At 42.4% G+C, this 143,357-nt stretch overlaps 1 protein-coding gene across 1 annotated transcript; it reads left to right on the top strand.

The window, feature by feature from the left end:
* The first annotated feature begins 26,726 nt into the window (after positions 1-26,726).
* cntrl (centriolin) lies at positions 26,727-125,150 on the top strand. The gene is made up of 34 exons (XM_038989469.1): positions 26,727-26,839; positions 33,831-34,096; positions 34,187-34,317; positions 42,210-42,340; positions 42,502-42,643; positions 50,387-50,573; positions 50,821-51,014; positions 56,361-56,480; positions 57,164-57,353; positions 57,618-57,727; positions 58,840-59,034; positions 79,461-79,614; positions 82,275-82,947; positions 86,044-86,233; positions 86,473-86,628; positions 86,882-87,061; positions 87,435-87,554; positions 87,772-87,916; positions 88,129-88,271; positions 93,441-93,630; positions 93,800-94,119; positions 96,785-96,969; positions 97,296-97,476; positions 97,922-98,320; positions 98,728-98,887; positions 100,866-100,981; positions 106,982-107,301; positions 107,485-107,761; positions 109,493-109,721; positions 114,828-115,021; positions 118,598-118,816; positions 119,261-119,323; positions 124,042-124,233; positions 124,440-125,150. Exons 2-34 carry the CDS (start codon positions 33,838-33,840, stop codon positions 124,533-124,535), a joined length of 6,561 nt encoding a protein of 2,186 aa, XP_038845397.1. The 5' UTR covers positions 26,727-26,839; positions 33,831-33,837; the 3' UTR covers positions 124,536-125,150.
* Positions 125,151-143,357: the final 18,207 nt, after the last annotated feature.

The raw sequence follows: 143,357 nt of genomic DNA, 5'->3' as shown, positions 1-143,357 counted from the left end.
TCCGTCACGATAGAACTGCCAAAGGGGGAGGAGTTGCAATCTACTGCAGAGATAGCCTGCAAAGTTCTGTCATACTTTCCAGGTCTATGCCCAAACAGTTCGAACTTCTAATTTTAAAAATGAATCTCTCCAGAAATAAGTCTCTCACTGTTGCCGCCTGCTACCGACCCCCCTCAGCTCCCAGCTGTGCCCTGGACACCATCTGTGAATTGATCGCCTCCCATCTAGCTTCAGAGTTTGTTCTGTTAGGTGACCTAAACTGGGATATGCTTAACACCCCGGCAGTCCTACAATCTAAGCTAGATGCCCTCAATCTCACACAAATCATCAAGGAACCCACCAGGTACAACCCTAAATCCGTAAACATGGGCACCCTAATAGACATTATCCTGACCAACTTGCCCTCCAAATACACCTCTGCTGTCTTCAATCAGGATCTCAGCGATCACTGCCTCATTGCCTGTATCCGCTACGGGTCCGCGGTCAAACGACCACCCCTCATCACTGTCAAACGCTCCCTAAAACACTTCTGCGAGCAGGCCTTTCTAATCGACCTGGCCCGGGTATCCTGGAAGGATATTGACCTCATCCCGTCAGTTGAGGATGCCTGGTCATTCTTTAAAAGTAACTTCCTCACCATCTTAGACAACCATGCTCCGTTCAAAAAATGCAGAACTAAGAACAGGTAAGGCTAGGTAACACGGTCACCACCGATAAATCCGTGATAACCAAAGACTTCAACAAGCATTTCTCAACGGCTGGCCATGCCTTCCTCCTGGCTACTCCAACCTTGGCCAACAGCTCCGCCCGCTGCTACTCGCCCAAGCCTCCCCAGCTTCTCCTTTACCCAAATCCAGATAGCAGATGTTCTGAAAGAGCTGCAAAACCTGGACCCATACAAATCAGCTGGGCTTGACAATCTGGACCCTCTATTTCTGAAACTGTCCGCCGCCATTGTCGCACCCCCTATTACCAGCCTGTTCAACCTCTCCTTCGTATCATCTGAGATCCCCAAGGATTGGAAAGCTGCCGCGGTCATCCCCCTCTTCAAAGGGGGAGACACCCTGGACCCAAACTGTTACAGATCTATATCCATCCTGCCCTGCCTATCTAAGGTCTTCGAAAGCCAAGTCAACAAACAGATCACTGACCATCTCGAATCCCACCGTACCTTCTCCGCTGTGCAATCCGGTTTCCGAGCCGGTCACGGGTGCACCTCAGCCACGCTCAAGGTACTAAACGATATCATAAACGCCATCGATAAAAGACAGTACTGTGCAGCCGTCTTCATCGACCTGGCCAAGGCTTTCGACTCTGTCAATCACCATATTCTTATCGGCAGACTCAGTAGCCTCGGTTTTTCTAATGACTGCCTTGCCTGGTTCACCAACTACTTCGCAGACAGAGTTCAGTGTGTCAAATCGGAGGGCATGTTGTCCGGTCCTCTGGCAGTCTCTATGGGGGTACCACAGGGTTCAATTCTCGGGCCGACTCTTTTCTCTGTATATATCAATGATGTTGCTCTTGCTGCGGGCGATTCCCTGATCCACCTCTACGCAGACGACACCATTCTGTATACATCTGGCCCTTCCTTGGACACTGTGCTATCTAACCTCCAAACGAGCTTCAATGCCATACAACACTCCTTCCGTGGCCTCCAACTGCTCTTAAAACGCTAGTAAAACCAAATGCATGCTTTTCAACCGGTCGCTGCCTGCACCCACACGCCCGACTAGCATCACCACCCTGGATGGTTCTGACCTAGAATATGTGGACATCTATAAGTACCGAGGTGTCTGGCTAGACTGCAAACTCTCCTTCCAGACTCATATCAAACATCTCCAATCCAAAATCAAATCTAGAGTCGGCTTTCTATTTCGCAACAAAGCCTCCTTCACTCACGCCGCCAAACTTACCCTAGTAAAACTGACTAGCCTACTGATCCTCGACTTCGGCGATGTCATCTACAAAATAGCTTCCAATACTCTACTCAGCAAACTGGATGCAGTTTATCACAGTGCCATCCGTTTTGTTACTAAAGCACCTTATACTACCCACCACTGCGACCTGTATGCTCTAGTCGGCTGGCCCTCGCTACATGTTCGTCGTCAGACCCACTGGCTCCAGGTCATCTACAAGGCTATGCTAGGTAAAGCGCCGCCTTATCTCAGTTCACTGGTCACGATGGCAACACCCACCCGTAGCACGCGCTCCAGCAGGTGTATCTCACTGATCATCCCTAAAGCCAAAACCTCATTTGGCCGCCTTTCCTTCCAGTTCTCTGCTGCCTGCGACTGGAACGAATTGCAAAAATCTCTGAAGTTGGAGACTTATCTCCCTCAACAACTTTAAACATCTGCTATCTGAGCAGCTAACCAATCGCTGCAGCTGTACATAGTCCATCGGTATATAGCCCACCCAATTTACCTACCTCATCCCCATACTGTTTTTATTTATTTACTTTTCTGCTCTTTTGCACACCAGTATCTCTACTTGCACATGATCATCTGATGAGTTCTGATGTCTTCACTATTATTCTGCAATGTAGAAAATAGTAAAAATAAAGAAAAACCCTTGAATGAGTAGGTGTGTCCAAACTTTTGACTGGTACTGTATATTTCCACACTATGAGGCTGGAATAATATTGTGAAAATGATAATGCCGTTTTAGTGTAATTTGTTATTTGAAAAGGATGCCTAAATGCTTTCAAAGATTTTAGTGAGTTACAGTTCCTATATGGAAATCAGTCAAATGAAATGCATTAATTAGGCCCTAATCTATGGGTTTCACATGATTGGATTTCACAATACAGATATGCATCTGTTGGTCAAAGATAAAAAGTTAGGGGAGTGGATAAGAAAACCAGTTAGTATATTTTCCTCACGCAGCGCAACACATCTCCTTTGCATAGAGTTGATCAGGCTGTTGATTGTGGCCTGTGGAATGTTGTCCGACTTTTCAATGGCTTTGTGAAGTTGCTGGATATTGGCGGGGACTAGAACACGATGTCATACACGTCGATCCAAAGCATCCCAAACATGCTCAACGGGTGATATGTCTGGTGAGTATGCAGGCCATGGAAGAAATGGGACTTTTTCAGCTTCAAGGAATTGTGTACAGATCCTTGTGACATGGGGCCATGCATTATCATGTTGAACCATGAGGTGATGGCGGCGGATGAATGACACGACAATGTGCCTCAGATCTCGTCACGGTATTCTCTGTGCATTCAAATTGCCATCGATAAAATGCAATTGTGTTTGTTGTCCGTAGCTTATGCCTGCCCATACCATAACCCCACTGCCACCATGGGGCATTGTTTTAACAACGCTGACATCAGAAAACTGCTCACCCACACAACACCATCTGCCCGGTACAGTTGAAACCGGGATTCATCCGTGAAGAGCACACTTCTCCAGTGTGCCAGTGGCCATCGAAGGTGAGCATTTGCCCACTTAAGTCATTTACGAAGCCAAACTGCAGTCAGGTATAGACCCTGGTGAGGATGACGAGCAGGCAGGTGAGCTAACCTGAGACGGTTTCTAACAGTTTGGGTCGAAATTGTTTGGTTGTGCAAACCCACAGTTTTAACAGCTGTCCGGGTGGCTGGTCTCAGACGATCCCACAGGTGAAGAAACCATATGTGGAGGTCCTGGGCTGGTGTGGTTACATGTGGTCTGTGGTTGTGAGGCCGGTTGGACAGACTGACAAATTCTCTAAAATGACGTTGGAGGTGGCTTATGGTAGAAAAATGTACATTAAATTATTTGGCAACAGATCTGGTGGACATTCCTGCAGCCAGCATGCCAATTGCACGCTCCCTCAAAACTTGAGACGTCTGCGTGACAAAACTGCACATTTTAAAGTGGCCTTTTACTACCCCCAGCACAAGGTGCACATGTGTAATGATCATGCTGTGTAATCAGCATCTTGATATGCCACACCTGTCAGGTGGATGGATTATGTTGGCAAAGGAGAAATGCTCACTAACAGGGATGTAAACACATTTGTGCACAAAATTTGAGAGAAATAAACTTTTTGTGCATATGGAACATTTCTGGGATCTTTTATTCCAGCTCATGAAACATGGGACCAACGCTTCACATGTTGCGTTTCTATTTTTGTTCAGTATAGTTAATATACAGGGTTGGGGAGTAACAGATCAAAAAAACTGATTACAAAAAAATTCAACTTGTAATCCGTTACGTTACCAGCTAAAATATTGTAATCAGATTAGATACTTAAAAAAATAAAATAGATGATTACTTATAGGATTACTTTTAGAGGTAATCTGCAGTAGAAACAATAAAGTGGCTTTTCAACCCCTGGTTCAGTAGAAATCTGAGAGATGGGGCTGGAGAAATGTAATCACCGTCAAATTCATAGATAAGAGTTATGATGCAAGAATTGACCATCCATGATATCAACATTATAGTTTTAACCATGTTTTGAGGCTATATAGTGTTTGCTTACAATTTCTTTTTTTAAATTTTATTCATTCATTTAACCTTTATATAACTAGGCAAGTCAGTTAAGATCAAATTTTTATTTACAATGACAGCCTACTGGGGAACAATGCCTTATTCAGGGGCAGAACGACAGATTTTTACCTTGTCAGCTCGGGGATTCGATCCTGCAACATTTCGGTTACTGGCCCAACACTCTAACCACTAAGCTACCTGCCGCCCCAGAAGCTAGCTAGCTAGTTCTTCTTTACAAACATTGGAGTAAAACAAGCTTATATTTGGGGTTCTGGTGGGGTAAGACGGTTGTAACTAAGCTCATGAATCATTTATAAGTTACATTCTTCAAGAATCAATGGGTATATATATCTAATTTATAAATCCCAAAATGGATGTAGCAACTGCTGAGGGCCCCTTTATGATCAAAAATTATGTTTGCGAAAAAATTCTTTATGACACCTTTCTGTTTTCAAAATGACATTCGAAAAACACACTGAAAAAAGGTGCAAGTTTATTTTTGTTCTGCATCTGACCACAAGTCAGAGACCACCATGACACACTAAATGCATTTGCTGGATTGTGGGAAAAGAGCAGGAAGAGGTTTTTGTAGGTTACAGCAGGGGTGCAATTTTCACTGGGGACATGACCACAGAGAGTGCAAACAGAGGCAGCTGTTGTCTGTGTGTGTTTTGCTTTTTCTCTGCGTTGTAAAAGCAAGCAGAGCAGAAACTGGCTACTCTTTATTTGACTGATGTAGATGGCAAGGTAACTGACTTAACATAAATAATCCCAGTGCTGAGTTAGTAGTGTAAATGACATGTAACGTTAGCTAGTGTTTCATCCCCTCTCGACTGAACTTCTGTCTGAAGTGAATTAACTAACTAGCTAGCTAGCTAGTAGCTTCCACAGCCAGGTCAGCTCTAGCCTCTAGCTATCTGTCAGGTAGCAATGTCTAACAGCTGTTGTGTGTATGGAAGTGCTTTGTAGCCTTTGTTTTGTCCCGTTTCAACAGAATGAAATTAACTTGATGTACCATTAGAGCTAGTAAAGCAATGTAACGTTATTGATCTGTCAGTTGAGTTTCCCAAGCTAATTCCCTACTTTTTACACTGACACAAACAGCTCTACAGGCTTCACTGTCATTGTAGAAAAGGCCAATGGAGTTGGTGGAATAATCCTTTAATTCATGGCCACTTACTCAGCTGGGCCAGAGCGCTTTAATTAGGTCAGGTGGCAATGACCGACAGATCTCATCCACATAAAAGGAGGAAAACGGCATCGCCTGATCTCGCTGCTTTCTCTTCCTTAACTCCGTCTGCTCGAAGTTCTGTGCGTCCATGAATCCACACTACTCAGTAAATATACCACTTTATGGTTAAAGGAATTCCTGCCTCGGTCTCATCCATTCTTCTGTCACCTGACACGTGACCACCTGTTCACCTTCACTGTCAGTCATCCTACCCACACAGATTCCACTAATCTTTCAGTCATGGTGCATAGTCAGTACACAACACTATGCTCATAATGTCTTAGCAGGACCAGATGGTGACAGGTGTCCCAGCAGGGTCAGACAGCCAGGGAAGAACAGTATACAGTACAGAGCTCAGGTGAATTTTGCAGTATATTATATCAGTGAATGGATACAAAATTGACGTGTATGCTACAGTCTGGGATCTGGGAATAATGGTAATTTCAATAATTTAACCATTGATTCTATTCTTGGATAATGTATAAATATACACCAAGGTAATTCCTTGTCTGAGCAGGATCCGATGGTGATAGGGGTCTCAGCAGGGTCAGGCAACCAGGGAAAACCAGTCTGATGGCACAGACGTGAACTTTTGCAGATGCAACACTTTATTCTATCTGTGCAGCAAACACTGGACAAGCCAGAAGCTTCAAATAATTTAACTATTTTAAGGCAGTCTGACAAACATTGATCTCCAAACAAAGTTGATCTCCAAACTGTATCAAGGGTTGATAGGCTTTCCCCAATGACACAAAACATGTAAAACAAAAATATGAGGAAGACCTGGGAGACACTACTCATGATGATGAATGGATACAGATATGTTAGAATGCTCAGTCATGTTCATATAATCTCAGACATAAATTACAGCAGTTTAAGACTATCCATAGAAGGTACTATATGCCAGTGAAACTGAATATCATGAATTCAGAAATGTCGTTCCTCTGCTGGAGGTGTAAAACACAAAAGGGGACATATTTCAATATGTTATGCTCTTGTGAAGGCTGGCTGAATTATGGCAAAGAGTATGTTATTTTATTTCAGCAGGTCTCCAGATTCTCCCTTCTCCCCGTTTTTCTTTGCTTGAAAATGTTGATACTGGAGACTTATCAAAAGAAACTGTGTAACCTAACATTTAAGCGGCCAAGCATTGTCATTAATTGGAAGGTTGGTTATCCTCCCACAATGTCCTAATGGATGGCAGAAATGTTAAATTATGTATCACTATATTTGATGTGAATATTACACTATATTTGATTACAATATTAAGGGTATACTGTACAACTTTCATAAGGTCTGGATGCCTTATATGGAATACTGTACGACAAAAATAGTCTGTATTGAAAACATGCCGACGTCAGGGGAGATACCTATTTAGGCAATCCTTAGCTGCTAGGCTGCTCAGTCTTGGCCCTGGGGGTCTGCCGTACTGTTGGTTGTAACTCTGGCCTAGGCCTAACACACAAAAACGTGTCAAAAAAACAAGTTTTCCCAGACTTAAAGGCTTTAACTGCATCAAGAAGTACCTCTTCTGTAATATGGCCTTCACTTTAATCTTTCTGTAATAGCTGTTAATTTGACATCATTAATCATTTTTAAAAATCCATACAATTAGCTTCGGTTTGTGGAGATGGAGGAGACAAATGAAAACATATGCTTAAAGTACTTTACTTTGTCTTTCAAAATATAGTTTGGTGAATCATGAGTCATTTGTAACAAGTTAGAGTTAATTATTTTTGGTAGCATTTCTAAGTTGAAGATTTTAAAAGAATTTGGTGCATTTTTCCCTATATTCCATCTAGTTTGCTTTATTTTTTATAATATATTACACTTGATCTTTCTTGAATAAGTTCCTCCATTTATTTTTGTTTTTCCTTTTTATTGCTATCTATCTGTACTGTTAGTCTTTCCATTTCCTTTGTTAATATGAACTCCTTTGACCTAAATTGCTTTTGTTTTAGAGAGGAGTACCGAAGTCCATGGTTAAAAGTGTCCCATACAATAAGGGGATCTGCTGTGCCTATGTAATGTCAGAAAAAGTCAGTTATAAATTATTTAATCCTAGTTAAAAACAAGTTATCATCCAATAGGCTTTGATTAAATTTCCAATATCCTCACCCATGTGGAAATTCTGCAAGAGTAATATATTTGCCAATTATTTGATGGTCCGACTGCATTCTGCCCCCTATCAACACTTTTTAAACTTTTTGTGCCGGAGAGAATGACATAAGTAGTCAAGACGACAAGCTTTCACGAGGTCAGGATATTTAAGCCTCCATATATCCACTAGTTCCAATATATCTATATTTGTGATATATAAGTGCATGAGGGTGATAGTTTGTAGTGTGATTTCCTTCACTGGCCATAGAGGTATTTAAAACTGTATTATAATCTCCCACCATAATAATATAGACTTGTATTGCTTGTAGGGTTAATATATTATTATACATATTTTCAAAGAAGTGTGGATCATCATTATTTGGACCGTATAGGTTAATTAGTCATATCTGTTTATGACCTAATAACATATTAAAAATCACCCAACTACCTTCAGGATCAGTTTGGACAATTTGCACATTCGGATCAAAAAATTACAGTTACTTAATATCATCACCCCTTTTGAATTACTTTGTCCATGGGAGAAATATATTCCGCCTCCCCATTCCTTTTTCAACACAACGTCATCTTAATTTCCAATAATTAACAAATAATATGCATAATAATGCAGGCAGTTCGTGCAGAGGGTTGTTAACTATAACCAAGATTACCATTACAAAAATGACATTTTTGGCAAGCAATTATTATTTTAGCAAACAATTATTGTGATTCATCCTATATTGTCCCTAACATCATTACCCTCTAGCAACAGATGTGGGACACACACACACTCAACCCCTTTCCCCCACAAACAACCATAAGCTCAGATGCTCAAAAGTGGTTCCATCCCTGAGCCCAAGGACTTGATTTACGATGGCATATACAGTTGCAGCTGTTTGAGAAGGCATGCAAAATTGACACAAAAATGGGGATATTTGATTAACCATTGTCAAGTCCTAGGTGATGGAGAGCAGATCACCCCTTTCCCCTGAAACACACACACGCTAGTCCCCTGTTGTGACCATTTTCCCAAGCATCTCTGTGCAGTCAGACCTTTGATTATTTGGTGCCACCAGGGCCAAAATTATACGAAGGCGTTTTATGTACAGGGGAGTTTTGTTAAGAGCCCTGACGCTCAATCTGAATATTAACATGCGTTTCTTGCAGTGCGGTTTTGGAACCATAAGGACCTTATCAACAAAAAATAATTTTCAAAAAACAAAAGGTTAAATTGATGCACACCTTGATGGGATCGGCCATATCGCCATGTTACAGCGCTTGTTTACGGAAGACAAGAGACAACCACCTGTGCTAATTAGCTATCTAGCATGCTCTGAACACCTGTGTGTAAGCATCTTGTTTATTTGAAGGATTCTTTCTTTCTGATGAAAGATGCTTATTTCTAAAACCCTCTTAGGCCTCACTCCCCCCTATCTGAGATATCTACTGTAGCCCTCATCCTCCACATACAACACCCGTTCTGCCAGTCACATTCTGTTAAAGGTCCCCAAAGCACACACATCCCTGGGTCGCTCGTCTTTTCAGTTCGCTGCAGCCAGCGACTGGAACGAGCTGCAACAAACACTCAAAGATGGACAGTTTTACCTAAATCTCTTCATTCAAAGACTCAATCATGGACACTCTTACTGACAGTTGTGGCTGCTTTGCGTGATGTATTGTTGTCTCTACCTTTTTTCCCTTTGTGCTGTTGTCTCTGCCCAATAATATTTGTACCATGTGTCGTGTTGCTACCATGCTGTGTTGTCGTCTTAGGTCTCTCTTTATGTAGTGTTGTGTTGTCTCTCGTCGTGATGTGTTTTTTGTCCTATATTTAAATACTTTTATTTTTAATCCCAGCCCCCCATTATCACTACTGTATCATACAAGGCCAAGAATTCACACAAGTTTTTATACTAGCTATTTCATACTGGCATCTCAAATGTATCAATCCTGACTGAACATGGATTTATTTAAACAGCTTGTTAGCAAGCAATTAGCCTAATATTCGATTAAAGAAGCCTAACGTTACTCCTTAGTCCAAGGACCTTCCTTACATGTTCTGTTTAAATGGCGAATTTGCTGTAGAAGCCAAAACAGCCAAATACTATATCTAAACGTGAATTGATGCTCAATTGCTGTACGGTTCTAGAAACATTAATCCCTCTACTTTCATATGACATCAAAATAACTTAACAAATGAAAAATACACACTTACTGTACACTGTTTTAACCGGTTGTAACATAATTGCAGCCAACAGTATTTTTCAGTGACAAGACGTTTGTGGCATGTCTTCTGTTTACACACAGGTGTTCGGAGACACAGATAGCCAATTAGCACAGGTCGTTTTACTCTGTCTTCTGTCGGTTTTCCTTAAACAAGCATGGTAACATGGAAATATGGCTGTGTGGGACCTAACCCTAAAACGGTGTGTATCAATTTAACCTTTTGTTTTTAGAAAAAAATGTCTTGCCGATATGAAAGATAAGGTCCTTATGCTTCCAAAACCATACCGCAAGCGATGCGTGTTAATGTTTGCGTGTTAATGTTCAGACCGAGCGTCGCGGCTCTTAACAAAAATCCTCCCTTACAATTGACGCCTTCGTCCAATGTCAATGACTCTTATGTGTAATGTAATGGAACTGAGAGTTATGATTATAATTAGACCCGCACGGAATCCGCGCACGCAGAATTCCCTACGAAAATCTGCCGAATTTGAAATAGAATGCATATCTAAAGCTAAAAATAAGCTGCCAGCTGATAAAAGTTAAATAAAATTGACTTGTTGAATTTAAGTATCCTCTGTTTTCATTGATGTATTTCAATAATCGAAAAGTGTAGCCCTTCCCCTGTGTGAGTGAGAGGTGCAGACAGCTACGGGAATGAATGACAGCTGTCTGATGAGAGAACCAACAAAAAATGCCCAGATTTACAGCAGAAGAGCTGAGAAGTAAACACTTGGCGACCAGAATAACAGCCAGGGCGTTTCCAGCTGAACTGTATGAGGATGGAGGAGTACTTTTCTGCAAAGTCTGTCAGCATTCAATCGCCATCAAACTGTGGTGGAGCACCTGAGGTCACTCCGAAACAAAAATAGGAGGGCTAATTCCGTGGACCAGGTAAACATTCTGATGCTTTAGCTAGCTACATTATCTAATAGGTTTGTTCTAGTTAGCTAATATCGGTTCTTGACAGTTACATTTTTGTCCATCTACATAGTGGCAAGTTAGCCTGGCAAGCTTCCCCATGTTGTCACTCCAGCTCCACCGTTTCATTTAGGCTAGCTAGCTAACTTAGCTAGCTAACATTACTTCAGCTAACAAGTTAGCCAAAGTGACGTGATGGAGCTATCAAGTTAGGAATCACAAAAACAGCAAGTAAATAACAAAAAAATGTCTGAAAATATGTTAACTATCATTGTTTGAAAATGTATTTGTGTGAGAGACATACTGTCAGGTTTATGGGCTGTGTTAGTGTCGTTTCAGGAGAGTGTGTGCTTAGATTCAAAGCTTGAGATCCACTATAGGCCTGCTATTGAACTCAACCTGAGAAATCTTAATTTACTAAATGTAACCATTGTTCTTTATTTTCAAAAAATGTTTCAGTCCAAACAAGAACACGTGTCTGGCAAAGACCCCTCCACAGCTGAGAGGAGTTCATCGTGGACTTTACAAGAACATTAATCAAAGCAGATATATAGTTCTCGAAAAGGGGCCCAAGTTCTCCACATTTCTGAAGAAACACTGCAAGCAGGGAGGGTATATCCCAGCGCCATCCCATCTGCGTACAGAGTACTTGCCAGAGCTCTATCCACAATTTGAGCAGGACATCAAAGATGCTGTAGAGGGAAAAGATCTTTACTGTATGTCATCCTTGATGAGACGACCGATACCTTTGGAAGATGTGTGCACTTGCCATTCTACTTAAGCCAGTGGGTGAATGACCTGTTGTAGCAGAACTGGCTTTCCTGTATCAATAACATGGGGGTTGACTTTAACAATGTGTGGGCTTTTGTAAGCGACTCAGCTAGCTACATGAAGAAGGCTTTCACCAGCATCTTGAAGGGCCTCTTCCCCAACTCTGGACACGTCACCTGCTTTTCCCATCTCCTGAGCCTGAGCCTGGTGCTGGAGGTTTTTCCAGAGGTGTTTCAGGACGTGAACAGGCTGTGTGCTTTGGTGAAAAAGGTGTTAGGCACCCCAGCGTCGTCTGGAGCAGAGATCATTCATGCTGGAAAATGGCCATTCTCCTGTGAGTACATGGATGTGCTCACCGACTTCACTACGACCTTACCAGAAACAGCAAAGTATGTCCAGGACCTTTGTGAGCTGCTGAGGGAACACAAGGCCCAGCTGAAGGCCCAGGCAGTGTTCATTGTGGAGCATAGCGGCTAACCTGATAAAGCTGGAGGAGACCTCTGTGCCAACAGCCCACAACATCGCCAGCAAGCTGGAGGACCTGCAAATGCAGTTGAGTATGGCATAACAGCTGGGGCTGACAACTGGCACTCTCATACAACTGAGCTGCTGTGGCAGCTTCCAGAGGAAGACAGGCTCTCCTGCACCGAGTTGTTCCATTCTGCAATGGCAGCAGGCTCAATCAAGCTGCACACTGTGCTGGAGAAGCACCCCTGCATTCACCTGTCACTAACTGTTCTAGATCCAGCCCAGGGGGTAGGCGCAAGAAAGGATATTAAGGACTGTCCATGCCATCCCTGCTCGGAGCCAGGTGTCTGCAGAAGAGTTGCACAGATACATGGGGATCGACAAGGCAGATGCTACAGAAGTCAGTGCAGTGGACTGGTGGGCAGCTACGGAGGACAAGACAGCCTTAGCTCACATTGCGGCGATGCATCTGTGCCTCCCCACTACCTCAGTGGATGTAGAAAGACTTCTCACATTATAAGATGCTACTTAGTCAGCATAGAAGGAGCCTCATGGAGAAAAATGACAATTTTGTTGATTGCAAAGTATAGTAGCATTGAGCACTAAAAAGCATGTCAGTCACACCCACCAACTCTACCACTCTTTCTGTGTTTTGGTTTGAAGCAATTTGATAATGAATCAATAGTTATATCTTGAATGGAACAAAGAGACAGAATGGTTCACCTAAACTATTTGGCGTTAATGTATTTATAGCTGGATTCGTCAATGTATCATTTGTATTTATATGCCTTTGCACTTTATTTATCTATCATATTTACGATTAAAGGATCATATACTGTAAAGGTTGAGTTTGTGTAGAGGTTATTTTTGACTGAGCTTTAGTAGAAGGATAACCGTAGGTTCATTGTCATCTAAGCATTTATTCACATAAGCCATGTTCCCATGTTATAAAATAATGTTACTACCCTAGAGGCAAAAAAAAACTTTCCGCAGAATTTCAGCAGAAATCGACGCAGAAAATATAAGAAATCCCCGCTGATTCCGTTTGGGTTTGGTTATGATCAAGAGCTAGCAAGAAATCGGCAGCAGCTAAGGCCAGAGTCAACAACGTTACTATACAACTGATGAAAACCATTACAAATTACATAGTTTCAAAATAATATAACGTTATTCATATCAGAGGCAAGAACTGCAATTTAGTTTTTTGTAGCTAGTTTACAAATGAAGAAATCGACGACATTACATACCTCTTTACTTCCTGTTGGTATCTTATGTTGTTATGGAAACGCGACGCCAAACATTGACGAAAAGTGTACACAAATAGGAATCCCATTGGGTAATGAATGGAGGAACTTATAACAGCCACTCTAGCAGACTGTAGACCAATCGCGTTCACGTTGTCATGCTGTGTCACGTATTTGCTAAACTAATCGTCATGCAATCCCTTCTCAAAGTCAGGGTATGAGTCGAAAAACCTGCCTATTTTCCTCGAAAGTACATAAGGTCACAATTCCAAAGCTATACGGTATTACAGACAACGAGTTAATTATCTCACATCTCAGAAAAAATGTGTAATGTTGTAGTTCTTGTTGACGAAATTAATGCTAATATTGGGTTTTGATCTGGCGCCCAGTTGACTCCCATTCCCTATTTGGACAGCTCTCCTTGTCCCATCATGGGCAACGTACATTAATATGATTCCAAAAGAGTTTCCCAACTCCTCAAAAGTACCAACTCTGAGTATCTCTGACCAAACTCTGTGGGTTGCGCCTCCGTCACTATTGTCACGACATTGCCATTGTTGTCAACGTTCTACAGACGCCTCAGCCATATTGATGCTCAAAAGTAGAACGGGGGCTAATGACTTTGAACTATGGAACGCCGTTTGGGTCTTTTTGTGTCAAAAAATATACACGTCAAAAAGCACTTTTTAAAAATGTATTATTTGATTTTTTCCCCCTTTTTAAAAAATATTGTTTTAATTAATAACAAATCAATACAGGAAGTAGATGTTGGAACACAAGTCACTTGAGTGGGTTGAGTCACTGACGTGATCTTCCTGTTTGGGTTGGCGCCACCCCTTGGGTTGTGCCGTGGCGGAGATCTTTGTGGGCTATACTCGGCCTTGTCTCAGGATTGTAAGTTGGTGATTGAAGATATCCCTCTAGCGGTGGGGGGGCTGTGCTTTGGCAAAATGGATGGGGTTATATCCTGCCTGTTTGGCCCTGTCCGGGGGTATCGTCGGACGGGGCCACAGTGTCTCCCGACCCCTCCTGTCTCAACCTCCAGTATTTATGCTGCAGTAGTTTATGTGTCAGGGGGCTAGGGTCAGTCTGTTATATCTGGAGTATTTCTCCTGTCTTATCCGGTGTCCTGTGTGAATATAAGTATGCTCTCTCTAATTCTTTCTTTCTCTCCATCTTGGAGGACCTGAGCCCTAGGACCATGCCTCAGGACTACCTGACCTGATGACTCCTTGCTGTCCCCAGTCCACCTGGCTGTGCTGCTGCTCCAGTTTCAACTGTTCTGCCTGCGGCTATGAAACCCTGACCTGTTCCAGGGACGTGCTACCTGTCCCAGACCTGCTGTTTTCAACTCTCTAGAGACAGCAGGAGCGGTAGAGATACTCTGAATGATCGGCTATGAAAAGCCAACTGACATTTACTCCTGAGGTGCTGACCTGTTGCACCCTCAACAACCACTGTGATTATTATTATTTGACCCTGCTGGTCATCTATGAACATTTGAACATCTTGGCCATGTTATGGTATAATCTCCGCACAGCCAGAAGAGGACTGGCCACCCCTCATAGCCTGGTTCCTCTCTAGGTTTCTTCCTAGGTTCTGGCCTTTCTAGGGAGTTTTTCCTAGCCACTGTGCTTCTACACCTGCATTGCTTGCTGTTTGTGGTTTTAGGCTGGGTTTCTGTACAGCACTTTGAGATATCAGCTGATGTAAGAAGGGCTTTATAAATACATTTGATTTGATTTGAAGTATATATAAATAATATACAAAGGACAATTAGGCTAGGGGGTACAATATCACATTACACAAGGACCTTAAGGGACATACATACACTTATTATTCTAACATCTTTTCTGTTAGTAGATTATTTAATTGTCTTAAAATACAGTTCAATAAAAAAATTTAAGGTAAGAAAATGTGGTGTTTTGTTTGTAAATTTACATTTGCGAATATGACATTTGGCCAAAAGAATAATGAAATTAATTACATAAAAATGTTTCAGCTTATTTCTATCGTAGGTAAAGAATCCAAGCAGTACATCTCTCCACAATAGTGTAAGATCTTCATAAATGTGTTCAATTATAAATCTACTGGTGTCTTGCCACAGTTTTCTTACATGAATACAATGCCAAAAAAGATGGAACACTGTTTCTGGGTGGTCATTACAAAAGGAGCCATTTGAGTTGATCTTTTCCTTAAACTTCTTCATATAGTGGTTGGCAGGATAATATTTATGAATAATTTTAAAGGAAACTTCCTTAATTTTGTTAACAAGTAGGTATGTGTGTGGCAACATCCAAACTTTTTTCCAACTGATATTATCAATAAATCCATTCCAATTAGGCATGACATAAGGTATAGATAGATACAACATCCTGCTGAAACAAGGTTCATATCGCTCTGTTGTTGAATGGACCAAAAGAGAAACAAATCTTTCCTACTGATGAGTCAACAGGGTCAACGGAAGGTAGGCTCTGAGGGTCAGGTCTTGACACGTTCCTGAATAATAAAGCAACACCTGAGGGAATGGCATCTAAACAATTGCAAAATCTTTAGGTGTTACAGGGATATTGAAAAGTGATAAGAATTCCTTATAACTGAGCAAAAGACCCTCTGCATTTACCAGTTGGCTCACCAATAGGATATTATTTCGGAATCAATGTTCTAAAAACAAAGAAGTATTTTTATACAATATATCCCGATTATTCCATAAATAATATCTGTGTGGAGAAAAATTATGCTTATAAATTAAGGACCATGACAAAACCTGCCGATGAAAAGCAGAAAGTTTCACTGGAACTTTGTCAATATTATAATTTCAAACCAACAATAAAGTTAAGGCCACCAAAAGTAGAGAAGACATGATTAGGAATAAAATTCCACATAGAAGTGGGTCTTCTTAGGAATTGTTTTATCCAATTGATCTTAAAATTATTATTTAAGGTAGTAAAGTCCAGGAAATTTAGCCCACCATTCTCAAAAGTGTTCATTACAACAGTTTTCCTAATGTAATGGGTACGGTTTCTCCACAGAAAGTTGAAAAGCATCTGGTCTATCTCCTTGCTTATTTTACTGTCAATATATAAAGATAGAGCGCCATATGTTAGTCTAGAGATACCTTCAGCTTTGGTTATAAGGACTTTCTTTTAAAGATAAGTCCCTCTGTAGCCATTGATTTAGCTTCACCTGGGTTTTTTTAATAAGAGGGTTGAAATTTAGTAAGCCTCTAGGCTTTTGATCCTTTGTAAAGGTTATGCCCAAATTGTCACGTTCTGACCTTAGTTCTTTTTTTATGTTTTGTGTTAGGTTGGTCAGGGCGTGAGTTGGGGTGGGTAGTCTATTTTCTTTTTTCTATGTTGTTATATTTCTATGTCTGGCCTGATATGGTTCTCAATCAGAGGCAGCTGTCGATCGTTGTCTCTGATTGAGAATCATATTTAGGTAGCCTGTTTTCCCCATTTTGGTTGTGGGTGTTTATTTTCTGTTTAGTGTCTGTTCACCTAGCGGAACTGTTTCGTTTTCTCATTCATTGTTATTTTGTGTAGTGTTCAGTTTGGTATTAAAATATGACGAACACTTACCACGCTGCATTTTGGTCCTCTTCTCCTTCACCAGACGAGATTCGTTACAGAAACACCCACCAACTCCGGACCAAGCAGCGTGGTAAACGGGAGCAGTGCAATCTGGACTCATGGACATGGGAGGAGATACTAGACGGCAAGGGACCCTGGGCACAGGCTGGGGAATATCGCCGCCCCAAGGAAGAACTGGAGGCAGCGAAAGCTGAGCGGGGGCGATATGAGGAGGTAGCACGGCGGCGCGACAGGCACGAGAGGCAGCCCCCAATTTTTGGTTCTCTCTCCAGGTCAGAGCCGCCCGTCTGTCCTGAGCTGCCGGAGCCGCCCGTCAGTTAGGAGCTGCCGGAGCCGCCTTTCACTACGGTGCTGCCGGAGCCGCCTTTCACTACGGCGCTGCCGGAGCCGCCCTTCACTACGGCGCTGCCGGAGCCGCCCTTCACTACGGCGCTGCCGGAGCCGCCCTTCACTACTGCGTAGCCGGAGTCTCCCGCCTGTCCGGCGCTGCCGGAGTCTCCCATCTATTCGGGGCCCGCTGCAAGGGTTCCCAGTCCGAGGTCGGCGGCGAGGGTCGCCGCTCCAAAAGCGCCACTTAAGCGGGCAAAGACTATGGTGGGGTCCACGTCCCGTGCCAGAGCCGCCACCGCGGACAGACGCCCACCCAGACCCTCCCCTATAGGTTTAGGTCTTGCGGCCGGAGTCCGCACCTTTGGGGGGGGGGGTACTGTCACGTTCTGACCTTAGTTCCTTTTTTATGTTTTGTGTTAGGTTGGTCAGGGCGTGAGTTGGGGTGGGTAGTCTATTTTCTTTTTTCTATGTTGTTATATTTCTATGTCTGGTCTGATATGGTTCTCAAACTGTGACCTCCAGAAGTTCGAAATTGTTTAGCTAATAAAAATAAGGCCTTGCGCTTCACATTGTTTCGTAACCCCCTAGCATTAAGAAAAACTATAGACAAAGACAAAACAACAAAGATTATATAAAAGTATAAACTGTAGTAGGATGAGTCAAAAACGTAGGAGCAGTGAACATATAAGGTACCGAGATCTGCACCATTTAAGTCAACTTAAAGTGAAAATAGCTTATTCCATAAACTCTGAGCTAGATGTTGTCATGACTGTCCTGATCAGGTCAGGTTACAGGAGACCACAACCCTACAGATTATCTCTCACCCCAACAGAGGAGGAGAGATCTAGGGGTATGAAGATGTGGGGGTTTTATGACCCCTCACGCACATTGTAAATCTTAGGCAACAGACAAAATTCCTTTGTCCTCTCACTATGGAGAACCGGCCTCAGAACATTAAACATGCAATAAATGGACTTTGGAACAATGGTTTCGTCAGCCACAATGGTGGTAATGACGATAGATGGAATATTAATATAATTTTTGTTATGTTATTAAAAGTCAAAGGACGACGTTATAATGAAAACATTGTAACTTTAAGAGTTTTCCTAATATGTGCTTGATGTTTATACATTGTACGTTGTGTGGAAAATGTCCAAATCAAAGAGAATGTTTTTGTAAACATGAAATGTGAAGTTAATTGTCTAAATTGGATCTGAGTAAAATCTAGACCTTGCCTCATAACTTGGTAGCCCAGAGAATTGCCCTAAAGGCGGTTACGCCCACTTCTGACCCGAGGGTATAGGACATGTGAGTTAAGAATTAACATATCAGACTAAGTGACCCGAGCTGCAGCCAAGGTCTGAGTAGTCAACGAACCCAAAACGCAAAACGAGGTTGAAAACAAAGGAACCTTATTCTATCCATGCTACGGATGAGTAGCTGCGTCTAAGAGGGTGAATTTAGAACTGATCACCCGGTCTCCACTCCCCATCGAAGCGTGTACCTACACTGTTTTCATTCCTACGCTGTGAGCCCTGAGCTACAGGGCTGGCTTTCCTCAGAAGACTCCTTTCAGAACAAGGGCGAGGATTCAGACCACTAAGCAAAAAGGACACTGACATCGTGCGGACAACCAGAGAAGTGCGCCATCCGAAAAGACAAAACGGTCCACGCAGAGACCCCCAGCGGAGACCTTAAACACGTAATTACATCATTATATTCTGACCCATAAGAACGGCAGTTCAGGGCAAGGTTAGGGTTAAAATAAGCATAGCTGACAAATGCACCCAAATGTATATTTCTCTCGTGTACTTTCTCTGTTTCTCTCTCTTTTAAATCCCCATTTTGGGTGACGCACCAGAGTGTGTTGGCCCATTGTACTAAGTTCTAATCAATAGCCTAGACTGTGTTTTTGTGTATGTGTATCTTTTATTATAATTTTAGCTTTGTAGTAAATAAATAATCAACTAAAATTGGTGTGGTACAAGCTCATTGGTGTGACTCAGGTTTGTGCAGATTTTCGGATTATGCGATGTTCAGAATGAGACTGTAGAGGAAATTGATTAATTAGCGACTGTTGTAAAATCGATATTCTGATATTCTTTGAGTTCATTTGGGAAATAGAAACTCAATAAAACTAATTTTACCATGGTGCCCCAGGTTAATGAGTTAATAATTGCCTGATTCATTTAATCACGCAATTATAAACCGTTAATCATTTGATGAGCAGCAGTCGTCACATTAACTAATACAGCGTCACGACAATGTTATCCAGCTTTTGAAATTCAACTCAACTGAAACTTATGTTCAAGACCAAACCAAGGGTTCTTTGTAGTAAGAGAGACCTCTTTAGTGTAATCAGGAACTATTCTGATAAATAAAATACAAAATAATAATTTAAATAAAAGGGTACCTACTATTTTAAGTGCATATGAAAACTGATCATAAAAAAAAATTGAATAAAAAATGTTTTACATATACATGTTCCTAAGACCTTTTTCACTTGGAAATAAGTATTAATAACTAAATAGAACAATAACCGTGTAAAGTCAGAGCAGACCTGTATGCCCTTTAAAACAATATCTTAGTTATTGTATACATAAAAAATAAATACAACTTTCAGTCTTCTTCGTAAGTTTGTAAACAAAATAGGCCTTCTGGTCATACAAGAACAAACTAATAAATTGAAGTACCTGAGTATTCCGAAAAATACAGTGGCGTGCCGTGGGCCTGGGGCCTGGGCCTTCAGTGAGGTACTACACAGTCCCACCCGAATTAATCAACCTCTTATTACCATCATTATGATGCCATGGCTCTAGACACTATACATTTAGACAGAAACGCAGTATAACCAGGCGTTGCGTCACCTTGAAATTGACAAATTGACATTTTTGGGTAAACAGTGTTTACCCAAAAACATGACACAATCAATGAGTCTTTTCAATATTTCCCTTCACCTTTTCATTGTGCAGCTCCGTTGCCCTGCGTGCTTGTTCTTTGAGCTGTAGATCCACTCCGGTGTCCCCAAAAGTTTTCAAAAGCACCATTGCTTGTAAGTGCCCAGCCGTACTTTGGTGTCTCGTTGCTGCCTTGGTTAGACAACTCAAGTTTGCAATGCCAGTGTGGCTCCAAACACCAAATCGATCACTTGCAAATAATAGGCATTCCCAGCAGTACAGTTTGCAGTGCTTCTCGGAGCCTGTGAGCCATTGACAGCGCTCGTAGTTGAAACTTTGAAAGTGGTGAGCGAACGAACCCCTTTCCCGCCTGTGACAGGCTTTGTGGCGTCGGGCGACCTCTCCTTACAATGTCTAACTTTTCTTGAAAAGTTCGTCTTGAGAATGGCGTTATAATTATATCCTCGACCAAATCGATATCTTCTCCTCCTTCCACCATTGTGGGTTGAAAAAACAGCTTAGTAGTACGCGAATTAATTCGTTTATCAAATTCAGTTTCCTAGATCTGCATAGACCTGCCCATAGGACCTGCCTCTCAATAATGGTAATCCAATCAAAAGACGTGCACGCACTACGCCTGCTAGCTGGCTCCTGTGTAACACTGGAGCCAGCCAGCAGGCGTACAATAGCCAACTCTAAAGCTGATTGGTTGACACTAAATTTTCATTTCCATTCACTATAAGCTACAAGCGCCCGCACTGTTGATTCTGAAGGCCCGAGGGCAGATTTTAGACCCCTGGCAACACATGATGGCTGAATATGATTGGATAAAAGATCTAACATAAAGACCTGCCCTCCAAATCTCAACCTGGGGATGGAAGCAATCCAACCAAGAGGAAAGCTATGAAATGAATAGTATAACTTTTACTATGGGGAATAATTTAATACATATTTGTGGGAAAATATATTTAAAAAAAATATATATTCTGATGATGTTTAGGCCAGCAGAGAAGGCCTTGCAGGCCCTGACGGCCCACCACTGGAAAAATAGTCACCTGATGCTTGTTAGGTAAAGTTAAACAATACAAGGAAAATGAGAATACCATGGCCGAAACCATCAATCTGTTCATTCTGGTGAGATTATAGGGAGGAATATGGATTTCTGAACCGTTGATGAAGCCTCGTCCTCTGACAAAGTAAGCAGCCTTTCCCTAATTTCGTGCTTTCTTGATCGTTGGCCACAACTTGTTCCTTCTTTTTATGTCCTCCGGGCTGAGATGCTCGGCGAAACACATACCATGGCTCTGAAGGAAGGCGTTCTTCTTAGCAGCTTTCCAGACAGCATCCCTGTAGAATCTGGCAGTGAAGAGGATGATGATACCCCTTGGTCTTGAATCGTTTTGCTGTTGCTTCTTGCCGAGGCGATGCACAATGTTGATGGTATTACGAGCAGTGGCTCGGGTGGTTGTTGTCCTTGATGATCTTTTTGGCCTTCCTGTGACATCAGGTGGTGTAGGTGTCCTGGAGGGCAGGTAGTTTGCCCCCGGTGATGCGTTGTGCAGACCTCACTACCCTCTGGAGAGCCTTATGGTTGTGGGCGGAGCAGTTGCCATACCAGGCGGTGATACAGCCTGACAGGATGTCTTGTCGTTGTTGGTAATCAAGCCTACCACTGTAGTGTCGTCTGCAATCTTGATGATTGAGTTGGAGGCATGCATGGCCACGCAGTCATGGGTGAACAGGGAGTACAGGAGAGGGCTGAGAACGCACCCTTGTGGGGCCCCAGTGTTGAGGATCAGCAGGGTGGATGTAACGTTCGTCTTGTGGTGATTGAACGGACCAAGGCGCAGCGGGTGATGAATACATACTGAATTTATTTAACAGACGAAACACTGACAAAACACTAGAACAAACTACAAAACAATAAACGAAGGCAACAGACCTGAAACAAACGAACTTACATATAGACGAAGAACGCACGAACAGGAACAGACTACCTAAAATGAACGAACAAACGAAACAGTCCCATGTGGTATACACAGACACAGGAACAATCACCCACAAACAAACAGTGAGAACAACCTACCTTAATATGGCTCTCAATCAGAGGAAACGACACACACCTGCCTCTAATTGAGAACCATACCAGGCAAACCATTAACCCAACATAGAAAACACATAACATAGACTACCCACCCCAACTCACGCCCTGACCAATTAAACACATACAAAACAACAGAAAACAGGTCAGGAACGTGACAGTGGAGATGTTGTTTCCTACCCTCACCACCTGGGGGCGGCCTGTCAGGAAGTCCAGGACCCAGTTGCACAGAGCGGGGTCGAGACCCAGGGTCTCGAGCTTAATGACGAGTTTGGAGGGTACTATGGTGTTAAATGCTGAGCTGTAGTCAACGAACAGCATTCTTACATGGGTATTCCTCTTGTCTAGATGGGTTAGGGCAGTATGCAGTGTGATTGCGATTGCATCGTCTGTGGACCTATTGGAGCGGTAAGCAAATTGGAGTGGGTCTAGGGTGTCAGGTAGGGTGGAGGTGATATATGGTCCTTGACTAGTCTCTCAAAGCATGATGACGGAAGTAAGTGCTACGGGGCGATAGTCATTTAGCTCAGTTACCTTAGCTTTCTTGGGAACAGGAACAATAGTGGCCCTATTGAAGCATGTGGGAACAGCAGACTGGGATAAGGATTGATTGAATATGTCCGTAAACACCAGCCAGCTGGTCTGCGTAAGCTCTGAGGATGCGGCTAGGGATGACGTCTGGGCCGGCAGCGTTGGGAGGGTTAACACGTTTAAATGTTTTACTCACGTTGGCTGCAGTGAAGGAGGGCCCACAGGTTTTGGTAGCGGGCCGTGTCGGTGGCACTGTATTGTCCTCAAAGCGAGCAAAGAAGTTGTTTAGTTTGTCTGTGAGCAAGACATCGTGGTCCGCGACAGGGCTGGTTTTCTTTTTGTAGTCCGTGATTGACTGTAAACCCTGCCACATACCTCTCGTGTCTGAGCCGTTGAATTGCGACTCTACTTTGTCTCTATAATGACGTTTAGCTTGTTTGATTGCCTTGCGGAGGGAATAGCTACACTGTTTGTATTCGGTCATGTTTCCGGTCGCCTTGCCCTGATTAAAAGCAGTGGTTCGCGCTTTCAGTTTTGCGTGAATGCTGCCATCAATCCACGGTTTCTGGTTGGGAAAGGTTTTAATAGTCGCTGTGGGTACAACATCATTGATGCACTTGCTAATAAACTCGCTCACCGAATCAGCGTATTCCGCTATGCGGAACATACCCCAGTCCACGTGATCGAAGCAATCTTGAAGGGTGGAATCCGATTGGTCGGACCCGTTTCCTGTTTTAGTTTCTGTCTATAGGCTGGGAGCAACAAAATGGAGTCGTGCTCAGATTTTCCGAAAGGAGGACGAGGGAGGGCGTCGCGGAAGTTAGAGTAAGAATGATCCAGGGTTTTACCAGTCCGAGTTGCGCATTCGATATGCTGATAAAATTTAGGGAGCCTTGTTTTCAGATTAGCCTTGTTAAAATCCCCAGCTACAATAAATGCAGCCTCAGGATATGTGGTTTCCAGTTTACATAGAGTCCAATGAAGTTCTTTCAGGGCTGTCGATGTGTCTGCTTGGGGGGGGAATATACACGACTGTGATTATAATCGAAGAGAATTATCTTGGTAGATAATGCGGACAGCGTTTGATTGTAAGGAATTCTAGGTCAGGTGAACAAAAGGACTTTTGTTCCTGTATGTTGTTATGATCACACCACGTCTCGTTAATCATAAGGCATACACCCCCGCCCTTCTTCTTACCAGAGTGATGATTGTTTCTGTCGGTGCGATGCGTGAAGAAACCAGTTGGCTGTACTGACTCTGATAACGTATCCCGAGTGAGCCATGTTTCCATGAAACAAAGAACGTTACAATCTCTGATGTCTCTCTGGAAGGCAACCCTTGCTCGGATTTCGTCTACCTTGTTGTCAAGAGACTGGACATTGGCGAGTAGTATACTTGGGAGTCCGTCTACGGAGCCTGACCAGAAGACCGCTCCGTCTGCCCCTTCTGCGGCGCCGTTGTTTTGGGTCGCCGGCTGGGATCCGATCCATTGCCCTGGGTAGTGGACCAAAAAGAGGATCCGCCTCGGGAAAGTCGTATTCATGGTCGTAATGTTGGTAAGTTGACGTTGCTCTTATATCCAAAAGTTCCTCCCGGCTGTATGTAATAAAACTTCAGATTTCCTGGGGTAACAATGTAAGAAATAATACATAAAAAGACAAAATACTGCATAGTTTCCTAGGAACGTGAAACGCGGTGGTCATCTCTGTCGGCGCCGGAAGTACAATCTTCGTCCCCATGTGCAGTTGCAAACCGTAGTCTGACTTTTTTATGGCGGTTTTGGAGCAGTGGCTTCTTCCTTGCTGAGCGGCATTTCAGGTTGTGTCGATATAGGACTCGTTTTACTGTGGATATAGATACTTTGTACCTGTTTCCTCCAGCATCTTCACAAGGTCCTTTGCTGTTGTTCTGGGATTGATTTGCACTTTTCGCACCAAAGTACGTTCATCTCTCGGAGAGAGAACGCGTCTCCTTCCTTAGCGGTATGACGGCTGCGTGGTCCCATGGTGTTTATACTTGCGTACTATTGTTTGTACAGATGAACGTGGTACCTTCAGGCGTTTGGAAATTGCTCCCAAGGATGAACCAGACTTGTGGAGGTCTACAATTTTTTTCCAGATTTCTTTACATTTTCCCATGATGTCAAGCAAAGAGGCACTGTGTTTGAAGGTAGGCCTTGAAATACATCCACAGGTACACCTCCAATTGACTCAAATGATGTCACTTAGCCTATCAGAAGCTTCTAAAGCCATGACATCATTTTCTGGAATATTCCAAGCTGTTTAAAGGCACAGTCAACTTAGTGTATGTAAACTTCTGACCCACTGGAATTGTGATACAATGAATTATAAGTGAAATAATCTGTCTGTAAACAATTGTTGGAAAAATTACTTGTGTCATGCACAAAGTAGATGTCCTAACTGACTTGCCAAAACTATAGTTTGTTAACAAGTTGAAAAACTAGTTTTAATGACTCCAACCTAAGTGTCTGTAAACTTCCGACTTCAACTGTATATGTCTATTCCTCATGAAGCCAGATTGGGTCTCTTCTATAATTGAGTCCAATACTGCCTTCATTCTTCTTGCTAATATAGAGGCTAATATTTTGTAGTCATTATTGAGCAGACAGATTGGACGGTAATTATCGAGTAGAAGTAAGTCTTTCTTGGGCTTAGGTATTAATGTAATCAGACCTTGAGTCAAACTGGGAGGGAGAGCATTATTTGCTTTCAGAAAAGACCTCCAACAGAAATGGGGCTAACTGTTGAGAAAAAGTTTTGTAAAACTCAGCAGATATACCATCAGTCCCAGGAAACTTATTATTTTTAAGGTGTTCAGTAGAATAAATGATCTCTTCAACTATAATAGGGTCATCACACTGTTCCCTCTCAGCCTCCCAATTGATTTCACACACCCCAGAGTCAAAAAAGAAACCTCACAATACTTGTAGAATTGTACTTGTCTGTGCTTTTTTCCCCACAGCTGGCCACAGTTTCTCTCTCCTTTCTCTGTCTGTACTTGTAAATTCCTGTCGTTCTGGCCCTGAACAAGGCAGGTAACCCCGTAATTGAAAATAAGAATTTGTTCTTAACTGACTTGCCTAGTTAAATAAAAGGTAAATTACATTTTTAAAAATGGACACAAGAGCCACATGGACCTGGAGGTGTTATTTTGGTAGTTCAAAATAATACACTTTTCACTATCTTTCAAAAGCTGGTATATAGAGCTCGGTAGGAAACGTGCGCTCAAGCTGCCATCTTGGAGCCTCCTCCAGGTTGAGGTTTCCAGGGTTAGAGTAGAGCAGAAGTTGTCATATGCTGAGGCAGTGAAGAAAGTAGAGGAAGATGGGTCAAGGGGGTGGGATCCTGAGAGGAGTGGTGTGAGTAGTAGATCTGTACCAGTACAGAGGGATAGGCCAACAAGTGATATATGTTTCAGTGAGATTGGAGTTTTTGCATTTATAGCAATGGTTATCAACTGTACTGCAGGGATGGAACGTAAGCCGCAGAAAATGTAGGTTGTGGTGGCAGCTGCAGAGGTATTTTCGTGTGAGAGACATGACATCAGAAGAGTTACATGGTGTGTTAAGTGGTGGTGTCCCACCCTTTCAGGTTGTTGGCTTGAGGTAGGACAAAATATATTTAAATAGTGGAGTAGGGTGGTGTTATTTTGTATTTTCTTGTGAGTGTATTGTTAGATGTATTTGTTTATTTATTTTTTCAAGCAAAGTATAAGGAAGTTGTACTCCAGTCTAGTAGGTGGCGGTAATGGAACATTTATTGGATGCCAAACGCCGTTAGACCTCATCGAAGAAGTAGTAGTATTTGGTCAAGTTGTAAAGTGCTTTGTATCGCTTTGGTTACTATGGAGGCAGTTGGTTAGCTAGCTACGGTAATGTTAGCCGTTAAATTCACACACACAAGACCGAGGATCACAAACAGTCACAAAAATGTGAGTTGATAGCTAGGGACTATAGCTAAGGTTCTGTCTGCATTTTTGCCAACATTTAGTTATTGACATAACCTTGTTCTGTTCAATGTTCTCTACCTAACGTTATATAGCTACAGTACCGTTATAGCTAGGAACGTTAACTATTACTAAATAACGTTACCCCAATTAATGTTAAGTTCAAAAGAATACTAACGTTAGCGTGGAACCCCGTATTATCGGTATATTCAACAGCGTTTAAGAAATATATTACCTTCAACAGTGTTATCTTGTGATCAAGCCATCAATGTTTTGTGATTATTGGTGTCATAAAAATGTTAACGTTAGCTAACGGGTCAGCAATTAGCATGTTTGACATTTCAGTGGAAATACTAACGTTATCAGCTTAAAAAATGAGAAGCCAACGCCGTATCCGAGGTGTTTACTAGATAGTTGGCTAGCCTTCTGGTAAAAAAAAATGTTTTTACTCGCATGTCAACTTTTCATTGCGTAGCCCGTTGCGCCCTCCTGTGGACTCTTAAAAAATGTTTCTTCATCAACATATTCAGTGTTGTAACCAAATAATGTGTCATAATTTGTTTTATAGATTAATCTTATGTTTTGAGAAAGTAAAGTTTAATACTAAAATATACATTTGTTTAAATAAATAGAACTTTAATTTCAGTCATATGCATTGACATAAACAACTTAAACACGGTTGGAGTTTGTTGCAAAGATGCACTTGGAAAGTAAAGGAAGAAATGCACAAGATGGGTTGAATAAATGTATACACTGCTCAAAAAAATAAAGGGAACACTAAAATAACACATCCTAGATCTGAATGAATGAAATATTCTTATTAAATACTTTTTTCTTTACATAGTTGAATGTGCTGACAACAAAATCACACAAAAATTATCAATGGAAATCAAATTTATCAACCCATGGAGGTCTGGATTTGGAGTCACACTCAAAATTAAAGTGGAAAACCACACTACAGGCTGATCCAACGTTGATGTAATGTCCTTAAAACAAGTCAAAATGAGGCTCAGTAGTGTGTGTGGCCTCCACGTGCCTGTATGACCTCCCTACAACGCCTGGGCATGCTCCTGATGAGGTGGCGGATGGTCTCCTGAGGAATCTCCTCCCAGACCTGGACTAAAGCATCCGCCAACTCCTGGACAGTCTGTGGTGCAACGTGGCATTGGTGGATGGAGCGAGACATGATGTCCCAGATGTGCTCAATTGGATTCAGGTCTGGGGAACGGGCGGGCCAGTCCATAGCATCAATGCCTTCCTCTTGCAGGAACTGCTGACACACTCCAGCCACATGAGGTCTAGCATTGTCTTGCATTAGGAGGAACCCAGGGCCAACCGCACCAGCATATGGTCTCACAAGGGGTCTGAGGATCTCATCTCGGTACCTAATGGCAGTCAGGCTATCTCTGGCGAGCACATGGAGGGCTGTGCGGCCCCCCAAAGAAATGCCACCCCACATCATGACTGACCCACTGCCAAACCGGTCATGCTGGAGGATGTTGCAGGCAGCAGAACGTTCTCCACGGCGTCTCCAGACTCTGTCACGTCTGTCACATGTGCTCATGTGCTCAGTGTGAACCTGCTTTCATCTGTGAAGAGCACAGGGCGCCAGTGGCAAATTTGCCAATCTTGGTGTTCTCTGGCAAATGCCAAAAGTCCTGCACGGTGTTGGGCTGTAAGCACAACCCCCACCTGTGGACGTCGGGCCCTCATACCACCCTCATGGAGTCTGTTTCTGACCGTTTGAGCAGACACATGCACATTTGTGGCCTGCTGGAGGTCATTTTGCAGGGCTCTGGCAGTGTTCCTCCTAATCCTCCTTGCACAAAGGCGGAGGTAGCGGTCCTGCTGCTGGGTTGTTGCCCTCCTACGGCCTCCTCCACGTCTCCTGATGTACTGGCCTGTCTCCTGGTAGCGCCTCCATGCTCTGGACACTACGCTGACAGACACAGCAAACCTTCTTGCCACAGCTCGCATTGATGTGCCATCCTGGATGAGCTGCACTACCTGAGCCACTTGTGTGGGTTGTAGACTCCGTCTCATGCTACCACTAGAGTGAAAGCACCGCCAGCATTCAAAAGTGACCAAAACATCAGCCAGGAAGCATAGGAACTGAGAAGTGGTCTGTGGTCACCACCTGCAGAACCACTCCTTTATTGGGGGTGTCTTGCTAATTGCCTATAATTTCCACCTTTTGTCTATTCCATTTGCACAACAGCATGTGAAATGTATTGTCAATCAGTGTTGCTTCCTAAGTGGACAGTTTGATTTCACAGAAGTGTGATTGACTTGGAGTTACATTGTGTTGTTTAAGTGTTCCCTTTATTTTTTTGAGCAGTGTATTATATTTTAGACATGTCATTTTTTTTTTTACAAATAAATAATTTCATATGAAAACAAACAAAACAAAGAATTAAATCTCAACCTCCACCCCTATATTGTCACAAAAATCCAGCTCCACCGCTAACTATAGATCTCACTCTACACACCTGCAGTGGAACCAGTGCTGGCAGAAGTCACAGCACACCCATGGCACCTCGGGCCTACACTCTTACGGGGAGCTTGCAGGTGGATCACGCTCCCCGCAGTGAGCACAGCGAGTGGTGTCTTCTTTTATTTGGAAACAAAACACATCAAATTGATTAACATGGTTTTGCAAAATGTAGAAGTACTACAGCAACAATAGTAATTGATACAAATGAGAGAGAGAAAGTTGGTCCAGAGGAGGTCGGTTTGGTGGTGACAGACAGGGGGGGGGGATGTGGTGGTGGTGATGGACGAAACCGCTGACGATGGCTTGGAGGAGCTGGTGTTTGTAATGGTGGGGTTAAGGGGCCGATGATGGTGTGGCCGGGAGAATAGGCACGTGGCCTTCTTCTGTAGCTGGTGGGTCCTACAGGTGTTGCACACTGGGAGGCACTGACGGTGGTGATGCAGCTGTCAAGAGTGGTTCCAGCGGGAGGTCCAGCGGAGGCGATGGCGTCAATGGTCTCATCCATGGCAGCCCTCTCCTGTGCCCTCTGTGTTCTGAGGGCTGCCCGACGCTCTTTCTCCTCCGCCCTCTCCTTCTCACCCCCCTCCTGCCACTGGCGCGTGTATTCTTCCCCGGTGAGGCATGTGACGACCACAGGGAGTCTTCGGTATTGGTCTAGCCGATACTTCAGGACAGTAAGGATGTGCCTCAGGTCCTTTGCTATCAGCCCCCCCTCTATTAGGGGGTGTTCTTCTAGAGCTAGGGCTGGAGCAGGGACCGGGACTGGAGCAGGGGCTGAGGGTCCTCCTGTGGTCGCTGGGGAGGAGGTGCTGATAGACGGTACAGTGCTACTGGTTCCAGGAGAGGCGGTAGTGGGACCCGGTAGGGACCGAGACGCCATTAAACGGGACACTTCAATGGCTGAAGGGTCAAAAGGGAAAAGGCCATACTTCTTAAACCCTTCCACCACGTAGCGCATGTCCTTGCAGCGCTGGTACGGGTAGCGGAATACTCTGGCAAATTCAGATTTGTTTACAATGTAGGAGTGGTCAATATGGCTGAGGTCTCCAGCTACCTTGGAGTGTGTTGGAAGACAAAGAGGTATAACCCCTTCCCTTAGTGCTGCTGCGAGCACCTCCGGGTCCATGTGGCTCTTGTGTCCATTTTTTAAAATGTATTTTAACTTTTATTGAACTAGGCAAGTCAGTTAAGAACAAATTCTTATTTTCAATGACTGCCTAGGAACAGTGGGTTAACTGCCTTTTTCAGAGGCAGAACAACAGATTTTTACCTTGTCAGCTCGGGGATTCGATCTTGCAACCTTCGGTTACAAGTCCAACGCTCTAACCACTAGGCTACCTAAACCACTTCCTGAACTTCCTGTCAATGTAGCCACTGTTTGACCGTCCATACAAGGCTTGGGGGGGGGGGGCCTTCCAGTGTGTAGTGGCAACCGAGGAAACACTTCGGGTAGATGATAAATGGGGGGGACATCCTCCCCAGCTGTGTTGAAGCAGGCCAGCACTGATGTGCTCCTTGGTCCCCGGAGCCTGCTAGTACATGTGTTTTGCGCCCCGGGGAGCCAGCACTTTGTGCCTGCTCTGGTCGCTACGAAACCCAGACTCATCGCAGTTATAGATTTGTTCTAGGTTTCTCCCTCAATCCACTCTCTCTTCCAAGTGCTTCTCATAAGAAGTAAAGAAGGTGTCTATCGTCAGACGTGTGGCACACTCAGCTCTCCCCCTAACTAGGTTGTCCGGCCTCCTCAAGCTCAGGTTCTTGTGCCTCTTCCTGAACATTTCCCACCACCTTTTCCCCAGCGGTGGGATTGTTTCCCCTGGGTGCCGAAACCTAGAATAGAATATAAAATTGTCCATCCAGGATGAAAATGTTTGTTTTGGCATCACCATACACATCCACATTTACATCACACACATTGAGAACAGTCAGTCCAGCATTCTACATACATAAACACATAGAACACCAAATACTTGCGCAGTAGATACATGGCTGGCGCAGTAGATACTGTACTGCACCAGATAATGTTCATCCTCTGGTGCAAGCGATGTGGGTGGTCCACTGCGACAACCATGGGTTACCCGGCCGGCCGCTCAGCCAATCTGCCACGGTCTGCCGAGGTACACCATGCACCTTGGTAGGTAATAAAATAAAACTGTTACTAGCAGATAAAATTCACATACACGTGGTAATCTCCTAAAAACAAAAGATGCCTAACCTTGGCAGCCTGGCGGCTAGCCATCCCTGCCCCGCAGTCCTCCATGGCATGGAAAATGTCCATCTCACTCCACTGCTTTCTCTTGACTTTCTCCATGCTGTGGTGGTAAATACATGTCGCTAAATAACTTGGCACACAATACACGTTTTAGAAAGATAACTTAATCTGAATATGTATAAACATTTACATTTCAGAGCTAAGGCATTGAAAGGTGATGATGATCACAATAACTGAAAGTGTACCGACGTTTTTTGTTTGATATCCGTAATGAAAATTAGTGTCCCAATTAGTTTAATATTGATGCATACATTGTAACATTTGACTAAATACTGCCTCTATGTACTGTAGCTGTTGTAAGATTAAACATAGCCTACAGTGATAGGTGTCAATGACTGCTTGTAAGTCCCAATTTGTAAGTCGCTCTGGATAAGAGCGTCTGCTAAATGACTTAAATGTAAATGTAAATGTGTCAAAAAGTTCATGGTTCAAATAGAATTTTTGCAGATTGTGCAAAACGCCCCCATCAGAGGACTCCAATTTTGATACGGTAAAAGCTTGACAACATTCAGTTGTTTTCATATGTATTATCTAACGCTTACAATTCATTTCCTTTTTGCTTACTTAGCAGTTATATCAACATTTAGCAACCAAGCTAGCAACATTAGCAAATCCGTTAACTATATTTGAGGTAAAAAGTTGGATATTAAATGTTGTTTGGTCTGTCGCGTAGTCGAAGTTTATGTTATATCGTAAAATAACTCACTTTTGTACATCGTGCTGGTCCGTACAATTGACCTTATTTTAGCGCCCAAAAAACGTAATACTTCCAGATCGACTGTAATATCAATGCCATTGTAAAGCACAATTTCTCTCTTTTCCAACAAAGTCAATGACGAGACCTTCATGATGCCCATCTCTGCATGATTCAAGAAGGCAATGAGCTCCGTCGGGTCTTTTTAAAAATGGGGGGGAAGCGAAACCTATTGCGTGATAGTGAGTAGAGATGTCGTGAGGAGAAACGTCTTTTTTCACTCACTGTCCAACTTATCACCTTATCGCCTCTAAAATGTAAATAAAACACGATAAATAGTTTATATAATGTGTCATTACATACATATTTGAAGGTCTGTGTCAAATTTGAATCAGGTTTAGGGAGGTGTTAAAGTGATCTTGAAGTAAACAGCGGCTTTTGAGAGTCATGATAGCTTGCAGTGATGACGCAAAAAATGACTAGGTATCCCACCTTACCCTGTCCATTTCTTGTTTTTAAAAGGTGAGAGAAGTGCTACACTTGGTGGAGAGAGGCTGTAAGACAGAATTAGTTGCTTTATGCGTGCTGTACGTTACGCACAGCGTCGGAGGGATCAGTTTTTTCACATTTTCTCCAATACTATAGACCCATTACCATGTCAATCAATGTTTGAATAGAAACGTAGTTCACACCCCAGATTTTCATGTCAACACAGTCGCTACAGTCCCATTAGTTTTCTTTGCAGCCTCGTTTGAATGTCGTGGTTGCACACATTTGTACGGAATGGGGTTAGCGTACGTTACAACGTGTATGTATACATGTATACATGTTACTTACTTTTTTGAAAACCCTCAACCTAACTTAACTTACATAAATTGCAATAAAAATCAGTGGTCAGCTAGCTAGAAGGGTGTCTTTAGTCGCAAAACTTACCGTTATTTTCCAGTCCATTTAAATGTTGAGCTCGAGGTGATTTAGTCCTCCAACCGCTAGAAAGTATCCGAAGTTAGGGGGTGGCCGATGTTGGGGGGAAATTAGCTAGCTAACGTTAGATAAAAATTGCTGACACCATTCAAATCAATGAGGGTTTGGAACTTTAAAGCTAATTTATCTCAATCATCTTTTTGATAGAGCCTTACTAGCTAATGTTATCGTCCCAAGTGCTTGATATTGTTAATGTTTGTTGCTAGCGTTAGTTGGTTTGACTTGTGTTAACGCACTGATACTGTGAATAAAACTAATTTGTAAAGTTAGGGTATGTTACGTTAATCAGCTAACTAAGTAGCAAGCTAGCTAACTAACGACAAAGTTATTTATATCTTGACTTCTTCTAGCCAGATTGGTTTTTGTTTGCTGGAAATCCCTGATATGACTCTGCTATCTATGGTAGAACTTAAGACTAGCTTCATTCAACAGTCACTAGGTAACTTAGCTAGATAAAATAGCTAGCTAATTAATTTTGCTAGCAGCTACCTAATGTTAGCTTCATAAATTGATCAAATCCCCCACTTCACAGCTTCACAATGAAAAAGGGGGTTACCCAGAGGATCTCACCCAGGAGAGGAGCCAAAGTAAGCTTAAGGATACAGAGTCTGGGCTCACCACTGTTGGACCCTTACAGCCTTACTCCATATCCCACCCGTTTACCTCTCCACCGGACAACCCACTCCAAGATGGACAGTAATCACCAGTTAGACATTACTGATGCGAATGAAGATTGTCTACTCGCAGAGACTGTGGCCATTGAAGGTAGAGAAGGACGAGTCTGGTCAAAACATTCAGGTACTAGCTAGCTACAACAATTCCTTTAATGTGTTGCTTTCACCTTTGACCTGTTTGGATGAAACACTCTTTTTCGTCATTTCGGGATAGATGAAGAGGGTATCCAGGGAATCAGATATATCACAGAGGACCTGATCTCGAGGCTGACCAAGCAGGACAATTTAGCCTTTGTACGGTCCCTAAACCTGGCCGTAAGAAAGAGTGGAGACAAGAAATTCAAGGTAAGAATTATGTGATGAAGCTGAAATATCCTTTTCCATCAGTCGGATTTAACAATCACCAAAACAGCACCATGTAGGAGACCCACGGTAAAGGCGCACAGAGACAACAAAGCTTGTTTTCAAAATCATCAAAGATATATTATTTTAACCCAAAACCTTTTAATAAAGACCTTTATAGTCAAATATAATGGGGAAGGGAATGAGAGAGCTACTTTAGAGTTTGGAAGGGATTCTGATCATTGAGCATTGAGTGATTAACTGAGGTAAGACTTCAGTGCAGGACAGGGGTTGAGGTGTTCAGAGTATCGGTGTGCCGATCTTGTCATAATTGTATCTGTTTTATCACACTTGATACTCGTAATTGGATTTACTCGTGATCGGAAAACCCAGAAGTGCGCTTTAAATGCCAGTAAAGCCTATTCCTCAAGTGTGCATTACTATACTACCACTTAGAGCGCATCTCACAGCGCATCGTTATGTTCCTTCACACACATTGTTCAAAGGTAAATTATCCCGATAGATGAAAATGTACATGATTTACTTACTTAGTCCTATTCAAACGAACATTTTCTCTCCCGACACTTATGCCACAACATTTGTACAATTAAAATAAACAATCGACATTTGTCATTTTATCTTCGAATGATCTGCCGCTTGATAAACATACCTGGGCGAGAAAAATAATAGCAAGCAAGCATGGGCTTGGATCGTGACATAACGTCGTCAGCAATGGAATAATTATACGGACAGACTAAGTAGACAGAAAAAAACAACCATATGGCTTCAGCAAAGTCGGCAGGATATTATTAGATTGAACAACAATGACTAGCTACGGATTCTGATTCATACACAATGTTTGGAGAAGGGAGACTTGTGCCATGAGACGAGTGACCGTGTGACTGAAACAGAGCTTGTTCTAATCCAATCATTGCAGCAGGCTCAACCGATACCCCACCCGCTTCTTTACAGACAGAAGAACTAGCCAATAGTTGTTTAGAGCACATAGCGCTTCACACTGAGTGAAAGAGCGATGCGTGCTGGCAGCTGAAAGCACATTTTTTAGATCACAGATAATTACAAAAAATACTTGTCATAATCGTATTTGGAAAATTCTCCATATGCGTTACGATACTAATTTTGTCTGAAGGTATTGTGACGTGGAAAATACATTGGATTTGAAAAAAGTCATCCACATCAACTTGTTTTTAGGGAAAAATTTAAACCACAGGTTTCAAATCAAATGTTATTTGTAATATGCGCTGAATACAACAATCTTATTGTGAAATGCTTATTTACAAGCCCTCAACCAACAATGCAGTTAAGAAAATATTTACTAAATAACCTAAAGTTAAAAAAATGTTATAAAATAACAATAACGAGCCTATATATATGGGGGTACCGGTACCGAGTCAATATATTGGGGTACATGTTAGTCGAGGTAATATGTACATGTAGGTAGGGGTAAAGTGACTATGCATAGATAATAAACTGCAAGTAGCAGCAGCGTTAAAAAGAAAGGGGGGGACAATGGAAATAGTTCGGATAGCCATTTGATTAGCTGTTCAGCAGTCTTATGGCTTGGGGGAGGAAGCTGTTAAGGAATGTTAAGACTTGGCGATCTGGTACCACTTGCCGTGCGATAGCAGAGAGAATAGTCTAGGGTTGCTGGAGTCTTTGGCAATTTTTAGGGCCTTCCTCTGACAAAGCCTGGTATAGAGGTCCTGGATGGCTGGAAGCTTGGCCCCAGTGATGTACCGGGCCGTACGCACTACCCTCTGTAGCGCCTTGCGGTCTGATGCAGAGCATTTGCCATACCAGGCAGTGATGCTCTCGATGGTGCAGCTGTAGAACTTTTTGAGAATCTGAGGACTCATGCCCAATCTTTTCAGGCTCCTGAGGGGGAATAGGTGTTGTCGTGCCCTCTTCACGACTGCCTTGGTTGTGTTTTGACCATGATAGTTTGTTGGTGATGTGGACACCAAGGAACTTGAAGCTCTCGACCTGCTCCACCACAGCTCCATCGACGAGAATGGCGGCGTGCTCGGCTCTCCTTTTCCTGTAGTCTACGATCATCTCCTTTGTCTTGATCCCGTTGAGGGAGAGGTTGTTGTCCTTTTACCACACTGCCAGGTCTATGACCTCCCTATAGGCTGTCTCATCGTTGTCAGTGATCAAGCACCGACCGTTGTCGTCTGCAAACTTTTGTCACCAATTGGCAACAGATTGTAATGCGAATATTCAAAAATCTGCATAAAGAAAATATGCAAATTTTCTCACCAGTGGTATGTTTCCGCCAAACTGACTTGTTGCAGATAAAAATCAGTGTGTGATAACATAACTTAAACAAAAAAGTACATTTCGTGTGCACTTTCATGTACTGAATTATAATCTAAAGTTCAATGTGGTTCCATTGCATTTTCAACTCTACCGATAGTTTTGTCACAATAACGGTTGCGTTAAATAGCAAATCTGCCTACTCTGGTTGGCACGTGCGCTCTAGCCAGAAGATACAGTGTGGCAAGGCTGTCTACATAATGAGATTATTATTATTACTTTCACCACCCTGTGAAGTTCATCATAAATTATTTAATCTGTAGCCTAATAAACTGCATGCTTTCATGATTCGTAGTGGAAGGACCACACACCAGATCATCGCGTGACTCCAAGTTTACTTTCGATATGATGGTTTTTATATCAATATTTGCGCACAGCCTAGCGGTTAAGAGCTTTAGCCCAGTAACCAAAAGCTTGTTGGTTCGAATCCCCGAGATGACTAGGTGAAAAGTCTGTCGATGTGCCATTCAGAAATGCACTTAACCCTAATTGCTCCCGTAAGTCGCTCTTGATAAGAGCGTCTGCTAAATGACTAAAATGTCAAATGTAATTGTCATAAAGGTGTTTCCAGCGCCATTTCTCGCATAATTAATTTTACCGACACAAAAAGATCCCACCATCGTGAATGAACAAATTATCTGTCGGCATTTATAAAATTGTACCGAAACTTCCTGTTTCCATCACAGCTGTCGTGATTATTATTATTTGTTTGTTATGACTTGCATAAAACGGATGGAAATGGATGGAAGCATGTTAGTGGTAACCAAATTTCAACATAGACAAACCTTGTGTAAAATATGTTGAATTTGTACCTTTTTAAAATGTCAGATCTTCAATGTTATATCCACTATTAGAAGAAAAAAAACAATAGGCTGGGCACAGCACCTACTGGAGAATTGATCTTCAGCTACCCTTTGGTCTCCCATCCAGGGTTTTAACCAAGCCCTGCATAGCTATTGTCACTGACTATTACCAATGTGCCATCGTGAGAATGATTGAGATCTCCAATAAAAACTAAATAGATTTACTGTTGCTATCAGTCATTCCAAAGGGTAGGTTTACAGAGCAAATGAAATGTGACCATACTTTATCATTCACGTATCATCAATAATGCTATTTAAGCCTATATAGCAGTTGCAAAGTCATCAACATCTATTGTTTCAATTCAACACAGAATTCAACTTAAAAATAGACAATACAATAGGTCTAGGGTTTCAAGCTCTGGTTGATTTTAAATTGTATGATATGTAGTGATATTGAAATGTGCTTGGTTGTCAACGCAACCAAATACAGTATCAACATTTGAAGGAGATGTATCTTCTGCTTGGATAGTACCTTCTGTGCACGTCTCCAAAAAATCTAAGTTAAAGAATAGGACTAAACCAAACTATATTTAAATTTGATTGATTTAATCCTATTCTTTAATTTAGATTTTTGGTTGAGATGGAGATGTGAATCCAACACAGCAATTATTAATTTGTAGAAAAACTGTAATTAAAACCAGACTAAGTCAGTGGCAGAAGATGAATCCCCTTTAAATGTTGATATTTGGTAACTTTAGGCTATTTACTGTATTACAAAAGTAATCTTTAAAACAAATGTAACATTCAATCTTAAAATTAGTAACATCCATGGCCACATTGAGGTTACTGTAACTATACATTTTTTTCTTCTCTAATCATATAAAGCGTGCATGTTCAAGATTGCATGCATACTGTAGGTTGTTGCAGGTCTGTGGAGATCTTCACAATTGCTGTAATATTTTGCACAGAATCTTGAACAGTATTGGTCACTTGCACCATGTACAGTGCATTCGGAAATTATTCAGACCCCTTGACTTTCCACATTTTGTTACGTTACAGCCATATTCTAAAATTGGTTAAATTGTTTTTTTCCTCAATCTACACACAATACCTCAATGACAAGCAAAAACTGTTTTTTTTACACTGTTGCAAAGTTATAAAAAAAAAAAGATAAAACTGATCACATTTAGATAAGTATTCAGACCCTTTACTGTACTTTGTTGACGTACCTTTGGCAGCGATTACAGCCTTGAGTCTTCTTGGGTATGATGCTACAAGCTTGGCACACCTGTATTTGGGAAGTTTCACATTGTTCTCTGCAGATCCTCTCAAGCTCTATCAGGTTGGATGGGGAGCGTCGCTGCACAACTATTTTCAGGTCTGCATAGATGTTCGATCGGGTTCAAGTCCGGGCTCTGGCTGTGCCACTCAAGGACATTCAAAGACTTGTCCCAAAGCCACTCCTGCGTTGTCTTGGTTGTGTGCTTAGGGTTGTTGTCCTGTTGGAAGGTGAACCTTCTCCCCAGTCTGAGATCCTGAGCGCTCTGGAGCAGGTTTTCATCAAGGATCTCTCTGTACTTTGCTCCGTTCATCTTTCCCTCGATCCTGACTAGTCTTCCAGTCCCTGTCACTGAAAAATATCCCCACAGCATGATGCTGCCACCACTATACTTCACCGTAGGGATGGTGCCAGGTTTCCTCCAGACGTGATGCTTGGCATTCAGGCCAAAGAGTTCAATCTTGTTTTCATCAGACAAGATAATCTTGCTTCTCATGGTCTGAGAGTCTTTAGGTGCCTTTTGCCAAACTCCAAGTGGGCTATCATGTGCCTTTTACTGATAAGTGGCTTCCGCCTGGCCACTACCATAAAGGCCTGATTGGTGGAGTAACTGCAGAGATGGTTGTCGTTCTAAAAGGTTCTCCCATCTCCACAGAGGAACTCTGGAGCTCTTTCAGAGTGACCATCAGGTTCTTGGTCACCTCCCTGACCAAGGCCCTTCTCCCCCGATTGCTCAGTTTGGCCGGGCGGCCAGCACTAGGAAGACTCTTGGTTGTTCCAAACTTCTTCCATTTAAGAATAATGGAGGCCACTGTGTTCTTGGGGACCTTCAATGCTGCAGACATTTTTTGGTACCTTTCCCCAGATCTGTGTCTCAACGCAATCCTGTCTCTGAGCTCACTGCCAATTCCTTTGACATCATGTCTTGGTTTTTGCTCTGACATGCACTGTCAACTGTGGGACCTTATATAGACAGGTGTGTGCCATTCCAAATCATGTCCAATCACTTTAATTCACCACAGGCAGACTCCAGTCAAGTTGTAGAAACATCTCAAGGATGATCAATGGAAATGGGATGCACCTGAGCTCAATTTCGAGGCTCATAGCAAAGGGTCTGAATGCTTATGTAAATAAGCTATTTGGAAAAATGTCTAAAAACCTGTATTCACTTTGTCATTATGGGGTACTGTGTGTAGATTGATGAGGAAAAACATGTATTTAATACATTTTAGAATAAGGCTGTAACATAACAAAATGTGGAAAAAGTCAAGGGGTCTGAATACTTTCCGAATGCACTATACTTTAATGTGATCTCAACTGCAAACCAGGTCATTTGGTTCTGCTATTAGATGAAGCACAGTGATAACATGAATCTGTTGTATAAATAAACAAAATATCTGACATTGTATTCCTATTTGAACTTTGCTGTGTTTTTAAGTGGTTGAAAGCACAGTGATAGGCATTTCGGTGACAACTTTAATTTAAGATCCAATGCAGAGAGTTTTATTTTATTTAACTTGGCAAGTCGGTTAAGAACACATTCTTATTTACAATGACGGCCTGCCCCGGCCAAACCCTAACCCGGATGACGCTGGGCCAATTGTGCGCCGCCCTATGGGACTCCCAATCATGGCCGGTTGTGATACAGCCTGGAATCGAACCATGGTCTGTAGTGATGCATCTAGCACTGAGATGCAGTGCCTTAGACTGCTGCGCCACTCGGGAGCAATAACAAATAATTTCTGGGTAACAATGAAGTACCTTACTGTGATTGTTATCATTTAAAATGGCCAAAAAGAAACAAATATCTTCTTAGCAAACAGACATTTCTCAAGCAAGAATTTTGCTGAGACTGACTGGGGGTGGTCTAATTGGGGAGATGAAAACTAGCTGTTATTGACAGAGGTTTGTAACTGTCTTTCTTATTGGTCTATTAACACATTTACTGATGTCACCAGGCAGGCCTAAACTCCACCACACCAAACAGGTGGACTTTTTAGGCCGGTCTTTTCAAACAGCTCTTACACTAAAAAGGCATTATCATAATTTTCTGAATTTCACAGCATTATTCCAATCTCATAGTGTGGGAATATGTATAAAACACAAGCAGGAAATTCACGTTTTTGACTGCACAGGGCCCTTAACCAAAAATCATGGTTTTTGCTTGTGCTTTTAGATGGTTGAAATCGTAGTGGTTACACATTGGAAATTCAACAACATTTTTGCTGTCTTTTTGAGTGGTTAAATAGTTTAATCTCATTGATCAACGTCTCAACCAAATATTACCTAACTTCCACATTGAAATGATGTGGTGTTCCCAGTGGGATCAAATGTAGCCCATGAAACTTTCCTGAATTAAAACCCTGATCATCCACATACCATGCGAAAAAATGTGCTGCGTCAACCTCTTTTAATCACACTTAATGGATGATGTGATAAATGATCATAATTCTGAATTGATTTCGACATCCCAGAGAAGACAGTAGAAACGTCCATATGCTCAGCAAGTAAAGTATTGTAATGGCAAATACCTCTGCAAGCTCCTTGTAGTTGCCATTGTTTGCAGAACTTTCCCTCATCTGCCCTTGGCTCGTTGCAGGACGATCAACATGCCCCCTAAAAGCCAACTCTTACATGCCCAAAAATGAAGTATCACTGTTTCTTCTTCTTACCTTCTTGTTGTTGCACAATTTAACCAGACCTTCCTCCATTACATGATTGATACAGCTTTTTCCCAGAAGCTGGAATCTGATGTAGGCAATGAAATGGCTTCTTCAATTAAAAAAGGCACTATTTGTCGTTAGCGTTAGCTTGCCATTCTGGCGGAGAAAACTGCACTCTGGTAGCTAGCTACTTGCTACTAAAGTTTGCAGGGCAAATTGAAGAAAATGGCACTACATCAACACAAAAATAAAGATCTAAAACCAAGAAAACAATATATAATCTACCTCCGCTGTCTCCTGTAGTTTGAAGAAACTAATTTGAATTAAATAATGTCCTGAAACTGCTGAACTATTTCAATCAACCCAACAATGTCACCAACTCACCAAGCTTCTAAATCACACATGTGTAGTACTAGGTTCATTCTCTGATCCTTTGATTTTTATGGACATGTCAGTTCATACTGCAAAAGCTTTGATGGGTTGGAGGACGTCCTCCGGAAGTTGTCATAATTACCATGTAGGTCTATGGAAGGACGTGAGGAGCACAAGCCTCCTAGTTTATTTTGGATTGAAGTCAATGTAGCCAGACAAGGTTGGAAAATAGCTGTCCTCTGGCTACACCGTGGTGCGTCCCTAGTGGGTGCTGTTGAGATTATTGTAGACCATTGCAAAACATTGTGTTTTAATCAGGTATTTGGTGACGTGAATATATTAAAATATATATTTTTTTACTGAGTAGAATGTTCCTCTTCTGAGGAGCCTACACTGACATAGATACAGACGTAATACAGTGGCATATCTTCTGTGTTTCAGTTCATTGAGAATTTGGAGAAGTGCGAACACCTGCAGATCCTCAACGTCAGCCATAATGTCATTGAAAAAATTGAGAAGCTTGAAAAGCTGCACAACTTGCGGGAACTACATCTCTCTAACAACATAATCCAGTAAGAGCACAGCACACTTAAACAACACTCAATCAATTCCTTTTATTGATGTACTCTGCCATTGGGTTAACAGACTACGTGTATCAAACATTTATTACGATTGCTAATTGTAATTGTTTTTTGTAATAAAACATTTTAAGAAACGTTGTTTCTTTCTGCAGTAAAATTGAGGGCCTAGAGCACATGGCAAGACTTCAGCTTTTAAATCTTTCCAGCAATGACATTGAACATGTGCCTCTATGGCTGGCTAAGAAACTGAGATCACTCCAGACTTTAAACCTTCAACGTAACAAGATCTCTTCTGTGAGTATCTCTGTTTTTTCTCTGTCTTCTTCATCATGCACCACCTATGCACTTAATTTAGCCTGTTTCTATCTTTCCGATTGTAGCTAGTTTATGATGTATAATTTATTCAGGTCAGGGGTGTCATTTCAGCTAAACTTAAAGAATGGCAAAGTGACGGGGTGAGAGGATAAAAAACAATATTTGAAGATAATTTACTGCATTTCTACACAATTTAAAAACGAAATGCAATTTGGAGAACAGAAAGTATCACTTTGTTGCTGTAGCTTCATTCACCTCAGTCAATAGGGAACGTAACATTCTACAAACACATGTCATACAATAATTAGCTGCCTGCTACGCACTAGCTCAGAACCAGGATTAAAACTCTAGTTTAGTTTCATGTCAAGTCAAACAGCAGTTACCTAGTTAAAGCCATGTACTACAGCCATCTTTACATCTGCAATGTGTTGAGAAAAAGTTACGCTGTTTCCAGTAGCTGCGTCAATGCACTCTCCATAAAGCCAGCCAGCCATACAAACAGCCTTCCCTCCCTCTCCCAGGTGTCTGCAAGGTCCTAAAATAATCGGCTACATAAAAAAATCCCCATTAAAATTTGTCAGTTTAAGCTAGAGATATCTTTTTTGCATTGGATGCGTCTCAATCCACCGCATCTGCGTTGAGCGGTAACGGAGCTAGAGCGGTGTTTGTCAGACCATGAGTCATCCCGAAAATCTGTCTAATCACAAAATCGTCTGAACGGTTTGGCCTAAAAACTATTATGACACCTTTATGGAAAGATGAGACTCACTCAGTCACTACAAATATACATGCATCCTTCCTAACTTAGTTGCCGGAGAGGAAGGAAGCAGCTCAAGGATTTCACCATTAAGCCAATGACGACTTTAAAACAGTTAAGAGTTTAATGGCTGTGATAGGAGAAAACGGAGGATGGATCAACAACATTTTAGGTACTCCACAATACTAACCTAATTGACAGAGTGATAAGAAGGAAGCCTGTACAGAATAACATATTCCAAAACATTCATTCTCTTTGCAACAAGGCACTAAAGTAATTCATGATAAAAAATAAATGTAATGGAGCAAAGCACAGGCAAAATCCTAGAGAAAAACTTGTTTTCAATCTGCTTTCCACCAGACACCGGGAGATTACTTCACCTTTCAGCAGGACAATAACCTGAAACAGAAGGTCACGTTTACACTGGAGTTGCTTACCAAGAAGACAGTGAATGTTCCTGAGTGGCCTAGTTACAGTTTTGACTTAAATCTACTTGAAAATCTATGGCAAGACCTAAGAATGGTTGTTTAGCAATGATCAACAACCAATTTGACAGAGATTGAAGATCTTTTAAAATAATAATGGGTAAGTGTTGCACAATCCAGGTTTGGAAAGCTCTTGGAGACTTACCCAGAACGACTCAACGCTCTAATCGCTGCCAAAAGTGCTTCTACAAGGTATTGACTCAGGGGTGTGAATACTTACGTAAATTAGATACTTCTGTATTTACTTCAATAGCAAATATTTCTAAAGATGTTTTCACTGTCAATATGGGGTAAAATATTTCATCCATTTTAAATTGTCTGTCACAACAAAATGTGTAATAAGTCAAGGGGTATGAATACTTTCTGAAGGCACTGCGTTTGTGCGTACGTACGTGCATGCATGCATGCATGCATACATACATACATAGTTGAAGTCGGAAGTTTACATACACTTATGTTGGAGTCATTAAAACTCGCTTTTCAACCACTCCACACATTTCTTGTTAACAAACTATAGTTTTGGCAAGTCTTTGTGCATGACAAGTAATTTTTCCAACAATTGTTTACAGATGGATTATTTCACTTATAATTCAGTGTATCACAATTCCAGTGGGTCAGAAGTTTACATACACTAAGTTGACTGCCTTTAAACAGCTTGGGAAATTCCAGAAAATGATGTCATGGCTTTAGAAGCTTCTGATAGGCTAATTGACTTAATTTGAGTCAATTGGAGGTGTATCTGTGGATGTATTTCAAGGCCTACCTTCAAACTCAGTGCCTCTTTGCTTGACATCATGGGAAAATCAAAAGAAATCAGCCAAGACCTCAGAAAAAGAATTGTAGACCTCCACAAGTCTGGTTCATCCTTGGGAGCAATTTCCAAACGCCTGAAGGTACCACGTTCATCTGTACAAACAATAGTACGCGAGTTTAAACACCATGGGACCACGCAGCCGTCATACCGCTCAGGAAGGAGACGCGTTCTGTCTCCTAGAGATGAACGTACTTTGGTGCGAAAAAGGCAAATCAATCCCAGAACAACAGCAAAGAACCTTGTGAATATGCTGGAGGAAATAGGTACAAAAGTATCTATATCCACAGTAAAACAAGTCCTATATCGACATAACCTGAAAGACCCCTCAGCACGGAAGAAGCCACTGCTCCAAAACCGCCATAAAAAAAGCCAAACTACGGTTTGCAACTGCACATGGGAACAAAGGTTGTACTTTTTGGAGAAATGTCCTCTGGTCTGAAGAAACAAAAATAGAACTGTTTGGCCATAATGACCATTGTTATGTTTGGAGGAAAAAGGGGGAGGCTTGCAAGCTGAAGAACACCATCTCAAACGTGATGCACAGGGGTGGCAGCATCATGTTGTGGGGGTGCTTTGCTGCAGGAGGGACTGGTGCACTTCACAAAATAGATGGTATCATGAGGAATGAAAATTATGTGACAACATTTTGAAGCAACATCTCAAGACATCAGTCAGGAAGTTAAAGCTTGGTCGCAAATGGGTCTTCCAAATGAACAATGACCCCAAGCATACTTCCAAAGTTGTGGCAAAATGGCTTAAGGACAACAAAGTCAATGTATTGAAGTGGCCATCACAAAGCCCTGACCTCAATCCCATAGAAAATGTGTGGGCAGAACTGAAAAAGCGTGTATGAGCAAGGAGGCCTACAAACCTGACTCAGTTACACCAGCTCTGTCAGGAGGAATGGGACAAAATTCACCCAACTTATTGTGGGACTCTTGTGGAAGGCTACCCAAAACGTTTGACCCAAGTTAAACAATTTAAAGGCAATGCTACCAAATACTAATTGAGTGTATGTAAACTTCTGACCCACTGGGAATGTGATGAAAGAAATACAAACTGAAATAAATCTTTCTCTACACTATTATTCTGACATTTCACATTCTTAAAATAAAGTTGTGATCCTAACTGACCTAAGACAGGTAGTTGTCACTAGGATTAAACGGCAGGAATTGTGAAAAACTGAGTGTACATGTATTTGGCTAAGGTGCATGTATACCTCCGACTTCAACTGTACATACACTGAGTTGACAAGACGTTAAGAACACCTGCTCTTTCCATGGCAAAGACTGATCAGGTGCAAACTACTATCCCGTATTGATGTCACTTGTTAAATCCACTTCAATAATTTTAGATGAAGGGGAGGAGACAGGTTAATGAAGCCTTAAGGCGATTGAGGCATGGATTGTGTGTCATTCAGAGGGTGAATGGGCAAGACAAATCATTGAAGTGCCTTTGAGCTGGGTATGGTAGTAGGTGCCAGGTGCACCTGTTGGTATCAAGAACTTCAATGATGCTGGGTTTTTCATGCTCAACAGTTTCCCGTGTATCAAGAATGGTCCACCACCCAAAGGACATCCAGCCAACTTGACACAACTGTGGGACGCATTGGAGTCAACATGAACCAGCATCCCTGTGGAGCACTTTCGACACCTTTGTAGATTCCATGCCTTGATGATTTGAGGGTGTTCTGAGGGCAAAAGGGGTGGGGTGCAACTCAATGTTAGGAAGGTGTTCCTAATGTTTGTTATACTCAGTGTATATTTCCACACTGAGATTGGAATAATACTGTGAATTGTGAAAATTATGATAATGCCCTTTTTTATTTGTAAGTGCTGAGCGATTAGTGCTTTTTGAGGTCGGTTCGGTTTCAATCATAAAAAAAGAATCAAGATTTCACTTTCGATACATTTTTAAAACATTAAATTCACTCTGCATTATGTGGGTTGAAGGCTGTAACAACACAGAATATTTTTTTAAATAAAAGTCAGATGATGGTAGTGACTGCCCATGACTGCTTATCACTTATTAACCGTCAGTTATTCACATTACTTTACTTTAATAAAATATTTCAGTTGTGTATATTACATTTGTTTTATTTTATGACTTATTTAATTCCATGTCATCTCATCTCTATAGAGCTGCTGCCTATGCTGTCTGACAAAGTCACTATTTTAGTAGTTCTTCAAAGTAATAAAGCATACTTTTATGACTGCTGAATACCAACTATCACTTAGATCATGTATTTTCAAGTAGAGATACCTCGCGAAGAAACTGCTCTCTGTGTATCCCCTCTTGTCTCGCATTCTTCGGTCTCTTACGTAGCAGGCGTAAAAGAAACACAGACCGGACAAGTTTAGCTGTGCAATAGATTATGGTCATTGTTGTTAGATTAGCGCAGAAAACGTGATGTAGAACATTGGCCTGTTGGAAACTACAACTCCCTACTACATCACACAGTCCGGGCATGATCTGATTTGTCTGTACAGAAAGTGCAGCGCAATGTGCACATTGAGCTCACAGAAAAAAAACTTAGTTGTTTAAAAATGGAGAAATAACCACCATTTTGGTTAATCGCTCAGCCCTAGTAGTTTGTAAAGACCTGACATTTCATCCTGTTTTGGTGGGATGGAGTTTTGGTTCAAAATGTGTTAATAGACACATTTTAGGCCAAACAAGTGGTAAATTAGGCCAAATAGGTGGTACATTAGTTAATAGACCAATGAGAAAGAGTTCCAAACAGGTCTACCAATAACAGCTAGTTTTCCCCTCTCCACACAGACCACTCCCAAACAGTCCTAGCAAATTTCTTGCTTGAGAAATTGCTCTTTGCAATGAAGCTATTCTTTTGTTTCTTTTTGACAATTTTAATTGAAGACAATTGCAGTCAGGTACTTAATTGTTACATAGTAATAATTTGATAATGAGATGCATTGAACCTTTTTAAGATAGTACTTTACTAATCCTCAAAGGGGAAATTTGATTGCACCAGCCAATACATTCTTGAGATGACGCCGACAGAGATGGTCGCCTCGCTTCGCGTTCTTAGGAAACTATGCAGTATTTCGTTTTTTTTATGCATTATTTCTTACATCGTTACCCCAGGAAATCTGAAGTCTTTTTACATACAGCCGGGAAGAACTATTTGATGTAAGAGCAACGTCAACTAACCAACATTACAACCAGGAATACGACTTTCCCGAAGCAGATCCTCTCTTCAGACCACCACCCAAGACAATGGATCTAATCCCAGCAGCTGACTGAAAACAACGACGCAGAAGGGGCAGACAGAGCAGTCTTCTGGTCAGGCTTCGTAAACGGGCACATCGCTCACCGCTCCCGAGTATACTACTCGCCAATGTCCAGTCTCTTGACACAAGGTAGATGAAATTCGAGCAAAGGTTGCCTTCCAGAGAGACATCAGAGATTGTAACATTCTGTTTCACAGAAACATGGCTCTCTCGGGATATGTTGTCGGAATCGGTCCAGCCACCGGGCTTCTCCATGCAACGCGCCGACAGAGATGAACACCTCTCTGGGAAGAGGAAGGGCAGGGGTGTATGCTTTATGATTAACAACTCATGGTGTGATCATAACAACAGACAGAAACTCCAGTCCTTCTGCTCACCCGACCTAGAATTCCTTACTATCAAATGCAGGCCATTCTACCTACCAAGAGAATTCTCGTCAGTTATAGTAACAGCTGGGTACACCCCCCCCCTTAAGCAAACACCAAGACGGACCTCAAGGAACTTCACTGGACTATATGTAAACTGGAAACTATATACTCGGAGGCTGCATTTATTGTAACTGGGGATTTTAACAAAGCAAATTTGAGATCTAAATTTTATAAGCATATTAATAGCACGACACGTAGGGCTAATACTCTCGACCACTGCTACTCTAACTTCTGCGCTGCATACAAAGCCCTCCCCCGCCCTCCCTTCAGCAAATCTGACCACGACGCCATCTTGCTCATCCCGGCTTATAGGCAGAAACTTAATCGCTCCCTATCCCAGTCTGTTGTCCCCGTATGCTTCAAGATGGCTACCATTGTTCCTGTACCCAAGAAGGCAAAGATAACTGAACTAAATGACTACCGCCCCGTAGCACTCACTTCTGTCATCATGAAGTGCTTTGAGAGCCTAGTCAAGGATCATTTCACCGCCACCCTAGACCCACTTCAGTTTGCATACTGCCCCAACAGGTCCACAGATGACGCAATCACCATCACACTGCCCTATCCCATCTGGACAAAAGGAATACATACGCGGTTCATTGACTACAGCTCAGCATTCAACACCATAGTACCCTCCAAGCTCATCAAGCTGGAGGCCCTGGGTCTCAGCCCCTCCCTGTGCAACTGGGTCCTGGACTTTCTGATGGGCCAACCCCATCAGGTTGGAAGGTTGTTTGGAAACAACATCTGAAGGTTGGAAACAACATCTCCACTTTGCTGACCCTCAACACTGGGGCCCCACAAGGGTGTGTGCTCAGCCCTCTCCTGTACTCCCTATTCACCCACTACTGCGTGGCCATGCACGCCTCCAACTCAATCATCAAGTTTGCAGACGACACAACAGTAGTGGGCTTGATCACCAACAACGACGAGACAGCCTACAGGGATGAGGAGAGGGCACTCTGAGTGTGGTGTCAGGAAAATAACCTCTCGTTCAATGTCAGGAAAATAACCTCTCGCTCAATGTCAACAAAACAAAGGAGATGATTGTGGACTCCAGGAAGCAGCAGAGGGAGAACCCCCCCCCCCCCCCCCCATCCACATCGAAGGGTCAGCAGTGGAGAAGGTGGAAAGTTTCAAGTTCCTGGGCGTACACATAACAGACAAACTGAAATGGTCCACCCACACAGACAGCGTGGTGAAGAAGGCACAACAGAGCCTCCTCAACCTCAGGAGGCTGAAGAAATTTGGCTTGTCACCCAAAACCCTGACAAACAGTTACAGATGCACAATCGAGAGCATCCTGTCGGGCTGTATCACAGCCTGGTAAGGCAACTGCACCGCACTCAACCGCAAGGCTCTCCAGAGGGTAGTGCAGTCTGCCCAACGCATCACCGGGGGCAAACTACCTGCCCTCCATGATACCTATAGCACCCGATGTCACAGGAAGGCCAAAAAGATCATCAAGGACAACAGCCATCCGAGCCCCTGCCTGTTCACACCGCTATCATCCAGAAGGCAAGGTCAGTACAGGTGCATCAAAGCTGGGACCGAGAGATTGAGAAACAGCTTCTATCTCAAGGCCATCAGACTGCTAAACAGCAATCACTAACTCAGAGAGGCTGCTGCCTTCATTGAGACCCAATCACTGGACACTTTAATAAATGGATCACTAGTCACTTTAAATAATGCCACTTTAATATTGTTTACATATCTTACATTACTCATATCACATGTATATACTGTATTTTATACCATCTACTGCACCTTGCCTATGCCGCTCGGCTATCGCTCATCCATATACTTCAATGTACATATTTTCATTCACCACTTTAGATTTGTGTGTATTAGGTAGTTGTTGGGGAATTGTTAGATATTACTGCACTGTTGGAACTAGAAGAACAAGCATTTCGCTACACTCGCATTAACATCTGCTAACATCTGCTAACCATTTTTGTCTTTCTCTTCATACCCGGGGCTGCTGCAGCTGCATGAGCTGTCCAGACTAAAGCCTCTGAAAAACCTAACAGAGCTGACTGTGGCAGAGAACCCTATAGCCAATCTCCCCCATTACCGTCTCTTCCTGGTTTTCCATCTGAGGTCACTTGAGACACTGGATGGGCAGCCTATCAGCCAGGAAGAGAGAGAGCAGGCCCCTCAGCGCTTTCAAATGGGTACATTGCAGTATTGCACAATCCCTGCTTAAAACCCTGAAAGGGTCTCATTACTAGATGAGCCTTTGTATATTTTAGATACTTGGTGTGTATTCATTAGTGCAAACCTTAGAAAAGTCCCTCATTTTGGCCCGTTTGCTTCTGTTAGTTTCCTAGTGAATATACAGTACCTCAGTACCACACTTAGGTTGTTTCCTAGTTGGCACTGTTAGTGGAAATTGCAACTCTTTTCATGCTGTGGTTGCAGAGGAGATTGAGCGTCTGGAGCAGGACCTGGAGTGTCATGCGGCAGAGATCGGGAGGCTGCAGAGTGAGCAGGTGGCTGCAGTGGAGGAGCTTGAGCAGCAGGAGGAGCTCATTGACCAACTGCAGCTAAAGAGCCTGCAGCAACAGCACTGCCAGGCCCAGCAGGAGCAGGAGCTGGACACCAAGACAGAGCTGGTGGGCATTTATCTCAACATGCACGCACTCACTCAAACACAGACAGACAGACAGAGAGAAAGAGAAACACACACACACACCAGGGTTTCCGTTAGGAAAATGTGGTGCCGGACAACGTGACCGGTAAGATTTTAATTTACCGGCCATTTGAGAAATTTACCGGACCGCTATGCATTGGGTGTGTCTCAATAGGGCGGCCACCCACGGGGCTCAGAATGACAGATCGCATTTTGATTATGGCAATTCATCATAACATACCATGTAGCTCCTGTAATGAGGCATCCGATAAAACGTCATTTTCAAACCTTTGCCAAAATACAATTAGCGGGAAAACACCAATCTAAACAATCCACCTGATGCGAGCGGTATATGACAGAGATGAACATCTTCGTTAGAAACTTGGGAGGGGGTGAATCTAAAGATGCAACAACTAGGATGGGTTGCTAATATACAGTGGTTCTTCCTGTAAAAGTTGCATCATACTGCAGCACATCTTACGGGCTGCCGCAGAATTCTATGGCACGTTATTTAATTGTCAGCCATAGTTACCATTAATGCTAGTAAGTGCTAGTTTGACAACCAAAGGGCATCTTTGAGAAGCATTTGATAGCTTTCAATATTGGCTGTACTAGAGAATTTAAAATCTTTTTAAGAACATAGTATATGGGATTGATTTTAAGAAAATGTTACTTAATTAATTAGATTAATATTGTAGTGTTTCCCTTTTGAAAATATGGCGCTGTACAACATGACAGTCATTAGTAGGCTACAGTACTAAGAGCATAACATTTCCACACCCTAATTGTAGTCTAACCAATACCCAAACAGAGATTCAGGGAAAATAAAAATCTCATTGATTTATCAAGACCAGTCCCCATGCTTGTCTCAGAGCAGTGTGAAATGGTCCTGAAATAGTTGACCACATGCGGGTAGGCTATTGCTTCAAACTTCAATATGCTTTTTAAATAAATAAGACCTACTCCACTTTTAACAGCACATTACTCAACACTAAGTAAGACTCATGTCACCTACGGTAGGCCTACAGTATTTGGAAAAATATTTTTTTCAATGACGTGACTCCGCAAATAATTAGATTTGGAGGATTCTAAATTAATATCGAAGGGGCATTTTTCATAAGGGCAAATCTGATCTGTGAGAATATCTCAGGGGCTTTTATATCGTTCTAAATTCAATTAATGAATAATAATAATAACTTTTTTTATTTTAATTATGATATTTTGGAGATGATTTCGTTTTCAAATAACCTAATGTGAGCGGGGGGGGGGGCACATTCTTGAACATGGGCTGAAACATTATTACTAATTTGTAAATAAAGCCAGTTTTGTTATTTAGAATGATTTATTTCTGTTTTTAGAGGGAGAGAAACCAAAAGCCCACCGTTGCCTCATGGGTCTCCCGGTCGCGGCCGGGACTGGTATCAAGCCAGCATCTGTAGCAAAGCAGTTTGCACTGCGATGCAGTGTCTTAGACCGCTGCGCCACTCGGGAGGCCCCATCCACAAAGTTTTTAATGCTGATCAATTGCCTTGCACAAAGTATCAAAATACAAAGAGGTGTTGGCTAAAGTCTATTGTCCTGCTAATAGCCCATAATGGGCTGATATAATACATGGTGTCCAGGTCAGGATAACCAAAACATTTCTTTATTAAAGACTATCAGAAAGAAAGAGTTGGTACTTATTTATTTCGATCTAAAGCCATGAATGAGTGAGTCACTCAGTTTTATGTAGGTGCCGAGGCTATATGACTGCGCCATCAACTTTATTATTTAGCAGACATCACTTGCTTATATTCAGTCAACACATATATCATGGAATATAATTGAACATTTTTGTTTCTCTTAGAATAAAAACCTTAATGTATCAACAGTTGTAAGTAATGCTGATGAGTAGAAACAAAAAAATAAATGTATTTTTCAGGGCGTGCGGGACAGAGGAATATCAATTCTTACACTATTGTTAATGCATTGTATTACTAATTAGGCCTAATTAGGCCTCATATTTACCGTTTTCATTCTCGGAGTGGAAAAGTTGTTTGCAGAGTTCACAAACTGCTACACTGTGAGAAACAACTTTTTGTTATCATTTACAACTTGTTAATTTTTTTCATTGTCTTTTGTTTGGAGTGCTCCATGTGAGCAATGATGGGTCTGGTTTCTCGGTCTTGTTAATGTTGAGGGAGCATGAGTGCCTGAGCATACACAGAAGTAGCATACCGCGAATAAATGCAATAAAGTGCCCATTTGGGAATGTTTGATTTGTGATTGTCTTTCTAACCACATCCACCACTAATAAGCTGAGCTTCTCAGTCATTTTTTCAACGAAGTCTGTTTTCTAAACATCCATTGTGAATGATACCCTAATAGTTCCTTACAGTAGGCCTGCGTGAAAGAGCAAAATATCATCATCTGATGATCCCATACTGTATATCAAGTGGAGCGTCATAGAATAGCTTTCCCTTGCGCAAAAACAGCTGTCTGTCCCTCAGAAAACTCTGAGGGCCCGGAATAGGCTAGTTGATACAATGTTGCACTTCACTAGCGATAGCTCAAGACCGATAGAAATGCAGGCAGACCGGCTGTAGCGCAATGAATGTGATTCAAAGAACCAAATAATTAATCAGTATTTTTTTCTACTGTTTTTATTTGTCGGCTTTATGTATTTTTACTTGGTTGACAAATGGCTACATTGGCCATCTCTGCGTTCCATGCGCTCATTTCGGCTACAGTGCATTCGGAAAGTATTTAGACCCCTTGACTTTTTCCCCATTTTGTTACATTACAGCCTTATTCTAAAATGTATTAAATCATTTTTTCCCCCTCATCAATTTACACACAATACCCCATAATGACAAAGGGAAACAGGTTTTTAGAAATGTTTGCAAATGTATTAAAAATTAAAAACAGATACCTTATTTACATAAGTACTCAGAACCTTTGCGATTCGAAATTGAGCTCAGGTGCATCCTGTTTCCATTGTTCATCCTTGAGATGTTTCTACAACTTGATTGGAGTCCGCCTGTGGTAAATTAAATTGTTTGGACATGATTTGGAAAGGCACACACCTGTCTATATAAGGTCCCACAGTTGACAGTGCATGTCAGAGCAAACCAAGCCATGAGATCGAAGGAATTGTCCGTAGAGCTCCGAGACAGAATTTTGTCGAGGCACAGATCTGGGGAAGGGTACCAAAAAAAATCTGCAGCATTGAAGCTCCCCAAGAACACAGTGGCCATCATTCTTAAATGGAAGAAGTTTGGAACCGCCAAGACTCTTCCTAGAGCTGGCCACGTGGCCAAACTGAGCAATCGGGGGAGAAGGGCCTTGGTCAGGGAGGTGACCAAGAACCTGATGGTCACTCTGACAGAGCTCCAGACTTCCTCTGTGGACATGGGAGAACCTTCCAGAAGGACAACCATCTCTGCAGCACTCCACCAATCAAGCCTTTATGGTAGAGTGGCCAGACGGCAGCCACTCCTCAGTAAAAGGGACATGGTGGCCCACTTGGAGTTTGCCAAAGGCACCTAAAGGACTCTGACCATGAGAAACAAGATTCTCTGATGAAACCAAGATTGAAATCTTTGGCCTGAATGCCAAGCGTCATGTCAGGAATAAACCTGGCACCATCTCTACGGTGTAGCATGGTGGTGGCAGCATCATGCTGTGGGAATGTTTTTCAGTGGCAGGGACTGGGAGACTAGTCAGGATCGAGGTAAAGATGAACGGAGCAAAGTACAGAGAGATCCTTGATGAAAACCTGCTCTGACTGGGGCAAAGGTTCACCTTCAAAATGACAATGACCCTAAACACACAGCCAAGGAAATGCAGGAGTGGCCTCAGGACAGCCAGAGCCCGGACTTGTACCAAATCGAAGTGCCAAGCTTGTAGCGTCACACCCAAGAAGACGTGAGGCTGTAATCACTGCCAAAGGTGCTTCAACAAAGTACTGAGTAAAGGGTTTGAATACTTATGTAAATGTGATATTTCAGTTTTTGTTATTCTTACAAATTGGGAAAAATTTTGAACCTGTTTTTTGTATTGTCGTTATGGGGTATTGTGTGTAGATTGATGAGGGGGAAAAAACGTTTTAATCAATTTGAGAATTATCCTTTAACGTAGCAAAATGTGGAAAAATAATAATTTCCGAATGCACTGTATATAGCCGCCAATGATCACGGTGTATCAGTGTTCGTATGGCAGAGGCTGATGCTCTCACATTAGTTACATTTTTTGTTTTATATTTTTAGCCTTTTAATTAAGATTTTTATGATTAACCACTTGACAAAAATTGAGAAACAAAAATTTTATTTTTGAAATTAAACTGTTCCCAGAAGATGCATACATAACTGGCACGCAGATCAATGATAAATTGTTAGTTTTTCCATACTTGAAACTCATGCGCCTCCTATGAAGTCTTAGTAAAATAATTGCATGGTGTGATATTGCATGGTGTGGCATAGTGTTTGTGTGTACAGAAAGCAAATTCTTTAGTTTTTATTGCTCATCGTTCACATGATTTCTTAATGGCCTTTTATGACTCAGTGGTATACATGATTTGGTTTCATAAGTCATGCACCCAGGTTGCGTCAAACAAACAAAACACTAACCTTTTCAAATGCCAGGGCCTCACTCCAGTAACTCGTATTCATTATAATATAATAGGCAACACTAATCTTAGATCAGTACATCTACTCTTTATGAATACAGGCCATGATCATGTCTTCATCCATTTTTCTCATTTGCTCTTTGCATGAATTTTCTGTTTGTTTTCCCACTGCTTCGGTCTCTTCAGCCTCCTTCATTGCCTGCTCCTCTACTGGATGCTATTTGTCAGGTACTCCTGAAGACACACACATATTCATGTGAACCCAATGCCCACTGCTGACCCATGTCCTTGTTTAAATGTCCATGACTCTTCTGTCCATTCAGGTTCTCACTCGCAGAGCACTCTCATGTTTGCCAGCATTTTGTTGTTTTTGTTTGTTTACCTCGTGTTTCAGATTAAATGTAAAGATGATAGATGCTGCCTGTTTTTTCTTGGTTTGACTTTATATGGTCAAAGCTAGTATAATATACAGGTACATTTGCACTTTTGTTTTTTATTGTGACAAAGTACATTTAGGTAGATAGCAGCTGCTTTTAGATAGGCTATTATACTGAGCAGTGACTTACATGGGATTGACCACCATAATGATGAGCTATATTTTTCGGAGAATCCAAAATATTGCAATTACATTCCATTCTAACTTGCAGTGAGTGTATGATGCTTTTCTTCAATGTGTTTGTGATATCTCTGTATAATCTCTATACTGCATGGCCGTATTGACAGCTGAAACAGAAAACGGTGGAGCTGACGCGAGCATGCCAGAAGCAGTATGAGCTGGAGCAGGAGTTAGCCTTTCAGAAGATCGACGCCAAGTTTGAACCATATCCCTATTACCCAGACCATGTGAGTGCATCCATCCAGACCCCTCATGAGCCATCTCTTCATTCAGTTGTTGTCTTAGGGTCCGCTGACAATGGCACCCTATTCCCTATACAGTGCAATACTTCTGGTCAGAAGTAGTCAACTATACACTGAGTGTACAAAACATTAAGGACACCTCTTTCCATGACCTAGACTGACCAGGTGAATCCAGGTGAAGCTGGATTAATCTTATTGATGTCACTTTTTAAATCCAATTTAATCAGTGTAGATGAAGGGTAGGAGACTGGTTAAAGAAAGATTTTTAAGCCTTGAGACATGGTTGTGTGCCATTCAGAGGGTGAATGGGCAAGACAATGGATTTAAGTGCCTTTGAGCAGGGTATGGTAGTAGGTGCCAGGCGCACTGGTTTGTGTCAAGAACTGCAACACTTCTGGGTTTTTCATGCTCCGTAGTTTCCCGTGTGTATCAAGAATGTTCCATTACCCAATGGACATCCAGCCAACTTGACACAACTGTGGGAAGCATTGGAGTCAACATGGGTCAGCATCCCTGTGGAACGCTTTTGAGTCCATGCCCAGACAAATTGAGGCCATGGGGGGTGCATTAAGATTAGGAAGTTGTACACTCAGGAAATAAGATGCCATTTTGGATGCACCCTTGGAATCTGCATGAATTCATGATTAATTTCCCCTCTTTCTCACCAGGAGTTGGAGGCAGAGAGCTTGCTGGAGGAAAGCCCTTACATTGGAAAGGCACGGCACAAGAGGAACACGGTGGCCTCAGATGGCATCCAGAGTCATCAGATGCCAACTGCTGGCCACATAGAGACAGACAACCCCAGGCAAGACGTGGCCAAGATCAGCTCCAGAGACTGCAGCCAAGAACAGACTAAAGGTACAGAAGAGGGAGTATGGTTAAGTTCGTCCTACTAGATGCTGATCTTGGATCAGTTAAGTTTTTTTTCCTTCTAATGGCTAAGGTTCGAATTGGAGGAGGGGAAGCTGATATGGTAACACAAGATTTTCCTATTGTCTGCATCACCCTGCCTACTGTATGTGAAGTGAACTACAGGGTTGTTCCTCTGACTGTTGCTGACTGACGTGAGTGTTAGGTGAGGTGTAGTTAGGTGAGTTCTTGTTTGTGTGACTGTGTCCCCAGCCGAGGAGCGTCTGCAGCAGTTGCACAGGGAGATCAAGGAGGCAGAGCAGCAGGTCCTCAGGGCCGGTGGAGAGCTTCGCCAGCTGCAGGAGACACTCTCCCAGAAACAGGTGAGACACCGGCTCTCCTATTGTCTGTGTCCCAAATGGCACCCTATTTCCTATACAGTGCAGTATTTTTGTCAAAATTAATGCACTTGGTCGTTCCATCAAATTTGTCCCTTTTTGGTAGTGTAACTTTGAATTTTATTAAAACATTTTTTACCTAATTTTAACAATCTGTCATGAATAGCACATGTTCAACTTAATAAAAAACATGTTTTTCCATTTCAAGAAGTTCAATAAAAAAATTACTATAGTAAGTGCCAAATAAAGTGACAGGGTTGATGATTACATCTCAAATCAGCCTTAAATCCCCTTGACAGGGGGTATGGAAGCTTGTTGTGTGCAACAGGAAGGGGAAATTGAATGAGTAGAACCAGCTCACATGTTGTGCTATGATTTGACAATTAGATGTTCAATGTTACATTTTTTTATATTAATGATGTAAAGGCCCCAGTTTAGAGGACCTGCGTGATTCTGGTACTGGTTCCCATTTTTCCATTATTAAAGTGGCTAGAGATGAGTCAGTATGTTGGCAGCAGCCACTCAATGTTAGTGATGGCTGTTTAACAGTCTGATGGCCTTGAGATAAAAGCTGTTTTTCAGTCTCTCGGTCCCCGCTTTGATGCACCTGTACTGACCTCGCCTTCTGAATGATAGCGGGGTGAACAGGCAGTGGCTCGGGTGGTTGTGTCCTTGATGATCTTTTTGGCCTTCCTGTGACATCGGGTGGTGTAGGTGTCCTGGAGGGCAGGTAGTTTGCACCCGGTGATGCGTTGTGCAGACCTCACTACCCTCTGGAGAGCCTTCCGGTTATGGGCGGAGCAGCTGCCGATATCACCCCCCCACCGGTTATGTCGGTGACCGTGTAGATTGGCTTGGCACTATCCAATTTTTTTTTCTTCTAATAGTGTAATAACAGTATCCAGTAGTCCCAGATCTGTTTGTCCTATTATGTCAACTCCTCATCACTCCTTGTCACTTATTGTCATGTCAAAGAGTTGACATGATTGCACAAACAGATCTGCGACCATGCTACAATAACAGCACTGTTCCACATCAACTAGCCTAATCCACCCCGGGACACTTCTAAAAGCGTCTTCTCTCCATCCTTCATCTAGGTGTCCGAGGCAGAGAAAGAGCAACTAAGGCAGAAGCTCCACTGGAGGATCCAGCAAGTGAGGCAGCTGAGAGATGAGGCGGAGGCTCTGGAGGGCCAGCTGGAGATACAGAGAGGGGAAATGAACCGAACCCAGGGAGAGCTGGACAACCTCCAGGGCCTACTCGACACACTGGACCCCAGGGACCCCCATCATGTTAGTACTTTAGATAGCTAGCTACTAGCTCTGGTCCAGGTCGTTAGTGTGCATTCCTCCACTAACGGCCTGGACCAGAGCGAGCGATCAGCATCACTTTACACCACCCGCACCACTGACACACTGCAGAGCAACTTATTACATATTGAATACACCAAACTCACAGGATACACCACTTTAGAACCTTTTTAAACTAGTCCCTTCAGTTGCATACACTGTTTTAGTACTTTTCTGAACGAATCCCTACAGTTGGATACACTGTATTCTGGCACTTTAGCAAGTGTTTATTCATACTGAATACGGCAAATTCACAGGATACACCATTTTAGAACTTTCCTAATCTAGTCTCTTCAGTTGCATACATTGTCTTAGCACTTTCCTAAACTATTCCCTTCAGTTGGATACAGATTTAGCACTTTTCTAAACTAGTCCCTTCAGTTGGAATTTATGCAGCACTTCACTATACAGGGTCGATGTGCAGGGGTACGAGGTAGTTGAGGTAGATATGTACATATAGGTAGGGATGAAGTGACTGGGCAACGGGATAGATAATAAACAGTAACAGCAGAGTATGTGATGAGTCAAAAGAGATTAGTGCAAAAAGAGTCAATGCAGATATTCCGGGTAGCTATTGGTGAACTATTTAGCAGTGATATAGCTAACCAAACTTTGTGCATCGGTACCGCTTGCGGTAGCAGAGAGAACGGTCTATGACTTGGATGGGCCTTCCTCTGACACCGCCTGGGCTGTATGCACTACCCTCTGTAGCGCTTTGGGTCAGATGCCAAACAGTTGCCATACCAAGCGGTGATGCAGCCAGTCAAGATGCTCTCACTGGTGTCAACCTGTTCCACAACATCCCTGTCGATGTGAATGGGGGAGTGTTCGGCCCTCTGTTTCCTGTAGTCCATGATCAGCTCCTTTTGTCTTGCTGACGTTGATTTAAAGGTTGTTGTCCTGGCACCACACTACCAGGTCTCTTACCTCCTCCCTGTAGGCTGAGCTTGGTGATCAGGCCTACCATTGTCGTGTCACCCGGTCACGCAGTAGTGGGTTAACAGGGAGTACAGTAGGGGACTAAGCACGCACCCCTGGTGGACCACCGTGTTGAGGGTCAACGTGGCAGATGTGTTGTTGCCTACCCTCACCACCTGGGCGTGGCCTGTCAGGAAGTCCAATGTAGAAAATAGTAAAAATAAAGAAAAACCCTTGAATGCGTAGGTGTGTCCAAACTTTTGACTGGGACTGTACAGTTGAAGTCGGAAGTTTACATACACATAGGTTGGAGTCATTAAAACTTGTTTTTCAACCACTCCACACATTTCTTGTTAACAAACTATAGTTTTGGCAAGTCGGTTAGGACATCTACTTTGCGCGTGACACAAGTAATTTTTCCAACAATTATTTACAGACAGATTATTTCTCTTAATTATTCACTGTATCACAATTCCAGTGGGTCAGAAGTTTACATACACTAAGTTGACTTTGCCTTTAAACAGCTTGGGGAATTCCAGAAAATTATGTCATGGCTTTAGAAGCTTCTGATAGGCTAATTGACATAATTTGAGTCAATTGGAGATGTACCTATGGATGTATTTCAAGGCCCACCTTCAAACTCAGTGCCTCTTTGCTTGACATCATGGGAAAATCAAAAGAAATCAGCCAAGACCTCAGAAAAAAAATTGGAGACCTCCACAAGTCTGATTCATCCTTGGGAGCAATTTCCAAACGCCTGAAGGTACCACGTTCATCTATACAAACAATAGTACGCAAGTGTAAACACCATGGACCACGCACCCATCATACCGCTCAGGAAGGATAAGCGTTCTTTCTCCTAGAGATGAACGTACTTTGGTGCAAAAAGTGCAAATCAATCCCAGAACAACAGCAAAGGACATTGTGGAGGAAACGGGTACAAAAGTATCTATATCCACAGTTAAACAAGTCCTATATCGACATAACCTGAAAGACCCCTCAGCAAGGAAGAAGCCACTGCTCCAAAACTGCCATAAAAATACCAGACTATGGTTTGCAACTGCACATTTGGACGAAGATGGTACTTTTTGGACAAATGTCCTCTGGTCTGATGAAACAAAAATAGAACTGTTTGGCCATATTGACCATTGTTATGTTTGGAGGAAAAAGGGGGAGGCTTGCAAGCCATTGAACACCATCCCAGCCGTGAAGCACGGGGGTGGCAGCATCATGGTGTGGGGGTGCTTTGCTGCAGGAGGGACTGGTGCACTTCACAAAATAGATGGCATCATGAGGAATGAAAATGATGTGGATATATTGACGCAACATCTCAAGACATTAGTCAGGAAGTTAAAGCTTGGTCACAAATGGGTCTTCCAAATGGACAATGACCCCAAGGATACTTCCAAAGTTGTGGCAAAATGGCTTAAGGACATCAAAGTCAAGGTATTGGAGTGGCCATCACAAGCCCTAACCTTAATCCTATAGAAAATGTGTGGGCAGAACTGAAAAAACGTGTGCGAGCAAGGAGGCCTACAAACCTGACTCAGTTACACCAGCTCTGTCAGGAGGAATGGTCCAAAGTTCCCCCAACTTATTGTGGGCAGCTTGTGGAAGGCTACCCAAAACGTTTGACCCAAGTTAAACTATTTAAAGGCAATGCTACCAAATACTAATTGATTGTATGTAATCTTCTGACCCAATGGGAATGTGATTTGAGAAATAAAAGCTGAAATAAATCTTTCTTTACACTATTATTCTGACATTTCACTTTCTTAAAATAAAGTGGTGATCCTAACTGACCTAAAACAGGGAATTTTTACTAGGATTAAATGTCAGGAATTGTGAAAAACTGATTTTAAATGTATTTGGCTAAGGTGTATGTAAACTTCCGCCTTCAACTGTACTGCCCTTTCCCACCAAACGCAACATGCAACAATTTTAAAGATTTTGCCATGTTACAGTTCATGTAAGGAAATCAGTCAATTGAAATATATTCATTAGGCACTAATCTATGGATTTCACATGACTGGGCAGGGGCCAGGCCAATCAGAATCCCTACAAAAGGGCTTTATTTTAAACAGAATTACTCCCTTTATTGTTCCCAGCATAAGGTGCACCTGTGTAATGATCATGCGATTTATTCAGCTTCTGCCACATCCAACAAGATTCAGAGCCGGTGTAGTAGGATTCGATCTTGGTCCTGTATTGACACTTTGCCTGTTTGATGGTTTGTCAGAGGGCGTAGCGGAATTTCTTTTAAGTGTCTGGATTAGAGTACCGCTCATTGAAAGCGGCAGCTCTAGCCTTTACCTCGGTGCGGATGTTGCCTGTAATCCGTGGCTTCTGGTTGGGATATGTATGTACGGTCACTGTAGGGGCAACGTTGACGATGCACGTATTAATGAAGCTGGCAACTGATGTGGGCAACTCCTCAATGCCATCAGATGAATCCCGGAACATATTCCAGTGTGTGCTAGCAAAACAGTCCTGTAGCTTAGCATCTGCTTCATCGGACCTCTTCCGTATTGAGTACTTTCTGTTTATGTTTTTGCTTGTAAGCAGGAATCAGGAGGATAGATTTATGGTCAGATTTGCCAAATGGAGGGCGAGGGAGAGCTTTGTATGCGTCTCGGTGTGTGGAGTAAAGGTGATCTAGAGTTTTTTGCCTCTAATTGCACAGGTGACATGCTGGTAGAAATGAGAAAACGTATTTCAGCTTTCCTGCATATAAGTCACCAGCCACTAGGAGCACTATAGAGCTTATGGCCCTATACAGCTCATTGAGTGCAGTCCTAGTGCCAGCATTGGTTTGTGGTGGTACTATAGACAAGTGGTTCCCAAACTGTGGGGTGCGCCCCCAGGGGTCAGCAGGGTGGGCACAGTGGTCCGGCTTTAAACTTTTGAAAGTTGTAATAGTAGAATGCACAAGGTGTAATTTTGAAATTGGGTAGTTCCACATCAGTTCCTCATGTTTTTCATTGCATACCTTAGATAGCTATTTAGAACTTGTCAGAAATGTCCAGATCAACTAATGTCAGCTAACAATTTTCTATTTAGGTTTTTTAGCCCATAGATATTGTTGTAATATTTTTGTCACTCACATAGCACAAATACACATTAGACATGGCAAATTGTATAGAACTGCAAGAAAATTTACTTTAAAACTGGAACAAAACAAATTGGCCCCATGACAAAGTGTAAAATTGCCACCAACAAGAGGGTGTGAACAGTTTGTTTCATGACTGCTTGTGCCCATAGCTATAGACAAGGGGCGGGGGATGTTCCCCAATGCTGGAAGGGGGAGCCACAGTGAAAAAGTTTGGGAACCCTTGCATAGACAGCTACGAAAAATATAGATAACTCTCTTGGTAAATAGTGTGGTCTACAGTTTATCATGAGGTATTCTAACCCAGGCGAGCAGAACCTGGAGACTTCCTTAATATTAGAAATTGTGCGGCAGTTGTTGTTAAGAGACACCCAACCCCTCTGAGCTTCCTCGACGCAGCCGTTCTGTCCTGCCGATGTATAGAAAAAACATCTTGATTTATATTTACCATGTCGTTGTTCAGCCACGACTCTGAGAAACATAGGATTTTGCTGTTCTTCAGATCACGTTGATAGGATAGTCTCAAACAGAGTTCATCCAGTTTATTCTCCAGTGACTGCACTTTCGCCAATAGAATGGAGGGTAGAGGCGATTTATCCACTCTCCGACATAGTCTTGTCAGGTATCTATAGCGCCGTCTCCACCTTCGAGTGTCTGGGATTTGGGCCTGGTCCGTGATAATCAATATGTCTTTTGCCTCCTACTCATTGAGGTAGAAGTCCTCGTTCAAATGGAGGTTAGTGATAGCTGTTCTGATATCCAAAAGCTTTTTTCTGACATAGGAAACGATGGCGGATACATTATGTACATTTTTATTTTATTTTATTACAGCCCAAAAATACACAAAATAGCACAATTGGTCAGGAGCCCGTAAACGGCCGCCATTCCCTCTAGTGCCATTATTCATTACTCTGATAATTCATACTCTAATATTTATTAGATTTACATCACTTTTTTTTTTATATATCCCTATAGTGTTATGCTATTTTAGCAGACGCTCTTAGCATACACACTTATTTCTTGCTTGCGTAACCTACATGAAACAATTAGCCCTGTTTAAACATTACATTGGAAATGCATGTTTTTTTCAACTTTTAACCACAGATAGCATAACACTATAGGGATATTACATTGCAGAAAAACAACATGTGCAGAATGTTAAAAAGAGGTTTAGAAAACAGGAAAAGGCATTTCGGGGGGCAGGACAAACACAGGATGCGTAGCCACTCTTTTTGTTTTATCTGCCCCTCCAGGTCGTGGACTTTAATCATACATTTCCAGAAGATATTCCCACATGTGTTCTTATTTCTCTTGTCAAAACGTTTTGAACCGTTTTCAAAATACATGAAGATGTACATGTAATCTAAATCCATGAAAAGTAACATATTTCATTTGTGGAACCTCGGTCACAAACAAAGAAGTGCACATTGCTATATTTCCATCGCACCTGCATGTGTCAAAGCTTAACTTGATGGACCTCTCAGAATAATTCATTATTTTTACCCTACGGGAATTCTGTGGGAATTATTCCATGGAAGCAACAAGTGAAAAAAAGGGGCTACTGTGCCTTTAAAAGAAGTCGGAGAGTTCTCTGGGGAATCACCATAGAGGGCAGGGAAAGAGAACTTGCCTCACTTCCACCAAATGCCAGGGGCATTGTCATAGCCTATCCATGCATGTTGATTGGTCAACAGGGCGGCTTCCTGTGTTGATTCGAAGAGAGAGAGTGGAGTACATGAGGGAAGGGGGTTAGGAGGCATGCTCAGGGTGTGGGGACTAAAGAGTGAAGTCCTAAAGAAGGGGAAACCTCAGCCCCAGAGCCTGTAGAGCTGGGGGGTTGGACCTAACCGGGAGGGAGTCAGGAAATGCATCGTCTTCACCCGGGGGCCTCCTGTAGATTCGGGGGAAGCAGATGAGAGCTGGCTAACTGGATACATTTGCGGGGATGCAAACCAAAGAGTAATCTGACTGCACTGATTTCTAGTGAGTACCGCAACTTGGCCTTGGGAGGGACTCCTGATATTTTTCAGCTTTTTCTCCCCCTCTCGTATCTTCTTTCTCTACTGTGTTCTAAATTGAAGAGAATGTTTAAACAGAAACATACTTGTTATTGCAACCGTTACTAAAATGTAACAGGACTCTGGGTGAAAGGTTGTTCTGAAGGTTTTCCAAAAATGTTGTTCTTCTCCTGTCTTGATTTCATATTTGCATCACTCTTCTGTAAACAGGAATACACCGTTTTTCTTGCTATTACCTAAAATTACTGCACTGTACTGTTATAGTTTGACCTACTAAGCATTTTTACAACATTTTTTGGGGGGCCAGTACACAATCAAATATGACAGCCGTCACATAACATAAAGTGACCGACTGGTTATTATATTTAGTGAACAATGTGAAGTGAATTATAATTAGGTTTGTGGTGCAATTGTTCTTGCTCTGTGAGTGTAACAGAGCTGAAGTAATGAATAAGTAAGTTGGCCCGGTCAGGAAGAATTGAGTAGGAAGCATAAAAGTCCTCTTCTGCGTTAGTGTGGGGTTAGGTCACTCACATTCCTCTTTGGTCACCTCTGATATGCCAAAGCTAGTGTTTTCACTCTAAAATAGGGTTAACCTGATACCCATAAAAAGAACCTGCACAGTTATGTAAATGTGATGGGATATTAGTATTTTTCTTGCTTTTCATGGCATATGCTCACATTTTGTATCCGTTAACTTACCATAGACTACCTCTATTGAATGTGAACTAATGATAATATAGTATAACAAGTGCTTAATTTGATCCGGCACCTCTGAGTTTTGGACTGTTTCATTCCGCAAACCATTTGCCAGGATCCAGTACCTCTCTTGGCATGAGAAATGTTTTCACTGTTTGCAATGTACCCATTCCGGTAACACTTTACGATAAGCTTCCATTTCTAAAGGACTTACAAAAAGTTTGTAATTATGTTATTAACAGTTATTTCATCATTTGTAAATGCATTATAAACCTTTAATAAATGTTATAACAAATTGGTCAAAATAGTTTGATTTCCAGTCAGTGCTTGCCAAATAGTAAGCCACTATTTACCTCCAACTATTGACCATTTTTAAATTCACCTACAAATGCGTATAATATTGAACCCTTATGTATCATCATGCAACTTCATTTTCAATAGTTGCACAGTTGGAGGAGGTATCCTTAATCTTACAAGTGTTTAAGTGCATTTATAAGTTGTTAATAACTGGAGGTAAATATTGGCTCACTATTTGGCAAATACTGACCAGTTATTGCAGGCTAGCGTCCCACCTCAACAACAGCCAGTGAAGTTGCAGGGCGCCAAATTCAAAACAACAGAAATACCATGATTAAAATTCCTCAAATATACAAGTATTATCCACCATTTTAAAGATTCTTGTAAATCCAACCACAGTGTCCGATTTCAAAATGGCTTTACTGCGAAAGCACACCATGCGATTATGTTAGGTCAGCACCTAGTCACAGAAAACCATACAGCCATTTTTCCAGCCAAAGAGAGGAGTCATAAAAAGCAGAAATAGAGATAAAATGAATCACTAACCTTTGATGATCTTCATCAGATGGCACTCATAGGACTTCATGTTACACAATAGATGTATGTTTTGTTCGATAAAGTTCATATTTATATCCAAAAATCTCAGTTTACATTGGCACGTTATGGTCAGAAATACATTGTCTCAAACAAACATCCGGTGAAAGTGCAGAGAGCCACATCAAATTACAGAAATACTCATCATAAACATTGATAAACGATACAAGTGTTAAACATACGAATAAAGATAAACTTCTCCTTAATGCAACCGCTGTGTCAGATTTCAAAAAGGCATTACGGAGAAAGCACACTTTGCGATTATGTTAGGTCAGCACCTAGCCACAGAAACCCATACAGCCATTTTCCAGCCAAGGAGAGTGTCACAAAAGTCAGAAATAGCATTAAAATGAATCACTTACCTTTGATGATCTTCATCTGGTGGCACTCCCAGGTCTCCATGTTAGACAATAAATGTTTGTTTTGTTCGATAATGTCCCTCTTTATGTCCAAATACATCCTTTTTGTTCGCGTGTTTTGTCCAGTAATCCGAATGCTTAAGGCGTGTGCACTAAGTCCAGACGAAAAGTCAAAAAAGTACAATAAAAGTTAGTAGAAACTGCCAAACGATGTTTAAAATCAACCCTCCGGTTGTTTTTGTCATAAATAATCAATAATATTTCACCCGGACAAAAGCTTCGTCAATAGGAAAGGAGAAACAAGAAAGGCGCGTTCCCGATCAGGCGCATGGCTGATGAATGGAAATTTCCACTGGCCACTGATTGAAAGTGCTGTATCTCCCTCATTTTTCAGAGTAAAAGCCTGGAACGATGCCTAAAGACTGGCAACATGTAGAGGAAGCCAGAGAGCTCGTGAGCTGGATCCTAAGTCTTTGTATGGTGGATAGGCTTTCAATTGAAAAACAGCCTTTCAAAATAATAGTACTTCCTGGTTGGATTTTCCTCGGGTTTTTGCCAGCCATATCAGTTCTGTTATACTCACAGACATTATTTTAACAGTTTTGGAAACTTTAGAGTGTTTTCTATCCAATCTTCTGGGCCTGAGTAGCAGGCATTTTAATTTGGGCACGCTTTTCATCCAAAATTCCGAATGCTGCCCCCTACCCTAGTGAAGTTAAAGTTACCTCTGTAATTATCCTGCCCCCTAAAAAACGTAACGTGAACGTGGCTGATATTCTAAGAATTGAATAGAGTTGGGCCTGCCTGGATTTATGGTTTGCGCAATATTGTAACCGTAGACCAACGCCTGGCCATTGCTGTGGTGAGACAGAGAAGCGTGCCTGTACCTCTCACAGAACTAGAAATACATTCACTTTCTATGACCTCACTCTGCTCTGATAGACATGCGCCTGCAACTCTCATCATTTATTTCCATATAAAATCATAGGCACGGGAAGGGTGCTGGAGGTGCCGCAGCACCCCAGATGATACATTTAAATATATTTGTTGAAGTTATTTAATTCCTGCTGTCTGTTAAAACCTCTACGGACCCCCCATCCTGGATCCGGGATCATCCTCATCAGAAACGCTGACTAGCATAGCCTAGCCTAGCGCCACAGGGATATCATATAATATAATTTCATGAAATCACAAGTCCAATACAGCAAATGAAAGATAAACATCTTGTGAATCCAGCCAACATGTCCGATTTTTAAAATGTTTTACAGCGAAAACACAACATATATTTATGTTAGCTCACCACAATAGCCCAACACACAACGCCATTTTTTCACCGCAAAGATAGCTTTCACAAAACCCACAAATAGAGATACAATTAATCACTAACCTTTGAACAACTTCATCAGATGACAGTCTTATGACATCATGTTATACAATACATTTATGTTTTGTTCGAAAATGTGCATATTTATAGCTATAAATCGTGGTTTTACATTGCCGCCATGGTCACAAATGGCACCAAAACAGCCAGAATAATTACAGAGAGCAACGTGAAATACAGAAATACTCATCATAAAACTTTTATGAAAAATACATGTTGTACACATAATTAAAGATAAACATCTTGTGAATCCAGACAACATGTCCGATTTTTAAAATGTTTTACAGCGAAAACACAACATATATTTATGTTAGCTCACCACAATAGCCCAACACACAACGCCATTTTTTCACAGCAAAGATAGCTTTCACAAAACCCACAAATAGAGATAAAATTAATCACTAACCTTTGAACAACTTCATCAGATGACAGTCTTATGACATCATGTTATACAATACATTTATGTTTTGTTCGAAAATGTGCATATTTATAGCTATAAATCGTGGTTCTACATTGCCGCCATGGTCACAAATGGCACCAAAATGTCCGGAGAAATTTTAGACAGCCACGTAATCTAACAAACTCATCATAAACTTTGCTGAAAAATACATGTTGCGTATATAATTAAAGATACACTGGTTCTTAATGCAACCGCTGTGTTAGATTTAAAAAATAATAACTTTAGTACAAAGCACAGCATGCAATAATCTGAGACAGCACTCAGCCATTCTCTGCCATGTTGGAGTCCAAAGAGTCCACAAAAATACGAAATAACATCATAAATATTCCCTTACCTTTGATGAACTTTCATCAGAATGCAGTGCCAGGAATCCTAGTTCCACAATAAATCGTTGTTTTGTTTTAGAATGTCCGTTTCTTCTGTCGAATTAGCAACTTTGGCTAGCATGGTGGAGCTCACGTGTCCATGAAGATTTTACGCATGAACGAAAAATTCAAAAAGTCATAATAAAAGTCGAATAAACTGGTCAAACTCAGTTGAGAATCCATCTTTAGGATGTTTTTCACAAATATATCCAATAACGTCCCAGACGGAGCATTTCTTCGTGTCTACCTAACGCATTGAGGACAACGATATGACAAACCCAAGTGCGAAGCCAAGTACTACCAATATGGCTGACCTCTCACTCCAACGAGTCCCATCCGGTCCCAGAAAAGGCTAGACACTTCATTCCACGTTCTACTGCCTGTTGACATCTAGTGGAAGGCGTATGAAGTGCATACAGATCCATAAATACAAGACAATTGAATAGGCAATGCCTTTCACAGAGACCCATTTCAGAATTTTCACTTCCTGTTTGGAAGTTTGCCTGCCAAATGAGTTCTGTTTTACTCACAGATATAATTCAAACAGTTTTAGAAACTTCAGAGTGTTTTCTATCCAATAGTAATAATAATATGCATATCATATGATCTAGGACAGAGTACGAGGCCGTTTAAATTGGGCACAATTTTATCCAGAATTTTATCCAGGGCGCCCCCTATTTCCAAGAGGTTATTAAGAAATAAATGAAAAAATTTGGAAGACTACACCAGGAGTATGCCTATAATTTAGCCACATAGGATCAATAGCTTTTTTATATATATTTTTTTTAAATAGCCTAGCTGTGGATTGTGTGTAGCCCAATCCCAAATCAAATTTTATTTGTCACATACACGTGATTAGCAGATGTTATTGCGGTTGTAGGGAAATGCTTGTGTTTCTAGTTCCAACAGTGCAGTAATATCTAACAAATTACATAACATATACCCAATACACACAAATCTAAGTAGGAATGAATTAAGACTATACATATGGACAAGCGATGTCAGAGCGGAATGGACTAAGATACCGTAGAATAGTATAGAATACATTATATACATAAGAGATGAGGAATGCCAGATATGTAAACATTATTAAAGTGACTAGTGTTCCATTCCTCAAAGTGGCCAGTGATTTCTAGTATATGTCGATAGGCAGCAGCCTCTAATGTGCTAGTGATGGCTGTGTAACAGTCTGATGGCCTTGAGATAGAAGCTGTTTTTCAGTCTCTCGGTCCCAGCTTTGATGCTCCTGTACTGACCTCGCCTTCTGGATGATAGCGGGGTGAACAGGCAGTGGTTTGGGTGGTTGATGTCCTTGATGATCTTTTTGGCCTTCCTCTGAAATCGGGTGCTGTACGTGTCCTGGAGGGCGGGTAGTTTGCCCCCGTTAAAGCGTTGGGCAGACCGCACCACCCTCTGGAGAGCCTTGTGGTTGCGGGCGGTGCAGTTGCCGTACCAGGCGGTGATACAGCCCGACAGGATGCTTTCAGTTGTGCATCTGTAAAAGTTTGTGAGGGTTTTGGGTGAAAAGCCAAATTTCTTCAACCTGAGGTTGAGGAGGCTCTGTTGCTCCTTCTTCACCACACTGTCTGTGTGGGTGGTCCATTTCAGTTTGTTTGTGGTGTGTACGCCAAGGAACCTGATGCTTTCCACCCTCTCCACTGCGGTCCCGTCGATGTAGATGGGGGGGGGTGCACCCTCTGCTATTTCCTGAAGTCCACGATCATCTCCTTTGTATTGTTGATGTTGAGTGAAAGGTTGTTTTCTTGACACCACACTCCCAGAGCGCTCACCTCCTCCCAGTAGGCTGTCTCGTCATCGTTGGTAATCAAGCCTACTGCTGTTGTCGTCTGCAAACTTGATGATTGAGTTGGAGGCGTGCTTGGCCACGCGGTCAGGGGTGAACAGGGGGTACAGGAGAGGGCTGAGCACGCACGCTTGTGGGGCCCCAGTGTTGAGGATCAATGGAGTGGAGGTGATGTTTCCTACCTTCACCCGTCAGGAAATCCAGGACCCAATTGCACAGGGCGGGGTTCAGACCCAGAGCTTAATGATGAGCTTGCAGGGTACTATGGTGTTGAATGCTAAGGTATAGTCAATAAACAGCATTCTTACATAGGTATTCCTCTTGTCCAGATGGCATTGACACTTTTTGTAGTCTGTGATTGTCTGTAGTCCCTGCCACATACGTCTGAGCTGTTGAATTGCGACTCCACTTTATCTCTATACAGACGTTTAGCTTGTTTGATTGCCTTGTGGAGTGAATAACTACACTGTTTATATTCTGCCATATTACCAGTCGCCTTGCCATGGTGAAATGCGGTGGTTCGCGATTTCACTTTCACGCGAATGCTACTATGCTACTCCTAATTTACTAATTTACAAAAATAAAAAACATACACTGGTTTCTCCTTTAAAAGTTGCGAGCTTTCACCGCGGGACTTAGAGGTACCCAGCATCACGGCTTCATTGCTCCAGACCACTGCAAGGGGGAGTTAGAGCACTCATTATGCATTTTGGTCCCAAGGTTTTTATATTACCAATCATCATATTGAGTGGTTCCAATGACGAATTTGATGCGAGCTACACGTCCCTGGTGACTTTCTTCAGCAAAGATGGCTGACAAAACATTATGGTGGAAGCAAATTTAAGTAATTATAACGTCATACCGAGAAGCTAAAAATGTACAATTGAGAGGAATATGTTAGTTCATGTAGAGACAAACGATTGTGCATATTTTTTTTGTCATAAAATGTAATTATGAAAATTGCTATTTCGCAAGTTTTATCATATCCAATACCAGGTGTATCAAACTCCATTCTTTGAATGATGTATTACAATTATACACGTCAACATTCTTTTCCACTCCTGCCCCTGGGACATCAATGATTACACATTGTAACTATGCAATAGACTAGAAACATGATTTAAGTAAAGGCTGATTTGTAATTCATATATACAGAATAAAACACAGTACATCCTGCCAGCATCTCCACAAGCGAGCCACTCAGGGGGATAATGACGCGTTGAAGAGAGCGAGGAACGAGATGGGATTAACAATCCAAGCTATTTGCTCTGAGACCGGCATAATAATGTAATGAAACAAGCAGGGAGCAGGTTTCAAACCCTCAACATTCTAGCCCGAAGTCCAGCAAGCTATCGAATGTTTTAATTGGGGTTGGGGCCGATTGTGGCTAAAAACACTATCAATTGTAATCTTTAACGTGGAAAGGGGAAAAAGTATTATATATTTTTTTTTTTCAGAAGCAGGATGGGCTATTAGCTGAACAATAGACTTTTCAACCTTTTACTAAAGAATTGTCTAATAGTTGAGCTAGGTGTGAACCCCCCCAACTTGCAACAAATAATTTGTATCCATCTTTCCACATCTACCTACAGTCGTGGCCAAAATTTTGAGAATGACACAAATATTAATTTTCACAAAGTTTGCTGCATCAGTGTCTTTAGATATTTTTGTCAGATGTTACTATGGAATACTGAAGTATAATTACACGCGTTTCATAAGTGTCAGGCTTTTATTGACAATTACATGAAGTTGATGCAAAGAGTCAATATTTGCAGTGTTGACCCTTCTTTTTCAAGACCTCTGCAATCTGCCCTGGCATGCTGTCAATTAACTTCTGGGCCACATCCTGACTGATGGCAGCCCATTCTTGCATAATCAATGCTTGGAGTTTGTCAGAATTTGTGGGTTTTTGTTTGTCCACCCGCCTCTTGAGGATTGACCACAAGTTCTCAATGGGAGTAAGGTTTGGGAAGTTTCCTGGCCATGGACCCAAAATATCGATGTTTTGTTCCCCGAGCCAAATGATGATGCAGAAATGTTATGCTCTTAGTGTAACCTTTATTTAACTAGGCAAGTCAGTTAAGAACAAATACTTATTTACAAGGACAGCCTACTCCTTCCTCCCGTTGTACAGCGTCATATTTTCCATTCTAACGGAAACCCTGAGGGCTTCGTTTTTTGTTTTTCTCTGACTATAAACACCATAATATTAATCAAATTAATTAAGCCACATTTCTTAAAATCAATCCCATATACTGTGTTATTACAAAAAAGGTTTTAAATTCTCTGTTAATGCCATTAAATAAAAATGTTTGTCTCTGTGCTTCATAATTTTCTTTCAATTCGCAAGAGGCTGAATGTATCTCAACAGAGAAAGCATCCGAGTGAGCGAAACAGCGGCCCTATCTCTGTATGTAAAGCCCATTTATCTGATGCTGTATGGTCAAAAATAATATGATATTGTTGAAAGCATCCAAGTGAGCAAAATATATTTTTGACCAGACAGCCTCAGATAGATGGGCTTCACATACAGAGAGAGGGGAGCTGATACGCTCGCTCGGATGCTTTCAAAAATATCATTATTTTTGACCAGCATTGAAGCGCTGAAGGGAAGCCAGCGAGCATTTGGCCTACCTTGATAATAAAACAATTATAATAATAGCCAATCAGCTTGGAGCTAAACTGAGTGAGCTCAACTTTGAATGGTCCTGGAGCACCAAAAAAAAGTGTCAAGGGAAGCCAGTTTGGATTTGGCTTCACACCAATCACATCACCCCAAAAGCCAATCTTCATATACAGAAAAAACTTGAATGGTTTCATCTCTTTGTGTTGTCTTCCGGTGGCCAGCTAGCTAGCTAAAATTGTCACTTTCCTAAATTAGCCATGGATGGAGATCGGGATTGTGGTTTTACTTAATTCTCCGTACTGGCCAATGATTATAACAGCGATTCTGATCCAACCATAAATTCACACGTTGTGCTCCTGGCCTACAAGTTCAACATGTAGCTAGATGTATTAGGTTAATGTTAAATAGCTGGCCTGGCATTTTAGCCAGGTAGGCTAGGACAAAAAAACTAAAAGCGTGTACTGTATCATGACAGTCATAGACCGTTTAGTCAACATGAAAGAGGAGGATGGAATTGGCATTTCACTACAAGTAGGGTGATTCAACATGTTTTTTTTCTAGACTGAACCGAAATATAAACGCAACATGCAACAATTTTAATGAGTTTATTCATTTCGGTCATTTGAAATAAATTAATTAGGCCCTAATCTATGGATTTCACGACTCAGCAGGGGCGCAGCCATGGGTGGGAGGGCATAGGTCCAACCACATGGTAGCCAGGCCCACCCACTGGGGAGCCAGGCCCAGTCAATCAGAATAAGTTTTCCCCCACAAAAGGGCTTTATTACAGACATAAATACTTCTGTTTCATCACACGTGGTTACACGTGGTCTGCGTTTGTGAGGCTGGTTGGATGTACTGCCAAATTCTCTAAAACGACATTGGCGGCATCTTATGGTAGAGAAATTAACATTAAATTCTCTGGTAACAGAGACATTCATGCAGTTGACATTCCTGCAGTCAGCATGCCAATTGCAAGTTTCCTCAACTTGAGACGTCTGTGGCGTTGTGTGACAAAACTGCGCAATTTAGAGTGGCCTTTTATTGTCTCCAGCACAAGGTGTACCTGTGTCATGATCATGCTGGTTAATCAGCTTCTTGATATGCCACACCTGTCAGGTGGATGGATTATCTTGGCGAAGGAGAAATGCTCACTAACAGTGATGTAAGTAAATAAAGAACTAAACATTTCTGAGAAATAAGCTTTTTGTGTGTATGGAACATTTCTGGGATCTTTTATTTCAATCAATCAAATGTATTTATTAAGCCCTTTTTACATCAGCCGATGTCACAAAGTGCTGTACAGAAACCCAGCCTAAAACCCCAAACAGCAAGCAATGGAGATGTAGAAGCACGGTGGCTTGGAAAAACTCCCTAGAAAGGCAGAAACCTAGAGAGGAACCAGGCTCTGAGGGGTGGCCAGTCCTCTTCTGGCTGTGCCGGATTGACATAACAGTACATGTCCAAGATGTTCAAACGTTCATAGATGACCAGCAGGGTCAAATAATAATAATCACAGTGGTTGTAGAGAGTGCAATAGGTCCGCACCTCAGGAGTAAATGTCAGTTGGCTTTTCAGAGAGAGAGAGAGTCGAAAACAGCAGGTCTGGGACAAGGTAGCACGTCCGGGGAACAGGTCAGGGTTCCATAGCCGCAGGCAGAACAGTTGAAACTGGAGCAGCAGCATGACCAGGTGGACTGGGGACAGCAAAGAGTCATCAGGCCAGGTAGTCCTGAGGCATGGTCCTAGGGCTCAGGTCCTCCGAGAGGGGATGGAGAGAGAATTAGAGGGAGCATACTTAAATTCACACAGGACACCGGATAAGACAGGAGAAATACTCCAGACATAACAAACTGACCCTAGCCCCCAACACAAACTATTGCAGCATGAATACTGGAGGCTGAGACAGGAGGGGTTGGGTACGCTGTGGCACCGTCCGACGATACCCCCGGACAGGGCCAATCAGGCAGGATATAACCCCACCCAACTCCACGCCACTAGAGGGATATCTTCAAACCACCAACTTACTACGCTGAGACAAGGCTGAGTATAGCCCATGAAGATATCCCCCTCGGCACAAACTTGAGGGGGGAGCCAAACCCGGACAGGAAGGTCACTTTAGTGACTCAACCCACTCAAGTGACACACCCCTCCTAGGGACGGGATGGAAGACCATCAGTAAGCCAGTGACTCAGCCCCCGTAATAGGGTTAGATGCAGAGAATCCCGGTGGAGAGAGGGGAACCGGCCAGGCAGAGACGGCAAGGGCGGTTCGTTGCTCCAGTGCCTTTCCGTTCACCTTCACACCCCTGGGCCAGACTACACTCAATCATAGGACCTACTGAAGAGATGAGTCTTCAATAAAGACTTAAAGGTTGAGACCGAGTCTGCGTCTCTCACATGGATAGGCAGATCATTCCATAAAAATTGATCTCTATAGGAGAAAGCCCTGCCTCCAGCTGATTGCTTAGAAATTCTAGGGACAATAAGGAGGCCTGCGTCTTGTGACCGTAGACCGTAGAACAAGCATCTCTGTTTTGTCCGAGTTTAGAAGTTAAACAATTGCCGCCATCCACTTCCTTATGTCTGAAACAGATGCTTCCAGAGATGGCAATTTTGGGGCTTCACCATGTTTCATCGAAATGTACATCTGTTTATCGTCCGCATAGCAGTGAAAGTTAACATTGTGTTTCCGAATGACCTCACCAAGAGGTAAAATATATAGTGAAAACAATAGTGGTCCTAAAACGGAACCTTGAGGAACACCGAAACTTTGTTGATTTGTCAGAGGACAAACCATCCACAGAGACAAACTGATATCTTTCCGGCAGATAAGCTCTAAACCATGCCAGAACTTGTCCGTGTAGACCAATTTGGGTGTCCAATCTCTCCAAAAGAATGTCATGATCAATGGTGTCAAAAGCAGCACTAAGGTCTAGACAGGGGTGGGCAATTCCAGTCCTCGAGGGCCTGATTGGTGTCACAGTTTTGCCCCAGCTAACACACCTCACTCCAATAATCACCTAATCAAGATCTTTAGTTTAGAATGCAATTTCATTAATCAGCTGTGTTTGCTAGGGATGGAAAAAGTGAGACATCGATCAGGCCCTCGAGGACTGGAGTTGCCCACCCCTTGGTATGATGCTGTTAAAGGGTCATTTATCACCTTCACAAGTGCAGTCTTAGTGCTATGGTGGGGTCTAAAACCAGCATGAAGAGTTTTGTATACATTCTCTTCAGTGAGTTGCTGCGCAAACAGCTTTTTCATATTTTTTTTGAGAGGAATGGAAGATTCGATGTAGGCTAATAGTTTTTAAAATATTTTCTGAGTCAAGGTTTGGGTTTTTCAAGAGAGGCTTTATTACTACTACTTTTAGTGAGTTTGGTACACATCCGGTGGATTAGGAGCCATTTATTATGTTCAACATAGGAGTGCCAAGCACAGGAAGCAGGTCTGTCAGTAGTTTAGTTGGAATAGGGTCCAGTATGCAGCTTGAAGGTTTAGAGGCCATCACTATTTTCATGAATGTGTCAAGAGATCTAGGATTAAAACACTTGAGTGTCTCCCTTGATCCTACGTCCTGGCAGTGTTGTGCAGACTCAGTGCAAATGAGCTTTGGAGAAATACGCAGATTTAAAGAGGAGTCCGTAATTTGCTTTCTAATGATCATGATATTTTCGTCAAAGAAGTTCATGAATTGATCACTGCTGAAGTGATTTCAGCTCATGAAACATGACCAACACTTTACATGTTGCGTTTTATATTTTTGTTCAGCGTACTTGCAAACACACACACACACACACACACACACACACACACACACACACACACACACACACACACACACACCAGTACCATGGACAGCCACATATAGTTGAAGTCGGAAGTTTACATACACCTTAGCCAAATACATTTAAACTCAGTTTTTCACAATTCCTGACATTTAATCCTAGTAACAATTCCCTGTCTAACAATTTCTGATCAGTTAGGATCACCACTTTATTTTAAGAATGTGAAATGTCAGAATAATAGTAAGGGGAATGATTTATTTCAGCTTGTATTTCTTTCATCACATTCCCAGTGGGTCAGAAGTTTACATACATACACTCAATTAGTATTTGGTAGCGTTGCCTTTAAATTGTTTAACTTGGGTCAAACATTTCGGGTAGCCTTCCACAAGCTTCCCACAATAAGCTGGGTGAATTTTGTAGAGTGGCCAGAAGGAAGCCACTCCTCAGTAAAAGGCACATGACAGCCCACTTGAAGTTTGCCAAAAGGCACCTAAAGACTCTCGGACCATGAGAAACAAGATTCTCTGGTCTGATGAAACCAATATTGAACTCTTTGGCTTGAATACCAAGCGTCACGTCTGGAGTAAACCTCCCCATCCAACCTGACAGAGCTTGAGAGGATCTGAGGAGATGAATGGAAGAAACTCCCCAAATACCGGTGTGCCTAGCTTGTAGCGTCATACTCAGGAATACTCGAGGCAGTAATCGCTGTCAAAGGTGCTTCAACACAGTACTGAGAAGAGTCTGAATACTTATGTAAATGTGATATTTCAGTTTTTGTTATTTTTATACATGTGAACATTTTTCTAAAAACCTGTTTTTGTTTTGTCATTATGGAGTATTGTGCGTAGATTGATGAGGGGGGGAAACGATTTCATCAATTTAAGAATAAGTCTGTTACCTAATAAAATGTAGAAAAAGTCAAGGGGTCTGAGTACTTTCCGAAGGTACTGTATGAACTAACAGGTTATAGAGCAAACAACGCAATTATCACAATACATAGGTTGTAATATGGCTTTTTTCCTTCCTTGGCATCCCCGTTGATTTTACCCATGCACTGCTACTGGTCTCCAGTCAGGAACTCGCATCAAATATGTCAGTGAACAGCATGCAGCCAAAACAGGGCTTTAGCAATATTTCTAATACAATCACAGCAAAATAAGTTGTAAAAGCAAATGACTCCTGCTGAAAATAGAAGACTAATCTGCCTGTAGGCTACCAAATATGTTATCAACTTCCAAATAGGCCTGTTGAGCGAACAGCATTGTTTTATAAAGTAAAACGAGAGAGGCAAGGCTTTTGACACAAGGGCATCAGCCATCGCCAGTGATTGAGCTGCGCATCATTGGGTGAGTCAGTGAAACTGGAAGGCTTTTTTAGGACTAGAATATTATACAATATGCATCTCCACACACCTAGGCCTAGGCTATTGATGGATTGATGACAAGGTTGTTTTTATTGATTGCATATTCTCAGTTTGTCATTGTCAAAATAGGCTGTTATTTCAATCATTTGTTAGGTATTAAAACAAATTCTGCTAAGGTTTTCAGTCATCTAAAATGATGTGGAATTGCATGAAATGCGTTTATAAAAGGCAACCAAAAAAAGCTACAAACTGTGCAACTTCTGCAAGCGCCTACTACTCTACTGCTCTGTGCCAGTACGCAAAAGTGAGGATAATGCATGCAATGGTCACCCAGTTTACAAATTAAGCATTGAGTAACACATTATTACAAACACATGCATTCATATTTTCGTTACAAAATGTATTGATTAAATTTGGAGTTGTCATGCTGAAGTATGGCCATACCTACAGTAATAGGAGCCTAGGGGAAAATCCTAATTTCCTATTAAAGTAGAATTTTCATCTTCTATTGACATCATTGACAGTAATAGGAGTGTATATTGACCTACTGTCGCTGAACCCTGTCCATCCTCCCCTCTCCAGGCCCATGTGAAGGCTCAGGTGTCCAGTAAGAGCCAGCTGCTGGACATGATGAGCAGGAAGCACCGGGAGCTGGAAGGCCGGCTGGATGACATGCTCTCCCGTATCGCCAAGGAGACCGAGGAGATCAAGGACCTGGAGCAGCAGCTGACCGACGGTGAGAGCTTGATGATTTGCCTGAGTCCTGTTCATTAGCCACAAAAAGGAAGAAAACCGACTGACACGGGGAGGGGCTTTAAAAAAATAAAAATAAATAGGCAAGTAAGTTAAGAACAAATTCTTATTTACAGTGACAGCCTACCCCGGCCAAACCCAGGCGAAGCTGGGCCAATTGTGCTCCGCCCTATGGGACTCCCAATCACGGCCGGATGTGATACAGCCTGGAATCAAACCAGGGACTGTAGGGACGCCTCTTGCACTGAGATGCAGTGCCTTAGACCACTGCGCCACTCTACCTAAACGTGTTCAATTAGAAACGTTTTCCTTTGTAAAACATTTTCCTACAATGTGCCCTAATGAACACGACTCTGCTGTCTGTCTCCAAACAGATAATGAGAGAGAGCTGCTTCTGGTTGGGTTTAAAGTTTAGTTTATTAGGATCCCCATTAGCTATTGCACATACTCTTCCTGGGGTCCTCATAAAACGTACAAATACATGACAAAGTACAGAACAGTTAAAGACGACAACAAAAGTTATATATTGGAAAGACCTCGAGACAACAAAAATACTATTTACACACTGTTCATAAATACAGTTGAAGTCGGAAGTTTACATACACTTAGGTTGGAGTCATTAAAACTCATTTTTCAACCACTCAACAAATTTCTTGTTAACCTCTCTGGGATATGTGGGACGGTAGCGTCCCACCTGGCCAACATCCAGTGAAAATGCAGAGCGCCAAATTCAAATAAATTACTATAAAAATTAAACTTTCATGAAATCGCACAATTCAGTATACCAAATTAAAGCTACACTTGTGAATCCAACCAACGTGTCAGATTTCAAAAATGCTTTACGGCAAAAGCAAACAATGCTATTATCTGAGGATAGCACCCCAGCTAACAATCACAGACCATCATATTTCAACCTTCCAGGCGCGACACAAAACGCAGAAATAAAGATATAATTCATGCCTTACCTTTGACGAGCTTCTTCTGTTGGCACTCCAATATGTCCCATAAACATCACAAATGGTCCTTTTGTTCGATTTATTCCGTCGATATATATCCAAAATGTCCATTTATTTGGCGCGTTTGATCCAGAAAAACACCGGTTCCAACTTGCACAACGTGACTACAAAATATCTCAAAAGTTTTGTCCAAACTTTTCAAACTACTTTTGTAATACAACTTTAGGTATTTTTTTACGTAAATAATCGATAAAATTGAAGACGGGATGATCTGTGTTCAATACCGGAGGAAAACAATGTGTAGCATGCTTTCTGGTCACGCTCCTCTAACAAACAGTACACTTCACTGGAGCCTCATTCTGAACATGGCTACTTCTTCATTTCTCAAAGGAAAAACCTCAACCAATTTCTAAAGACTGTTGACATCCAGTGGAAGCGATAGGAACTACAGGAAGGTCCCTTAGAAATCTGGATTCCCAATGAAAACCCATTGAAAAGAGAGTGACCTCAAAAAATATAAAATCGGAATGGTTTTATATAAATGCTAACCTCTTACCATTACAATAACAGGGGAGGTTAGCATTTTTTGGGGGGGGGTGATATTTCTCACTCATCATTATCCACGATTCATGCAGGACTATCGATAATCATAGTAGCATCCACATAAATGTAGAAGTGCTTAGAAACATATTCTATTCTTATTTACAATAAAAGTGACTCCAAAATGAAACATTATGTATCATTTCATTTCTATTGGGCAAAAATAATCTGAAACACAACCAAAACGAACAGCAAATGCATCCAACAAATTTGTAGAGTCACAAGCTTGATGTAATCATTGCGTGGTAGGAATTTTGGACCAAATACAACATTTTTGACTACTTTAATTGGTCCCCTCAGTCATTTTATCGTTTGAAATCCAAAATGCTGCGGTACAGAGCCAAAACAACAACAAAAATGTTTAATTCTCACAATACTTTTGGAGCTCACTATGTCTGTTTGAAGTGTATGCAAATAGATTATAAAGTGGTTAGACATTTTCAACACACAAATGTTTCTTAAAAAGACTAGAAGAGAAGTAGTCAATTTCTCCTTAACCATGAAACACTAGCATGCATGTTGTTGATGTTAGTTCTGTTTGCAGTTAAGGGCAGGGTGAGCTACTTTGTTTTGAGCCAGATGCAGCTTTGCTAGGTCTTTCTTTGCTGCACCTGACCCTATTAAGATGGGACAAGAGCAGAGCCTGAACAACTAGTACAGTTGATCTTGGTGTCAAAAACTCAGAACATCTACTAAATTGGTCCTTAGTGGGGTATGTTCATAGCAGTTGTATGTACATTTTATCATTACGCCATTGACACTATTTGTTTCTTCCCAGGAAAATGTGGCATCATGTGCGAAGCTGCAGCTTTAACATATCTGCATATATCCCAGACAGTTCCCCTCCAAAAGTCCCGCTAATTGAGTTAGACACAATAGCTTCCTTGTTTCAGAACCCCTACCCCCCATTATTATTCAGAGCTCTTCCAAACTCACATTAAACCTACCAGGCCTTGCTGTGATCCTTCTAAATACCTGGAGAGTATAATTGCTATTTAGACTCACTGACACGGTCACGAGTCTCCCCACCATTGTCCTTAATTAACCACAATGGATAACCAACCAATGGCACTGCCTCCCACCACAGGTCAGATAGCAGCCAACGAGGCTCTGAAGAGGGACCTGGAGGATATAATCTCTGGCCTGCAGGAGTACCTGAGCGGGGTGAAGGAGCAGGCCCGGTGTGCCCAGGCAGACTGCCACCACCTGCAGAGGGAGATGGAGGCCCTGCAGCGCTACCTGAATGAGAGCCAGGAGCAGCGCCGCCTGCTGGAGACAATCGCCACCGCCACTGATACAGAGAAAGCACAGCAGCAGCAGGAGCTGGACGCGCTGAGGAGGGAGAACGCTGAGCTGCGGCGGGCGCAGGGTCAGATCAGCGCCTACGAAGCGGAGCTGGAGAGCCAGCTGCAGGAGCGCCACACTGAGGCGGGCCAGCTAAAGGAGGAGCTGGGGCGAATGTGCAGGCTTAGCCAGTTGGAGCACGCTGCCCTGCAGGCGGCGCTGGACAAGGAAAGGCAGTCCAAGGACAATGCCCAGGCCCGACTACAGCTGGCTGCAGAGAGGGAGCAGCAGAGGGAGGAGCTCCTGGAACAGCTCACTGCTCTACAGGAGGACAAGGCCAGTCTGGAGGAGTGTGTGGGTGCTCTGCAGAGTTCTCTAGAGCAGGCCAGGGGAACATTGCTATGCCCACAGGAGGTGCAGAGGCATCTTGAGCAGATGATCAGGACCATCACCTCAGGGCAGCCTGGCCACATCAGGTGAGGGAGTCTCCCACTGTTCACCCCCAGTGAGAGTGGGACCATATAGTTGGGTAGAAGACTTGCCACAAAGCCTAAATAAGAGAGGTAGCCCTCAGTGGCGTCATGCTGTCAAATAAGTTATAATGGTAAAGATAGGGTATGGGCCCTCATTCCAACTCTATGATTGGGACAAACACATGGTTTATGCATACTTGGTATTCACATCGTAATTTTTAAAAATTTATTTACCACAATTAATTTCAATAGAAAATAGATAGGATTCTGCAACCATGGAGAGGTAAATACTCTATTTATGGAAAAATCACATTGATTAACATTTTGGTCCTATCACTTACTAATGGCACTGCCTACTCCAGATAACTAATTTTTTTAATCATAGAAATGTAAATCTAAAAAAGATTTCATTTTATTTGGAATGCTAAGACGGATCAAATAAAACGTGCCTATTTATATAATGAATGAGTTTGGGAGGCTAAAATTATTAAATATTAAAGCTTTAAACCTGTCACTAAAAACTTCACTCATACATAAGTTATACTTAAACCCAAAATGGTTTAAGTAGATTATTAAGAAAGGCTCATCCTTTGTTCAAAAATGGCCTTTATACAGATTTCTCATTTCCGACCAGTGGAATTTTTTGTTTTTGTTTGAAGTATCGCCCTTTCTTAAACAAGCCGTACAAAGCTGGTTACAATTTCAGTTTTATCCTCCAGAAAAGATAGAACAAATATTACAACAAATGTTATGGTTAAATTAAAATATACTGATTTTTTTTTTTTTTAATAATCAAAAAACATTCTTTATGGAAAAAATAAAAAAAATGTGTATTATATTTGTTAATGATATTATGAATAGAAACGGAGGAGTTATGTCACATATGCAGTTATCGAAAATATATGGGAATATCTGCTCAATTCAAACTTTACAACCAACTGATTGCAGTACTAACACAAAAATTGTCACGTTTGCTGGAATAATTATCTGACCAAACTGCAGCGCGATATGGTTTCCACATTAATATTTTTTGATAAGGCACAAAACAACAAAGAAAGAAAGAACAAAACAAACAACGAACCGTGACTACAGTGGACTAACTCAAAATAATATCCCATAAAACACAGGTGGAAAAAATGCTACTTAAATATGATCCCCAAATAGAGACAACGATAGCCAGGTGCCTCTAATTGGGAATCATACCAAACACCAACATAGAAAAACGAAACTAGAACCCCACATAGAAAATAATAACTAGAAAACCCCCCAGTCACGCCCTGACCTACTATACCATAGAAAAACAAAGGCTCTCTATGGTCAGGGCGTGACAAAAATGGAGGAGGCAAGTGGAAAAGGGAGAAGGTAGGGAACTTGTTAAAGATACAAATTGGCTGACAGGAACTGGCATAAATAGAAAAATATACCATTTTCATCTGAGGACAAAAATGTTGACAGCTGCGTCATACAGGTTGCAAAATAAATGGGAGGAGCTTTTCGATGTACCAATTCCATGGCACATGGTTTATGAACTGGTACAAGAAACTACACTTGATTCAAGACTTTTTAATTTTTAAAAATATTATTATATACCATTCTTGCCACCAACAGAATGCTATATATACAGTGGGGCAAAAAAGTATTTAGTCAGCCACCAATTGTGCAAGTTCTCCCACTTAAAAAGATGAGAGAGGCCTGTAATTTTCATCATAGGTACACTTCGACTATGACAGACAAAATGAGAAAAAAAAATCCAGAAAATCACATTGCAGGATTTTTAATGAATTTATTTGCAAATTATGGTGGAAAATAAGTATTTGGTCACCTACAAACAAGCAAGATTTCTGGCTCTCACAGACCTGTAACTTCTTCTTTTCAGCGAAAGCACCACAAACGATTATGTTAGGTCACCACCAAGCCACAGAATAAGCACAGCCATTTTTCCAGCCAAAGATAGCAGTCACAAAAAGCACAAATAGAGATACAATTAATCACTAACCTTTGATGATCTTCATCAGATGACACTCATAGGACTTCATGTTACACAATGCATGTAGGTTTTGTTTGATAAAGTTCATATTTATATAAAAAAATCTGAGTTTACATTGGCGTGTTACGTTCACTAGTTCCAAAAACATCCAGTGATTTTGCATAGCCACATCTATTTAACAGAAATACTCATCATAAATGTAGATGATAATACAAGTTATACACATGGAATTATAGATACACCTCTCCTTAATGCAACCGCTGTGTCAACAGAAACAACATTTCTCCGCCATGTTGGAGTCAACAGAAACCAGAAATTACATGAGAAATATTCCTTTACCTTTGATGATCTTCATCAGAATGCACTCCCAGGAATCCCAGGTCCACAATAAATGCTTGATTTGTTCGATAATGTCCGTTATTTATGTCCAATTAGCTACTTTGGTTAGCGCGTTTGGTAAACAATTCCAAAGTCACGAAGCGCGTTCACTAAAACCTGACGAAATGTCCAAAAGTTCCGTAACAGTCAGTAGAAACATGTCAAACGATGTATTGAATCAATCTTTAGAATGTTGTTAACATAAATCTTGAATAACGTTCCAACCGGAGAATTACATTGACTTCAGATGAGCGATGGAACGGAGCTCCCTCTTATGTGAACGCGCATGGTGAAAGCATGGTCAGGTCATGGCAGTGGTGACTAATTATTCTCTCATTCGGCCCCTCTTCACAGTAGAGTCATCAGACAAAGTTCTACAGACTGTTGACATCTAGTGGAAGCCGTAGGAAGTGCAAACCCATTCATATCCCGCTGTAATTTCAATGGGATCTTGGTTGAAAATCCACCATTTCCCCAGAATTTCAGACAGTTTTAGAAACTTCAGAGTGTTTTCTATCCAAAACTAATAATACTATGCATATATTAGCAACTATGACTGAGGAGCAGGCCGTTTACTCTGGGCACCTCTGTGCACCTTTCATCCAAGCTACTCAATACTGCCCCTGCAGCCATAAGACGTTAAAAAGAAAAAGAAGAAAAAGAAAAACACATGGTTCAGAGTGGCCAAGTGTTGGACTTATCATCACCTGCAGTACTACTCTCTCTCATGTTAGCAGGGTCCGCAGTGAAGTGAGCGTGGTGGGCCGCAACTTGGAGCGGCTGCAGCGTGAGGTGCTGGGAGTGGTGTCTGCTGCCCAAACAGACCGGGACCAAGCCCAGCAGGGCCAGGCTCGACTCAGTACGGAGCTGGCCTCCCTCCGAGAGCAACACAAGGCAGCCTGCCAGGCTGCAGCACAGGCCACGGTGAGTCTCTTCTTTTTCCACCACCTCCATAGGCCACTGGTAGGATGTATGGTGAAGTTGGGTCAGTTTCGCACACTTTACCTTATTGCTTAAGTTTAGGATTGGGGAGAAGAAGCTGATCCAATATCTTTACCAAGGGAAAACTTCACCCCCTGAGAGGAGGGAAGCATCTCTGACTGATTTGCCACTGCTGTTGTTTTACTTGTTCCCTGTTGTTCATGGCTTGTCCCACCCACCAGCAGACAGCAAAGAAACTCGGTGAGGAGGAGATACTCCAGCTCCGGGAGGAACTGCAGGAGGCACGAGAGCTCCAGAAACTGACGGGCCAGCGGCTCCAGGAGGCTAAGGACGAGCAAGAGCTTTTGCTCGCTGAGCTGAAGGAACAAGACAAACAGGTCATTACTTCCACTGCTCAAAGGATCTACAAGTCTTCTGCCCACTAGTGTATAAGTATAACACACACAGAGAAAACAACATGTACCACTAGAGCTACTGTTTAGAAACCATTGTGGGAATGTATCACATCATAATTGTAAATGAGTTAAGTTGACAGGATTGCTGAATGAATGGATATAGATGGACAGATAGACGGACGGATAAATTGACTGACTCACTCACTCACTGACTGTAGGTTCTTGTCTCCGCCAGATGGAAGTGGGCGAGTGCCACACCCAGCAGCAGCTGAAGTCTCTGGACTTGGAGCTGCTGGAGCTAAGAAGCTCCTTCACAATGGCAGACAAGATGTCCGCCCAGCAGTTGAGAGCCGCCAAAGAGCAGCTCTGCTCCTTACACACCACCGTGGAGCAAATCAACCAGGAGAGGGCTGAGGTGGGTGTCTCTTCATAAACTTAAACACCTATAGGCTGTGTCCCAAATGGTACTCTGTTCCCTACATAGTGCACTACTTTTGACCAGAGCCCTATGGGACTAAATAAATCTCTCTCTCCTTTTCGTCGTCCTATACTTTTGCGGTGCTGTCTGTGTGTAGAGAGACTGTGTTAGACTAAAGAGAATAGCTATTTTTCAAAGAATCTGTCCTCAATTTCTCCCTTTTTTTCTCTTCTTTCCTCCATCTCAAAATTCTCCTCTCGGACCTTATTCAATACGGTTGAGAAGGAGGCCAGGAGTTAAAATGAGAGGAATTGAGGAAAGACTCATTAAGATTGAGTCAATTTATTTGTGACGTGTTGTGTTAATGCAGGATGCGGAGGAGCTGGAGGGGTCTAGGGTTCTAGCAGCTGAGATCACTCAGAACCTGACCAAAGCCGAGGCTGAGATCCAGCTGCTGCAAAAGCTACTGAAAAAGCTACTGAAGTACAGGGTATTAAAAAAAGACTACAACTCCTACAGAAACAAAGACTGCATCCCAAATGGCAGCATATTCCCTATATAGTACACTACTTTTGACCAGGGCACATAGCGCTTTAGTCAAAAGTAGTGCACTATGTCGAGAATAGGGTGCCATTTGGAACACACTCCGTGTTGTACATGAGTAGAGATGTACTCTTATTTATCAATATTTGTGCTCTTTCCATTAGATGCATTTGATGGACCAAAATAGCCTGGGGGGTATTTCAGACATCAGCATCCAACAGCAGGAGCTGGATCGACTGAAATGGGCCTTGACCAGACAAGAGGCGCAGACTAAGCAACTGCGGGAGCAGCTCGCCCTGGCTAGAGAGAGTTAGTCGGCTGAACAGTTTGTTTTAGCCCTTTTTGGTTGAGTTAGTCTTAACACTGTAAAAACACCCCAATTCACCTATTAGGCCTAGCCCTGTATGTCTTTCTGAAGCTTCGATGCCTACATCAATATTTAAAAAAAATATACTTTATTGCACTATAATCCACTTTATTGTTGTTTTGTTGACATCCCCAATGTGATTTTGACTCCACAGAGAACAGCGGGAACCTGGAGGAGCTTATGGGGGAGGTGTGTGCTCTCAGGGAAAACCTGGTCCAGCAGAACCAGGTCTTATCCAGCCTCAGAGACCCTCACAGGACCAGGGGTCACTGGTACTATGTCCCATCATCCACAAATGTAAGGAACCACCACCATCTACCAACCTCCCTGTGACTGTTTCAGTAGTTGATGGTAATGCTTTATGGGATTGTCGGAGTGTGGATATGACTGCTACTTGGCTGCAAACTCAGAAGAACCAAATCAAGCTAACTTACCTCCACGAAATCCTGAATTCGACAAAAGATATAGTGATGTTATACCACCGACACATCAAAAGAACAAAAAAAATGTACACCCAGTGTAATAACGCGTTGACACGATCATTGTCATAACACTGTCATGACCCATATATTTACACCTGTTGTGACAGATATTGCGTTATTTTATGGAAGGTTATGACACCTACATAAGAGTGCCAAGAAGTTTCCTTTCGTTTGAAAGTTTGTTTTTTAAATCCTTTGTTGTTGCTGTAATGAATTATTTACAGCCATGTTTGTTTTCCTCATATTTTAAGTAACTTGTAGAAAATACACAAGCATTAAGACCATCCTGTGTCACTTTACTTGGACTAAGAAAATACACTTTATGACCAATTAGGCCTATCTGGCTTATATGATCCATCACCAACATGCCCTTATATCAGTCATCAGTCAAAAACAGTGTGTCTTGTCCTGCTCCTGAAATATGCTCCTGCATTCATCCCAGTCATCAGCAACAGAGCACTGGGGTAGATGTGTGTCTGACATCAATGTGAGTGCAATTACAATGATAATTTAATATGGTCTATTTCAAAAAAATATTAATGAAATGCTCTGCCTTGTGTGGTGGGTTTTGACAACCAGCCATAAAATAATGCAATATATGTCAACTGTGTTATGACTATATTATAACAGCTGTTAAGGCATGGTTATGACCGTATGAGTTGACTGAGTTTGAGGGCCAGATTTGGAATTTAGCAAGGATACCATGGTTAACACCCGTACTCTTACGATAAGTGCCATGGGATCTTTAGTGACAACAGAGAGTCAGGACACCCGTTTAACATCCCTTCCGAAAGGCTGCACCCTACACAGGGAAATGTCCCGAATCACTGCCCTGGGACATTGGGATATTTTGGGGGGGGACCAGAGGAAAGAGTGCCTCCTACTGGCCCTCCAACACTACTTCCAGCAGTATCTGGTCTCCCATCCAGGGACCGACCAGGACTAACCCTGCTTAGCTTCAGAGGCATGCCAGCAGTGGGATGCAGGGTGACACAGGGTGTCAAGTAGAGTGTTACCATTAAGATGAAAGCTGCAATGCCGAGGTTCAAGCTGTGCGCCCACTGTGCCGCCATCAGGACTATTTGGACACATTGCCTTAGGATGAGCTACTTCTGTACTCCTTACCACACTAGGCAAGTAATAGAACTCAAAATCAACCAGATCATGCAATATGCTATTGATGTATTTTGGACATTGGTTTATGATATTGACTACTTTAAACATCTTCACCTGAACTGCTGGTCAGATTGGTACAACATTTGGTATATAGCATCTATGGATGCACGTCTTTAACCCCCTAGAGTCGATTGACGCACCGGTGTGTCAATCTAAGAAACATAATAAAAGAATCCCCATCAAAATCTGTCAAAGAAAGAGAGATGGATGCATTGGATGGGTCTCAGTCCACCGCATCGGCCGACGTCGCACTTCCGCGTCTGGTGAAAGGTGGCAGAGCTAGAGCGGTGTTTGTCAGACCATGAGACATCCTAAAAATCGGTCTTCTCGTGTAAACGTCTGTAGCATCCAAATTGTTTGGACTACAAACTTAAGGTGTTCTCTGTTTTGCCCATTCGACCCTGACAAGTGTCCCGGGACACGTCTGAAGGTAACCAGTAGCGTTTTTTTTTTAACTAATGGAAGTATGAATGTAGTTTTGTGACTACCCAAAATAAGGGGTTAAGTACACAACATGACCAAAAGTATGTGGACTTGCTTACATTCAGCCACAAGACCATTAGTGAGGTCGGGCACTGATGTTGGGCGATTAAGCCTGGCTCGCATTCAGGGTTCCAATTCATCCCAAAGGTGTTCAATGGTGTTGACGTCAGGGCTCTGTGCAGGCCAGTCAAGTTCTTCCACACCTATCTCGACAAACCATTTTTGTATGGACTTCGCATTGTACACGGGGGTGTCGTGTCTTTGCTGTCATTAATGTGTTTGAATATTATTTTATAAAATCAATGAACTACGTTTAATTATTACGCGATTAAATTAACCATTTAACAATTAATTAAGTAGTAATCTGGGGCACCACGGAAAAAGTTTATATAACGAGTTACTGTTTTCCGAATTATCTCTTAAAGATAAAGATCTCTTACATCAGTCAATTCATTAATTCTTATTTACCTTCAGTCTAATTCCGAACATCAACTTCAAATCTGCATGAACCCTAGCATAAACCCTAGCATAAATGATGAATCAGCGATATACAAATTGTGTTATTTATTTTCTAACTAAATAATCACACAGAATTACATAAACACACAAACAGGATAGTTTAGGGGTTGATAACTACACAAGGCAATGAAAAGTCCCTAGTGGACTAACCCGATATGATGGCTTGTTACAAAAATGAGAAGGGAGGGGCATGCAAGAAAGAGCGGGAGAAGAGACTAAGGACTTCACTGTCGTACATACAGCTGATAACTATGCTCATGGAAATGTGAATACTTTGCACATGAACGGCTGCTCATTCGAAAATAATTGCAATGTACATATTTACGTGTGTATGTCTTGTCTCTCTGTTGAAATCGCCGGTCCGTCTGGGGAGTAATTCGACAGAAAGTCTCTGGTTTGTCCACCAGAGATCAAAGTCTTTCGTAGTTGTAGATTGCTCAGCGGGCTCTGTTATAGTGGATACGTTAGACGTACCACTGGTCGTTTGATAGGGGAATGTGCTTTAGAATGGTTCTTTCAGAGTACCACCCGGTGGTTCTCGGTCGAGTTTACTAGACCTAAGAGTGCTTAAACAGCTGCAGACTGAATGGCAGCAACCAGGCGTGTTTTGGTCTAATATGTTAATTCTTCAGCGAGTCCTTCTAAACACTTGGAGATAAAGGGTGTTCCATTACGTTTGGCATAATGTCTGTGCTGACATAGGCGTGGTTACTGACTGGATAAACTTTACATGAAAAACGTTTTATTTATTTAGAAGGCCAAGATCACATTTCGTCTTCTCACAAAGAGTTTCATATTTAATCCTAGAAGTTCCACAACATTTGGATGTAAACCTGACAACTGGGAAATATACACATTCAGAGATACAGTTATGTTATACCATCCTTAATGAGATCCTAAAACAACAACTGATCTGACATAATTGTTCTTTAAGTACCCACGGATCCTTCCAACTGTTTGGATTACAGAAATATTGTTTCGTTATCCAATCTTGGATGTCACAGTACTACAAAATCTCTCTCTGTAGTAACGAAGGGATTTTTAACTTCCCTTTCATTGTATGGGAGTGAGAGAGTTCCTGCTGGTATTTACGAGCGTCATAAAACGGCCAACTTCACCCCTCTCTCCCTCTGCGGGAGGGAGAGGGCGCTGTAGAGCGGACCCATTGTAACCTGATTCTTCAGATCTTCATAGGAGAGTCATGACCGGGGCAATGTCATGCTTAAACAGACCTTCCCCAAACTGTTTCCACTAAGTTGGAAGCACAGCATTGTCTAGAATGTCATTTTATGCTGCAGCGTCAAGGGGCCTAGCCTGACCCATGAAAAACAGCTACAGACCATTATTCCTCCCCCACCAAACTTTACAGTTGCACTATGCATTTAGGCAGGTAGCGTTCTCCTTTCATCTGCCAAACCCACATTTGTCCGTCGGACTGCCAGATCTGAAGCGTCATTCATCACTCCAGAGAACGCTTTTCCACTGCTTCAAAGTCCAATGGCGGCGAGCTTTACAACACTCCAGCCGACGCTTGGCATTGCGCATGGTGATTTTAGGCTTGTGTGCGGCTGCTTGGCCATGGAAACCCATTTCATGAATGTGAGCGTTGGAACCGAGGACAGACAATTTTTACGCACTTCAGTTTTCGTCGACCCTGTTCTGTGAGCTTGTGTGGCCTACCACTTCGCGTCTGAGTCGTTGCTGCTCCTAGATGGTTCCACTTTACAATAACAGCACTTACAGTTGACCAGGGCAGCTCTAGCAGGGCAGAAATTTGACCAACTGACTTCTTGGAAAGGTGGCATCCTATGACGGTGCCATGTTAAGTCACTGAGTTCTTCAGTAAGGCCATTCTACTGACAATGTTTGTCTATGGAGATTGCATGGCTGTGTGCTCGATTTTATACACCTGTCAGCAACGGGTGTGGCTGAAATAGCCGAATCCACTAATTTGAAGTTTTTCTTCCTGAGTTTTTTCTTATTATCTCCTAGATTTAGGACAGACACTTCAAAACCTTGTTTCTTTTTAAAGGCCAAAATCAATATTTTATATTCTAATATTCACAACCAAATAGTTAAATTATCCATACTATGACAATCTTAAAACAATTCCATGTCAGCTTAGCACCCCCCTCCCCCCAACACCTTAGACTCTAAAGAATGAAAGGCAAAATTTTCCAAGAGTCACGATAAAACAACATGAGCTTGCATTAACGCTTTTTCCTGTCTAACAGTGCCACCATGCAGCCAAACGCAAGAGATATAAACATGTGCCTGTTATAGCGCCACCGTGTGGTAGATCTGAATGTGCTTGCATATGTTGAGTGTTGACAGTGTTTGGAATATGTACACCAAGTTTTGGTACAATTCAAATATCGGTGTCTGATCTGTATGAATTTATGTGCTAGACCACGCCCACATGAATGTTTATCGGTCAGTATGTTTGACATACTAGCCTAGAAATTGTTGCGTTGGGAGACATTGGTCCACAGATCAAGTTTCGTGCAGATCGGTCATTTGGTGCCAGAGGAGTTGTGTTTTAAATGTAGTATGTTTAAAGCCTAAGTTATACTGTATATATGCAACGCAAGACCGCAAAATGGTGATCCTGCTTACTTGTGTCGAGTTTATAATTGCGGGGCTGTACACCTTTGCGTATTTTTCCTACACAATTACGCAGGATTGTCGTTTTTGCATAGCTATTTGTAGTTCTTATATTGCATTTGGTATAAATTAGGCTTAAGGCTGATATTGTACAGGACTAATATACTATAGTTTTATTGTCTGTTTCTCCTTGTTCCGTCAGGCTCACAGTTTAGGTTCTCAGGGCACTCAGGATTCAGGTCTAGGGTCGCAGTATCCTTCTTCGCCTGACAGGGGGCACCACAGCAGCAGGCGCAAGGGGGTCAGCAGGGATAGAGGTCCCCAGCCTGAAGGGGAATGCTGGGTCTACTCCCCTCCGGTGCACACATCCTCACACACTTCCAAAGGAAGAGGTATGTATAGGCACATTGCAATTTTCCTCTGAGACCTCTGTAGTTACACTACGATACAGCAAACCGTGAGAGTCAACACATCAACGTGTGTGTGCACGGATCGGTGTATGTGTGCATCGGTGTGTATCCGTATGTGTGTGTATGTGTCTGCGTGTGCTTGACCCCTCAGGTGAGGCGAGGGACAGTAGTGGTGAGAGCGATGTGGCAGACTGCAGCTCCTCTGGGATGGGGACTGGGGATCAATTCAGCCATCCCCCTGGCTCGGCCATCTACACCATGCTGCCCGACGGTTCGCCCCTGCCCCCTGGCTCTGTGATCTATGCCCCCCCTGCGGCCAGCCTGGCGGTCAGTCCCGGGACGGTCATCTACGGGTCTCCACCACAGGGGGCCCACCTGGTCTATGGCCCCAGCAGCCTCTCTGGGCCCTGGCTCGGAGTCAGCCTCCCCACCGGGGTGCTCCACTGCAACATACCAGGGCACAAGGAGATGGTGGGTGACATGGATGAGATGATGATTCCTAATGGTTTGAATGGACTAATCCAGTGTTTCCCAATCCTGGTCGTGGGGACCCAAAGATTTCCGCTTTTAGACCTAGCACTAACACACTTGATTCATCTAACCAGCTCATCATCAAGCCTTTGATGATTTGAATTACTCAAAATCTAACAGTTGCACCCTTTTTGGGTCCCCAGGACCAGGATTGGAAAGCACTGGGCTAATCTACGATATGACCACTAGAGGGTGAATTAAGATGATATTGAAAATGCATTAACTAAAATGATGCCCTCGACTTACAGATGCCTTTTTTCTCTGGCTCCAACATGGGTGGCGTTCAGAATGCTGAACGTCCCAGAGACGCCATTCCTTACTCTGGCCACATGTCAGAATGAATAGTATCTGTATCCGAGTGCTCCACAACACTGTGCTCTACTGACTCCGGAGCTCTAACATGCTGACCACACCGCTCGTGCGCGTCCGCCATCGCGCGCATGTTGATTTTGTCCACCCACACCAGACGCGATCAGGACACGCAGGTTGAAATATCAAAACAAACTCTGAAATATTAATTTGGGGACAGGTCGAAAAGCATTCATGGGTTCTGGGTTCTGACTCCGAAACTTAAAATATTGTTAATTATCAGGTATCCTCTTGAAATATTGAGTGCCATAGTCTGGTTTCTACACCAGCAGTTAATGGTTATCTGTAAGACGAATGTATATGGTGGAGGCAATTAAGGTTGGCATGTATTGAGTAAAGGATGGGCAATCACTGATGTGGTTTAGTGAGGAAGGGGGCTGAGGTCAGGTCACATTAAGGAAGAAGGAACAGTTTATTGCCCGCATCACTTAAATAAATATACAGTATATATATATACTACCAGGGGGTGGATCAGTTTTAATATTGCGGATAGATTGTAGCTTCCATCAATGTAATTGTCTGCATCATTTCCAATCCCCCATATATAATTTTGATAAATATTTATATATACACCACCACCACTATTTTGTTAATGAAAGAAAAGCTATTTTTCTTGTCCATTAAAGTAACATCAAATTGATCAGAAATACAGTGTAGACATTGTTAATGTTGTAAATGACTGTTTTAGCTGGAAACGGCAGATTTTTTTAATGGTATATCTACATGGCAGGTTTTGTTAATTAATCCAAGTTTATCATTTTAAAAGGCTAATTGATCATTAGAAAACACTTTTGCAATTATGCCTGCACAGCTGAAAACTGTTGTCCTGCTTAAAGAAGCAATAAAACTGGCCTTCTTTAGACTAGTTGCTGTTGTGGTCTGGCACAATGACATCAATGAGAAATCGCAAGCTCAATATACAAATGTTTTGATGTCGCCGTTTTATCAACAGAAGAGTATAACCGATAAAACCAAAATGAGTAGATGTACTCCACTACAAAAAGACTGGGTACGTGGGAACATTGATAGAATTTGTACGTCAGCTTTGATGGCAGGTTTGAAAGCTGTGATCAAAACGGCAATTGAGGGGGTAGTGGATGATATAGAGCAGGATGCTTTCAAATACTAGTTGAGTACAATTCAGCTCACTTCGCAGTCATGCAAGGGGTTACTGCCACAGTGAAAGTCACTAACAGTGGTTTTAATGGCCAAGGTAAGACAAAGAAACAAGAATGAAAAAACTTTAAAGTGTAGGGGGACAGATCCCTGTTTTAGATGTGGGGCCGTTGGTCATTGGAAGAATGAGTGTAGAGTGGTAATGGAGACTACTGCACCTGCTGCATTCGAGGGGATGCTGCGATGCAAGCATTTGCATCTTTGTCAAAACAGCAGCAGCAAATACTCCTGAAAGCAGTGGGACAGGAAACTTTCACATAGCGGTGTATGGCCTCGGTTAAATCAATAGTGGTTCATAGAGATTACTTTTTTTATGTGAAGGGAGACCACGTCTTACACAACTTTCTAATAGATACCAGCGCTTAAATATCACTGATTCCTTACGATGAGAAATTGGCTAAATTTGCGACAGGAAAGTATCACATTTAGCGGGGTAACGGGCACAATTCTAAGGCGAAACAGCTATTACCTATGTCATTGGACATTGGGCCAGTAACCATACCAGGATAATTTGACATGGAAGGAAATGGAACCGATTTAGCTAGGTTGCTTGCTGTTGCTAGCTAATTTGTCCTGGGATATAAACATTGAGTTGTTATTTTACCTGAAATGCATAAGGTCCTCAACTCCGACAATCAATCCACAGATAAAAGGGTAAAATGAGTTTGTTTCTAGTAATCTCTCCTCCTTCAGGCTTCTTCTTCTTTGGACTTTATATGGTGGTTGGCAACCAACTTTAAGGTGCATTCCCACCACCAACTGGACTGAAGTGTGGACCTCTGTTCATCTTTCAATCACCCATGTGGGTATATGCTCCTAAAAACCAATCAGGAGATGGGAGAGGCGGGACTTGCAGCGTGTCAAACGTCAAAATAGAACCAAGTTCTACTTTAGCGCTTGGCTTTGCAGACCCTCGCGAGCAGTGTTGGTGCAATGATTGAATAACATGTATGTGTACATTTATTTTGCAGCGCTTGCTCACGCGATGGGGGGCGGTGTGGTCAGCATGTAAGCCATAAAAGTGTGTGTGTATCCGTTCGTTCGTCTGTCCGTCCGTCAGGAAAGGGAGCTGGCCAGGCTGGAGCAGCTGGTGGAGGAACAGCCACGTGGCAGCCAGGGCCCAGGGGAGGAGGAGAGGCAGGCCCATGTGGAGAGGGATGTGCTCAGGTACCAGGATCAGCGCACACAGCTCAGACTGGAGCTCAGAGAGCTCCGGAGAGCCTTAAGCCAACTTCGCCGCCGCAGGTACGGTAACCCTCAGCTCTCACAGTCCAGCAGGGTTAAGGTAAATTCGAATTGAAGTCAGTCAATTCAGGAAGTGATTTGAATAAAAAAGTCCAAAATTGGAATAACTTTTGACATAAATAACTTCTCCTTTTAAGCTTATTGAGAAGTAATTGAAAAGAAATACACTTTTTTCAATTATTGGATTAGAATTATTGTTCACTTCCTGAATTGACTGACTTCAATTTGAATTGACCCCAACCCTGCAGTCCAGTACATCATATTTTTTGGGAGACTAAAAGACCAACTTGGGGACATCTTGCTCAGGTATGTGTGTGTCTCCTCAGGGAGATGCTGGAGGGCCGAGGGGGGTCAGAGGTTGTGGAGGAGTCCCTGCGGCACCACGGGGCTCTGCTGGATGAAGTAGGCTGTTTGGAGAAGACCCTGCTCCGCCGCAGGGCTGAACTCAGGGAGGCAGACCGACTGCTGCTGGAGGCTCAGAGCAGCTTGAAGGACACAAGGACCAAGGTCACATATATTGACATATATCACATATATAATGTTATTAGGAAGTGTATATTCGACCGGAAGAAGAAAACGTACGCTTAGGCATAGGGGTCGAAATAAATAACTTAATGTTAGCATACCGCCGTCCACCACCATTCATTTTCTGCCAGTCGAATATACACTGCCATATTCTTATTACCTCTTGGGTGGCAGAATGTAGCGAGGGGGGTACATTTACGGGTGGACATAAATAGCCCCCTTCATTTAAGGGGGAGGGGGGTGCAGTAGTTGGTTATCAGCAGCTTGATAGTCTGCCCTTCTGGTTTAAAATATTATAGTTGAATTACTGACCGTCTTACATTTGAAGACTTTGTTGCTGGTGAATGGTGATATTTGTCTGTAGTACCATCTCTTGTATCATTAGCCAGTAGTGTTGTAACAGACTGTTTCATGTGACCCTGTGTAGACCAAAGCGACTCTCCAGCAGCAAACTGAGGCCCGGAAGCGGCTCGCCGACACAGAGCAGGAGCTGGAGGAGCTGGAACTCCGCAATCGGGACAGCGCCTCTTTGCTGGTGGAGGCCAAACAGCATCTCAGGGATCTGCAGGAGGATCTCCAGGAGCTGAGGAGACGCAAGGAAGAGCAGGGAGACACTCTACAGAGGGTGGAGGAGGTGGTGGCTGCCCGCGACCTGGTGTTCCAAGAGGTCAACAAGAAGGTGAAACGAGCCAGTGAGCGACTGGAGGCCCTCCGGAGCCAGCTTCAGGAGACCCAGAGCAAGGAGGTCGCACTGCTGGAAACCTGCAAACAGTCTGAGAGCACCCTCGCCCAATGCAGGAGCGAGCTAGAGCAACTCAACATTCAGGTATTGCAATGACATTCTTAGTTTTTCTGTCACAATGTCAAGTCAAATTTTATTTAAAGGGGTCACAACACACTTAGCCTCAATGAGAATCGGGAAGCCTGGTGAAGTCTATGGCCAAAATGAGCTAAAATGGGGTGGAGAACCGGTGTAAATAAGTGACACCTCGCAACACATCAAACTAATCAAATGCCTTTCTTGGGTTCAGCTTAACATGCAGCACTCCTTCAACTGGCATGTCAGGGAGGGTCACTAGGGGCACTTGCCGGTAACCACGTTAGCCTCATTTAAATGCACACCGATATTCATAGCCGGTTCGATAGTCACAGACCTGTTTGTATCAATAATGTGCCAATGACCAATTAGTAGTTCAAATTACTTTGTATGTAACTGTGTGTGTGTGTATGTAGGTGCTGCGTGGGGATGTAGAGGCGCTCTATGTCCAGAAGGGTGAGCTGGAGGCCCAGCTGACTGAGAGGAGGGCCAGCGTGGCTGCACTCAAACAGCAGGGAGGTCAGGAAGAGGAGATCCTACAAAGTGTCCACTTACAGATCAACAAGCACAAAGCAGGTAACCAGCCCTAGCACGAGTCACACACAGCTAACTCACCTAGTTCTCACCTAGATTGACACGGTCAGAGGGTTTTGCTCAAGGCCCAGACCCTAAATAGCCTGGTCCAAGATCTGTTTGTGCTCTTGCTAACTCCATTGCTCATTGTCAAGCCAAACATGTTTGCATGGTGTCGTGTCTTTGGCTATGCCAGATTAATTGCTATGACATGCTATTCTATAAAATAATTTCTCCGTAATTAATATTACCTGATTGAACTAATCATGTAAATATAATTAACTAGAGAGGGACACCACGAAATAATATTTATAGAGCTGTTATCTTCCGAATAAACTCTTAAAGATTTAGTAATATTTTACATCCATAGCAGTCACATTAATCGTCATTTTATTCAGTCTCATCTGAAAGTGGTAAATCCTTGGTTATCTGCAAGAATCCTGGCTAACAAGTTGAATCAGCAATACAAAATTGGGTTTAATTATTTATTTACTAAATACCTAACTAATTACACAGAATCACACATACACAATTAAATCATAACTTGATCACAAATTGCCGTCATAAAGAAAAACGTCCCTAGCGGGCGGAATAGATATGACAGCTTGTTACACAAAGGGAAGGGACTGAGTTTTAGTGAAAGAGCGGGAGACTGGAACATAGGCGAGCTGTGTTATCGTAAATACAGTATCTTATGCATTCTAAATTACCGCCCATTTGAAGAAGGAAAATGCAATAAATATTTACTCTGAGCTGCGCTTCAGTAGGTTGGTGGTAGATGGAAGACCGTATCGCCAACCCGAGTCCTCTGTCCTTTAACGAATGTCTCTGGTGGTCACTGGATACGTTGGAGTAACGTCGATGTGTAGTAGACGGGATACTCTGACTGTCCTTCCTAACCTGCGTTTGTAGCAGCTGTTGCTAACTCAACGGCTAGGAGGTATCACTTCTGTAGTGAATACGAGTTCAAAGTTCATACCATTTACAACCAAAGTCCATGCTGATGTTGGCTTAGTTCTGTAGTTATTATCTGAACCATTCTGACATCGGATCGTCATCCTAAATGTACCCGGAACAGGAAGTTATATTTTTGTCAATGGCTTTTATAGTGGAGGGAGAGGGGTGTGTCTGAAAAGTTTGTAACCCATGTCTCTTCACAGGGGCGGGCCACTGGTTGAGCAGAGGCCAAACTTATGAAAACCCAAATCTCTCATTTGGAAGCTAAAATTACATTTCATCTCTTCACAAATAATTTCATATTCAAACATTTGAATTAAACAACAATTCCATGTGAATCCGATACCTCTGACGTTTAGACTTTCCACAGTAGAGTTTATGTCATTCTATCATTGATGAGAATGTGTCAGAGGGCAACCGAACTGACATAATATATCTTAAGTACCACCGCATATGTTCAGTTGGTCGGATTACCAGAATATAGTTCATTTCCCCCTCCAACTTCTGATGTTCCCAGAATCTCTATGTTAACCAATGGGTTTTCTTATGTCACATCAGTTATAGTAGGGAGAGAGAAAAAGGGGGAAAGAGGTATTTATGACTGTCATAAACCTACCCCCAGGCCAACGTCATGACAATGGCAATAAGTGACAAGGAGTTGGCGTGATGGCACAAACAAACTGGCACTCAGGCTACGGCCAAAAGCCTAATGATAGCAAGGTACAGACATCCCAATAACTATATGAACAGTATAGAAGAGTAAAACTATGTCCAAATTATTATTAGTGCAAGATCTGCCACGTGTGGTTACAGCGGGAAAGCGAGTGCAGCCCAAGAATCAGAAAGTGTGGACATGGCATAAGACCATGAACCATGAGGTTACTCTGCACTTCAATGCTTATGTATTACTACATAGTAGTAACCTTATAGAGTTATGCAGTTTGATGACTGTGTGTCATTGTGTGTGTTTGTGCTTGCACATGTGTGTGTGTGTGCCTGGCTGTGTGCATATGTGTATGTGCAGAGCTGAAGCACGTTCTGGAGATGTTGCAGATGACTGGCCAGGAGCTGCAGGCGGTGAAGCTGCAGCATGACCAGCGCCTGGACCAGCTGGAGAGGAGTCAGGAGAGCCTGCAGCAGGTCAGAGGTCACTCGTAACGCTGACTGGATCTCAAATGGCACCTTATTGAGGGCTGTGACAGTTTGAATAGTAAAAATGATTTGGTGCACATTTTCCTCCACTCTTGACTGCATGTGCTGCCATAGAAATAGAATGGGCATCCTCATTCAAGTCAATTATGGTATAATGGGTGGACTGGCGGCCATTGTGAGTTTACCCAAAGGAGCAAAGCAGGAAGTAAAAGCAGGAAGTGCACCCATCAATACAGTGCAATCGGAAAGTATTCAGACCCCTTCCCTTTTTCCACATGTTGGTACGTTACAGCTTTATTCTAAAATGGATAAATACTTTTTTCACTCATCGATCTACACACGATACCCCATAATGACAAAAAAACTGAATTACCTTATGTACATAAGTATTTTACTATGAGACTTGAACCCTTTGCTATGAGACTCGAAATTTAGCTCAGGTACATCCTGTTTCCATTGATCATCCTTGAGATGTTTCTACAACTTGATTGGAGTCCACCTGTGGTAAATTTAATTGATTGGACATGATTTGGAAAGGCACATACCTGTCCCACAGTTGAGAGTGCATGTCAGAGTAAAAACCAAGCCATGAGGTCCAAGACAGGATTGTGTCGAAGCACAGATCTGGGGAAGGGTACCAAAAGATTTCTTCAGCATTGAAGGTCCCCAAGAACACAGTGGCCTCCATCATTCTTAAATGGAAGAAATTTAGAACCACCAAGACCCTTTCTAGAGCTGGCCGCCCGGCCAAACTGAGCAATCGGGGGAGAAGGGCCTTGGTCAGGGAGGTGACCAAGAACCCATTGGTCACTCTGACAGAGCTCCAGAGTTCCTCTGTGGAGATGGGAGATATATAATGGCGCAGGAGGAGATGTTTGCCGTTTTATGGGCTCCTAACCAATTGTGCTATTTTGTGTTTTTTTACTTATTTTGTACATAATGTTTCAGCCACCGTTTCTTATGACTGAAAAGAGCTTCTGGCTATCAGAACAATGATTACTCACCTCGAACTGGACAAAGACTTTTTTACTTTAACGAGTCGGACGCAAAGGATTTACTCTAGATACCAGACCATAGCCAAATCCCCGTCATTCGCATGAAGAGAAGACGCCGATACAGGGGGACGCAGGTCCGGGTGCCTTTGTTAGAATTCTTCGATGAGTAGGTAATCCGTAGCTGTCTATTTACCACCAAAAATCTATGCTGGCACTAAGACCGCACTCAATGAGCTGTATAAAGCCATAAGCAAACAAGAAAATGCAAGAAACAAACAAAAAAATCAGGGGCGGTGCTCCTAGTGACGGGGGACTTTAATGCATTTCTACCAGCATGTTACATGTGCAACCAGTGGGAAAAAAACTCTAGACCACCTTTACTCCACACACAGAGAGGCATAGATAGCTCTCTCTCGCCCTCCATTTGGCAAATCTGACCATAATTCTTTCCTAGTGATTCCTGCTTACAAGCAAAAACTAAAGCAGGAAGTACCAGTGACTCATTCAATACGGAAGTGGTCAGATGACGCAGATGCTAAGCTACAGGACTGTTTGCTAGCACAGACTGGAATATGTTCCGGGATTCCTCCAATGGCATTGAGGACTATACCACATCAGTCACCGGCTTCATCAATAAGTGCATCAATGATGTTGTCCCCACAGTGACCGTGTGTACACGCCATGGTTCACAGACAACATCCAGAGTGAGCTAAAGGGTAGAGCTGCTGCTTTCAAGGAGCGGGACTCTAACCCAGACACTTAAAAGAAATCCCGCTATGCCCTCAGACGAACCATCAAACATACAAAGGGTAAATACAGGACTAAGATTGAATCCTACTACACCGGCTCTGATGCTTGTCGGATATGGCAGGGCTTGCAAACTATTACGGACTACAAAGGGAAGCCCAGCCGTGAGATGACCAGTGACACCAGCCTTCCAGACGAGCTAAACAACTTCTATGCGCGCTTCAAGGCAAGCAACACTGAAACATGCATGAGAGCACCAGCTGTTCCGGACGACTGTGTGACCACGCTCGCCATAGCCGATGTGAGTAAGACCTTTAAACAGGTCAACATTCACAAGGCCGCAGGACCAGACGGATTACAGATTGAGTCTGTAATACCTACATGTTTCAAGCAGACCACCATAGTCCATGTGCCCAAGAACACCAAGGTAACCTGCCTAAATGACTATCGACCCGTAGCACTCACGTCTGCATCCATGAAGTGCTTAGAAAGGCTGGTCATGGCTCACATCAACACCATCATCCCAGAAACCCTAGACCCACTCCAATTTGCATACCAACCCAACATATCCACAGATGAAACTGCCCTTTCCCACCTGGACAAAAGGAACACCTACGTGAGAATGCTTGCTGTTCATTGACAACAGCTCAGCGTTCAACTCCATATTTTCCTCAAAGCTCATCACTAAGCTAAGGACCCTGGGATTAAACACCTCCCTCAACACGGGGGTCCTTCAGGGGTGCATGCTCAGTCCCCACCAGTACTCCCTGTTCACCCATGACTGCGTGGCCAAGCACGACTCCAACACCATCATTAATTTGCCGACAACAGCACTGTGGTAGGCCTGATCACCGACAACGATGAGACTATAAGGAGGAGGTCAGAGACCTGGCAGTGTGGTGCCAGGACAACAACCTCTCCGTCAACGTGATCAAGACAAACGAGATGATCGTGGACTACAGGAAAAGGAGGGACGAGCCCACCCTCATTGTCATCGACGAAGCTGTAGTGGAGCAGGTTGAGAGCTTCAAGTTCCTTGGTGTACACATCACCAACAATTTATCATTGTCCAAACACACCAAGACGGTTGTGAAGAGGACACGACAACACCTTTTCCCCCTCAGGAGACTGAAAAGATTTGGCATGGGTCTTCAGATCCTCAAAACGTTCTACAGCTGCACCATCGAGAGCTTCCTGACTGGTTGCATCACCGCCTGGTATGGCAACAGCTCGGTCTCCGACCGCAAGGCGCTAGAGGGTAGTGTGTGCGGTCCAGTACATCACCAGGGCCAAGCTTCCTGCCATCCAGGACCTCTATTCCAGGCGGTGACAGAGGAAGGCCATACAAATTGGCAAAGACTCCAGCCATCCTAGTCATAGACTGTTCTCTCTTCTACCGCACGGTAAGCAGTACCGCAGCACCAAATGTACACTACCGTTGAAAAGTTTGGGATCACTTAGAAATGTCCTTATTTTCCATGAAAACATACATGAAATGAGTTGCAAAAGAATAGGAAATATAGTCAATATGCTGACATGGTTATATATAATGATTAAAACATTTTGGGGAAATAATAACTGTGTCCTTCAAACTTTGCTTTTGTCAAAGAATCCTCCATTTGCAGCAATTACAGCCTTGCAGACCTTTTGGCATTCCAGTTGTCAATTTGTTGAGGTGGTCTGAAGAGATTTCACCCCATGCTTCCTGAAGCATCTCCCACAAGTTGGATTGGCTTGATGGGCACTTCTTACGTATCTTACGGTCAAGCTGCTCCCACAACAGCTCAATAGGGTTGAGATCCAGTGACTGTGCTGGCCACTCCATTATAGACAGAATACCAGCTGACTGCATCTTCCCTAAATAGTTATTGCATAGTTTGGAGCTGCTTTGGGTCATTGTCCTGTTGTAGGAGGATGGCGTTGCAAAATGGAGTGATGGCCTTCCTTCTTCAAGATCCCTTTTACCCTGTACAAATCTCCCACTTTACCACCTCCAAAGCACCCCCAGACCATCACATTGCCTCCACCATGCTTGACAGATGGCGTCAAGCACTGCTCCAGCATCTTTTCATTTTTCTGCATCTCACGAATGTTCTTCTTTGTGATCCAAACACCTCAAACTTAAATTCCTCTGTCAATAACACTTTTTTCCAATCTTCCTCTGTCCAGTGTCTGTGTTCTTTTGCCCATCTTAATCTTTTATTTTTATTGGCCAGTCTGAGATATGGCTTTTTCTTTGCAACTCTGCCTAGAAGGCCAGCATCCTGGAGTCGCCTCTTCACTGTTGACGTTGAGACTGGTGTTTTGCGGGTACTATTTAATGAAGCTGCCAGTTGAGGACTTGTGAGGCATCCGTTTCTCAAACTAGACACTCTTATGTACTTATGTCTTCTTGCTCAGTTATGCACCGGGGCCTCCCACTCCTCTTTCTATTATGTTTAGAGCCAGTTTGCGCTGTTCTGTGAAAGGAGTAGTACACAGCGTTGTAGGAGATCTTTAGTTTCTTGGCAATTTCTCACACGGAATAGCCTTCATTTCTCAGAACAAGAATAGACTGATGAGTTCCAGAAGAAAGTTCTTTGTTTCTGGCCATTTTCTATGTATATATTCCATTTAAGATCAGCCGTATCAAATTCATTTATAAAGCCCTTCTTACATCAGCTGATATCTCAAAGTGCTGTACAGAAACCCAGCCTCAAACCCCAAACAGCAAGCAATGCAGGTGTAGAAGCACGGTGGCTAGGAAAAACTTCCTAGAAAGGCCAGAACCTAGGAAGAAACCTAGAGAGGAACCAGGCTATGGCCAGCTCATTTACAACATTAACAATGTCTACACTGTATTTTGGATCAATTTGATGTTATTTTAATGGACAAAAAATGTGCTTTTCTTTCAAAAACAAGGACATTTCTGAGTGACCCCAAACTGTTGAACGGTAGTGTAGGTCCAAAATGCATCTTAACATCTTCTACCCCCAAGCCATAAGACTGTTGAACAGCTAATCAAATGGTTACCCGGACTATTTGTATTAACCCCCCCACTCTTTTTTTTTTTTTACGCTGATGTTATTATTTTTTACTTTTGTTTATTTCGTAAATAACAGGGCTACCTGTTGTATTCGGAGCATGTGACAAATAACATTTGATTTGATTTGAGTACCTTCCAGATGGACAACCATCTCTGCAGCACTCAACCAATCAGGCCTTTATGGTAGTGGCCAGACAGAAGCCACTCATCAGTAAAAGGCACACGACAGCCCGCTTGGAGTTTGCCAAAAAGCACCTAAAGGACTAGACTATAGGAAACATGATTCTCTGGTCTGATGAAACCAAGAATGAACTCTTCGGCCTGAATGCCAAGCGTCGTGTATGGAGGAAACCGGGCACCATCCCTACGGTGAAGCATGGTGGTAGCAGCATCATGCTGTGGGTATGTTTTTCAGCGGACGGGACTGGGTGACTAGTCAGGATCGAGGGAAGATGAAAGGAGGAAAGTACAGAGAGATCATTGATGAAAACCTGCTCCAGAGCGCTCAGGACCTCAGAATGGGGTGAAGATTCACCTTCCAATAGGACAATGACCCTGAGCACACAGCCAAGACAACACAGGAGTGGCTTTGGGATAAGTCTCAATGTCCTCAAACCCGATCGAACATCTCTGGAGAGACCTGAAAATAGCTGTGCAGCGACGCTCCCTGTCAAACGTGATAGAGCTTGAGAGTATCTGCAGAGAAGAATGGGAAAAACTCCCCAAATACAGGTGTGCCAAGCTTGTAGCGTCATACCCAAGAAGACTCGAGATTATAATCACTGCCATAGGTGGTTCAACAATGTACTGAGTGAAGGGTCTGAATACTTTTGTAAATGTGATATTTCCGTTTTTTATTTTTTTATGAATTTGCAAACATTTCTAAAAACCTGTTTTTGCTTTGTCATCATGGGGTATTGATGAGGGGGAACAAACTATTTGATACATTTTAGAATACGGCTGTAACAAAATGTGGAAAAAGTCAATGGGTCTGAATACTTTCCGAATACACTGTATGTGCTGTGATTTGTTGATTCACATGGACTGAGATTACCAAAATGTTATATTATTATCCGTATTTAGTGCGCTACGTTTGACCAGGGCTCATAGGGCTCTTGTCCGAAATAGTGCCATTTAATGTGTACACAGACAAGTGGGTGTTTACACTTTTTTTTTGTTTTTTTGTGTGTGTATTTTATGTCTCTCTGTGTGTTCCCCCAGGTGCGCGTGGAGCTGCAGGCGCTGCAGCAGGAGGCATCGCGCCAGAAGTCTGAGGGCGAGCTCCAGAGGAGGCTGGCGGAGCAGGACCGGATGGAGCTAAAAGAGGAGGCGCAGGGAGTCCGGGAGCAGGCGGAGGAGGCCGCCAGGGAGAGGAACAGGCTGGAGGAGCAATGCCGGAACCTGGAGGCCAGACGGACACACGCCGACCGGTGCTTGGAGGCGGCGGAGGACGGGGCGCGGGGGGCTGAGGCTGAGCTGAACAGGCTGCATGCAGAGCTGGGCCAGCTGAGACAGGAGCAGAGACAGGCTCACACACACAGGTATGAATCACTCACAAACTGCACTTTTTCTATTATTGTATTTATTGTCTTTAATTTTCTAGAAGATATGTCCTTTGTCTATGCTTGATGATATGTTTTAATGTATGCACACGAGCCGGAAGCAAAATCTCTCCACGGGGATAATAAAGTCATTATTTTATCTTATCTCATCTTATCCTTCAGGCAGAAGATGGAACGAAACACGGCAGCCACTCAGCAACAGCTATACCGGGAGTCTGAGATCTTCAGTGGTCGGAAGGAGCAGGTGGAAGAGCAAAAACTGCAATTAGAGATGCTGGAGGAGGAGGTGCGAGTGTTGGTCATGGTCCGGGACAGTGTCGTGCGGGAGGAGCAGGAGGCGAGGAAGCAGCTGGAGGAGGATGAACGGAGAGCTGAGCGGCTGGAGCACAGGCTGATGGAGCTGCACACTGACCTGGCTGAGAGGCAGACTCAACTACAAGTAACATGACAGGGCAAGATTTAGACACCATACACTGTTGCCAATAAGTCGTAGTCTGAAATAGCACCCTTTTCCCTGTATAGTGCATTACTTTGGTCAAAAACTGCACTTTTTTAGGCGCAGCCATAGTGAAATAGGCCTATACAATTTGCATATACTCCAGAATGTTATGAAGAGTGATCAGATGAATTGCAATTAATTGCAAAGTCTCTCTTTGCCATGCAAATGAACCGAATCCCCCCAAAATATTTCCACTGCATTTCAGCCCTGCCACAAAAGGACCAGCTGACATCATGTCAGTGATTCTCTCGTTAACACAGGTGTGAGTGTTGACGAGGACAAGGCTGGAGATCACTCTGTCATGCTGATTGAGTTTGAATAACAGACTGGAAGCTTCAAAAGGAGGGTGGTGCTTGGAATCATTGTTCTTCCTCTGTCAACCATGGTTACCTGTAAGGAAACACGTGCCGTCATCATTGCTTTGCACAAAAAGGGCTTCACAGGCAAGGATATTGCTGCCAGTAAGATTGCACCTAAATCAACCATTTATCGGATCATCAAGAACTTCAAGGAGAGCGGTTCAATTGTTGTGAAGAAGGCTTCAGGGCGACCAAGAAAGTCCAGCAAGCGCCAGGACCGTCTCCTAAAGTTGATTCAGCTGCGGGATTGGGGCATCACCAATACAGAGCTTGCTCAGGAATGGCAGCAGGCAGGTGTGAGTGCATCTGCACGAACAGTGAGGCGAAGACTTTTGGAGGATGGCCAGGTGTCAAGAAGAGCAGCAAAGAAGCCACTTCTCTCCAGGAAAAACATCAGAGACAGACTGATAATCTGCCAAGGGTACAGGGATTGGACTGCTGACGACGTCATTTTCTCTGATGAATCCCCTTTCCGATTGTTTGGGGCTTCCGGAAAAAAGCTTGTCCGGAGAAGACAAGGTGAGCGCTATCATCAGTCCTGTGTAGTGCCAACAGTAAAGCATCCGGAGACCATTCATGTGTGGAGTTGCTTCTCAGCCAAGGGAGTGGGCTCACTCACAATTTCGCCTAAGAACACAGCCATGAATAAAGAATGGTAACAACACATCCTCCGAGAGCAACTTCTCCCAACCATCCAGGAGCAGTTTGGTGACAAACAATTCCTTTTCCAGCATGATGGAGCACCTTAAGGCAAAAGTGATAACTAAGTGGCTCGGGGAACAAAACATCGATATTTTGGGTCCATGGCCAGGAAACTCCCCAGACCTTAATCCCATTGAGAACTTGTGGTCAATCCTCAAGAGACAGGTGGACAAACAAAAACCCACAAATTCTGACAAACTCCAAGCATTGATTATTCAAGAATGGGCTGCCATCAGTCAGGATGTGGCCCAGCAGTTAATTGACAGCATGCCAGGGCGGATTGCAGAGGTCTTAAAAAAGAAGGGTCAACACTGCAAATATGCAAGACTCTTTTTATCAACTTTTTATTCATGTAATTGTCAATAAAAGCCTTTGACACTTGTGAAAGGCTTTTAATTATACTTCAGTACTCCATAGTAACATCTGACAAAAATATCTAAAGACACTGAAGCAGCTAACTTTGTGGAAATTAATATTTGTAATTCTCAAAACTTTTTGCCACAACTGTATACTCAATGGCTCCATAGCTGTATTGGTTCACAACGTTTCAAACCTAAAACTGCTGCTTAAGTGCAATGGAGGAAGCAGTCATTTCTGTGTGTGTGTGTAGTGTGCGCGGGAGCTGCAATGTGAGGCCAAAGAGCGTGAGGAGAGGCAGCGGCAGAGGCTCCAGGAACTGCAGGCCCAGAGCCAGGTTGAGGAGAGCTCTCTGGCCCAGCACACACTCAGACTGGAGCAGGTCAACACTGCAGTGGCCGACATGGAGGACAGGAACCGGCGAGTAGTGACCAGGGACCACAAGCAGTGTGCCGTCCTGCAAGAGCACGTGCCTCTGCTTGGTAAGCGAAAAATAACTTGTACTACTTACAGTTGAAGTCAGAAGTTTACATACACTTAGGTTGGAGTCATTAAAACTAATTTTTCAACCACACCACACGTTTCTTGTTAACAAACTATAGTTTTGGAAAGTCGGTTAGGACATCTACTTTGTGCATGACACAGTCATTTTTCCAACAATTGTTTACAGACAGATTATTTCACTTATAATTCACTGTATCACAATTCCAGTGGGTCAGAAGTTTACATACACTAAGTTGACTGTGCCTTTTAAACAGCTTGTGAAATTCCAGAAAATGATGTCATGGCTTTAGAAGCTTCTGATAGGCTAATTGACATAACTTGAGTCAATTGGAGAGGTGTACCTGTGGATTTATTTCAAGGCCTACCATCAAACTCAGTGCCTCTTTGCTTGACATCATGTTAAAATCAAAAGAAATCAGCCAAGATGTCAGAAAAAAAATTGTAGACCTCCACAAGTCTGGTTCATCCTTGGGAGCAATTTCCAAACGCCTGAAGGTACCACGTTCATCTGTACAAACAATAGTACGCAAGTATAAACACCATGGGACCACACAGCCGTCATACCGCTCAGGAAGGAGACGCGTTCTGTCTCCTAGAGATGAGCGTACTTTGGTGCAAAAAGTGCAAATCAATGCCAGAACAACAGCAAAGGACCTTGTGAAGATGCTGAAGGAAACCGGTACAAAAGTATCTATAACCACAGTTAAACAAGTCCTATATCAACATAACCTGAAAGGCCACTCCGCAAGGAAGAAGCCACTGCTCCAAAACCGCCATAAAAAAGCCAGACTACGGTTTGCAACTGCACATGGGGACAAAGCTAGTACTTTTTGGAGAAATGTCCTCTGGTCTGATGAAACAAAAATACAACTGTTTGGCCAAAATGACCATTGTTATGTTTGGAGGAAAAAGGGGGAGGCTTGCAAGCCGAAGAACACCATCCCATCCGTGAAGCACGGGGGTGGCAGCATCAAGTTGTGGGGGGGTGCTTTGCTGCAGGAGGGACTGGTGTACTTCACAAAATAGATGGTATCATGATGAATGAAAATGATGTGGACATATTGAAGCAACATCTCAAGACATCAGTCAGGAAGTTAAAGCTTGGGCGTAATTGGGTCTTCCAAATGGACAATGACCCCAAGCATACTTCCAAAGTTTTGGCAAAATGGCTTAAGGACAACAAAGTCAAGGTATTGGGGTGGCCATCACAAAGCCCTGACCTCAATCCTATAGAAAATGTGTGGGCAGAACTGAAAAAGCGTTTGCGAGCAATGAGGCCTACAAACCTGTCTCAGTTACACCAGCTGAGTCAGGATGAATTTGCCAAAATCCCCCCAACTTATTGTGGAAGGCTACCCAAAACATTTGACCCAAGTTAAACAATTTAAAGCAATGCTACCAAATACTTGTCACGCCCTGACCATAGATAGCTTTTATTCTCTATGTTGGTTAGGTCGGGATGTGATTTAAGGGTGGGTTATCTAGGGGAATTATATTTCTATGTTGGCCTAGTATGGTTCCCAATCAGAGGCAGCTGTTTATCGTTGTCTCTGATTGGGGATCATATTTAGGTAGCCATTATCCCATTGTGCTTTGTGGGATCTTGTCTATGTATAGTTGCCTGTGAGCATTATTCTAGCTTTATGTTTCGTTTGTTCGTTTTGTTGTTTGAAGTTTTTCTATTCCAAAATAAAGGATGGAAACATACCACGCTGCATCTTGGTCTACTCCTTATGACGAACGTGACAATACTAATAGAGTGTATGTAAACTTATGACCCACTGGGAATGTGATGAAAGAAATAAAAGCTGAAATAAATACTTCTCTCTACTATTATTCTGACATTTCACATTCTAAAAATGAAGTGGTGATCCTAACTGACCTAAGACAGGGCATTTTTACTCGGATCAAATGTTAGGAATTGTGAAAAACTGAGTTAGAATGTATTTGTCTAAGGTGTATGTAAACTTCCTATTAGACTTAGACTCCTTATTTGCTCGCTATCGCTGTACTCTCGCTCTCAACCAGGGTTAAAATAATATTAGTTTTCTTTCAAATACTTTAAAGGCGCTTGATTGAGCTTACCTGGCACCATGGAACCAATGGTATAGTCCTGAAAGTACAAAGCCTGCCCATCTGACGCCACACGCAGGCTCAATCAAATGCTCCAAAGAGTTTGAAAGACATACAGTACCAGTCAAAAGTTTTAGAACACCTACTCATTCCAAGGTTTTTCTTTATTTTTACTATTTTAGTGAAGACATCAAAAGTATTAAATAACATATGGAATCATGTAGTAACCAAAAAAGTGTTAAACAAATCAAAATATATTATATATTTTTTAGATTCTTTAAAGTAGCTACCCTTTGCCTTGATGACAGCTTTGCATTCTCTTGGCATTCTCTCAACCATGCATTTAAATTAACAGGTGTGCCTTGTTAAAAGTTAATTTGTGGAATTTATTTTCTTCTTAATGCGTTTGAGCCAATCAGTTGTGTTGTGACAATGTAGGGGTGGTATACAGAAGATAGCCATATTTGGTCAAATTCCATATTATGGCAAAAACAGCTCAAATAAGCAAAGAGAAATGACAGTCCATCATTACTTTTAGACATGAAGGTCAGTCAATGAGTAAAAGTGCAGTCGCAAAAACCATCAAGGGCTATGATGAAACTGGCTCTAATGAGGACCCAGAATTACCTCTGCTGCAGAGGATAAGTTCATTAGAGTTAACTTAGACTTGGAGTTAACACTTATTTTAACTTAATATAATACATCAATAAAATCAATTTAGCCTCAAATAAATAATGAAACATGTTCAATTTGGTTTAAATAATGCAAAAACAAAGTGTTGGAGAAGAAAGTAAAAGTGCAATATGTGCCATGTAAGAAAGCTAACGTTTAAGTTCCTTGCTCAGAACATGAGAACATATGAAAGCTGGTGGTTCCTTTTAACATGAGTCTTCAATATTCCCAGGTAAGACGTTTTAGGTTGTAGTTATTATAGGAATTATAGGACTATTTCTCTCTATACGATTTGTATTTCATATAACATTGCCTATTGGATGTTCTTATAGGCACTTTAGTATTTCCAGTGTAACAGTATAGCTTCCATCCCTCTCCTCGCCTGGGCTCGAACCAGGAACACATCGACAACAGCCACCCTCGAAGCAGCGTTACCCATGCAGAGCAAGGGGAACAACTACTCCAAGTCTCAGAGCGAGTGACGTTTGAAACGCTATTAGCGTGCACCCCGCTAACTAGCTAGCCATTTCACATCGGTTACACCAGCCTAATCTCGGGAGTTGATAGGCTTGAAGTCATAAACAGCGCAATGCTTGAAGCATTGCGAAGAGCTGCTGGCAAAACGCACGAAAGTGCTGTTTGAATGAATGCTTACGAGCCTGCTGGTGCCTACCATCGCTCAGTCAGACTGCTCTATCAAATCATAGACTTAATTATAACATAATAACACACAGAAATACGAGCCTTAGGTCATTAATATGGTCGAATCCGGAAACTATCATCTCGAAAACAAAACGTTTATTCTTTTAGTGAAATACGGAACCGTTCCGTATTTTATCTAACGGGTGGCATCCATAAGTCTAAATATTCCTGTTACATTGCACAACCTTCAATGTTATGTCATAATTACGTAAAATTCTGGCAAATTAGTTCGCAATGAGCCAGGCGGCCCAAACTGTTGCATATACTCTGACTCTGCGTGCAATGAACGCAAGAAGTGACACAATTTCACCTGGTTAATATTGCCTGCTAACCTGGATTTCTTTCAGCTAAATATGCAGGTTTAAAAATATATACTTCTGTGTATTGATTTTAAGAAAGGCATTGATGTTTATGGTTAGGTACACGTTGGAGCAACGAGTCCTTTTTCGCGAATGCGCACTGCATCAATTATATGCAACACAGGACACGCTACATAAACTAGTAATATCATCAACCATGTGTAGTTATAACTAGTGATTATGATTGATTGATTGTTTTTTATAAGATAAGTTTAATGCTAGCTAGCAACTTACCCTGGCTTCTTACTGCATTCGCGTAACAGGCGGGCTCCTCGTGAGGCAGGTGGTTAGAGCGTTGGACTAGATAACCGTAAGGTTGCAAGATTGAATCCCTGAGCTGACAAGGTAAAAATCTGTTGTTCTGCCCCTGAACAAGGCAGTTAACCCACCGTTCCTAGGCCGTCATTGAAAATAAGAATGTGTTCTTAACTGACTTGCCTAGTTAAATAAAGGTGTTAAAAAAAATATATATAATAATAATTGTAAAAAATCTGCAAAATCGGCGTGCAAAATTACCGATTTCCGATTGTTATGAAAACTTGAAATCGGCCCTAATTAATCGGCCAATCCGATTAATCGGTCAACCTCTAATTGATACGCCATCCTATCTGGTTTGCGCTTAGTGGGACTATCATTTATTTTTCAACAGGACAATGACCCAACACACCTCCAGGCTGTGTAATGGCTATTTGATCAAGGAGAGTGATGGCGTGCTGCATCAGATGATCTGGCTTCAACAATTACCCGGCCTCAACCCAATTGAGATGGTTTGGGATGAGTTGGACCGCGGAGTGAAGGAAAAGCAGCCAACAAGTGCTCAGCATATGTCTGAACTTCTTCAAGACTGCTGGAAAAGCATTCCTCATGAAGCTGGTTGAGAGAATGCCATGAGTGTGCAAAGCTGTCAAGGCAAAGGGTGGCTACTTTGAAGAATTTGTTTAACACTTTTTTTTTGTTTAATACATAATTCCATATGTGTTATTTCATCATTTGGATGTCTTCACTATTATTCTACAATGTAGAAAATAGTAAAAATACAGAAAAACCCTTGAATGAGTAGGTGCATCCAAACTTTTGACTGGTATTGTATTTGAAAGAAAGCAAATACTCTTTGAACTCAGGTCTGATCTCAATACACTTTATCTTTCATCATTCGCTCCTATCACCAATCTTCACTGCAGTGTTTGCTGGTTTTTGCCTGCCTGGTTTGTCCATCCACACCTGAAGCAGTTTGTTACCTGACTGTGTGTGTGTGTGTGTGTGTGAATGTGATCCCAGGGCAGGAGCTGTGTGAGAGGGAGGCCCAGCTGCAGGAGCAGGCTGGGGAGCTGCTTACGCTGCAGGAGGAGCTGGGGGCGTGTCGGGTGGAGGTGCAGTGTATGCAGGAGGAGAGGAGGAGTGCCGAGAGCAGGATGCAGGCCCAGAAGAGCTGCGAGCACGCCCACCAAGAGAAACTTAAGGAGACAGAGCAGGTGGGTCATAGGAATGGATGGATGGATAGATGGTAGGGAGGGATATCTATGGATGGCTACTGGCTTTTCACCTAAACTTAGTGGATATCTACGTATTTTTCATTGCTGTACCATTTTAACAGGATGGTATCGTAGCGTCTGTCATCAGACTGTGGGTTGCGACGACTAAGGAGGAACTAATTTGGAACTCTGTTCAGGTGCACATTTTTTCATCAATGATCATTTGGAAAAATAACGATTTCGCAGGTGTTCGCATCTTTCTAATTTTCGGAAGGGGTGGGGACAGTTGGCCCATGTGTTGGCTGTGAGTTTCCGTTCAGGCGGTTGGAGACTTCGCTAGTCTCGTTAGTATCTTTTCTCCTACATCTTCCCCCAGAACCTAATCGAGCATCTGAAGCAATTTCAATTCTTCGTTTCCGAGATTAAGAAGAATGAAATGTGTCGCCCATAGTCTCTGTTGACATATTTAGGCAATCTGAGTGGCAAATTTGCAGGGTTTCGGAGAAAGTGATTGGTAACAGGATTAATAATATTAAACAATATAGCAGCATCATAAGTGGTGGTTGTGTGTGTGTGTGTGTGTGTGGCTAGAGACCTAGGTGGGGGTGGGCAGCTATTATCTAGCTGTTTAAAAGTCTCATTGCTTGGGGGTAGAAACTGTCTCGGAGCCTGTTGGTCCGAGACCTGATACTCTGGTACCGCCTACCGGAAGGAAGCAGAGAGAACAGTCTATAGAAGGGGTGGCCGGAGTTTTGGGAAATTTTTTGGGCCTTCCTCAGACACCGCTTGATATGCATGTCCTGAATGGCTGGGAGCTGGCCATGGTAGATCAGGCTGCACAGGACAACAACCAGAAGGCCATAGGCCTGCAGAAGGAGCTCAACACAGTGTCCAAGGAGATGATGGGCCTCAGAGACAATGTTCTGTACATCTCCACTACAGAGTTGGAGTTAGTTACAGAGTTAGACCTTCAAATGTAGACTGAGTGTACAAAACATTAGGAACACCTTCCTAATATTGATTTGCACCCCCTTTTGCCCTCAGAACAACCTCAATTCGTTGGGGCATGAGACTACAAGGTTTAGAAAGCGTTCCACAGGGATGCTGGTCCATGTTGACTCCAATGCTTCCCAAAGTTGTCAAGTTGGCTGGATATCCTTTGACTAGTGGACCATTCTTGATACACACTGGAAGCTGTTGAGCGTGAAAACCCAGCAACATTGCAGTTCTTGACACTCAAACCGATGCACCTGTTACCATACCCCATTCAAAGACACTTAAATATTTTGTCTTGCCCATGCACCCTCTGAAAGACACACATACACAATCCATGTCTCAATTGTCTCAAGGCTTAAAAATCCTTCTTAAACTTGTCTTCTCCCCTTCATCTACACTGATTGAAGTGGATTTAACAGGTGACATCAATAAGAGATCATCGCTTTCACATGGATTCACGTGGTATTCACACCCCTTGACTTTTTCCACATTTTATTGTCTTACAAGGTGGGATTAAAACGGATTCAGACTGTCACCGATCTACACAAAATACTCTAATGCCAAAGTGGAAGAAAAATGCTGACATTTGTAAAACATTTATGAAAAATAACAGTAATATACAGTACATAACTATTCAACCCCCTGAGTCATGTCAGAATCACCTTTGGCAGCGATTACAGCTGTGAGTCTTTCTGGGTAATTATCTAAGAGCTTTGCACACCTGGATTGTACAACTCTGTCAAGTTTGTTGTTGATTATTGCTAGACAGCCATTTTCAAGTCTTGCCATGGAATTTCAGGCCTATTTAAGTCAAAAATGTAACTCGAACATTCAGTGTCGTCTTGGTAAGCAATATATACTATATTATACTATATATTTGGCCTTGTGTTTTAGGTTATTGTCTTGCTGAAAGGTGAATTTGTCTCCAAGTGTCTGTTGGAAAGCAGACTGAACCAGGTTTTCCTCTAGGTTTTTGCCTGTGCACAGCTCTATTATGCTTCTTTGCCATATTTTTTGCAGTTTTTCTTTAGTTCCTTATTGCAAACAGGATGCGTGTTTTGGAATATTTGTATCCTGTACATGCCTCCTTCTTTTCACTCTTTCATTTAGGTTAATATTGTGGAGTAACTACAATGTTGTTGATCCATCCTCAGTTTTCTCCTATCACAGCCATTAAAGTAAGAAACTGTTTTTAAGTCACCATTGGCCTCATGGTGAAATCCCTGAGCGGTTTCCTTCCTCTCCGGCAACTGAGTTAAGAAGGACGCCTGTATCTTTGTAGTGTGTGGGTTTATTGATACACCGTCCAAAGTGTAATTAACTTCACCATGTTCAAAGGGATATTCAATGGCTGCTTTTTTTATCCTTCTTTGTGAGGCATTGGAAAACCTCTCTGGTCTTTGGTTGAATCTGCTTTTGAAATACACTGCTCGGCTGAGGGACCTTACAGAGAATTGTATGTGTGGGGTACAGAGATGTGAGGTAGTCATTCAAAAATCATGTTAAACTATTATTGCACACAGAGTGAGTCAATGCAACTTATTATATGACTTGTTAAACTAATTTTAGGCTTGCCATAACAAACTTTGACATTATGGGATATTGTTTGTAGGCCAGTGACACAAAATGTAATCTGTTTTAAATTCAGACTAATACAAGAAAATGTGGAAAAAGTCAATGGGTGTGAATACTTTCTGAAGGCAATGTTATGGAAAGAGTAGATGTACCTAATGTTTTGTACACTCAGTGTATATCTCCCAACCTGTCTGATGGGTCACGTCATTGAGAAAATCAAGGAACTGGAGTGTTTTTTTGTTTGTTTTTAAAATGCAGTATTCAAAAGATTGGCCAGCTGGCTCTATGACTGGTTCTGGAGCTGGATTTGTCATAAGCATTGATTTAGGGAAAACTTCATCACCGATAGAAACCACTGGCCTATATTTGACCATCTATTGTCATCTCCAAAAGAGTCTTCCATAAATTGCGGCCGCAAATCCGCCATCAAAATATTTAGAAAGAATCACTGTGCAACCTTTGGTAGGTGGGCTGCTGACCGGCTTCGGCTGTGGCAAAGCCAAGTCAGCCCATGCACTTGGTTTCTCACAGGGGAAGTGAAATGATAGGCTACAATGACTTTGCTCATGATCATGCATGCCGCAAATGGCATGTAACTTTAATTTCCTTATTTTCTTTCGCGGGTGCCTTTTCATTATCTGGGTAGACACTTCTAGCTAACGTTACACCAAACAAAGCAATGGAGATTTGCACGTAGTGTGCAGTTCAGATTTGTCACTTCAAACCCAAATATATCATACTTTTACTAAAACGATGACTTATTGACTTAAATTGTTGCACATCATAGGTAAGCTATAGCCATCGTCTTTCAGCTCGAAAAAGTAGATTACTGTTTTGGGCATTTAAACTACACTCAAAAGCTATCTTTTTAATATTTTGTTCATTAGTCCACTGTTAATACAATAAAGAAAATCATGCATATCAGCAGTCAAGTTTTCAAGATGGAGCACTTTCAGTACAGAGTATGAAGTTGCATTCTGTTATGTAATCTGTTGTGTCCCTCAGCTGCGCAGTCAAGAGGAGGGGGGCGAGAGCCGCCTGAGGGAGATCAAGGAAGCCATGCGTTGGCTGAAGACTGACGTCAAGGCAGAGCTGAACAGTGGGATGGTAGAGCTGCCCCTCGCCCCTGACCAAGATTCCTCCTCCTCAGACACTGACGACCACAAAGAGAACTACCCCCTCTACTCAACCCCAGCCGTGCCTAGGCCAGCCTGCAATCCTACTGTAATGCCTCAGCTTTGCTACCTTACATCTCTCCCTGTCATATCTAGTTTGTGCTGCACACACAAGTCTGTTAGCCTGGGTGCCAGTCTATTTCTGCTCTCTTGCCAACACCTTATGGAATTGTTTAGCTTGACAATGACAAAGGCAAGAGCACAAACATATCTGAGACCAGGCTTCAAGTCTGTGTGTACAAAGCTTTTTTGAGCAATGCCCAAGATTTGTGTCTGTGGTTAACTTTTGGTATTTGAGTTTAACATACTTACATTTTCATCATACCTCATGCGAAATACCTTGTAACAAAGATTACTGCAGAACCGCTGTTCTACCATCACTAGCAGGCAGAGGTCTTGCCTGTGTTCCTTAGATTGATGGAGTGTACAGTACAGTGTAGGAATTCCTCTGAAGCGATGACAGGTCTGTGTTTCTCTGCATGTCTGTCTTCAGGATGAGCAGTGGAGGGGAGAGGTGCTAAGAGAGAGACTTCGACAGCAGGAGGACCTCCTGAAGGTACTACTACCCCAACTTGTCTTTACATTCTAGTACAGTGGTTCTTAACCTTGTTGGAGGTACTGAACCCCACCAGTTTCATATGCGCATTCACCGAACCCTTCTTAATTGGAAAAATAAAATATGATTTTTTCAAATTCAAAACATAGGTATATATTTTACTGGTGCACAAAATGAACCGTGCATCAACATCAACACCGTGTGTTCAAAGAACAAAATCATCAAAACATGATTTTCACACAAAAACATAATAATGAATATTTACTGCAAATCAGTGTGACTTCTGCTGTTGCCTTTCAGAGACCAGTTCAGAAATGCGCGGCTTCACCTTGGCAAGTGCCACTCCCATGTCATTTTCGCAACAAAGTCTGTTCCTTTTCTTCGTTTTTATGTCCAGCATCCTCGAAAAGGATTGCTCGCAAAGATATGTTGTAACAAACGGTATGAAAATCTCCAGAGCTTTCTTAGCAATAACAGGGTACGTTACCATTTGTTGACACCAAAACGTTGAAAGCGTTGTTGTTCTGAAGAGTTGCTGTTGAACCTGGCTCTGCTGAATTTCAATGAGTTCATCGAGGTATTCATCATTGACATGATGTTGTCTCAACACTAAACGTGAACGGCTGTCTCACCCATGCTGGATATGACTCTCTTGTAGGGAAGTATCCGTCGAGAGACTTTGCAAGCTCATCTAAGTGCGTGGCAATTGCTTGCTTCAGTTCCGCGGGTACAGAAATGTCTCCGATTCCAGATACATCTTCGATCTTACTTACACAGTCGTCCAGCAGGGGAAAGTTTGCGAAGTTATCGTTCTCTGTTCGTCGTTTCCATAACGGTAGCTTTTTTTGAAAAGCCTTCAGGTTTTCCTCCGCTTCGATGATGTTGACTCCACCGCCCTGCATCTTTTGATTGAGATGATTGAGAGCTGCGAAGATATCAGCCATGTACGCTAAAATGAGAATGAACTCAGAATTTTTGAAGCAATCTGCATGACAAGAGCGAGAGCATGACAGTGCAAGAGCATGACAGTGCTCTTGTAAAAACAGGGCTAATTCCACACGCACGGCAAAAAAACGATTCAGCACCTGTCCCCGGGATAACCACCGAACGTTAGAATGGTACAGAAGTACCTCGAATTCAGAGCCCATTTCTTTACACAGCTCACTGAAGATGCGGTGCCTCAGAGCACTAGTTTGCACATAGTTCACGCATTCCACTACAATTTTTAATACTTCTGCCAGTTTTGGAGGCAAGGTTTTTGTTGCCAACGCATGCCTGTGCAGAATACAATGCGTAACAATTATGTGTGGTGCATCGGCTTTCACTAGTGCACCAAAACCAGACTTTCTTCCCAGCATGACTGGAGCTCCGTCCGAACAAACTGCAGAAACCATATCCCACGAAAGATTGTTGTCTTTGAAGAAGTCATCCACAAGTTTCTTCACATCGGCTGCCTTAGTTGTTGTTGTAAGAGGCTTACAAAATAAAAAATCTTCCTTTATCACGTCGTCTTTCACATAGCGCACGAATACAGCAAGCTGGCTTAGATTGGAAACGTCTGTGGTCTCGTCGAGTTGAAGGCTGAGTTTTGCCGGGCTTGAAATCAGATCTGCAACTACTTGAGCCAAGATGTCTTTGCTCATGTCCTCTATTCTGTCGCTGATGGTGTCATTTGAAAGAGGAATTTGGGATAACTTAACTTCAGCCTCTTTTCCCAGCATGATATTCGCCATCTTCAACACAGCTGGTTTTATGAGTGTTTCACCAATGGTGTGTGGTTTGCCCTGCTTTGCGATCAGGTAAGCAACTTCGTACGATGCTGTGAGGATCGGTTTGTTGATGGGTACAAAGCCGAGAACAGGCAGAGTAGCCTTTTCATCGAATCTGGCTCTCTTCACCTTGAATTCAGCGAGCGTTGTGTTCTTGTATTTTCCATCTCCATGCAGCTTAAGGAAGTGTTCTCTTAGTTTTGCCGGTGCTAGACTAGAATTGCTCAACTTGGCATTGCAAATCATGCAGTTAGGACGCTGACTCCCATCACGTTCCGTTATACATGTGAATCCATATTGTACATATTCGTCCGACCACTTTCTTTTTTTGCTCGACATAGTAAGTATGAAGGGATTAAAATATTAAGAAAGAAATCACAAGACGTACCATCACGACAGTCACAAGTCGACTACTGAGCGCACCAAATTCCCTGCAGCACAGATAGGCCAAGCGATGTAGCGTGATCACCTGCAGCCAATGATGGCCAAGCGGGGCGTGTCATCACGAATCATATGAGTCGGATGTGTGTCTTGACCTCCGCCGAACCCCTGAGACTGACTCACCGAACCCCTGGGGTTCGATCGAACCCAGGTTAAGAACCACTGTTCTAGTATGCTTCATCTCATGTTGTGGGGAAAGTAGTAGTAAAAATACACTTTCTCTAGTCCTTGGCCTACATCCTAATCTGACTTTGGTGCAGGTCATGTTGTTTTTCACATTACCGTCTCTGGTAAACACACACTACATAAAATAAAATGTATTTTGTCACATGACCAGGATACAGAAGATGTAAACCCTACAGTGAAATGGTTACTTGCATAGTGGAGTATTTTGTTTAGACCAATAATCCAAGCCCATACTACCATGCACCATGCATTAATCTGCAGGAAGCTAAAGCTAACCAACTTGGTTCAATGTTAGCTAGCTAGCTAACATTAGGCTATAACTAGCAATGCAAATGTATTTCTGAGATGCGATTAATATTAATACACAGCTCATACACCAGCCAGCTAATGTTGCCTGCTAGCTAACAGTACGCTTTAACTTGCAATGAAAACAACTTTCTGACAAAATTTGAAATGTATAATATCTGAAAATGTAGCTAGACTCTTACCCATATTCATGGATGAACGCTTCTCCCTCTCTGTCATGGATGCCATGGTTGCCCTTAGTTTGAAGATGTAATCCGGAGACAGGGGTTTTATACAACAGCCTTCTGTGGTCTCTTTTAGACTCCCATCGCATTTGCAATCATACTCTGCTTCCACTGGGCATTTTTACGGATTTCAAAACTCGGTCAACTTCTTCCGCGACAACAATACTATTGAGCGCCGTTTCTTCCCCATCACTGTCATCAGAAGACTCTACAATGTTTCGTTCAATATAAAAAAAATCTAAATGTCTGATTCATTTTTATAGTCAGAGCGCGTCAGCGTGGCGCACGATCCCCCTCCAGAAAGTAGTCCATCACAACTTTTTCCCACTGATCTTTGTCGATAGCGCCTGTTAAATTCAGGGCAGCATTGTTGAGAGCAGTAGCCACACTTTTGCAGTTATTCATGATATCTTTAAAAAGATCCACAGTAGAAAGGATTATCTACACATACTGAGCAGCTCATGTTATCGAGAGAAGCAGCAGAGGGAGCAGCCCCCTATCCACATCGACGGGACAGTAGTGGAGAAGGTGGAACGTTTTAAGTTCCTCGGCGTACACATCACGGACCAACTGAAATGGTCCACCCACACAGACAGCGTGGTGAAGAAGGCGCAGCAGCGCCTCTTCAACCTCAGGAGGCTGAAGAAATTTGGCTTGTCACCAAAAACACTCACAAACTTTTACAGATGCACAATCGAGAGCATCCTGTCGGGCTGTATCACCGCCTGGTAGGGCAAATGCTCCGCACACAACCATAAGGCTCTCCAGAGGGTAGTGAGGTCTGCACAACGCATCACCGGGGGCAAACTACCTGCCCTTCAGGACACCTACACCACCTGATGTCACAGGAAGGCCAAAAAGATCATCAAGGACAACAACCACCCGAGTCACTGCCTGTTCACCCCGCTATCATCCAGAAGGCGAGGTCAGTACAGATGCATCAAAGCGGGGACCGAGAGACTGAAAAACTACTTCTATCTCAAGGCCATCAGACTGATAAACAGCCATCACAAACATTGAGTGGCTGCTGCCAACATACTGACTCATCTCTAGCCACTTTAATATTGAAAAAATGTATGTAATAAATGTATCACTAGCCACTTTAAACAATGCCACTTTATATAATGTTTACATACCCTACATTACTCATCTCATATGTATATACTGTACTCTATGCCATCTACTGCATCTTGCCTATGCCGTTCGGCCATCGCTCATTCATATATTTGTATGTACATATTTTCATTCATTCCTTTACACTTGTGTGTATAAGGTAGTTGTTGTGAAATTGTTAGGTTAGATTTCTTATTAGATATTACTGCATGGTCTAGAAGCAACTAGAAGCACAAACATTTCGCTACACTCGCATTAACATCTGCTAACCATGTGTATGTGACAAATAAAATTTGATTTGAGCATGCTACATGGCAGACCAATCCGAACTCATCTCTCGCCATGTCCAGCCCATCCATTATCTAGGGTTAGGCCAATCATGGCTAGCGGGAAGGTTCCTGTTTTTTTTTTCCATGGCTAAACCAACCAGGCTAATAATTTATTTTTAGAGATGTCACACAAGTTTGTTATTAAGGCACATGAAAGTTCACATGTTCCAGATGGCGTTTCAGCCCAAAAAACGCATTTTGATAAAAAATTAAAATGTCTTCGTGCAAATGCCTCTCCTGTGATGTAGTGACGTGTGACATACGCCTAGATTTCTGGGTCACAGATGGGCAGGGAAGGCCTATCTATGCCATTCTTCATTTGTTTCTGACTGTTCTGTTGTCCTCGCCAGGCTCAGCTGGGCAGACGCATGTGGTCTCAGGAAGAGTTTCTGAACCAGCGCAGGCAGCAGACCGAGGGGAGTCTACTGGGGCTGAGCAGACGAGTGGACAAGCTGGGCCAACTGCTCGGCAACTGCACCTCGGACTCCTTATCTCTGAGCTCCTCTGAGCCCCCACTTAAACAAGGCTGTGTGAGCAAAAAGGTAAGGAACCCTTGTCTAATAGCACTTATAGAAGCTACATTCATCCATCAGTAAAAGGAATTTATGTGATTTGCCATGGTACTGTTTACTGTATGATATACATTTATTTTAGAACCACCCTAATAGTTCATGTAGATTCATTGTATCCATAAGCTACAAGTGGAAATCAGTTCTTAACAATACAGTCTCGGTCTTGATCTGTTTAGCCAGATGCTCCAGAGAAATGGCGTCTCCAGGAGAGTGCGCAGGCGGAGGTGTCCCACAAACCTGTGAGACTGGATCCTACACTACTTGAGAAGTAGCCAGGCCCCAGGCTGAGTCCAGGCCTCTGACAGCCTCCCAGCCTCGGTGTAGGGTGAAGTTGCCCCTAGATGCTGATCCTGGGTCATCTTTGCATTTCCCCACTAATGGTTAAGGTTAGGATTGGGGGAGGGAAGCTGATCCTAGATCACTACCTAGGGGAAACTTTACCTTAGAGCGTGAATAGTCATCCTGTCTGTTTGGTGTGGCATGCCTAAACATGACCTACCATCACAGCAATATTTACCCAGGGTGAAGAGGAACAGTCTCTCATCCATCCAAAGTGCACTTGGCCTGTCAGCAGGATCATCAAGCAAGATTAAAATATATATATATATATATTCATAACTATACAAGTATATATATGTGTGTGTGGCTTAAGAAGTACTGTATCCTTAACATAGTTTCCACTACCTCAACTAGTTTGAGAAGTTTTTTGGGCAAATTCAATTACATTTTTGCCTATGAATATGCTTGTTTAATGTATGACATATATTGGTATATTTTTTTACTTTTTAATATCAATGTCTCATATTTATTTACAAGCTTTCCAGTCACGGTAGCATTTAATTCCTAGCATCCGGCTAAAGCATGAAAATAAACTCTCTTTCAGTTTACAGTCTCTTCATTTTTTGCAATGTCTATCTAATATACCTTTCATACCAATGTAGGAACTTGAGTGGACTAATAACTGTTGATAATTGGTGACTTAATTAATCTGCCTACTATATCAAATTAATAACGTTGGCTGTGACAGGAGAACTGAGGATGAGTCAACAACTTTGTAGTTACTCCACAATACTACCCTAATTGGAAGAATAAAAATATTCCAAAACATGCATCCTATTTGCAATAAGGCACTAAAGTAAAACTGCAAAGAATGTGGTTAAGTAATGAACTTTATGTCCTAAATGCAAAGTGTTATGTTTTGGGGCAAATCCAACACGGTGGTGGCTGCATGGTGGTGGCTGCATCATGTTATGGATATGCTCGTCATTGGCAAGGACTAAGGAGTTTTTCCAGGATAAAAAGAAACGGAATAGAGCTAAGCACAGGCAAAATCCTAGAGGAAAACCTGATTCAGTCTGCTTTCCAACAGACACTGGGAGACATTCACCTTTCAGTAGGACAACAACCTAAAACCAACACTGGAGTCGCTTACAAAGACAACATTGAATGTTCCTGAGTGGCATTGTTACAGTTTAAAATGTTTTACATAAGTGAAGCGGTAAAATATATAGTCAAAGTTAAATATATAAAAAAATATCTGTTCTGATTACTTTGATAGACTACCAAAGCTCACTCTGTCTCTTCTGTGCCTAGGCTAATTATTTGCTGCAGTTTATCCTCCATCACCAGAGAAACTCATCAAAACCCAACATAACACTACAATGTAACCCAACTCGGGTTCAGGCCTACCTTAGAAGTAAGCTATGTTATTAGACTAGTAACCTGCTGTGTTACAGTTCAGATTTAGTGAGAAGTGTGTGGCTGTGTGTATCTGTGTAGGCTGTGTGATGTGGTGTGTGTGTGTATTAAGTATCTAATTTGCATGAAGTTGTATAAAAAGTAGTAATAATTACATCAATTGTTTCAAATTGTTAAACTCAGTTTTGCATGAAGATTTGTTAATGACCACCCTACCTTGAGTTGATCTTAAATTACTGTAAATATGTATTTAGTACTGCCTCATTTGCATATTAAGTGCTTCATTTGCAAAATGTAGCTTTTTAATTTAATACTTCTTAATTTTATTTTAATTGTGTGTTTTACATCAGCCCTGAAAATGTCATAACAGTATGACCACCCTATCTTGAGATATTGGACAAAACGTGTTGAATTTTGTAATCCAGACAATTGATTTGGTACCATTATTGACTAGGGATTAACATTAACCTGTCCGTTAATTTTTTTTAACATTTTCCATTTGAAATTAAGATATCTCAGCAGTGGTAAATCATTTCCTCATGAAATAAAGTGTTTTGTGTTCCTGAGAAGCTATAACTGGGAATACAAATTATAACACCAGAACCAAAGTAAAATTTTGTCCCCTAACACCCTACACTTAAACCACAATAATAACTAGATTATAATGTTCCATGAAGAAAAATGCTGTGACTTGCTTCAGCTCTTTTGAAAGTATTTTTTTGTGTGAGTGGAAGAAGTTTAAAATGTTTTACTTAAGTGAAGCGGAGAAATATAGTCAAAGTTACATTTAAAATATCTGGTTTGATTACTTTGATAGACTGTATCAACCTTATTACTTTGAACTGTGGGGCAATTGGATCACATATTTAATCACAAATAACTACACTTTTACTCATAAGGAATTAGAAAAGTTTAAGGCTATCATTTGGGGAGAGAAATATGATGGTGCATCTAGTGGAATAACTTTAAAGTTTGTTAGTGTTGTATAAGGCCATAAGCAAACAAGAAAATACTCTTCCAGGGAGTATTTAAACTTTAAATCCATTTAACCTCTTTTCTACCAGCATGTCACATGTGTAACCAGAGGGGGAAAAAACACAATAACCGTACATACACTACCGGTCAAAAGTTTTAGAACACCTACTCATTCAAGGGTTTTTCTTTATTTTTACTATTTTCTACATTGTACAATAATAGTGAAGACATCAAAACTATGAAATAACACATGGAATCATGTAGTAACCAAAAAAAGTGTTAAACATCAAAATATATTTTATATTTCAGATTATTCAAATAGCCACCCTTTAACTTGATGACAGCTTTGCACACTCTTGGCATTCTCTCAAACAGCTTCATGAGGTAGTCACCTGGAATGCATTTCAATTAACAGGTGTGCCTTGTTAATTGTGGAATTTATTTTCTTCTTAATGCGTTTGAGCCAATCAGTTGTGTTGTGACAAGGTAAAGGTGGTATACAGAAGATTTGATAAGACCAAGTCCATATTATGGCAAGAACAGCTCAAATAAGCAAAGAGAAACGACAGTCTGTCATTACTTTAAAACATGAAGGTCAGTCAATCCAGAAAATTTCAAGAACTTTGAACGTTTCTTCAAGTGCAGTCACAAAAACCATCATGATCTAAGATCTATGATGAAACTGGCTCTCATGAGGACCGCCACAGGAAAGGAAGACCCAGCGTTAACTCTGCTGGAGAGGATAAGTTCATTAGAATTAACCACCTCAGATTGCAGCCCAAATAAATGCTTAACTGAGTAAAAGTAACACACATCTCAACATCAACTGTTCAGAGGAGACAGTGAATCGGGCCTTCATGGTTGAATTGCTGCAAAGAAACCACTACCAAAGGAAGAAGAGACTTACTTGGGCCAAGAAACATGAGCAATGGATATTATACCGGTGAAAATCTGTCCTTTAGTTTGATGAGTCCAAATTTTAGATTTTTGGTTCCAACCGGCCATGTCTTTGAGACGCAGAGTAGGTAAACGGATGATCTCCGCATGTGTGATTCCCACTGTGAAGCATGGAGGAGGAGGTGTGATGGTGTTGGGGTGCTTTGCTGGTGACACTGTATGTGACTTATTTAGAATTCAAGGCCACACTTAACCAGCATGGCTACCACAACATTCTGCAGTGATACGCCATCCCATATGGTTTGCACTTAGTGGGACTATCATTTGTTTTTCAACAGGACAATGACCCAACACACCTCCAGGCTGTGTAAGGGCTATTTGACCAAGGAGAGTGATGGAGTGCTGCATCAGATGACCTGGCCTCCACAATCACCCAACCTCAACCCAAATGAGATGGTTTGGGATGAGTTGGACCGCAGAGTGAAGGAAAAGCTGCCAACAAGTGCCCAGCATATGTGGAAACTCCTTCAAGACTGTTGGAAAAGCATTCTAGGTGAAGCTGGTTGAGAGAATGCCAAGAGTGTGCAAAGCAGTCATCAAGGCAAACGGTGGCTACTTTGAAAAATCTAACATGTAAACTATATTTGGATTTGTTTAACACTCTACAATTTAGAAAATAGTAAAAATAAAGAAAAACCCTTGAATGAGTAGGTGTGTCCAAACTTTTGACTGGTACTGTATATCCATTGATTATTGAAGAATGTAACTTATAAATGCCTCATGAGCTTAGTTCAACTGTCACACTCCATGAGAACACAAAATATAAGCTTGTTTTTCTCCAATGTTTGTAAACATTGTAAATATAAACAAACACTATAGCCTCATATCATGGTTAAAACAATCATTTTGATATCATGGATGGTTAGTCCTTGAATCCATAGCTCTGTCTATTAATCTAAGAGTGGTTATATTTTTCCAGGCCCATCCCTCAGCTTTTTACCAAAACAGAGGCGGGGTGCCCATTTTGTTATTGCTTCATCTATGGATTTGTCCTTTAATCAGCTTCATATTATCAAGATATCAAAGTGTCACCAACAATAGGCCTGTAGCATATGGCATACATTTTTCGCATGTAAATAGCACTTTTCTGTAGTGCTCAAAGCATGCCATTCCATGAGCACAGTATTTAACTCGAATCAATGAGCCCAATCAGTCCTCCATGACAACAAAATAATAAACAGAATAGTAGGGCTGGCTTAGTTTTGGGGTTATGTTTAGGTTAAACAATTTGGCTAATCTATACTTACATATTTCAAAGTCCTATTCTTGAAGATCAAGGGGTATAAGATTTGATGGAATGACTGAAATTCTGATACACTTTGGTTTTTATGGTAAATATATAATTTAATCATATTATTATATGTAGTAGAAAGCGATGGGTTAGAAGAAGCCTACATAACCAACCCATAAAGTAAAATGTATCATCCATATATGGCCAGCTATGTAAACTTGAACATTGATTTATCCTGCAATATATGTTGTTTAATTGGTGACAAACATTTTTGTCTTCCTCTAATGCCTCTTAACGGGAAAGTAATGCAATGTAATGAGATTATATTACTGAGTTTGGGTAATCCAAAAATTACGTTACTGATTACAATTTTGGACTCGTAACTGTAACGGATTACATTTAGAAAGTAACCACCCAACCCTGACCATAACCCTAACCTTACACATAACCAAATCCGTTACCTAACCATTTTAAATGTCAACTTCAATGGGGTAGGGACGTCCAAAGGATTCTGAATATCACGAACCATATGGTTATCATCTGAGAGCTGTATCCATGAATACTGGTGTGAGACACAGACAGCGGCCTGACCATAGAATTAGGAATTAGAATACTATTATGACATAGCCTGACAATAGATCACACAGTAGTTATTTTCTGAGGGAAATTGATCTCTCTTATCTTGTGTCCCCTGCCCAGTATTCACGGATACAGCTCAGATGATAAACATATGGTCTTACAAGGTCATTTTGAATTTTTGAAAAACACTTAAATTACATTTCCTCCGGAGCCACAGGGTCGATCTGGACGAAACTTGAGATATGGCATCTATGGAACAAGGATTTTCAACGCAATATTTTCCAGACTAGTATGTCAAACAACTGACCAATAAATATTAATGTGGGCGTGGTCTGTCACATATTCATATAAATCAGACACAAATTGTTGTATTGTAACCAAACTTAATACACATGTTCCAAACCCTGTCAAGACTCAACATATCCAAGCACATTCGGATTGACCACAAGGTGGCGCTACAACAGGCCCATATTTATATCTCTTGATCTGTTTCACTCAGTGTTGAAATTGAAAACCTCTGTGGGTATTGTGTTGATATACCTCCCATTTGAAGTCTGGATTGTGATTCCTAGGATTTTTGTGTGTTGTCAAAATCTGACTAATTGTTGTAACTACTTATTTTGCTCTTTTTTTTAGTCTAGGTTTCTGTACAGCACTTTGTGACATAGGCTGATGTAAAAAGGGCTTTATAAATAGATTTGATTGATTGCTGTCAGGACAAACACTTTCACATCCAAAGCTACAGATAGGGAGATGGAGAAGTTTGTCATAAGGTGGCTGCAGCTTGCACCAGACAGAGAAGGAGGCAGAAAGGAGAGGACAAAACACAGCAAGGAAAGGGCGGATAGACCCAGAGAGACATAGATTCATTTACATACACACATGCATCCAAAAGTTACTAAATTCCATTAGTGGTAATACTATACATTTCTCCATGTTCTCTGGAAGATACAGTAAAAGGCAAAACTGGTCAGAGTTAGCAACAGTTTGGCTTAATTCTCCATACTGGCCAATGATTATAAAGGGGATTCTGATCCAACAATAAATTCATATATTGTGCCCCTGGCCTGAGAGGATGGAAGTTCAACATGTAGCTAGCATTTTAGCCAGGTAGCCTAGGACAACAAAAACTAAGTGTGTACTGTATGACAGGCAACATGAGAGAGGAGGAACTACCAGGTTATAGAGCAAGCAATGCAATTATTGCAACACATAGATTGTCATGGATTTTTTTTCCTGGCTTGATTCCTCTGTGATTTTACCCCCGCACCACTACTACAACACAATCAAATTGTGCAACATCTGCCGGGACTGTTGTGTTACTTCGCCCAATATCATGATTAAGGTGATAGGGCCACAAGTGGTTTGAAGTGCGTGCACCCCAGGTGGAATTGGCATCCAAAATAACGTGAAAAAGCAAAAAAGTGATATCAATTCCTTTAGACATATATTTTAAGATACCTTATTGGAATTATGAAAAATCACCCTGAAAATGTACCTGTCCTTCAAACGAGGTGGAACTATTTTACTAGACGCCATTCTGCTGCCCAGTTTTGATAGCTAATGGCTGAAGTATCACTGCGCAGGTCCGTGTGGGACAACGCAAGTCCCTACAACACGCAATGCCTTCGGGGGTACGCCAAATAAAAATGTGATTCACAAAACAACAAGAAATAAATAAATACATTTCTTCACATTTACAAACAGTCCATTTACATTTTCCAACGGGGCTATACATTTGGGTGAGGTTTTCTTCTCACCTGAGTAGCCTCGTTTCAATGCCAAAAATAAAATTAAACTATCTAGTGTTAAATAACTACACAATGTCAAATACAGGTAGCCTAGTCAAATAATTAGCATCCAATCACATTAACCGTTACTCTCTCGCGGGATTCCATTAACGGTCCGTATGTAGCCAAACGTAGCTGCTGCGCATTTTGTTTGCTCGAAAATGGATGAATGGTTAAAAAATAGTAAGGCAGACGTCCATAGAAACACTTACCAGCTCTACTGGTAGTACTGCCTCTACCAGCAGTACTGCACCTGTCAACGACACAAGTTGTTCTGCTTCCACGAGCACATTCAATGCTAGCATCAATAATTCTACATTTGTGGTTAGCCCAGCTAGCATGGACACTGACAGTTGTGAATCTGATGCAGTCGAGGAGCTACTGCCCCCTTACCCGGGAAAGCACTGAACAACAGACAGGGACATTGGACCATCGAAGAGATGCAAATATGATGAGAACTACATTGATTTGAGGTTCACATATTGGGACTAGTGCCTTTCCTCAGCCACAGTGTGTTATATGTGCAAAAGTACTATCTCACAATTTGATGAAACCTTCACAGACATTTAGAAACAAAACACTTTTTGAGCGAGAATTAAGAGGACTTTCGAGTAGTAAGACATGTATAAAAGCAACAGATACCATTAGTAAGGAGGGGTAGAAGCGTCTTATATGGTGAGTTACCGAGTGGCTAGGACAGGCAAGCCCCAAACTATTGTGGAGGACTTAATTCTTCCTGCTGCCCCGAATATGGCTGGGACAATGCTGGGGGAAAAGGCAAAAAAAATATATACTGACAATACCTTCATCAAACAACACTGTTTCGTGACACATCCGTGACATGGCAGGAGATGTTTTGAAACAATTACTGCTTCGCATACAAGCCAGTGAATTCTATGCATTACAACTGGACGTGTCAACAGACGTGGCGGGCCTGGCACAGCTCTGGTATATATACGTTATTTTTATGGGGGGTCAATTAAGGAAGACATCCTCTTCTGCAAACCACTGGAAACCAGGACAACAGGAGAGGATATGTTTAAAGTACTGAACAGCTTTGTGACATCAAATGGACTTTGGTGGTCAAGATGTGTTGGTATCTGTACTGATGGCGCAAAAGCCATGACAGGGAGACATTGTGGAGTGGTAACGCGTGTGCAAGCAGTTTCTCCCGACACCACTTGGATACACTACAGCATCCACCGAGAGGCTCTTGGTGCCAAGGGAATGCCCGACAGCTTGAAAGACGTTTTAGACACTACAGTGAAAATGGTTAACTGTTAAAGCAAGGCCCCTGAATTCTCGTGTATTTTCTGCACTATGCAATGATATGGGCAGCGACCATGTAACGCTTTTGCAACACACAGAAGTGCACTGGTTATCAAGAGGCAAAGTATTGACACGTTTTTTTTAAATTGAGAGACGAGTTTAAAGTTTTCTTTACTGACCATTATTTTCACTTGTCTGACCGCTTGCATGATGACGAGTTTCTCACACGACTGGCCTACCTGGGTGATGTTTTTTGTCGCCTGAATGATCTGAATCTAGGATTACAGGGACTCTCTGCAACTATATTCAATGTGTGGGACAAAATTGAGGCCAATCAATGCTTGGAGTTTGTCAGAATTTGTGGGGTTTTGTTTGTCCACCTACCTCTTGAGGATTGACCAAAAGTTCTCAATGGGATTAAGGTCTGGGGAGTTTCCTGGCCATGGACCCAAAATATCGATGTTTTGTTCCCCGAGCCACTTAGTTATCACTTTTGCCTTAAGGTGCTCCATCATGCTGGAAAAGGCATTGTTCGTCACCAAACTGTTCCTGGATGGTTGGGAGAAGTTGCTCTCGGAGGATGTGTTGGTACCATTCTTTATTCATGGCTGTGTTCTTTGGTAAAATTGTGAGTGAGCCCACTCCCTTGGCTGAGAAGCAACCCCACACATGAATGGTCTCAGGATGCTTTACTGTTGCCATGACACAGGATTGATGGTAGCGCTCACCTTGTCTTCTCCGGACAAGCTTTTGTCCGGATGCCCCAAACAATCGGAAAGGGGATTCAGAGAAAATGACTTTACCTCAGTCCTCAGCAATCCAATCCCTGTACCCTTTGCAGAATATCAGTCTGTCCCTGATGTTTTTCCTGGAGAGAAGTGGCTTCTTTGCTGCTCTTCTTGACACCAGGCCCATCCTCCAAAAGTCTTCCCCTCACTGTGCGTGCAGATGCACTCACACCTGCCTGCTGCCATTCCTGAGCAAGCTCTGTACTGGTGGTGCCCCGATCCCGCAGCTGAATCAACTTTAGGAGACGGTCATGGCGCTTGCTGGACTTTCTTGGGCACCTTGAAGCCTTCTTCACAACAATTGAACCGCTCTCCTTGAAGTTATTGACCGATAAATGGTTGATTTAGGTGCAATCTTACTGGCTGCAACATCCTTGCCTGTGAAGCCCTTTGTGAAGTTTTGTGCAAAGCAATGATGACGGCACGTGTTTCCTTGCAGGTAACCATGATTGACAGAGGAAGAACAATGATTCCAAGCACCACCCTCCTTTTGAAGCTTCCAGTCTGTTATTCAAACTCAATCAGCATGACAGAGTGATCTCCAGCCTTGTCCTCGTCAACACTCACACCTGTGTTAACGAGAGAATCACTGACATGATGTCATCTGGTCCTTTTGTGGCAGGGCTGAAATGCAGTGGAAATATTTTTTGGGGGATTCAGTTCTTTGCAATTGATTGCAATTCATCTGATCACTCTTCATAACATTCTGGAGTATATGCAAATTGGCATCATACAAACTGAGGCAGCAGACTTTGTGAAAATTAATATTTGGGTCATTCTCAAAACTTTTGGCCACGACTGTATACAGAGAAAACAGTCGGCCCGAGGATTGAACCCTGTAGCACTCCCATAGAGACTTCTAGAGGTACGATCAACAGGCCCTCCGATTTGACACACTGAACTCTGTCTGAGAAGTAGTTGGTGAACCAGGCGAGGCAGTCATTTGAGAAACCAAGGCTGTTGAGTCTGCCGATAAGAATGTGGTGATTGACAGAGTCAAAAGCCTTGGCCAGGTCGATGAATACAGCTGCACAGTATTTTCTCTTAGCGATGGCGGTTATGATATCGTTTAGGACCGTTAGCGTGGCTAAGGTGCACCCATGACCAGCTCGGAAACCAGATTGCATAGCGGAGAAGGTATGGTGGGATTCGAAATGGTCGGTGATCTGTTTGTTAACTTAGCTTTCGAAGACCTTAGAAAGGCAGGGTAGGATAGATATAGGTCTGTAGCAGTTTGGGTCTAGAGTGTCTCCCCCTTTGAAGAGGGGGCTGACCGCGGCAGTTTTCCAATCTTTGGGGATCTCAGACGATACAAAAGAGATTGAACAGGCTAGTAATAGAGGTTGCAACAATTTCGGCAGATCATTTTAGAAAGAGAGGGTCCAGATTGTCTAGTCTGGCTGATTTGTAGGGGTCCAGATTTTGCAGCTCTTTCAGAACATCAACTATCTGAATTTTGGTGAAGGAGAAATGGGGGAGGCTTGGGCAAGTTGCTGTAGGGGGTGCAGGGCTGTTGACCGGGGTAGGGGTAGCCAGGTGGAAAGCATGGCCAGCCGTAGAAAAATGCTTATTGAAATTCTCAATTATCGCAGATTTATCGGTGGTGACAGTGTTTCCTAGCCTCAGTGCAGTGGGCAGCTGGGAGGAGGTGCTCTTATTCTCCATGGACTTTACAGTGTCCCAGAACTTTTTGGAGTTTGTGCTACAGGATGCAAATTTCTGTTTGAAAAAGCTAGCCTTTGCCTTCCTAACTGCCTGTGTATATTGGTTCCTAACTTCCCTGAACATTTGCATATCGCGGGGGCTATTCGATGCTAATGCAGTACGCCACAGTATGTTTTTGTGCTGGTCAAGGGCAGTCAGGTCTGGAGTGAACCAGGGGCTATATCTGTTCTTGGTTCTACATTTTTTGAATGGGGCATGCTTGTTTAAGATGGTGAGGAAATCACTTTTAAAGAATAACCAGGCATCCTCTACTGACGGAATGAGGTCAATTTCCTTCCAGGATACCCGGGCCAGGTCGATTAGAAAGGCCTGCTCGCTGAAGTGTTTTAGGGAGCGTTTGACAGTGAGTGGTGGCAGAATGAGGCGACGAATAAAAAACTTGGCATATCTGAAGGTCATGCTCATAGATTAGACGAACAGAAGCAGGAATTGGCTATTGCGCTAGAAAAGAGTCAAAACCTAAATCAAGAATTAGAGAAAGACCTTGGGGATAGGCAGAACCAAATTAAACATCTCAGGGTTTCGCTGTATTTGAAGTTGTTATATTATCATTAGTGGTCTATTATCGGGTAAAAGCATATGCTTATTATTCATTTCTCAAATATTTACTGTATTAGCTAATCATTCAGTCGAATACCCTATGCTACAGCCATTGAATCTGTCTTTGAGCGTTAAGAGACGTTAACTTCTTACGGCTGAGATCCCGTTAATGGGATCGACTTGACAACAGCCAAATTCAGCCAAATTCAGCCAAATTCAGCCAAATTCAAACAACAGAAATCTCATAATTAAAATTCCTCAAACATACAAGTATTTTACACCATTTTAAAGATAAACTTGTTGTTAATCCTACCACAGTGTCCGATTTCAAAAAGACTTTACGACGAAAGCACACCATCTGATTATGTTAGGTCAGTACCTAGTCACAGAAAAACACAGCCATATTTCCAAAAGCAGAAATAGAGATAAAATGAATCACTAACCTTTGATGATCTTCATCAGATGACACTCATAGGACTTCATGTTACACAATACATGTATGTGTTGTTCGATAAAGTTCATATTTATATCCAAAAATCTCAGTTTACATTGGCGCGTTATGTTCAGTAATGTTTTGCCTCCAAAACATCCAGTGATTTTGCAGAGAGCCACATCAATTTACAGAAATACTCATCATAAATGTTGATGGAAATACAAGTGTTATGCATGGAACTTTAGATAAACTTCTCCTTAATGCAACCGCTGTGTCAGATTTAAAAAAAACTTTACGGAAAAAGCACACCATGCAATAATCTGAGTATGGCGCTCAGACACAAAAACAAGCCATACAGGTACCCGCCATGTTGTGGAGTCAACAGAAGTCAGAAATAGCATTATAAATATTCCCTGATTATCTTCATCAGAATGCACTCCTAGGAATCCCAGTTCCACAATAAATGTTTGTTTTGTTCGATAAAGTCCATAATTTATGTCCAAATACCTCCTTTTTGTTCACGCGTTTAATTCAAAAATCCAAATTCACGACGCACAGGCACACTTAGTCCAGGTGAAAAGTAAAAGAAATCCATTACAGTTCGTAGAAACATGTCAAATGATGTATAGAATCAATCTTTAGAATGTTTTTAACATAAATCTTCAATAATGTTTCAGCCGGAGAATTCATTTTTCTTTAGAAAGGAGAAGGAACGCAGCTACCTCTCATGGGGACGCACCTGAGTGAGCTCATGGCACTCTGCCAGACACCTGATTGAAACAGCTCTCATTCCCTCATCCTTCACAGTAGAAGCCTGAAACAAGGTTCTAAAGACTGTTGACATCTAGTGGGAGCCTTAGGAAGTGCAATATGAGCCAATAGACACTGTATATTCGATAGGCAATGACTTGAAAAACTACAAACCTCAGATTTCCCACTTCCTGGTTGGATTTTTTCTCAGGTTTTTGCCTGCCATATGAGTTCTGTTAAACTCACAGACATCATTCAAACAGTTTTAGAAACTTCAGAGTGTTTTCCATCCAAATCGACGAATACTATGCATATCTTAGCTTCTGGGCCTGAGTAGCAGGCAGTTTACTCTGGGCACCTTATTCATCCAAGCTACTCAATACTGCCCCCAGCCATAAGAAGTTAATGGCTAGCTCTGTCCATGACATTATGTTATTATATTTTTCAATCTTGAAATACAAGGGCAAATGTTATTAATCGGTGACTGAAATTTCGCGCTACATGATATTCACTTCCGGACTTGGAGACTTGGAGAGCGCTCAAAGCTTTGTAGAACGCCTCTCTGAATAACGGGGCGTGGTTTTGGCTTAACTGCGTTGGGAAAAAGAAAGACGCCACCAGATCCATTAAGGGATTTATGTGAAGGGAGACGTAAGAGGCCACGTCTCACACAACTTTCTAATAGATACCGGCGCTCAAATATCACTGATTCCTTACGATGAGAAATTGGCGACAGGAAAAAGTATCACAATTAACAGGGGCACAATCTAAGGCGATACAGCTATTACCTATGTCGTTGAACATTGGTTCAGTAATGATACCAGGATCATTTTACATGACGATGGGAGTAGAACCGATTTTGGGGTTGGATAATCTTTGCGAGATTCCGAGAGAGAGAGTGGATTCTAAAAGGTAACAAATAAAAATTGGCAGTAGGAACCGGGATAGCTGAACAATTGTTGTTTCAGGATCATCCACTATGGCAAAAGACGCATTCGATTGTGGTCTAATCAAAGGTTGCAAGCCTGTTGTGGTGGAGGGAGAACCGCCACCACCAATGAGGCAATACCCTATTAAACCGGAGCCTGAGAAATCATTTCCGGAGGATCTTCCAATATTACTTGAACGCGGCATAGTGGTACACGGACCAGCTCGATGCAACAGCCCTTTATTCCCAGTGAAAAAGGGACTAAAATGGCGTATTACTGTGGATTTTCGCAGCATAAACAAACATGTAGTGAAAATCACACCAGTGGTACTTTTAGTACTATATCTATTGACACAATGATGAAAATAATCATGGCCTCTAAACCTTCAAGCTGCATACTGGACCCTATTCCAACTAAACTACTTAAAGAGCTGCTTCATGTGCTTGGCCCTCCTATGTTGAACATAATAAACGGCTCTCTATCCACCGGATGTGTACCAAACTCACTAAAAGTGGCAGTAATAAAGCCTCTCTTGAAAAAGCCAAACCTTGACCCAGAAAATATAAAAAACTATCGGCCTATATCGAATCTTCCATTCCTCTCCAAAAAAATTTAAAAAGCTGTTGCGCAGCAACTCACTGCCTTCCTGAAGACAAACAATATATACGAAATGCTTCAGTCTGGTTTTAGACCCCATCATAGCACTGAGACTGCACTTGTGAAGGTGGTAAATTACCTTTTAATGGCGTCAGACCGAGGCTCTGCATCTGTCCTCGTGCTACTAGACCTTAGTGCTGCCTTTGATACCATCGATCACCACATTCTTATGGAGAGATTGGAAACCCAAATTGGTCTACACGGACAAGTTCTGGCCTGGTTTAGATCTTATCTGTCGGAAAGATATCAGTTTGTCTCTGTGAATGGTTTGTCCTCTGACAAATCAACTGTATATTTCGGTGTTCCTCAAGGTTCCGTTTTAGGACCACTATTGTTTTCACTATATATTTTACCTCTTGGGGATGTCATTCGAAAACATAATGTTAACTTTCACTGCTATGCGGATGACACACAGCTGTACATTTCAATGAAACATGGTGAAGCCCCAAAATTGCCCTCGCTAGAAGCCTGTGTTTCAGACATAAGGAAGTGGATGGCTGAAAACGTTCTACTTTTAAACTCTGACAAAACAGAGATGCTTGTTCTAGGTCCCAAGAAACAAAGAGATCTTCTGTTAAATCTGACAATTAATCTTGATGGTTGTAAAGTCTTCTCAAATAAAACTGTGAAGGACCTCGGCGTTACTCTGGACCCTGATCTCTCTTTTGACGAATATATCAAGACTGTTTCAAGGACAGCTTTTTTCCATCTACGTAACATTGCAAAAATCAGAAATTTTCTGTCCAAAAATGATGCAGAAAAGTTAATCCATGCTTTTGTTGCTTCTAGGTTAGACTACTGCAATGCTCTACTTTCCGGCTACCCGGATAAAGCACTAAATAAACTTCAGTTAGTGCTAAATACGGCTGCTAGAATCCTGACTAGAACCAAAATATTTGATCATATTACTCCAGTGCTAGCCTCCCTACACTGGCTTCCTGTTAAGGCAAGGGCTGATTTCAAGGTTTTACTGTTAACCTACAAAGCGTTACATGGGCTTGCTCCTACCTATCTTTCCGAGTTGGTCCTGCCTTACATACCTATACATACGCTACGGTCACAAGACGCAGGCCTCCTAATTGTCCCTAGAATTTCTAAGCAAACAGCTGGAGGCAGTGCTTTCTCCTATAGATCTCCATTTTTATGGAATGATCTGCCTACCCATGTGAGAGACGCAGACTCGGTCTCAACCTTTAAGTCTTTATTGAAGACTTATCTCTTCAGTAGGTCCTATGATTGAGTGTAGTCTGGCCCAGGAGTGTGAAGGTGAACGGAAAGGCCCTGGAGCAACGAACCGCCCTTGCTGTCTCTGCCTGGCCGGTTCCCCTCTCTCCACTGGGATTCTCTGCCTCTAACCCTATTACAGGGGCTGAGTCACTGGCTTACTGGTGCTCTTTCATGCCGTCCCTAGGAGGGGTGCGTCACTTGAGTGGGTTGAGTCACTGACGTGATCTTCCTGTCTGGGTTGGCGCCCCCCCTTTGGGTTGTGCCGTGGCGGAGATCTTTGTGGGCTATACTCGGCCTTGTCTCAGGATGGTAAGTTGGTGGTTGAAGATATCCATCTAGTGGTGTGGGGGCTGTGCCTTGGCAAAGTGGGTGGGGTTATATCCTTCCTGTTTGGCCCTGTCCGGGGGTATCATCGGATGGGGCCACAGTGTCTCCTGACCCCTCCTGTCTCAGCCTCCAGTATTTATGCTCCATTCGTTTATGTGTCGGAGGGCTAGGGTCAGTTTGTTATATCTGGAGTACTTCTCCTGTCTTATCCGGTGTCCTGTGTGAATTTAAGTATGCTCTCTCTAATTCTCTCTTTTTCTCTTTCTTTCTCTCTCTCGGAGGACCTGAGCCCTAGGACCATGCCTCAGGATGACCTGACATGATGACTCCTTGCTGTCCCCAGTCCACCTGGCCGTGCTGCTGCTCCAGTTTCAACTGTTCTGCCTGCGGCTATGGAACCCTGACCTGTTCACCGGACATGCTACCTGTCCCAGACCTGCTGTTTTCAACTCTCTAGAGACCGCAGGAGCGGTAGAGATACTCTTAATGATCGGCTATGAAAAGCCAACTGACATTTACTCCTGAAATGCTGCACCCTCGACAACCACTGTGATTATTATTATTTGACCATGCTGGTCATTTATGAACATTTGAACATCTTGGCCACGTTCTGTTATAATCTCCACCCGGCACAGCCAGAAGAGGACTGGCCACCCCTCATAGCCTGGTTCTTCTCTAGGTTTCTTCCTAGGTTTTGGCCTTTCTAGGGAGTTTTTCCTAGCCCCCGTGCTTCTACACCTGCATTGCTTGCTGTTTGGGGTTTTAGGCTGGGTTTCTGTACAGCACTTTGAGATATCAGCTGATGTACGAAGGGATATATAAATACATTTGATTTGATTGAAATTTAATTTGGTAGCGGATTTGGCAGACCTATTGGCATCAATTCTCTCAAACCAGTGTGCTAGACATAAAATGGATTCTGGTCAGTGCCGGTGGCTGAGGAGTCACGAGACTGGTTTGGGTTCTGTTGCCAGGGGGAGTAATATACGTGGGCTAGGGCACCGATGGGATTTACAAATAGTCCAACTTTGTATCACGCTGCATTGAAACAATCGCGAAAAGGGTGTACATTTCAGGGTTCTGTGTTGGTACAATACGTAGATTATTTGTTATTGGCGTAAAAAGATGAAGAAACTCATATGCGAGACCTTACCACATTAGTAAACTAGAGCAGGATCACAAAGCATCATATGAGAAAGCACAACTATCGAAACAAGAGGTAACATATTAGGGAGTGTCTATTTCGAAATGGAACGAAACACATTACACGTGATAGAGTAGAAACAATGCGTTCTCTGGCACAGCCAAACACTCCTCCACGCTCAAGAAAACCCTAGGAGCGTTCAATTTTGTGAGACATTTTATTCCGTAATTCTCTGAAATTGCTGAACCACTTACAGAGTTGACAAAAGGGGGGAAGGGTCCCCATGAAAGGATAGAGTGGAGTCAAGAGTGTGAGATGGCGTTTGTCGAGCTAAAGAACCAATTATGTCAAGCGCCAGCATTGGGGTTGCCAAACCTAAAATGACCTTATATTATAAAATATTTGTTCATGAACATGAAAGACATTGTAGCGCGGTGGTTACGCAAAAGCATGAGGGAATAGAGAGACCAGTAATGTACTAGAGTATATCGTTAGACTCGGTGGCGACAGGAATGCCACCGTGCCTGAGGGCGGTACAAGCGACAGAAATGGTGTTGCATAACACAGCTTCGATTACAATGGGGCAAAAAGTGGATTTGTATGTTCCACACGCAGTAGCAACCATAGCTAATAGCACGAAAGCACAACACGTTACTAGCGCGGAATGGAAAAAATGGGAATTAAAGTTAAATGGGTAAAATCTACATTTCCATAAGATTGATACTTTGAATCCTACGTCGTTAATGCCGTTGCCCGGGGAGGGTGAACTTACATGTGACCCAGATCAAATTACGCCAAAGCCTAGGCCGATTTGGAAGAGACAGCATTGGAATTGGGACAAGTATTGTATACAGATGGCTCTAGTTACATGACCATAGAAGGGAAGAGAGTAACGGGGTACGCTGTGTGTGATGACAGGGGTGTAGTAAAGGCTGGCCCAGTGCCATCCTCGGTGTCAGCCCAGGGGGTGGAATTATATGCATTAGCCGAGGCCTGTCGGCTGTCGGAAGGGGAGAATGTAACAATATACACTGATTCTCGATATGCATTTGGGGTAGTTCATGATTTCAGTACATTGTGGTCACAATGGGGGGCATGTTAACAGCGATAGGAACAGAAATAAAAAATGGACAGGACCTAGAGGCATTATTAGTAGTGTGTCAGCTACCCAGTAAATTAACAGTGGTGAAATGTGAAGCTCATACTAGTCGTACAGATAAAATAGCCATAGGGAATCACAGAGCAGACGAAACTGCTAAGGCGGCAGCCTTAGTAAGAGAAGGTGTTAAAGCACCTGCAGCGGTAAAGTCCACAGCCTATTCTCGGTGGGTTCACACTTCTCACGTGAAACGAGATCCAGCTGCATGATGGGTGAGCTGGAAGCTGCCATGATAGAGGAAGCGGAGCTAAACCGAGAGAGGAAGAGTAGATTTCACTCTAGACAAGCAGTTGGGTGGGGTCTGGGAGCTACTTTAACCACCATAGTCTTTGTGTCTGTTGCTTTAATGCTTACTGAACCATGTAAAAAGTACACATTGACAATTCACATTGAATGGGTTGCCAAATATGAAGACACGAGAATGCATTGGGGTAGAGTCAGTACCAGTGCTACGGATACTAGACAGATCACTAATCACAGAGGTATGTTGATATGGGTGAAGCCACTTGATAACAGGATTAGTACATTGTACGTAGGTTGTTCAGATCAAGGTGTAGTTTTATTACAGACAGGAGTGTGGAAGGATCATAATAATACAGAGTCTTAAGAACGAAACTAGATTTTATCTTTTGCCGCAGATGGTTCTAGATCAGCTGAAGCTCAGTCGATAACTTTCAGATGAATGCTACCAGAACTAAAAACATTTCAGGAAGTTGATAGCATGAACACAACCATTGCTGACAATGGACCAGCAAAGGAGAGTGTGCGGGAAGTGCTATCTCGTAAGATGAGGTTTTAGTCACCAGTAATGCCCTTTATAGTACAGCAACTAAGGGAGTGAAGTGGTCAGGGAAAGTTTTAGACACCAGTAGACCACGAACCTGGGGAAAGATAGCTTGTTGGGGTAATTATACTC

Source organism: Salvelinus namaycush, chromosome 1 (genome assembly GCF_016432855.1).
Source record: "Salvelinus namaycush isolate Seneca chromosome 1, SaNama_1.0, whole genome shotgun sequence".
NCBI classification, from domain to species: domain Eukaryota; kingdom Metazoa; phylum Chordata; class Actinopteri; order Salmoniformes; family Salmonidae; genus Salvelinus; species Salvelinus namaycush.
Note: the sequence above shows the minus strand (reverse complement) of the source record. Positions and strands in the feature narration are given on the sequence as shown.

Coding starts and splice junctions, on each gene's coding strand:
- cntrl (XM_038989469.1), top strand. CDS start 33,838: ATGAAAAAGGGGGTTACCCAGAGGATCTCACCCAGGAGAGGAGCCAAA. Junction 98,321..98,727: donor TAGAGCAACTCAACATTCAG/GTATTGCAATGA, acceptor GTGTGTATGTAG/GTGCTGCGTGGGGATGTAGA. Junction 115,022..118,597: donor AACTTAAGGAGACAGAGCAG/GTGGGTCATAGG, acceptor TGTGTCCCTCAG/CTGCGCAGTCAAGAGGAGGG.